The sequence below is a fragment of the Dama dama genome, chromosome 24 (assembly GCF_033118175.1).
Source record: "Dama dama isolate Ldn47 chromosome 24, ASM3311817v1, whole genome shotgun sequence".
NCBI classification, from domain to species: domain Eukaryota; kingdom Metazoa; phylum Chordata; class Mammalia; order Artiodactyla; family Cervidae; genus Dama; species Dama dama.
This window is the reverse complement of record NC_083704.1, coordinates 57,166,835-57,311,013: the sequence shown is the minus strand read 5'-3', so window position 1 is coordinate 57,311,013 and position 144,179 is coordinate 57,166,835. Positions and strand designations below refer to the sequence as shown.

The 144,179-nt window shown below is 41.4% G+C and overlaps 2 protein-coding genes across 9 annotated transcripts; both read left to right on the top strand.

Annotated features, from left to right (window-relative positions):
• Window positions 1–24,340: 24,340 nt before the first annotated feature.
• On the top strand, window positions 24,341–82,603 carry CCR3 (C-C motif chemokine receptor 3). Of its 7 annotated transcripts, XM_061128802.1 has the most exons (5): window positions 24,377–24,450; window positions 34,027–34,082; window positions 45,801–45,879; window positions 55,591–55,779; window positions 55,863–57,333. In XM_061128802.1, exons 4-5 carry the CDS (start codon window positions 55,767–55,769, stop codon window positions 56,948–56,950), a joined length of 1,101 nt encoding a protein of 366 aa, XP_060984785.1. In that variant the 5' UTR covers window positions 24,377–24,450; window positions 34,027–34,082; window positions 45,801–45,879; window positions 55,591–55,766; the 3' UTR covers window positions 56,951–57,333. The 7 variants fall into 7 exon arrangements, 5 of the variants coding, with proteins under 5 accessions (XP_060984788.1, XP_060984785.1, XP_060984784.1 ...); XR_009690392.1 differs by lacking the exons at window positions 45,801–45,879; window positions 55,591–55,779; window positions 55,863–57,333 and adding exons at window positions 80,262–80,407; window positions 82,376–82,603 and having other exon boundaries at window positions 24,341–24,450; XM_061128805.1 differs by lacking the exons at window positions 34,027–34,082; window positions 45,801–45,879; window positions 55,591–55,779 and adding exons at window positions 37,907–38,101; window positions 39,363–39,429 and having other exon boundaries at window positions 24,349–24,450.
• Window positions 82,604–131,216: 48,613 nt separating this feature from the next.
• Window positions 131,217–143,828, top strand: LOC133046018 (C-C chemokine receptor type 2-like). 2 transcript variants are annotated; one of them, XM_061128797.1, is made up of 3 exons: window positions 131,217–131,304; window positions 135,929–136,037; window positions 140,034–143,828. In XM_061128797.1, exon 3 carries the CDS (start codon window positions 140,045–140,047, stop codon window positions 141,155–141,157), a length of 1,113 nt encoding a protein of 370 aa, XP_060984780.1. In that variant the 5' UTR covers window positions 131,217–131,304; window positions 135,929–136,037; window positions 140,034–140,044; the 3' UTR covers window positions 141,158–143,828. The 2 variants fall into 2 exon arrangements, with proteins under 2 accessions (XP_060984780.1, XP_060984781.1); XM_061128798.1 differs by lacking the exon at window positions 131,217–131,304 and having other exon boundaries at window positions 135,688–136,037; window positions 140,034–141,015; window positions 142,193–143,828.
• Window positions 143,829–144,179: the final 351 nt, after the last annotated feature.

Sequence of the window (144,179 nt, the reverse complement as noted above, 5' to 3'; positions counted from 1 at the left end):
ATTACAGCATACTAACACATATATATGGAAATTAGAAAGATGGTAATGATAACCCTATATGCAAAACAGAAAAAGAGACACAGAAATACAGAACAGACTTTTGAACTCTGTGGGAGAAGGTGAGGGTGGGATATTTCAAAAGAACAGTATGTATACTATCTATGGTGAAACAGATCACCAGCCCAGGTGGGATGCATGAGACAAGTGCTCGGGCCTGGTGCACTGGGAAGACCCAGAGGAATCGGGTGGAGAGGGAGGTGGGAGGGGGGATCGGGATGGGGAATACGTGTAAATCTATGGCTGATTCATATCAATGTATGACAAAACCCACTGAAATGTCGTGAAGTAATTAGCCTCCAACTAATAAAAAAAAAAAAAATTTTCATTATCAAAAAAAAAAAAAAAGAAATGTGTACTTAAGAATTATCCCCCGGGTATTTGGTAGCTTAGAAATTTTGAGTTAAGTTTAATGACAAGTTTATTGAATATCTAGGTTATTTCTAAACAAAATAAGATACTGAAACATTACTGAATACTGCATTCCTTTGGCAGAGAGAGACTCATAGGTATTTAGGAAACTAAAGATACTGGTGGCAGCCTGAGATATAATAAAGTACATATTTTTAGAGTTTTGCATGATCAAGATTTTCTCAAATAGGATTAAATGTAGCTGGGTAAACGGATTTAAGTATTGTCTGGCAGTTTCCAAAAGTTCTTTTGGGTTTCCCAGGTGACTCAGTGGTAAAGAATCCACCTATAAAGACTGAGATGTGTAAGGAGTCATGGGTTTGATTCCTGGGTGGGGAAGATCACCTGGAAGAGGAAAGAGCAACCAACTCCAGCATTGCTGCTTGAGAAATCCCATGGACAGAGGAGCCTTGAGGATTACAGTTCACAGATAGAAACGAGCTGGACACAACTTATCCTTCAGCACTGAGCACAAGTGAAAACTTTTGACTTCCAGGTAACTTCAAGATATTTCAGAGGACCCCTGATTCATCTCAGAGAGAAATATTTAACTAGGATTACTTGTTATATTAATTACACTTAAATTTAATCCCAATATTTTAACCAAGTTTCTTCACCAGATTGCAATGCAATCAGATGTATACCTATGCATCCTCCTCTTTTTTAAACTCTTTCTGTCATTTATAAACAGTTATTGCATTCATCTTCAAGAAGCTTTATGAGAAGGACCACCTTTGACAAATAACAGGCTTCTGATAATCTTCATGTCACACTGTAACAGGAGGGAAAGGGGCAGGGCACAACTTTTGAAAGAATGACATAGCCAAGGACACAACATAAGCCAATTAGAATCAAATGGGACCAAGATGGCAGGCAAGACTAGAACTTGATCCTCAATCAGTAAGGGAAAGGACACACCCAGAGGTGTCATGACAGTTCCAAGGCACTTTTAAAAGACCAGGAAGTGGGCCAGATCCTGGAAATCTCCACCCCTTCCCAAAAGTAGTTGGAATAATCCTGCCACTCATTAGCATATGAAATTACCCAGCCTATAAAAACTAACCCTGCCATATTTCGGGGCTGCACTTGCCCTCTGTGATGGCCCACACTCTGTCTGTGGCATGTGCATCTCTCTGAATCTGAATAAATCTACTTCTTAGCTATAACTTTGTCTCTCACTGAATTCTTTCTGTGATGAGACATCAAGAATGTGAACTTTACTAGGTCCTGAAACCAGGTACCATGGGTTTTGGCTGAGTTTGAGTCCCAGCCAGGTGGGTTCAAGTCCCAAGCAGGAAGCCTTCCAGACCAGAAGTTCTCAAAGTGAGGACCCTAGACCAAAAGCGTCAGCACCTTGGGAACTTACTAGTGGTGCAAGGTTTGGGCTCCCCCCTAGACTTACTGAATCCGAAATTCTGTGTTTTAGTATGCCCTCGACTGAATGTTTAAGAACCACAGATCTGGTTTTCCACCAGGCATTTGGCCCAACGTTTTATATGATCTCTCTCTAGGAGACCTGGGCTGGCCCTGATGTGAGTTGAGAAGACTTCTTTTGCTTTCAACTTGAGGCTGAAACAAGAAGCTGCTCAGCGGCCCATTCTGTTTCCTCTTCCTGTCACCTACACCCAGGGCCCCACGGCCTTTCAAAGTTGAAAGGCAAACTTCTTAGTGCAAGCACACATACATACCTGCACACACATACACTCGGTCTTTTTGTTTTTAAAACACAGGTGAGCATATGATACACATTTTTGTCCATCTTGCTTTTGTCACTGAACATCATACCCAAGAGATTCTTCCCGACCAGCACACAGGACCGTGCACTTAGGCAAAGGTCCTGTTGTAGTGGAAACGGAGAGAGTAGCGGTGAGGCACACACCACATGATTCTGACTCTGACTTTGTCTAGGACTCTGATTCCATGATTCAGCACCTCGTCCAGTGTCAACCCCATCCTGGTCCACTGGCCTCTCCAGTTTGATCACACAGACTTCCTTTTTACATCTCACCACGACACCTAGTCCTGCCCCAGTCCTGTTTCTGCTTCTCCTTTCCTGTCACAACAACAACATCCCAGAAAGCTTATGCTTTGTGTACCCAACACAGGGTGAGGCCAGGCTCCTTGGCTCCAGGGAGCCTACTTGTCAATGAGGCACACCTTTCAGATTCAAATGCCGCACCAGCAGATTAAATTCCAAGACCGGGGATGCAATGTCATGACCTTGGAGAGCTCTCTGTTGTCTAATCCTGGGATGTACTCTCTGTCTCCATGGGGAAAGGAGGTGGCTTCTGGTCCCAGGTGGCATTCAGACTCCAAAGGCCGACTGGTGAGTGTCCCACAGATGAAAAGGAGGGCCTGTGGGGCACAAGAGTGGATCTTTAGACTTAACCCACCCCTGTCCCCTCCACATCACCTCATTTCATCCCATGCCCTCCTACCCTGTTTTTCTTTGGCTAATTTCCTTCCCCGGTCTTCATTTTCACCACCCTTCCTCACTCCATATTTCTCCTCTCTCCTTAATCTCTGCCTCTCCCTGCCGACTTGGCCTCTCCCAGGCTCTCTCGCGGGCCCCCAGAATTCTAAAACCCCCAACCTGACAAACCACAGGGAAAGGTCTAATCGTCTCTCTGCTCTGTTCAGTTGCCCCTGTGTGCTGGGTCAGGTCCCAAAGCAAAAGAGGGTGTTGGGCACTTCCCTGCTGATGCCTCTCATCTTGCCTGGATTACCCAAGAGGACACCTCCTCCATGAAACCTTCTGACTCTCTATAGCAGGAAGTCATTAATGACAGGTAGATGCTGGAGCTCGGAGAGTTTTAAGTTTTTTGGGGTGGTGGTAGATTTTCTCTTATTCACACCTAGTTGTATATAGGTTGGACATTTGGACAATAAACAACAAGGCATCACTCAAAATAACTCAAAAATTAGAACAACTACAACCTATACTTCTCTGGGCTTCTCTGGTTGTTCAGCAGGAAAGAGGGTTGATTCCTGATCCAGGAGGATCCCACATGCTACAGAGCAACTGAGCCCGTGCTCCACAACTATTGACCCGACTCCAACTACTGAAGCCCACATCCCAGAGCCAGTGCTCCATAACAAGCAAAGCCCTCAAATGAGAAATCTGCACACTGCAACTAGAGAGTAGCCCCTGCTAGAGAAAGACCAATCGGCGATGAAGACCCAGCAAGGCCAATGAATACATAAATAAAAAGAACCTATAATTTTCTAAAAACCTTGAATGGAAGCTCTTGTTTGGTACCATTCTATAAAGTTGCATAAAGTTATACAATTGCTCATTCACTATGTATATACCTCTCTGTCTTTGCAGCCTAATAAACAACCTCAAAACTTTGGGGCTTAAACTCACAAGGAGATTGTTCTGTGATTCTGTGAGTTAGGCGGGTGTTCCCACATAGCCTCACTCCCACGACTGATGGTGGGTGCTGCTTGCTGACTGGACCGCCTCAGTTTTCCATGTGGCTCTCGTCTTCCAGTCTGCCAGGCTGGCTTTATGTACAATAGCCTCAGGCAAGAGAAGAACCTGTAAAGCATCTTAAGGAAACGTCTCTGAGGTCACAGAGGATCACCTGTGCTGCATTCTATCACTCACAGCAAGTCACAGAGCCAAGCCACAGACAAGGCAGTCAGGAAACAGAATCTGCCTTTTCAGGGGAAGAAATAAAGTCACAGTGTAAAAGCCAGTGAGTACCAAGATGGAAGGGCTCTGAAGCCATATTTATCTTCTACCAAAAGCACAGGCTTCCTCTAGCTCCCTCACCCGGGGGTTCCTTGAATTCCTCTCCTCTGATGGTCCTGTCTTCCCCCATCCTTAGCCACTCATTCCTGTGACCCTCCCTAATCCTGGGATTTTACCATCAACAACATCTGTGTCCTTTTCATCTCAGGTCCCAGCATCCCAGCCCCTCACCTCCTGTCTACCTTTCCTTCTCACTACCTCTAGCATCTCAGCTCCAGTGGTTCTTTGACCCCAGTGCAACCAGTGACATTTCAATTTCTTCTGACCCTCAGCCTCCTCATGCCCTTACTTCCATCACCTTACAGTCCAGGGGCCATCATTACAGTCCCGCCTGTACACACATCCTCAACGCCGTCACTCTTTTCTGATCTGGTTGTGTCCACCTGGCACAAACCCGGTCCTGATTAGATCCGAATCCACACCGCCACCATGAAGTTGAACACGGCTGGAGGGAACCACACAGCAGTACTGACTAGGACCCCCTAAATTACTGACAGCCACGTGCCAAGGGTCCCTCATGCCCACCAACGGCATTCCCCCCTTAGACATTATCTCACACTTTCTGCCTTTTCCTTGAACCTCCAGCACCACCTCCATCATCCTCAGTCTTAGCTGATGACCTTGTTCCCCATGTCAGCGAGAGAACAGAAGGCTCAGAAGAGACTGTTTACACATCCCACCTCCCTTCTTCCCATCCACCCTTCCCTGACCCTTCTACCTGCTTCCCTCCTGCCATGAGGATGGATTCTCCATGCTCCAAGTTCATCTCGTCCACGTTGCCTGGGATCCTCTCTCATCAGCACGAGGACATTATTCTAGTCATCTTCTCCTGTATCACCAGTTTTTTTCTGTCTGCCAGATTATTCCCATTAGTATACACACATGCTCTTATTTAATCTGAAACAAATAAGTAAAGAAACAAACAAACAAGTAAGCAAACAAAGTCTCCCTTGATTCCATTTTCGTGTTCAACTACTGAGTCATTTCTTTCTTTCTTTTGTTTTTTTTTTATTCCACTGTGCTGAATCACAGTTGTGGAACATGGGATCTTCACTGTGAGATTTGTAAGTTTCAGCATGTGGGATCTAGTTCACTGACCGGGGATCGAACCTGGGCCCCCTGCATTGGGATTGAAGAGTCTCAGCCACTGGACCAACAGGGAAGTCTCATATAACTACTGCCTCATTTCTGCACAGCTCTTTACAATACTCAAAAGAGTTGTCTTTATGTGTATCCAGCTCCACTCCACCCAACGTTTCTGGAACCTGCCCTTCCCCTAGCCACCACTGATTTTGGGAGGTTCTCCAGTGACCTCCAGGTGGCCAAATGCAGTGGTCAGTTCTCAAGCCTCGTTGGACCTGACTGATCAGCACATTTGACACCACGGTTGTTCCCTCTTCTTGATACTCTTCCTCTGTGGATGCAGGACACAGTTTTTCCCAGGTTTTTTCATGATTCACAGGCAGCTCCTTCTCCATACCCACTGCTTTCTGCTCAATGTTCCAACTTCCTAACCTTGGCATGCCCCAGGCATGGTCCTTGAATCCTTCCCTCTTTCCGATCTACACTCACACCTTTGGTGGCACCATTCTCTCTCATGGGTCCAAACATCATGTTCACACTGAGGACGCCCTAATGTACATCTCCAGACCACCCCACCCCCTCAAATCCAGGCTCATACCCAACACTCTGCTCAGTGCCTCCACTTGGGTTTCTCAAAAGCATTTCAAATCAAACTCCTGACCTTTTCCCCAAATTTTGTCACTGTCATCCATATCTAGAGGTAAATGGCAGCTCCATTCTTTCCATGGAAACTACCAAAACCTTGGAGTAACACTTGAGTCTACTTTTTTGAACCTGACCTGTGATCTTTATGCAGAAGTTGTTGACTCCATCTTCAAATATATAAAGACTCTAATACCTTCTTACTTCATCCACTGGCCCCACTTTGATCCAAACCAACCAAGACCACTGTCTCTTTCCAATACAGCAGCTGGAATGATTCCTCAAGGGTTACTTCAGGTAAGGCACACCTCTTCCAAGTCCTTACATTGGCCTGGAAGGTGGTTCACCATCTGCCCTCCTCCCCTCTCTGAATTCATTTCCTATTAGTCTCTCCTTCACTCACTCTGTTCCAGCCAAACTAGCTCCCAGGATGCCCCTGAACACACCAGGTACCTTCCCATCTCAGGGCCTTTACACGTGCTGTTTCTGCTGCCAAGATGCCCCTCCCCGACATGCCTGGAAGGCCTGCTCCCTCACCTCCATTTCTACACGCGTGCATTACTTTCTCAGGAGGTGTTCTCTAACCATTTTATTAACATTGATTCTCCTCTTCCCCCACCTCAGAAATCAATGATCCCCTTCTCAGATTTACTTATTACTACCTGGGTTACATCAAGGCTGTATATTGTCACCCTGCTTATTAAACTTATATGCAGAGTACATCATGTGAAACGCTGGGCTGGAAGAAGCACAAGCTGGAATCAAGATTGCCGGGAGAAATATCAATAACCTCAGATATGCAGATGACACCACCCTTATGGCAGAAAGTGAAGAGGAACTAAAAAGCCTCTTGATGAAAGTGAAAGAGGAGAGTGAAAAAGTTGGCTTAAAGCTTAACATTCAGAAAACTAAGATCATGGCATCTGCTCCCATCACTTCATGGGGAAACAGTGGAAGCAGTGTCAGACTTCATTTTTTTGGACTCCAAATCACTGCAGATGGTGACTGCAGCCATGAAATTAAAAGATGCTTACTCCTTCGAAGGAAAGTTATGCCCAACCTAGATAGCATATTAAAAAGCAAAGACATTACTTTGCCAACAAAGGTCCGTCTAGTCAAAGCTATGGTTTTTCCAGTGGTCATGTTTGGATGTGAGAGTTGGACTGTGAAGAAAGCTGAGCATCGAAAAATTGATGCTTTTGAACTGTGGTGTTGGAGAAGACTCTTGAGAGTCCTTTGGCCTGCAAGGAGATCCAACCAGTCCATCCTAAAGGAGATCAGTCCTGGGTGTTCATTGGAAGGACTGATGCTTAAGCTGAAACTCCAATACCTTGGCCACCTGATGCGAAGAGTTGACTCATTGGAAAAGGCCCTGATGCTGGGAGGGACTGGGGGCAGGAGGAGAAGGGGATGACAGAGGATGAGATGGCTGGATGGCATTACCGACTCGACGGGCATGAGTTTGAATAAACTCCAGGCGTTTGTGATGGACAGGGAGACCTGGCATGCTGTGATTCATGGGGTCGCAAAGAGTTGGACACGACCGAGCGACTGAACTGAACTAACCTGGGTTACATATATTTAATACGTAGTTATTATCCACTGTTTCTCTCAATGTAATGCCAGCTTCCTGAGGAATGTCCCCTGTTTTGTTCACTGCTGTAGCCCCACACAGCAGGTGCTCAGTAAGCATTGTTTTGGCCATGGTGTGCAGCATGTGGGATCTTAGTTCCCTCACCAGGGATGGAACCTGTGCTCCCTGCTTGGGGAGGGTGGTCTTTACCACTGGGCCACCAGGGAAGTCCCCCAGTAAACATTTTTGAATGAATAAATCATAAGAAACACAGAGTCAGGATGGCCACAGAGCTGGTTAATAACAGCTCTGTGGCTTATCCAAGACCCAGGGCACTTCTATCTAGCACACACAGACCAGCTCTGCTCATGACCACAAGATGGTGGAGCTCATCCAGGCATGATGACAACTAACAGAAAAAAGTGCTGTCTCTTCCGGTCGTCGGTCCTTAGAAATAAGGAAGCTCAGAGCAGTTTTGAGAGAAAATAGCAACTTGAAAGATGGTTTCTCTGCAGTGAAACCAGGAGACAGTCCCACCCCCTGGCATCCTGGGGCAAGACTGGGCTATGATGACAAGGAGAGGGGGTACTCCTTTCTGAAATTTTGCCTCAAGGAGCTGCTCAGCAGGAAGCAGACACTGTGGGCAGGTTTTGAGTGGTTGTGAACAAAGGAGGAGCACTGTATCTCCTCATGGCCTCTTTCCTCCCCTCCACAACCTGCTCATAACCACAAGGATCTCTGGGGGTGGTTCCTGCTGGTATAGAGCCCAGGGTGTGGCCGCTGAGCCCAGGAAAGCTGGGGCCAAGGGCTGCTAACCAGACCATGACAGCTCCCTGAACCAAGTACCTGCAAGCACTGGGTACTGGCTCATTGTGGGCTGAGCCTGGTGGGAAGGCAGGGAGGAAAGAAGAGGCTGACTATGACCCTCTGTACCTCAGTTCTAAGCTGCAGACTGTCACATGTGCATGTATGCACCCACTGACTCATCTACCTGCTCTGAAAGCTCTAATTACATGGTTGATGCATGCTGGTACTGATTCCCATCCAGCTCATTTCTCACATGCCTATCAAATGCCCTCTTTCTCTGCCAGTGAAAGGGTCTCAAAGTAGAATTAGTCAAGGCTTGGAACTCGTGTTAACTCAAGGTCAGGTCTGTGGGCCAGCAGCAGCAGCAGCATCACCTTGGGAGCTTGGTGGAAATGAAGATATTCAGGCGCCATCCTGTGACCTGCAGAATCTCAGCATGTGGGGGTGTTCGATTGGGAAACTATGGTTGAACAAACCTTCCACATGCTTCTTATTGGTGCTGTAGTCTGAGATTCAGTGCTGGATCCTTGCTCTTAAAGTGTGATGGTAAGACCTGGGTGCTTATCAGAAATGCAGACTTTCACCCCACTGCAAACCTACAGAATCTGCATTTTTTTTTTTTTACCAGTCTCCCCAGGGATTTCTTTGCACATTACAGTGTGAGACACCCTTGTCTACAAAGTCACAGTCTGGTTAGGATAGAAATCTGGTTGGGTTCAAGAGATGCACAGAAGAAGGTAGGCGAGGTTCAAAGTGTTTTGCCGAGACATCGCATTTGCAGAGACTTAATCCCAAAGAATGCTCAAACTACCGCGCAATTCCACTCATCTCACACGCTAGTAAATTAATGCTCAAAATTCTCCAAGCCAGGCTTCAGCAATACGTGAACCATGAACTTCCAGATGTTCAAGCTGGTTTTAGAAAAGGCAGAGGAACAACAGATCAAATTGCCAATATCTGCTGGATCATCGAAAAAGCAAGAGAGTTCCAGAAAAACATCTATTTCTGCTTTATTGACTATGCCAAAGCCTTCGACTGTGTGGATCACAATAAACTGCGGAAAATTCTGAAAGAGACGGGAATACCAGACCACCTGACCTGCCTCTTGAGAAACCTGTATGCAGATTAGGAAGCAACAGTAGAACAGGACATGGAACAACAGACTGGTTCCAAATAGTGAAAGGAGTACGTCAAGGCTGTATATTGTCACCCTGCTTATTTAACTTATATGCAGAGTACATCATGAGAAACGCTGGTCTGGAAGAAGCACAAGCTGGAATCAAGATTGCCGGGAGAAATATCAATAACCTCAGATATGCAGATGACACCACCCTTATGGCAGAAAGTGAAGAGGAATTAAAAAGCCTCTTGATGAAAGTGAAAGAGGAGACTGAAAAAGTTGGCTTAAAGCTTAACATTCAGAAAACTAAGATCATGGCATCTAGTCCCATCACCTCATGGGAAATAGATAGGGAGACAGTGGAAACAGTGTCAGACTTTATTTTTTTGGGCTCCAAAATCACTGCAGATAGTGATTGCAGCCATGAAATTAAAAGACGCTTACTCCTTGGAAGGAAAGTTATGACCAACCTAGATAGCATATTAAAAAGCAGAGACCTTACTTTGCCAACAAAGGTCCGTCTAGTCAAGGCTATGTTTTTTCCAGTGGTCGGATATGAATGTGAGAGTTGGACTGTGAAGAAAGCTGAGCATCAAAAAATTGATGCTTTTGAACTGTGGTGTTGGAGAAGACTCTTGAGAGTCCCTTGGACTGCAAGGAGATCCAACCAGTCCATCCTAAAGGAGATCAGTCCTGGGTGTTCATTGGAAGGACTGATGCTGAAGCTGAAACTCCAGTACTTTGGCCACCTCATGTGAAGAGCTGACTCATTGGAAAAGGCCCTGATGCTGGGAGGGATTGGGGGCAGGAGGAGAAGGGGACCACAGAGGATGAGATGGCTGGATGGCATCACTGACTGGATGGGCATGAGTTTGAGTAAACTCCGGGAGTTTGTGATGGACAGGGAGGCCTGGCGTGCTGCAATTCATGGGGTCGCAAAGAGTCAGACACGACTGAGCGACTGAACTGACTGAATCTGAAACTACAGACCATGAGCAAGATTCTGTCAGAGAAATAGGTAGAGGACTGGGGTGGTGACTCCAAAACTCATCTTCTCTTCACCAGTGCTGAATGGGAATACAGAGACAGAGTTTTGGGAGAAGTAGAAAAGAGTAGCTTTTATTGCTTTACCAGGCAAAGCAGGCCACATTGGACTAATTAATGCCCAACCAAACTGACTACACTGAAACTTTTTACTAGGACTCTCACAATGAACTTTTTAAAGGTCTCTCAAGGCCAGGAAAGCCATGTCAATGGCTTTCCTTGCCTTCAGATTCTGCCTGGGATATCTATAGATTGGGTAAATTTATCTCTTTTTCAGGTTCCCCCCCCCGCCCAAAATCTAGACAATTTCATTCCAGAAAAACATCCACTTCTGCTTCATTGAATACCCTAAAGCCTTTGACTGTGTAGATCAAAATAAATTGTGGAAAATTCTTACTAGAGATGGGAAAACCACACCACCTTACCTGCCTCCTGAGAAATCTGTATGAGGGTCAAGAAGCAACAGTTAGAACTGGACATGGAACAACAGACTGGTTCAAAATAGGGAAAGGAGTACACCAAGGCTTTATATTGTCATCCTGCTTATTTAACCTCTATGCAGAGTACATCATGTGAAATGCTGGGCTAGATGAATCACAAGCTGGAATCATGACTGCTGGGAGAAATGTCAACAACCTCAGATACGCAGATGACACCACCCTTATGGCAGAAAGTGAACAGGAACTAAAGAGCTTCTTGATGAGGGTGAAAGAAGAGAGTGAAAAAGCTGGCTTGAAACTCAACATTCAAAAAACGAAGATTCATGGCATCCAGTCCCATCACTTCATGGCAAAGAGAAAGCGAAAAAGTAGAAGCAGTGACAGATTTTCTTTTCTTGGCCTCTAAAATCACTGTGGATGGTGACTACAGCCATGAAAATGAAAGATGCCTGCTCCTGGTAACAAAAGTTGTGACAAATCTAGACAGCCTACTCAAAAGCAGAGACATCACTTTGTTGACAAAAGTCCACATAGTCAAAGCTATAGTTTTTCCAGGAGTCATGTATGGATGTGAGAGACTATAAAGAAGATTGAGCACTGAAGAATTGATGCTTTTGAACTGTGGTGTTGGAGAAGACTCTTGAGAGACGCTTGGACTACAAGGAGATCAAACCAGTGAATCCTACAGGAAATCCTAAATGAATATTCATTGGAAGGACTGATGCTGAAGCTCCAATCCTTTGGCCACCTGATGTAAAGAGCTGACTCACTGGGAAAAGACCTTAGTGCTGGGAAAGACTGAAGGGAAAAAGAGAAGGGTGTGCCAGAGGATGAGGGTTAGACAGCGTCTAACTCCAGGAGATAGTGAAGGACAGAAGAGCCTGGCATGCTGTAGTCCATGGGGTCTCAAAGAGTTGGACATGACTTAGTGACTGAATGATAACAAGATATCTATTAATAATTAATAATAATTATTATAATTATAACAATCTATTAATAATATAATATATATAATATTAAATTTATATATTCTATAAATTAAATATATATTAAACATATATATAATATATAATATATGTACATATAATATATAATAATATATATTTATATTATATATTTATATTTATATGTATTATATTAATATTATTTTATATTATATATAAAATTTATATATAATATAAAAATTAATATATTAATATATTATATTATACTAAATATTAAATATATTAATATTAAATATTAACTATATTAAATATTATATGTTGTATAAAATTAAATATATTATTATATTTTATAATAATATATATTAATATCAAACTATTAATTTAATAATAATTATTATTATAAATCAATATATTAATATCAATAATATAAGGATTATATTAAATATTTAATATATCAATATTAATGATATAATTATATTTAATATTAAATATATTATATATTTATATATCATATATAATATAAAATTAAATATATTAAATATTATATATTTATATATCATATATAATATAAAATTAAATATATATTAAATATATAAAATATATAAATATATTTACATATAATGTATAGAATAATATAATATATATAATATATAATACATATAATATATAATAATAATTAATAATTAATTAAAGGCCAACCTGATAAGGTTGTTTAGAACTCAAGGGTCTCCAATTTCTGGAGGAACCAGACAGAAAGAATAGAAAAATATTGTAATTTAACCCACAGATGTAAATTACCAAATTCTAAATCATGAGTAGCGTGAGGAAGAGGGCTTTTCTATATCTTAAAAACAAAGATCAGAAGCCAGCAATGGATTTCTCTGGTGGTAAAGCAGTTAAGAAACAGCCTGCGAATGCAGGAGACAAGAGTTCGATCCCTGGTCCAGGAGGATTCCACATGTTGCAGAGCAAGTGAGCCCACGCATCAGAACTACTGAGCCAGTGTGCTGCAACAACTGAAGCCCATGTGCCCCAGAGCCGGTGCTCTGCAACAAGAGATGCAAACTGCACTGAAAAGGCCATGCACTGCAACTAGAGAGTAGCCCCCACACCCCACAACTAGATAAAGTCCAGAGGCAGCAACCAAGACCTAGTGCATTGAAAAACAAATAAAGAAGCCAGTAATCTGTGAGACAAGTCACAAGATTATAACCACATTTAGCAGATCATTTAATTCCATATAATTATCTTTGATCTGCCTGAGTCCAGATTACCACTAGTTTTGATGAATGGATAAAGAAGATGTCTTACACATATTCAATGGAATATTACTGAGCCATAAAAAGAACAAAATGATGCCATTTGTGGCAACATGGACAGACCTAGGAATTATCACACTAAGTGAAGTTAAGTCAGAAAGAGAAAGACAAATATTATAGGATAACATTTATATGTGGAATCTAAAATACAACACAAATGAACCTATCTATGAAACAGAAGGGGCTTCCCTGGTGGCTAAGATGGTAAAGCGTCTGCCTGCAACACGGGAGACCTGGGTTTGATCCCTGGGTCGGGAAGATCCCCTGGAGAAGGAAATGGCAATCCACTCCAGCACTCTTGCCTGGAAAATCCCATGGATAGAGGAGCCTGACAGACCACAGTCCATGGGGTCGCAAAGAGTCGGACACGACTGAGCGACTTCACTCACTCAATGAAACAGAAACAGAATTATGGATAGAAAATAGACTGGCAGTTGTCAAGGGGTAGGGGTTTGGAGGAGTGACGGAGTAGAAGGCTGGAGTTAGTATATATAAACTTTTATATACAGAGTGGATAAACAAGGTCCTCCTTTATAGCATAGAGGACTCTACTCAATGTTCCATGATAAACCATATTGAATATTTGGAAAAGAATATTTTTTAAAAAAGAATATATAGAACTGAATCACTTTACTGTGTAGCAGAAATTAATACAGCATTGTAAATCAACTATACTTCAAGAAAAAAATATTAAAACTAAATAGAACATATTAAGGAAAAACTTGCACCTGGATATTTGGAGCAGTTTTATTCACAATTACCAAACTTGGAAGTAACCAAGATACCCTCCAGGGTGTGAATGGATAAACAGACTGTGACACGTCTAGACAATGGAATATTGCTGTTGTTGTTCAGTCACTAAGTTGTGTCCGACTCTTTGTGACCCCATGGACTGCATGCAGCACGCCAGGCTCCTCTGCACTTCGCTATCTCCTGGAGTTCGCTCAAATTCATGTCCGTTGAGTCAGTGATGCTATCCAACCATCTCATCCTCTACCGCCCCCTTCTCTTTTTGCTTCAATCTTTCCCAGCATTAGGGTGTTTTCCAATGAGGCAGCTCTTCACATCAGGTGGCCAAAGTTTGGAGCTTCAGACTCAGCATCAGTCCTTTCAGTGAATATTCAGGGTGGATTTCCTTTAGGAGTCACTGGTTTGATCTCCTTGCTGTCCAAGGGACTCTCAAGAGTTTTCTCCAGAATTACAATTTAAAAGCGTATTATTCAGCATTAAAAAGAAATGAGCTATCAAGCCATGCAAAGAAGCTTTAAAAAATACATATTACTAAGTGAAAGAAACCAATCTGACAAGGGTATATACTGTATGATTCCAACTATAATACTTTCTGTAAAAAGGCGAATTCTAGAGACAGTAAAAGATCAGCAGTTTCCAGGGATTTGAGAGAAGAGATGAAAAGGCACAGCACATTTTTAGGGTTGTGAAGGTGATACCATAGTGGTGGATACCTATTATTACACATTTATCTAAACGCATTAGACTGGACTACACCAAGAGCGAACCCTACTGCAAACTATGGACTTTGGGTGATGATGAGTCAATGTAGGTTCATCAGCTATAACAGAGCCCCATCTGGCTGGGGATGTCAATAACAGAGGATGCTGAAGGTGTGTGGGGGCAGCAGGTGAACGGGAACTCTCTGTCCTTTCACCCGGGTTTTGCTGTGAACCGGAAACAGCTCTAAAAAAATTAAGTACATAAAAAAAAAAAATCTTATGAGGCCACAAGTAACTTAGATATAGTTGAAGTAACTTTTCCAGAGGTCCCACAGCTGGAAAGTGATGGAGCTGAAGGCAGAGCAGGCATGGACATCCTGTCTCGCTCCAAGACCGAATCTTTTTTTTTTTAAAATCAATTTATTCATTTTAATTGGAGGTGACTTACTTTACAATATTGTGGTGGTTTTTGCCATACACTGACATGAACCAGCCATGGGTGTACATGTGTCCCCCATCCGAACCCCCCTTCCACCTCCCTCCCCACCCCACCCCTCTGGGTTGTCTCAGTGTACCAGCTTTGAGTGCCCTGTTTCATGCATCAAACTTGAACTGGTGATCTATTTCACATATGGTAATATACATGTTTCAATGCTGTTCTCTCAAATCATCCCACCCTCACCTTCTCCCACAGAGTCCAAAAGTCTGTTTTTTATATCTGTGTCTCTTTTGCTGTCTCACATATAGGGTCATCGTTACCATCTTTTAAAATTCCATATATATTCATTAATATGCTATATTGGTGTTTTTCTTTCTAAATTACTTCACTCTGTAAAATGGGCTCCAGTTTCATCCACCTCATTAGAAGTGATTCAAATGTGTTCTTTTTAATGGCTGAGTAATATTCCATGGTGTATATGTACCACAGCTTTCTCATCCATTCGTCTGCTGATGGGCATCTAGGTTGCTTCCATGTCCTGACTATTGTAAAAAGTGCTGCAATGAACCGGAGAAGGCAATAGCAACCCACTCCAGTACTCTTGCCTGGAAAATCCCATGGATGGAAGAGCCCGGTAGGCTGCAGTCCACGGGGTCACTAGGAGTTGGACACGACTGAGCGACTTCACTTTCCCTTTTCATTTTCATGCATTGGAGAAGGAAATGGCAACCCACTCCAGTGTTCTTGCCTGGAGAATCCCAGGGATGGGGGAGCCTGGCGGGCTGCCGTCTATGGGGTCGCACAGAGTCGGACATGACTGAAGCGACTTAGCAGCAGCAGCAGCTGCTGCAATGAACATGGCGGTACACGTATCTCTTTCAATTCTGGTTTCCTCAGTGTGTATGCCCAGCAGTGGATTGCTGGGTCATATGCCAAGGCCTCATCTAATCAATACATCCTGCAGTTTCTATGAATCTGATCAGAAGCTACCTTTCCGTGTTACTTGTCCCTTTATTCCTTCTGCACATGAGTCACCTGTGTAGACGGCAATCCATCTGGAGTAGGACCTGACAGCCTGCATTTCTAGGGAGCTCCCTGCTAACAGCGATGGAGCAGGTCCGGAGGGGACACTCTGAATCACCAGGGCTTGTGTTCCACCCACACCAACCTGCTAGTTGAGTCCTGCACACACCCTGAGTTTTATCATCACTGTGTCTGACTGATGCTACCTGCTCCCAGAATTCATATCTCTGCTTATCAAAAATCATAATCTCCCTTAGATATATAAATTAAAGTCTACTATCAAGATAAATCAGCACCTGACCCTCACCCACTCATGAGAGGCAGAAGTGATTTCTCACTCTGATGTGCTTCCCTTGACTTCAGCACCATTTCTCCCAGCGCTTGCTTCTCCTTATTAACTGGCGCCTCCCTGCTCACTGACTGTGTATCTGTTCACTTCTGCTATTTTGAAAACACCCTGAGGAGAGGAACTCTCTTTCATCTTTACCAGTTCCTTAATAGCAAGCAGGGCTTTGTACACAGAAAGGAACATGACCCTGCCTTGCCCTTTCTTCAGTTCAGTTCAGTTCAGCTGCTCAGTCATGTCTGACTCTTTGCGATCCCAAGGACTGCAGCATGCCAGGCCTCACTGTCCATCACCAACTCCTGGAGTTTACTCAAACTCATGTCCATTGAGTCGGTGATGCCATCCAACCATCTCATCCTCTGTCATCCTCTTCTCCTCCCGCCTTCAATCTTTCCCATCATCAGAGTCTTTTTCCAGTGAGTCAGTTCTTCTCATCAGGTGGTCAAAGTATTGGAGTTTCAGCTTCAACATCAGTCCTTCCAATGAATATTCAGGACTGATTTCCTTTAGGATGGACTGGTTGGATTTCCTTGCAGTCCAAGAGATTCTCGAGTCTTCTCCAACACCACAGTTCAAAAGCATCAACTCTTCAGCGCACAGCTCTCTTTATAGTCCAACTCTCACATCCATACATGACTCATGGAAAACCATAGCTTTGACTAGACAGACCTTTGTTGGCAAAGTAATGTGTCTGCTTTTTAGTATGCTGTCTAGGTTGGCCATAGTTTTTCTTCCAAGAAGCAAACAACACTTAATTTCATGGCTGCAGTCACCATCTACAGTGATTTTGGAGCCCCACAAAATAAAGTCTTTCACTGTTTACCGATCTATTTGCCATGAAGTAATGGGACCAGATGCCATGATCTTAGTTTTCTGAATGTTGAGCTTTAAGCCAGCTTTTTCAGTCTCCTCTTTCACTTTCATCAAGAGGCTCTTTAGTTCCTCTTTGCTTTCTGCCATAAGGGTGGTGTCATCTGCATATCTGAGGTTATTAATATTTCTCCTGGCAATCTTGATTCCAGCTTGTGCTTCATCCAGCCCAGCGTTTCTCATGATGTACTCTGCATATAAGTTAAATAAGCAGGTGACAATATACAGCCTTGACGTACTCCTTTCCCTATTTGGAACCAGTCTGTTGCTCCATGTCCAGTTCGAACTGTTGCTTCCTGACCTGCATACAGATTTCTCAGGAGGCAGGTCATCTGGTCTAGTATTCTCATCTCTTTCAGAATTTTCCACAGTTTGTTGTGATCCGCACAGTCAAAGGCTTTGGCATAGTCAATAAAGTAGAAACAGATGCTTTCCTGGAACTCTCTTGTTTTTCCAGGGATCTGCGGATGTTGGCAATTTGATTTCTGGTTACTCTGCTTTTTCTAAAACCAGCTTGAACATCTGGAAGTTCACGGTTCACATACTGTTGAAGCCTGACTTGGAGAATTTTGAGGATTATGTTACTAGCGTGTGAGATGAGTGTAATTGTGCAGTAGTTTGAACATTCTTTGGCATTCCCTTTCTTTGGGATTGGAATGAAAACTGACCTTTTCCAGTCCCGTGGCCACTGCTGAGTTTTCCAAATTTGCTGGCATATTGAGTGTGGCACTTTCACAGCATCATCTTTTAGGATTTGAAATAGCTCAACTGGAATTTCATCACATCCACTAGCTTTGTTCGTAGTGATGCTTCCTAAGGCCCACTTGATTTCACATTCCAGGATGTCTAGCTCTAGGTGAATGATCACAGCATTGTGGTTATCTGACTCATGAAGATCTTTTTGTATAGTTCTGTGTATTCTTGCCACCTATTCTTAATATCTTCTGCTTCTGTTAGGTCCATTCCATTTCTGTCCTTTATTGAGCCCATATTTGCATGAAATGCTCCATTGGTATCTCTAATTTTCTTGAAGATATTGCTAGTCCTTTCCATTCTATTGTTTTCCTCTATTTCTTTGCACTGATCACCTAGGAAGGCTTTCTTATCTCTCCTTGCTATTCTTTGGAACTCTGCATTCAAATGGGTAAATCTTTCCTTTTCTCCTTTGCCCCTTCTTATCTCTTTGATATTGGTTCTCTCTCCTATATAATGGGACGTCTGGACTGTGGTGAGGTATAAATCAAATGTCCTGTGTCAATGTCTCGCCCATAGTAAGCCCCTGATAAATATTTATTGAACTGGATTTTCCTCTTTTATTATCTGCATAAGGAAAGGAGGTGGCCATGAAAGTGAGTTAATGACAGAGCTGGGCCTAGTACCAGGTAATTTCCCCACTCAATCAAGCTCTACTGTACCTCATTTTGGTTATGTGAATACCTCTCAGTCATTTACGTGACTAGTATTCATCAGTATTTACAGAAGAAACCTAGAACATTGTTTCCTGGTTGCACACTTCCTGAACAAATCACTGGCTAGAATTCAGATTGGTGTTGTTCAGTCACTCAGTCGTGTCCGACTCTTTGCGACCCCATGGACTGCAGCATGCCAGGATTCCCCGTCCTTCACCATCTCTTGGAGCTGCTCAAACTCATGCCCACTGAGTTGGTGATGCCATCCAACCATCTCATCCTCTGTCGCCCCCTTCTCCTCCTGCCTTCAATCTTTCCCAGCATCAGGGTCTTTTCTAATGAGTTGGCTCTTCGAATCAGATGGCCAAAGTGTTGGAGCTTCAGCTTCAGCATCAGTCCTTCCAATGAATATTCAGGGTTGATTTCCTTTACGACTGACTGGTTTGATCTAAGTGCAGTCCAAGGGACTCTCAAGAGTCTTCTCCAACACTATAGTTCAAAACATCACTTCTTTGGCATTCAGCCTTCTTTATGGTCCAACTCTCACATCCACACACGACCACTGGAAAACCATAGTTTAGACTAGACAGACCTTTGTCAGCAAAGTAATCAGATAGGGTTAAAAATAAAGGAATTGATGTATCCTTACAACTTGGTAAATAGTAACATAATATATTTAATATCCATCTATAATGTTATATATCTCTATGTAACTCAAAACAACCAAATTCAAAAATAGGAAATGGCTCCAGATTAAACATGATCATATAAGAAAAGATAAATGATTATGATCAACCACAATGATTTCTACTCACTGGACACCTTGGCACTCTCACTTGATTTCTCATTTACTTTACCTGTAAAATGCAGATACTATTAATATCACCTCCTTACTTGCTTCTCAGAATCCATGAAATGTGGAAAAAACTGCCAATTTAGGGAACTGCTATAAAAATATAGGAAACATTTTCTGTACAGAAAATCATTAGCAATATCATTGGGTATAATCCAGAGGTGGAGGGAAAGGCAATTTATGTAAAACATATAAAAAAGTGGAATAGGATTAATGGTAGATGGGACATTGCAGAAGAAATGATTAGTGAACTTGATGACATCAATAGAGAGTATTCAAAATGAAATTGAGAAAAGAATTTTAAAAAAATTAAAAAATCATCAATGAGATAATTTTAAGACACGGCCTAATGGACACATAATTAGAGTCCCTAAAAATAAGCAGTGGTGAAAAAACAATCAGAAGTAGTGGCTCAAAACTCATGTTTAATTCAAACTATAAATCCACAGATCTGAGAAGCTTAATGATATCCAAGTACAAGTAACCTGAAGAAAACTACACCACAGCATAACATAATGATGGTATTTCTGATTAGAAACAACTCAAATGAGAAAATACTAGAACAACACATTTAGAGTAATGAAAAAAAGACTCAGCTGAGAATCTATACCCTGAAGAATTATCCAAAAAATTGAGGGCGAAATACAGACGATTTCAAACAAAAGTTGAATTAATTCATCACCAACAGAACTGTACTACAAAAAAGTTAAAGGAAGAACTTCAGACAAGAGGAAAATTATATGAGAAGTGAATGTAGATCTGCACAAAGAAATGAACAGCACTGGAAATGAGTAAATATAAAATATTTTTCTCTTAGTATTTAAGTCTTTTTTAAAACATAAACTTCTAATTTTGGAATAATTTCAAACTTACAGAAAAGTTGCAAAGTTTTTATGAAGATATTAGATAAATGCTGCCTTTAGATACCAACTTCACATATTAATAAAAAGATTGGTTAAAAGTCAAAGAAAAGAGAAACATATAACATCAGTATTCATTAAAAATACAAATTAAAATATAATGAGATACCTTTATTCCTTTTTATTTTCATTTATTTTTATTAGTTGGAGGCTAATTACTTTACAATATTGTAGTGGTTTTTGCCATACATTGACATGGATCAGCCATGGATTTACATGTGTTCCCCATCCCGATCCCCCCTCCCGCCTCCCTCCCCATCCCATCTCTCTGGGTCTTCCCAGTGCACCAGCCCTGATCACTTGTCTCATGCATCCAACCTGGGCTGGTGATCTGTTTCACCCTTGATAGTATACTTGTTTCAATGCTATTCTCTCAGAATATCCCACCCTCGCCTTTTCCCACGGAGTCCAAAAGTCTGTTTTGTACATGTGTGTCTCTTTTTCTGTTTTTCATATAGGGTTATAGTTACCATCTTTTTAAATTCCATACATATGCGTTAGTATACTGTATTGGTCTTTATCTTTCCGGCTTACTTCACTCTGTATAATGGGCTCCAGTGACCCAGCAATCCCACTCCTGGGCATACACACCGAGGAAATCAGATCTGAAAGAGACACGTGCACCTCTATTCCTTTGAATGACTAAAATTGAAAACCATACCACAAAAGAGACAAAACATATAGGAGAAAATAACAAAATACCTGGAGGGAAAAAAAGATGAGATCTGAAATGTGATTAATAGGAATCAATTAATCAGAGTGGAAGGAATTATACAAAATTGAGATTGAGGACTTTCCAGATTAAAGGAACAAAAATGTTCAGATTGAAACAGTCTATTGAGTTCTTAGTATCATGAACAACACCCAAGCTCAGACACATTCTTGGGGACATTTCAGAAAACCAAGGATGCAGAAAGGTTCTTTCTGAAAATAAGAATGGATTTGAAACAATATAATGAAATGTCATTAGCTACAGATGCTAAAAGATGATAGATGGTCTTCTGCGTTCTTAAGGAAAATGACTTTAAGCCAAGATTTCTCTGCTCAATCAAACCATCAAAGTACTTTATATAAGGTATGAAGGCAGGACGAAAACATTTCAGATGTGTGAGGATTCAGAAATTCTATCTACCAGTGTTCTCGCATTGAAAATTACTTAGGTCTGTACTCAGGCAAAGCAAGAAAGGAAGATGGAGGGCCCCGGAGCCAGTGAGCCCCACTCAGTAGGAGAGAAGTTTCCAGAGGACAGTGGTGTGTCCACAAGCCAGACAGAGAAGTGGATCCATGTCAGGACAGTTAGGATGGGGAGCTCTTAGAGGTCATTTCCAGCAGAAGGAGGACTTGACTGAACAGAAACTAGACTGCAGAGGTTGGGGGAAGGTGAAGATGTGAAGAAGGCAAATTCTTAAAAGGCATGAGAATCACCAGGGGGAAAAAAAAAAAAAAAAAAAAAAAACAGGATAATAAAAGAAAAATAAATAAATAACAAACATACTAAATGTTGGTGAGGATGTAGAGCAACTGGAACTCCCACACTACTGATGAGGATATAAAATGGTACAGTCACTTTGGGAAACAGTTGAGCAGTTTTTAAGAAAGTTCAATATGCATCTACTATAAAAGTCCAGGCATATATCACCCCTAGGTATTTACTCAAGAGAGAAGAAAGCTTATGTTCATACAAAGATCTGTTACAGATGTTCATAGCAGCTGTATTTGTAGCAGCCCCAAATTGAAAACTGCCTCCGTGTTCCTCAGCAGGTCCCAAGTAGGTGAGCTCAGAGAAGGGTGTTCTGCATTAGGAAAGAGAAACGTCTTATGCAGCAAGTGGGAGACTGGATGTGCGTACAGGACCCTGCACCAAGTATGCTGTGCCCACATGTACCTGTAACGATGCTGGTTTCAAAGAAGATTTCACGTGTGGTTGAAGTGTTTGAAACTGTGAAAAAGAAAAACGTCCAAAATGAAAAACAGCTTAAATAAAACCAATAAATGAATTTGATTGTTACATAATTTATACTCTACTGTGGCCAAAAGTTCTAGGAACTTGCTCCAAGTGCTCTCACTCCATTACCACCATAGAGGCCAACAAGGTAAACTTCTTTTGGACATGCTTTTAAATCCCATTCAAGTCGCCAGGGTTCTGATTAGGTTACAATTCTTATGGAAAGCTTCTGGCCTCCTTCTCCTTACACACCACCATCAGTTTCTTCTGCACGTTCATTCCTAACCCTCGTCTGCTCAGATTGGTTATGCACTATGATTTTTACCCCTGCAGTCAAGGTAAATTCTCTTCTCCCATTTATCTGATGATAAGTGCTGCTGGGGCCAACCAGGTAGTGTAGCTGTGGTTCTGTGCTCACAAGTCCTTCAAGCACACCTAACTCAACAGTTGAAATTTAAAAACAAATTGTGGGTACTATAAATACACTGGTCCACAGTGGACTGAGGTAGTTCAGAAGGCAAGAGATAATGAAAGCAATATTCTTCACTAGGACACTGACATGTCAGATTCTATTAAAGCATGAGTTATTTCTGGAGCATTCTTAAAGAGACGGGAATACCAGACCACCTGACCTGCCTCTTGAGAAATCTGTATGCAGGTCAGGAAGCAACAGTTAGAACTGGACATGGAACAACAGACTGGTTCCAAATAGGGAAAGGAGTACGTCAAGGCTGTATATTGTCACCCTGCTTATTTAACTTATATGCAGAGTACATCATGAGAAACGCTGGGCTGGATGAAGCACAAGCTGGAATCAAGATTGCCAGGAGAAATATCAATAACCTCAGATATGCAGATGACACCACCCTTATGGCAGAAAGCAAAGAGGAACTAAAGAGCCTCTTGATGAAAGTGAAAGAGGAGAGTGAAAAAGCTGGCTTAAAACTCAGTGTTCAGAAAACTAAGATCATGGCATCTGGTCCCATCACTTCATGGCGAATAAATGGGTAAACAGTGAAAGACTTTATTTTGTGGGGCTCCAAAATCACTGTAGATGGTGACTGCAGCCATGAAATTAAGTGTCGTTTGCTTCTTGGAAGAAAAACTATGGCCAACCTAGACAGCATACTAAAAAGCAGAGATATTACTTTGCCAACAAAGGTCTGTCTAGTCAAAGCTATGGTTTTTCCATGAGTCATGTATGGATGTGAGAGTTGGACCATAAAGAAAGCTGAATGCTAAAGAATTGATGCTTTTGAACTGTTGTGTTGGAGAAGACTCTTGAGAGTCCCTTGGACTGCAAGGGGATCCAACCAGTCCATCCTAAAGGAAATCAGTCCTGAATATTCATTGGAAGGACTGATGTTGAAGCTGAAACTCCAATACTTTGACCACCTGATGCGAAGAACTGACTCACTGAAAAGGACCCTGATGCTGGGAAAGATGGAAGATGAGAGGAGAAGGGCAAGACAGGATGAGACGGTTGGATGGCATCACTGACTCAACGGCCATGAGTTTGAGCAAACTCCAGGAGATGGCGAAGGACAGGGAAGCCTGGTGTGCTCCAGTCCATGGGGCCGCAAACAGTCGGACACAACTGAGCAACTGAACTGAACTGAACTGAAAGATCTAAAAGCAGATTTTGGTATGACTGGCAGACATGGCTAGATATGAAGGATGCATTAATGATTCCCAAACCGGCCACATAGGGTGTTCAATTTTTATTCAGTATAACTCTGGTTTTTACTGGGCAGAGAAGAACGGGGGAAATGAGTTTCCAAATCCCTTATCACGTCCATTGTCAAGGCAGAGAAAATGCAGACACTTGCTTGTCTCTTGATAACCCTTCTGCAGCCCTGCGGAAGTATTAAAATAGGGCAGCTCTATTGGCCCTTTTTTGACATTGCTACTTAAGCTGTGACTCACAGTCTTGGGCCTCTGCTGTTGTGGACCCTGACTTCTTGGTCTTCACCCAGAGACTCTGGAGAGGCGGCAAGGTAGGTTCTGCTCCATCAAGGTCAGTGTAGTCATAGGAATGTAGTGGTTTCCTCTCCTACTCCCTGCAGCTCAGTGTTCTGTGAAAGCACCACGGGGCCAACCCAGGCTTGTAAATGAGGCCAAGCAAATGAGACCTGGGTTCCTTCTTACTCAGGGCACCCCTAGTTTTGCAATTTTATGGAAGATACCAGTTTAAAAGTTTCAGTGCTGAAAAAAATGTTTGAGAACCACCGGGCTGCTTTGGGACAGCACAGTTCAGTGGTTGAGATTATAGTTCTGGAGCTTGAAAACATGGGTTTAATGTCAAGTTCAACCACTCCTGGATTATGTGTGCCTCACGGAGCAGGTAAATCCACCCTCTGAACCTTATACCTATTCCAGGTCCAGAATAGGAATCAGTGGTGGTTGTTAACCCTGCTGTCTGGTTCTGTTAGTAGGTAGAGAGCTAGAGGGGAATCGAGCTAAGATTCGGGAGGAGAAGGGGAAACAGCTCATGGTTTGTGAAAGACTTGGGGCCTGACTCCCCTGACAGGTCTGAAATAGAGAAGGGTTTACTCGTGTTCTCTCTTCTAATGACAAACTATCCTTTCATAGTGTAAAAACAGGTCTAGAGAAGTTGTGACTTATACCAAGGTTAAATTAGAAATGTATATTCTATATTCTGTTTCTGTATGTATGTAGCTTTTTAAGGTTCTTCTGGAAGTCTCAAACTTTTTCTTATTCAAAGAAACAAAGCAGTTTTCTATATAGAAGGACCTGATATGAGCTTAGGGAAAAGCTGCTGCAGTCTGGAATAAAGTACAAGAAAGCATTAAAACTAGGAGGGGGTAGAGTTGAGGCTGACCAAATATAAAACTATTATTTAATATATATTATATGTGTGTGTTGTGCTCAGTCGTGTCCAACTCTATTCGATCCCCTGGACTGTAGCCCACTAGGCTCCTCTGTCCATGGAATTTTTCAGGCAAGAATACTAGAATAGGTTGCCATTTCCTACTCCAGGAGATCTTCCTGACCTAGGAATCAAACCCGCATCTCTTGTGTCTCCCTGCACTGGCAGGCAGATTCTTTACCACTGTGCCATCTGGGAAGTCCATATTATATATAATAAACTGATTAAAAATGAAAATCAATATGAAATTTTTAACCCATTACATCAATAATAATGATATAATAGTATAGACTTTATAAAAATTTTTTTTTTCATAGTAATTCTCAGAGCAATGGAAGCTAGGTCAATACAAAGTTAACCTAAAAATAAAATGAAAACAATGTCGTCCCCCTTCTTTGCTATTCTGCGCTGTCACAATGAAAAATCTCAAGCATCAGCTCTGTTTGGCCACATCACACTTACACTACAATACACAGAGAAGAGACTCTGGCTGGACAACAGGGTACAAAAGCCAATGGCATGTGCTCTAAAGGATGCTTCCAGAAGCCTTTAATTACAAGACCTGGCATTTCTCCACTCGAGCCTCTTCATGAGAATCACAGAGTTCACTAAGTTCAACATATGCTAAGAACATAATATTAGATTCAGTCTGTTCCTAACGGAAGGGGAGAAAAAAGATGAGAGCAAACGTACCCTATTCAGAACCTCAATCAGAGGAGTGACAGAAGGTGAATTGTTCAGTCTACAAGGAGGGTACCATGCCTCTGTGAAGTCCAAGGTCATTTCAACTCCATACCAGAAGGAGAAACTGCTGTGAGTGCACTAAAAAATTGAGAGTGATCTGCGTCAAAAGAAAGTCTCCTTATGGTCAGATTCCCTGCCTGTTAAGGGGCTCTCCTATCTGCCCTTTAGTCTGAACCTAACAATCCAGACAAACGAAAGCAGAAATGCTTCTGCCAGCTGCTGCCCTCTCTTAGGATGTTTACTTGATGCTTTCTCTTCCCCTCCTCTCAGAACAAAGGTTGTTGGTATTTAGGGTCAAAATTAAGCCACGTAATGTTCTGACAGAACCCTCCGATGGCAGGAAACTCTGTTAGCATTTTGACAGGGTGAGTCACTTGTCCACGGAGGCCCAATGCAGTGACCGTGGTGCCACCAACATTACGCTCGAAAACGGGAGGGGAATCCAGGGCTTTTTTAAAAAGGACTTTTAAAAAATCCTGTTTTTCCCAAGAGGTACAAACTGAAAAAAAACCAGGTTGGAACTTTTTTGCCTATAAACTTGAGAATCATTAAAAAACTTAAAGAAACAGAATGGCAATATTTTGAAGTGCTGACAGTGTGAAAAAAACAGACACTTTGGTGAACTCCTGTTGGGAATAAAGTTACACATTAAATGCAACTGTTTGGCAGAGAAATCTGGCAATAATGTATCAAAAGCTTTCAGAGGGCTCAAAGTTTTAGTAGCAAGTCTAGTGAAACAATGAGAGAGATATGCACAGTGCTTTGTTAATAAGGACGTGTATCACAGCCTTATTAATGATGCAGGAATATTTTACATGATCTACGTGTCTAATAATAATGGATCACCTGAAAAATCAGTAAATATATGCACATGATACAATGCTTACCAGCCATTAAAAGTGGTATTGTAAGTCATTCTTCTAAAAATAGTTTATTATTTTTTTCTTCCAGTTTTATCAAGACATAATTGACATTCAGCACTGTATAAGCTTAGGGTGTACCACAGAATGACTTGACTTACATACATCATGAAGTAAGTTTAGTGAATACTCATCATTTGAAATAGATATAAGATTAAAGAAATAGAAAAAAAAATTTTTTTTCTTGTGATAAGAACTCAGGATTTACTCTCTTAATACCTCTCATATATAACAGCAGTGTCAATTATATTCAAAATGTTTTACATGGTTAGTATTTTATTATTTTGTAACTGGAAGTCTGTACCTTTTCACCACCTTCATCCAGTTCCATTTTCCCTTTCTCCCCACCTCCCAACTCCCACCTCTGGTAACCACAAAACTGACCTCTTTTTCAATGAGTTTGAAATTATTCTTTTTGGTATGTGTGCAACTTGGGGTTTTCTGAGGCAGGAAGTCTTAAACTTTAGGAAATAGTGGCATTTTCCCAGTAACTGTCCCAGAGGGAACTTCTGGGGATATCCATTTGTTTGAATTTTATGTTGATAAATTAAAATGACCACAAACTGTAATACAGAAACAAAATCCAAAACCAACCTGCCCTGTGAACCTCTGGGCTCACATGTTTCAATGCCATAAAGTTTCAGAGTCAAGTCAGTTAAAAAAGTCACAGAGCCAGGACTCAAAATCACATATTTAAATAAGAAAATGAGTCCCCTGGTGGCTCAGTAGCAAACCTGCAACACAGGAGACATGAGTTTGATCCCTGAGTTGGGAAGATCCCTGGAGAAGGAAATAGCAACCCACTCTAGTATTATTACCTGGGAAATCCCATGGACAGAGGAGGCTGGCAGGCCGCCAGGTCCCAAAGAGTTGGACATGACTTAGTGACTAAACAACAACAGTAGTTACAAGTAAACATTGTTTTAGGACACAGAGCCCATTTGCTAAATCTGTAAGTATTTTATTCAAGGGTGAGGCATGTAACACTTTCTACTATAAAGATTCTAGTTTGGTCTGAGTTATTGTGAAAATAGAGTCATAATGTACTTTCACAAAATTATTTGTTAGGCACTTGCTGCTGTTGTTCAACCACTAAAACGTATCCAACACTGTGACCTCATAGACTGCAGTATACCAGGCTCCCCTGTCCTTCACTATTTCCCAGAGTTTGCTCAAATTCACATCCACCGAGTCAGTGATGCTATCCAACCATTTAATCCTCTGTCACTTCCTTCTCTTGCCCTCAGTCTTTCCCAGCATCGGGGTCTTTTCCAATGAGTTGGCTCTTCACAATAGGTGGCCAAAGTATTGGAGCTTCAGCTTTAGCATCAGTCCTTCTAATGAATATTCAGGGTTGATTTTCTTTAGGTTTGACAGGTTGCATCTTCTTGCAGTCCAAGGGAGTCTCAAGAGTCTTCTCCAACACCACAATTCAATAGGTGTTTATTATCTGTTTTCTATTTTGGGAACCACTGAGAATAAAACCAACACCCATGTGTACACAGTGTTCTGAAGTCAAAATACATAAGGGTGAGAGGAAAACATGGAATGAAGCTGAGTTTATGGCCACTGAGTACCTCATGAAGATGTACTTCTTGGCTTGGCAATATCCTTTGGCAGCAAGGTATTCTCTCCTGCTCAAGGTTTCTGCCCTCAGCATCCCATGGGTGTGGTATTATCTTCACCTCAACACATGCTATGATCTGGCTTAAACAGCAGAGTTTAAGCGAAGCCAGTGAAATCTGTTTTGGGATATGTGGAGAAATTATGGCCTTGAGCCCTGCTCTGCTTCTGACAAGGTCTGTGCCATAAGAAATGCCTTTCAAAGAATTTTATTGAAACTGCGGGCACAGCCAACTTCTTCTCTAACTAGGTTCATGTCAACAAATGCTTCACTTTTTCCACATCAAAGCAAGGAGCCTCTACCTCATACATAACAAGGATATGATAATAATAATAATAATAATGATAGTAATAAATAAGTTATTATTGATCATCAATTGCATAAATATGTTCTAGGGGTCTTATACAGGCTATCCAATTTATTGCTCATAAAATCCTCTCATAAGATTAAGAAAAAAAAGGCTGTTCATGCCAATATCAAAAAAGCTTCAGAACTACTGATCTAGAGCAGACTAATTTTAACTTATTTGAAACTCCTCTTTCCACCAGTAAGTAGCTAATGACACAGGGTAAATCATCTATTTTTCTGAGCCTCACTTTTCTCATGAATGAACACTAATCCAGCAATACACATAAAGCATTGAGCACATAAGGTAAACGCAACACTATGGCTGTTTAACCCTGTGGAAGGCTCAGGTTACCCAACTCCACCTCAGTGACCTTAAGTCAGCAGTTTAAACTTGGCCACAAGGAGAGTCTTTACACCAGGGAAACTGGAAACCAGCAAACATGTCAATGCCTTTTTTGTTTCTTTCTTCCTAGTGGGTTGTGAGAACACTTACCAGCACATTACTCCTACCTACACACCATGAATGTACAGGAAAGATATTTGCATCTCTTTCATCTTAAATCTGCAAGGGCAAAGGGATGTGATAACAGATTTTGCATCTGAGTCCACAAATCTTTGGTTTGGGCAGAAACCAAACGCCTGCCCTTTGTACAGCTAGCTGGTGCTCAATTTCCTATTTGCAGGGGAATTCCCTTACACTTGGGATGCACCAGCTCATGAGGCCACTGCTAGATCAGTCCTCTTTCTGGAGGGAGGCAGGGGTCTTGCCCCACTGCCATCTTTGGGTGGGCTCTGCTTCATGCCACACAAACAGAAGTTCAAACCACGGGTTTGTGCCTATGGGGTGAGGCATCGTGTACTCAGTTCATACTTCCCTTTTCTGAACTTTCTAGTCTCGTTACTATCTTCCTTTTCCCTCTGTGGGTTTTCTTGAGGGGAGTAAGCTGTGGTTGGCGGTATTTTGTTCTGTTTTCTGGCTTTCATTTTTTTTTTTTAATTGAAGCATAGTTGATTTATAGTGTTGTTAGTTTCTGCTGTACAGAAAAGTGATTCAGTTTTTCTGTTTTTAATTTTTAAAAAAGATTCACTTCTTTTTTGGCTGTGGTGGGTCTTTGTTGCTGCAGACTTGCTTTCTCAAGATGCAGCGAGCGGGGGCTACTCTTCATTGCAGCGTGTGGGCTTCTCACTGCGGTGGCTTCTCTCGCTGTGGAGCACGGGCTCTAAGCACACAGGCTTCAGTAAGTTGCAGCTCGCAGGCCCTAGAACCAGCAGCTGTGGTGCACGGGCTCAGCTGCTCCGAGGCATGTGGAATCTTCCCGGAGTAGGGATCAAACTGGTGTCCCTTGCATCGCAAGGTGGCTTCTAAACCACTGGGCCGCCATGGAAGGAAACACTGGCAGATTTAAGCACCAATGTCTGAATTGGTCCAATGTCTGAATTCCTGTTTCAGAACGATGAGATGAGAGGAAGGACGAATGCATGCCACTACCAGTCCACGGCAGCCCAGCAGCCATGGTATGGCATGGCTAGGGCACTCCTGGATGGCAAGGTGGAAGTGGGGTTTCACAGGACAGATGGACATCCAGCCAAATTGGGCACATGAGGGATCGAGCATTATATTTGGGGAAGTTACAGGAATGGGGGGAGGGGTGACAGACCACCGGGCTGTGTTACTTTCTCTTATCTAATCTGCTTCCCTCTCGCTTCTGCCTTGCTATCCAAAGTCACCAGTCAGGCCACCTTTGGCCTCCCTTGAAGGGACGGCCTCTTCTATTGGGCCCTGCTTCAGAGACCCAGTACCCTAGGACCTGGGCTTTAATCTCTGACATTGTGAGTGGCTAGGTCCACTGTCCCCTTCCCTTTGTTCAAGCAACAGGAAATGGCGGTGTCTCACAGCAAGCAACAAGGGCCCCAGTATGTCAACCTGCTTTGAATCATGGCTCTATCAGATGCTATGTCTTTTCTTTGCCTGAGCCTCCATTTTCCCACCTGTAAAACAGAAGCAATATGATTCCCTTCTCAGAATTGTGGCAAGAATTAAGTGTGATTTACTACATGCCTGGTACTTGGTAGGTATTTGGCTGATGGGCATTATATAGCTATTTATTTCTGCAACCTAAGCTTCACTCAAACCAGCAAACATATGCTGAGTATCTCCTACATGCAAAAAAGTTGTCCAAGAAACCCCTTCTCCCCACCCCCATGCTGAAAAGGGGAAGGAGAGACTATCTTAAGGAAGTCCTCTAAAAACTTCCCGTCTAGGGCCAGCTTGAATTAGCACTTATGGTCTTGCATGCCCAGTTCTAAAACTCTTTGATTCTGAAGAGTTATGTTATGTACTATCTAACATGCATTATTTCACTAAATCACATAACCTGTATTACGCCTTTTCTTCCCAACTCGATTGTAAGCTTCTCAACAGCTGGACCCGTGTCCAGTCCTCCTTTGTGGGTTTCCCACAGTGGCCAGCATTGAGCTGCATGCATTAGAGGCAGCTGATATGGAGACACGTTGATTAAGTTTGATGCCTTGATATGTGTGTGACCACAGGTGAGAGTATAGCTTGACATCTTTTATTCAGAGTATGATATTATCATGTACCTGCTTGAATAAACTTATTTCCTCACTTCATTCTACCCCAGGGAACAAGAAATCTTCCTGCTTCTGAGAAGTAAGTGAGAGATGAAGGGATCAAAGACAGAGAGATTTTGTTTATGGCTGGCCCAGAATCTGGGCAGGGGCAAGCAGTGTGCTGGTATGAATCTGAGACACTGACAGAAACACTGGAGAAGTGGCTGGTGACTGCAGCAGGGTTTGGAAACTTAAGCCTAGAGATGTTTGCAAACAGAATCACTATCAGGAGTGATCAGGGTGTACCAAAAGACTGGGAGAAAAAGGAACAAGTGCCTATAGCCAAAAACAGATCAGAGATACTTCTCTTAGATAAAGGGCTCATATACAGAACAGATTACAAACTCCTAAAAGTCAATATGAAAATGACAAACAACCTAATTATTTTTAGACCAGCAAAAGATTTGATCAGGCACTGCACAGACGATAACCAAATAACCAACATATATGTGAAAAGATAATCAATATCATTAATCATTTGAGAAATGCAAATTAAAACCATAATGATATAGCAGCTCATACCCATCAGAAGAGCTAAAATGAAAAAGAAAACAAGAAAAATCTCTAATAGACAATACCAACTATTGACGAGAATGGAAATGAACTTGAACTCTCACATACTGCTGGCAAAAGCATAATAAGTTGGTACAACCACTTAGAAAACCGTTTAGTAGCATGTAAAGCTAAACAATGCCTTCTCTATGACCCCAAAATTCTACCTCAAAGTATATACTGCAGAGAAAGAAATGTATATGAACTCTAAAGACATAGACAAGACTGTAGCTACTAATTTTATTCATAACCGTCTCAAACTGCAAACCCCCAATTTTTATCAACAATAAAACAGGTAAACTGGGGTGCTATGTGCTGTGTGCTCAGTCACTTCAGTCATATCCTGCTCTTTGTGACCCCAGGGACTGTAGCCGACCAGGCGCCTCTGCCCATGGGATTCTCCAGGCAAGAGTACTGCAGTGGGTTGCCGTGCCCTCCCCCCGGGGAACTTCCTGACCCAGGGATTGAACCTGAGTCACCAGGGAAGCCCCAAACTATGGTGTCTTCACACAATAAAATGCTATGCGACAATATAAAATAACAATCTACTGTGACTACATACGGTACAGCCAAAACTAAACTATAGTAATAGGAACAAAACAGCGGTTACCTCTGTGGATACAGACTGGGAAGAGACACCAAGGAATGGTCTGGGGCTCTGGCACTCTCCAGCCACGGCGGTCACACAGGTGTGGATACATGCAAAAACTTGGATTAGTATACTTTAGGCATTTTATTACATGCATGCCACATTTCAATTTTAAAATCTTCAAAAATGTTTATTTTAAGATATCTGCCCAGGAATGTGACGGCTAGATTGCAATGTAAGCATGTGTTTTGCTTGCGTGCTAAGTTGCTTCAGTCACTTCCGACTCTGTGTGACCCCATGGATGGTAGCCTGCCAGGCTCCTCTGTCCATGGGATTCTCTAGGCAAGAATACTGGAGTGGGTTGCCACTTCCTTCTCCAGAGGATCTCCCCAACCCAGGGATTAAATCCAAGTCTCTTAGGTTTTCTGCGTTGGCAGATGGGTTCTTTACCGCTAGCACCATTCGTTTTATAGGAAACAGCCATATTCTTTTTCAGAGTATCTGTATTATTTTATACGCCCAACATCAATGTAGGGGTGATCCAGTTTCCTCCTTATCGTCCCCAGCATTTGGTGTTGTCACTTTTTATTTGTCATTCTGATAAGTGTGATGGCAGTTTTAATCTGCATTTTCCTAATGGCTAATGATACGGAACATGTCTTCATGTGCTTAGCTGCCATATGTATGTCCTCTTCAGTGAGGTGTCTGTTCGTGCCTTGCCCATTTTTTTTTTTTTTTTCTTTCTAACCATCTGTAGATTTCTTTATTCGCTTGAGATAAGTCCTTTTAAAATTTCTACCTTGTTGGGGGAAAAAAAATCTTTATTTTCTAATCAGATTGGTTTTTTGCTTTTTAACTTTGAGAATGCTTTATATTTTAGATATGAATATTTTATTGGATATATTGTTTACAGATGTTTTTTTCTGAGGTTCTGGCTTGTGTTTTCATCTGCTTTTTAAAAGTCTTTCAGAGAGAGAAGCTTTTAATTTTATGAAGCCAAATTTATCAACTATTCTTTTTATGGATATGGCTTTTGGCATCAACTCTAACAACTTTTCACCAAATTCTAGATTACAAAGATTTATCCTTTGCTATCTTTCAAAGTTTCATAGTTTTACATTTTACAATGAAGTCTGTGATAAATTGAGTCAATTTTTGTATGTGTCTTCTCAAGTTTTTTATTGAAGTATAGTTGATATTTATTTTTTTGAAAATTTTATTGAAGTATAGATTATGTGAAGTTTGGGTTAAGGTTTATTTATTTTTTGTCTACAGATATCTAATTGCTCCAGCATTATTTATGAAAAAGGCTACTGTTCTTCTGTTGAAAGGTACTGTGCCTTTGTCAGAAAGAAGTTGGATATATTTGTGAGTTTGGTTCTATAATTTTCTATTTGGTTCCATTATTCTATGTGTATATCCCTCTGCCTAAACCATAAGTCTTTTTTTTTCTAATTTCATTTTGTAGTTTTCATTGCAAATCTTGTCTATGTTTTGTTAGATTTATACCTAGGTATAGTCTAAAAGATTTTGGAAGCAATTATAAATGGTATTTTAATCTTGGTTTCTAAGTATTCACTAATACATAAAAATGTGATTGATTTCTGTTTGTTGATTTTTTCCTGCAACTGAGCTGAACTTGTTAGTTTCAACAGTTCTGGGGAGAATCCCTTGGGATTTTCTATGTAGACAACAATGTCATCCTCAAATAAGGGCAGTTTATTTCCTCCTTTTCAATCTATATGCCTTATATTTTGTTTCTGGTCTCATTGCGCTAGCTAGGACTTATGGTTGGAGAGGAGTGACTGAACGAATGTTTTTGCTTTGTTCATGATCTTGGAGGAAAGCATTTATCTTTCATTATTAAGCATGATGCTATCTCTAGGCTCCTTGTAGATGCTGTTTATTAAGTTATCAGTTCACTGAGAGGTGCTTATCACCACCAGTGGTGAAATACTTTGTCAGATGTCTTGTCTCTGTTATTAACCAACAAATTGGTCTGTTTCTTTTAAATTGTTGCACGCATAAGCATAAAGTTGTTCATGTGCTGTGTGTGTGCTCAGTTGGTCTGTCATGTCCAATTCTGCGAGACCCCATGGACTGTAGCCCGCCTGGCTCCTCTGTCCCTGGGACTTCCCAGGCAAGAATACTGGAGTGAGTTGCCATTTCCTTCTCCCGGGGATCTTCCTGACCCAGGGAATGAATCCACGTCTCCTGCATTGCAGGCAAATTCTTTACCACTGAGCCAACTAGGAAGCCCCAAAGTTGTTCCCAGTATTCTCTTACTGTCCCTTTTAATGGCTGAAGAATCTGTATTCATTCTTGACATTTTTTCATTCGCGACATTGTTGATTTGTGTCATCTCTCTCTCTCTCTCAGGTCTTGCTAAAGGTTTATCACTCATTTTCAATGACTTTTTGAAGAATCAGCTTTTTGTTTCAGTGCTTTAATCTCTTTTCTGTTTTAAATTTTATTACTTTGTGCTCTTATCTTAGTTGTTCCTTCTTTCTGCTTAATTTGGGCTTATTTTGCCCTTTCTCTAGTTTCTAGAGGAAGAAACTTAGATTATTGACTTGATTCTGATCTTCTTTACTAACGTAAGCATTCAGTGTGGCAATATGCTCCTCAGAATGGCTTTAGCTACACCTCACATATCTTGATGTTGTATTTTTGTTTTCACTTAGTTCAAAGTCATTTTTATTTCCTTTGAGACTTCCTTTCTGATCTGTGGATTATATAGATGTGTGATTTAAATTTTTCACATGTTTAGAAATGTTTGTCATTTTTCTGTTTTTAATTTTTAATTGACTGCATTTTGATCTGAGAATATATTCTATATAATGCAAATTTTAAAAACTTTTTGAGGCTCTAGATATTGTCTATCTTGGTGAATGTTCCATAAGCACTTGAAAATATTTACTAGCTGTCAAGGCATTGTAACCTACATTAATTCCCTTCCTGGTTAAAATACCTAGAGAAGCCTTTTTCATGACCAAACCCTAACTGATATAGGAAGGTTACATCCCACACTACACAAAAACCCACCTTCAAATCCTGCTGAACTTTTTTTTTCCTAAATCCTTTCTCATCTACTGCCCCTTTGCTTGGCATCTATCTTTCTCCCTCCTGGCCCAACACAGCCCTTTCAGTTTCCCTGGTGCCAGCCTCATCTTTCTTCCTAGACCTCATGTAACACCCACTCTGCATTCCACCCTGTCTCTTCTTACCTAGAGAATTTTTTTTTCTCTCAAATTAAAAAAAAAAAAAAAAAGTCTCTCTTCCCTGAACCCCTGCCATCATCACATTAAGAATTTTCTTGATCCAGGCTTCTTAGAACACAGAGTGGGTGGTAAACAGCAAAGAGCTTTCTCAACTCTCCTAGGGCTGAATGTGACCCCACCCTTGTATCTGTGATGCAGGTGCCTGCTTGGCCATCTGCCCTGAGGTCTAAGTTGTGGGAAGTTTATTTACTGCTCCTTCTAGAATCTCTGAATAACTATAGATTCTTGATGCCCTGGATTATGTTAAAATCTGCTGCTGATAATTCATAGCTCTCACTGAAGTGGGAAAATGCTGTAACTGATTTGTTCTGCTTTATGCTAACTGCAGAAACTTAGGCATCAACAAAGACCTGGGCACAAATTTATCCTCTGCTATTTGGTAGCCATTTGGCAACCACAGTTTTATAATCTCCTACTGCTTTAATCTTCATAAGGAAATTGTATACCTGTAGAACTGTGAGGATAAATGTCATAAAGCACATGGCACCAAATTCCTCAAAAGATGATAGTCACTCTTAATGTCACTTCATAGTTATGTTGTTGCTGTTAATGATTAAAATGTCATTGTCAGTATGTCTTTTATCTTCCTCTTTTGAGCTTGTTCTTTTCTGTGTCAGACAGTTATTAATTAACACATGCATACACATAAGTATCATTAATTTCTGGACACACAGACAGACTACATTCTAGCTGCTGACACATTCATGGGTGGCCACATGACTGAGTCCTAGCTGATGGAATGTGGACAGAAATGATGTGAATGATTTCTTCACCAGCTCATAAAATCCTTCCATGAGCATTCCTTCATACTCTTCTCCTTCCTCTCGGGTGATGCAGCTGTATACATTTGGGTCTTGAATGCCAACTTCAGTGATAGTAGACACTGTATGTAGATGCCTAGGTGCCTGAACTAATGATTAAAGGCAGACTGCCACCAATAAATAATCCTGATTGCTGTACATGATCAAGAAATACACTTCTAGATGTTCAAGCTCATTGTACATTTTGGAGTTTTGTGTCAGCTAGTCAGCTAGCATTTTCTAAGCTAAAACTGAAATTGGTAACTTTAAGTAGTGCAATACAAAAGTCAAAAATATATAGCACTGGCTTAAAGTTTAGGCAGCAGGCTGCAAAGAAACTGATCTTAAGAAGTGGAAAGATGTGATTGCCTGGAGGGAGGGATGGATTTCAAAGGGGCATAAGGAATCTCTTGGAGGTGATGGAAACACTCATATCTTGACTATGGGTGTTGTAATCCAAATGTATACGACTGTCAAAATTTATCAAACTGTAGACATTAAATGGATACACTTTATTGTCCAAAAGTTACATCTTAATAAGCTGTTGAAAAATAAAGGAACTTCCTTCTATGTTAAATGCCCTATCTTACGAGGGCCCAGACCCTGAGGGGAGGATTCATGTGTGAGTGATTTATTCAGTGGGTGCTCTCAGAAGACACCAGCAAGAGAGTGAGGGAACTGGACAAGAAGGGAGGAAGCAAGCAGCAGGGTGTGGTCTCAGGCAAAGATCCCCCGGGGTCTCTGCCGGATCCTGAGCGGGCCCTGGGACAGGAACCTCACAGTGTGTCCTGCCTAGAACAAGGCAGTCAGAGGGGTTCCTCCTGGCTCCATGCAGGAGAGTGGGGCTGGGGGAGCCGGGGGCACCATGGCTCCTGAGCCTTAGGACAGCCCTCCACAGCCAATCACGGGTGCAGAGGCTGGAAGCAAAAGAGCACAGAGGCTGAGGGAGGACAGCCAGAAATGGGAAAGGGACTCAAGGGGACCCAGCAGAGCTCTGCCAACATATGTCACATTCTTCTAGAAGGAGAACTTGTTCCTTATTATAATGAAGTGTAATATGCCTGCTTTCTTCAGGTTTTTCTTAATGTTGAATTAAAGCAAAGATGTTCTGACATAAAAATCACCTGTTGAATCTTGGGCATGGACCATTGGAGGGCATTGAAGGGCCAGCACCAACCAACCCACTGCCCACCCCTTGGGCCTCATCCACAGACTCCTGGAGAAATAGCGGGCATGGTGGTCAGAGGAGAGGGAACGAAGCATACAGAGGTGGGTTCCAGAATAAGCCCCACCATTTTCTAGTTGTGTTATCCTGAGCTATTGCTTAACCCACTTGTCTCAGTTCCTCCTCTGAGAAATGGTAAAAAAAAAAAAAAAACACCTCATTTACCTTACAGGGTCACCGAGAGGCTTAAAAGAGACAAAGTACAGAAAGCCCTTAGCAGATCCCTGGTGTGACATGTGACACAAGTGTGCAGGAAGTGTTGTTTACATTACTGAATGGTTTCTCTCACATAACTTGCCCACTCCCAGCGCAGCCCCCACCCTGCCACTCCTGGTCACTGTCTGAGTTCACTGATGCTGCCTGGAGCTCAGGACTGATACGCCTTTCCTCCAACCCCCTCACTAGCTCTCTTATCTTTCCCAGAGTAGATGCTCTGGCACATCTGAAAATTTGTTGAGGATTTACACAGCTCAAAAACAGAGGCTTGACACGTTTAGAAAGTACCCAGATTAATCTTGGGGGTGAGAAACGGAATGTTTCCTGCCATATCAATAAACAAAGGATGTCACAGTCATCAGCAATTGCAGGCCTGCAACCCCTGAACGTGAGCCAGTGAGGCCTGAGGAAACTCAGGAAGAAAAGAACACCTGCCATCTAGCAGTCTTCAGGCTGCAGCCACTCCTGATGGTGAGCCCCAAGGGAACCAGGATGCGAGCCCAGACTCCTGCACTTGCCCAGACATAGAAGAGCACTAAAGTCCTTAACTTGGAGATATCTGGGTTTTTTTTTTTTTTTTTTTTTTATTAACAATCATCTTTTGATGTACCAACTATCTGCCCTTTGTTGCAAAACTTCTATATAACCTAGCTCCCCTCATCACCTCCTTAGAGCAGTTCTCTCGGGGTTACTTGAGATGCTGCTTCCTGGGCTTGAAGTCCTAAAAGTTCCCACAAAATAAAACATAACTCTCTTTTAGGTTGTGAACATTTTTTGTGTCTACAGAGATGAGATGCAAAACAACATCCCATAGGAAAACAAGTCATCTAGTCCTCTCCATCCCAAGTTATATTTCTAGGTGTCCTTCTAGCCACTGGGCTTTATAGAAGCCTCTATAACAATGTATTACATAATTGTGAACAAAGCAGAAATTAAATTGTCTCATCTGGTAGAAAATTTCTGGCTGCCATTTGGAAAAAGGGAAGAGACTAACTTAAATATCTATTATCTCTCCATCCCTCGTATCTTCTATTTCTCTTGTCTTTTTATCTGTGCTCTCGCTCTCTCTTCTCTTTTTACATTTCCAAGGGCCCATCTAATAGTTCAAGATATTGTGGAAGAAAAGATGTCATTTACTCCACTTGACAGACATCTGGTGAGTTTTCTGTTTATGCAGAGATGCATTGTATTTGTACCTCATTAAGAGGTACTTCCCATATCCTGGGGAGAAAACTGTATTTTTTGCATCATTTCTAAATCACTGTTCACTTTTTTCTTCATCATTATATTGATTTTCTAATTTTGATACTAGTTTTTTTCAGTGTTGACAAGAAAGAAAGAAAAAGTACAAAACGAAACATACAGAATAGTTAGATCAACAACCACCCAATTTTTCCTGGAAATGGACTAAAGGGACCTGGGCTCTATTCTGAAGCTAGTGTGAATATGCAGGGTGTGATAGTGAAAAGCAGACACCCAGCAGGTCTTACACCTTTATTAGAGGAGGTACCTATGAGGGGAAATGGGCGAGCACTGTCAGGCCTCAAGTGAAGCAGGGAGCAAGGGAAGGATGACAGATGATTCCCAGCCTGTTGTGTAGACTAAGAGGAGTTTGGTATGTCTACCTGGGAGCTCTCCAGCTAAAGGCAGCCATCAGTGGAAGCCCTGTCTCGCAGGAGTGGGCCTGCCTCAGTTTGCATGCTGGCTGGGTCAGGGGAGGGGCAAGCCACAGAAGTGCAGCTTTGGGGAAAGCAGAGCATTGGTTTCAGAGCCCAGCAGCAGGGCTTGGTCAACCACACACCCTGCACTTGGAAGTGTGCCAGGTGCTCACAGCTGTCCAGTGGGTGGCTCATTTTATCCTTGGTTTAATTCTAGATTTGAGTTGCAGGCCAATGCTAAGTGTAGACTCTGCTCTTCTGTTCAAATCTGGAGATGTCCACTACCTCCCCAAATAATACAGCTTCCACATGGTCACTCCAACTTGTCTTGTATTAAGAGTCTATGATGGGGGAAGAGCCCTTTTTGTAAGGCTTGCTTCTGTTGATTTGGGGGCTTTACAGAAGGGCAGGGTGCTGTCAATGGAGAGAACTCAGAAATACACTCGACCACCAAGTGCCAGAGGCAGGCACCACTGGCTGCATGAATCCTTCCATTACCTCCCCTAGGAGTTAATGTTCCCCTGGAAACATGTCAGTAAGAGGAGGAAAATGGCTGGAACCCACCTTCCTGCCCCAGGACCCTGCGGCCAGGAGCTGGTGTTGAAGACAGGATAAAGGAACCCAAGTACTTCTTCCTGCTGCTCAGCAACACTTCCTTTCACACGCTCAAGGCCACAGTTGACCTGAGCTTGCCTGCAAGAAATTTCTGACCCTTTCGTATAGCTTCTTAACATCTTTTGTTTGTTTGTTTCTCCCTCAGATGTTCCCATATTCCTAAGCTGTCTTCTGTTTGGTTTGTTGTTGATGTCATTATTTTGGTTGTTTTCTCAAAAATGCTTCTGCTTTAGTTTATGTACATTAAGAATCTGAAAAGATCAGAGGTATTAGAGTTTGGGGTCAGGTTTTCCTGTGTACCTTGGAAACTCATGAGCTGACTGCCTCAAGTAGCCTGAAAGAAGCACCAAAAATCTCCTGCCCGTCCTGGGAAAAGTCAGACAGAACAAGCCACTCTAGACCTCAGGGAAGTCACTCTGGTTCTACCTTTACAGTCTGCCATCCTTATCTTCAGCTGAAAGCACCAGTCCTTCAGATGGTGATGCAGGGCAGGAAAAATGAGCACCAGTGAACAGTCTAAACTCTTGAGGTAAGGGTCTTCCCTGGTGGTCCAGTGATTAAAACTTTGCCTTCCTGTGAAAAGGGTACAGGTTCAATCTCTGGTTGGGGGAGCTAAGATCTCACATGCTTCATGGCCAAAAACTCAAAACATGAAACAGAAATAAACAAAATCAGTAAACACTTTAAAAAAAGGTCCACATAAAAATATCTAAAAAAAAAAAAAAGAAGAAAACCCTAAGGTGGAATCTAGCTCTGTCCTTTAGTCTCTGGTGTTTGCCAAGCTCCTTGTTGAACCTCAGTTTCCTTGTCTACAACAGCGTCCCCACACAGCTCGAGGGGCTGCTCAGGGGACTCCTGTCAAAATGAGAAGATGGGCCAGAAGAGGGCTGGCCACTGCTCTGTGCTGTGCCCACACGCTGACCAGTCATCAGACAAGCACCCACGGCATTCTCCTACCCAGCCCCCGTCTTGGAGTATATTGACAGGTGCTATTTGAAGAAAAGAAAACAACAACAATGTTTTCTCTACCTTAACACAAGCTTGGAGGAATGCACGGTTAACCACATTTAAATCCGTTCCTCACTGAGGCTTTCTCAGACACTTTAACGTCCTGGGAATCTCCATCAGTGTTGTCCACACAAGTGTCCGAGGGGACCTGAGGGCTCCCACACCACACCCCCTGCTGGAATGCTGTGGTAGATAACACGATGATCCCTGAGAGGAGAATGAAGGTGTCAGACTCGGTGTCACCTCCGATGCTAATGCCTGGACCATAAGAGACTGGAAAGACAAATGAGGACATTTAACCAATGAAGGGTTAATGTGGAGCTACGACCTGGAAGAATGAACACTCTTGATACCAAAACAACAACAACAACAAAAAAAACACCACAGGAGAAATTTCCAACATACATGACAAATCTGACCAAGATCTTCCAGAGTCACCAGCGCCCTTCCAGAGTCTACACAGGCTCCCGAGTCACGTTTCTAACAAGAATCCTATGTGATCATGATTCTCAGAGAATAACTGGCCCATGGGAAAGGCCAATTCTATAACAGAAAGCAACGGTGCCTCCTTATTTTCTCATATTCAAAGGAGAGGCTTCCAGTTCTCCTAACTCTTCTCTGTCTCTGCTGACCACCTGAGCCGAGATGCTGACTGTCAAGCTCCCTCAAACTGGGCCCCAGGATGCCCATGAGCCCTCCCAGCCAAGTCACTGTCTTTCCTTCCTACCCTTTTCTTTATCATCTGAAGTATAAAGCACATTCCTGCATATACAGCAGATGTCTGATGAATGCTTGGTCAACTTCATTGTCTTGTCCACTTTAGCCAGTGTATCACAGATCACACCGTCCATGGTCAGACTTCTTCCCAAAACACTGGATGAGCACCCGCTCTGTGTCCAGGACTATCCTGGGTGCCATGGACACATGAGCACATGGAGCAGGCACATGACTCGTCCCTGTGAGGCTTAGGTCTCAGTGGTATTCTTCTCATCCCTTACTTCTGCTTAGCTTTGGACAGTCCTCAGAGACTTTTTGTATATTTATCTTAGCTAGTTCCATGGCAACCCAATGATGTAGTTATTATCATTCTCAGTTGACAGATGAGAAAGCTGAGGTCCAGCAAGATTAAACGATTAACTCAAGGTCATGCAGCTGTGGGTGCCCTAACTGAAATTCAAGTTCGAGTCGTCTTGGGTTGTTTAAACCCGTATTACAACTCACCTCATCAAAGTCTCCCATTGAGCTCTGCAGAGTAATTACAAGGAAATCCAGATTTCATTTTTTATCCTGTCTCCTGACAGGTCAATGCATGCTTATTCAAGAATTTACCCCTCTTCCAAAACAATGAGCAATTCCAAGGGAAGGCAGAACCCCCAAAACAGTTGGTGACATCAACAGCATTCTTCTCAAGGATTACTCAACTGAGTGCTTGTTTAGTGTGTGATCTCAATCATAGAAAAGAAGAACTGCTCCAGACTTGATTATCTTTTTAAAAACTTGCAAAACCTGAGAAGCTAAGACTCTTTGAAACAGGAAGCTGTGTTGTTTCCTACCTTACTAATGTCTCTGGTGGTATCAGATGGTATCTCCGTTTCATGAGTGGCAAGACCTAAGCTATCACTGGACGCATAAAGGACTTTGCTAAATTAGCAGGTACCATCATCTTCTTTTTGCTCTCATCTGGGCGAGAACTTATTGAATGCAACAGAAGTGGTTTATTCAGGAGGGGTTTCCAGGAAGACAGTCAGGTTTCTAGGAAAAAGGAGATGGAGCAAGGAGTCTTGGCAGGTGGAAGTTACACCTCCCAGGAGTGCTCTTGGATGGACGGGGCGTAGAGGGAGGCCGGCTGTGCTGCAGTAGGCAGTATGGAGCCAAAGTGGGAAGGCTGATTGTGAGATATGTCCGTTTTCTTCTCGCTTTTTCCCTCTTTGTCTTTCTCTCACCTGTATCATGATGTGTTTGCCTTTCCACTCATCCGAACTCAGCCTTTTACCCTCTTCAGTCAACATGTCCACAACTGTGCCCATGCTGCCTTCCCTGTGCTTTCATAAATTCTCAACTATTGAGAGGATGGCCACTCCAAAAGGGTCCTCTTGAGTAGTTTTGCGTTAGTAATATTGATTAGTAAGGAGCAGTGAAAGTATAACTGACATATGTGTGTACATGCACGTATGCTACATTTGTATATACATAAATTTTTATATTTCAATTTTTCACTGAAAATCCACTCTAAGTCAGGCTGTCAGATGAATCAGCTGATCAGTTGATTTGGTGTCTTTCTGTTTTGGATCTACAAAGTTGACTGCTTTTCTTGGATCTATATTAGAGGGTAGGGATAGAAAGTCTTTCTAATCTTCTGGGAAACCTTCAACCGGTTGGAGATGAAAGTTAACTGTGTTCGACAAGTGTTTTGAGGGGAGGGAGTGGGAATATGGGGTCATTGGTACATGGAAGCGATAGGAATTGGAGCATATCTTCAACTCATTTCAGAAAATGGTGATGATTACCATGAATTATGCAGGCTGAGTTATTTCTCTAGGGGAGGAACTGCATGACTCAATAAGAAAAAAGCAGATATATCCAGCACAATAAAAAGGGTAAAAGGCATAAATAGATATTCACAGAAAAGGAAATACTAATGACTAATAATTACAGCTTAAAAAAAAACCCCTCAGTAATTAAGTATTAGTTACATAAATAATGACACCCTTGTTGCCTGTAAAATTGGCCAAGTAATTTTTTTCTTTTAGATCTTGGTATTGATGGGTGCTTGCTGAGACTGGCACCAATATGAAATAGAATACAAATTGTTATACAACTTCTGGAAACAATTTGGCAAAATGCAGCAAGAGTCTTAGAAATAGGACTAGGGGTAGAAATTGTCCTTTGAGAAATCTACTTTAAGGAACTAAGAAAAACACAAAGATGTTTACTGCAGCATTATTTGTAAAGGTGCAAATTGGGAACAACTTAATCACATGACAGTAAGACAATGATTAAAAAAACATAAATATACAGTATGTTGAGTCATTCCAAATTATATTTTCATATAATTTTTAACCACATGGAACTAGATGCAGGCTGAGGCTTCCCTGGTGGCTCAGTGGTAAAGAATCCACCCGCCAATGCAGGGAGATGCAGGTTGGATCCCTGGGCTGGAAAGATTCCTTGGAGAAAAAAACGGCAACCCACTCCAGTATTCTTGCCAGGGAAATGCTATGAACAGAGGAGCCTCAAGGGCTACAGTCCATGGGGTCGCAAAGGAGTCAGACACAACTCAGTGACTGAACAACAACAATAAAATTTTACATACCAGAATACAAAAGGGTGTGCAAATGTGATATCAATTGTAACAAACATGCCTAGAAAAGAGGCAATGGTTCTCTCTCCAAGACACAGGTGGAGGTGGCAACACCAGGGGCCAGGAAACTGACCCTCAGTACACTGAACACTCCTGCCACGTGTGCTTTGACTGCACAGGCATAATTTCCCCATGAAACACTTTTCAGGATCATCTCTTTCAATTTAATCACATATCAGCCTGCATACAAACACTAAAAATCAGCCACACTGGAAACACCTGCTATTAGAACATAGTGAGTGAATCTACTCTTTGAACAAAGAAGTTGGTAAAACTATTCCAAGTTACTTTGCAGGTGGATGAAACCAAGTCACTTAACTGACTACATTCCAAGAATGGAATATAATCTTTGCTCTAATAATATTAATGACTGGAAGCGGAGGAAGTCCATGTGCTGCCCTAAAATATAAAGGCTGGGAGATGCCTGCAGCTGGGAAGAAGACTGCATTTATTCAAGATTTCAACCTTCAGAGGTTCTTTGTATTTCCAGGGAAGGAGCTCATTGGCTCACAAGGCAGCCCATTCCATTCCTGCACAACTTGGTTCTCACCAAGTTCTTTCCCATGTATGACTGAATTTAGTTTCCTCTACTACCATCAAATTTCTGCTCTCTGTAGAGTCTGCTTCCTTTTTCTACAGCAGAAGCTATCACATTATAGATTTTCCCATCTTGAAGGAACCCAGGACATTGCCTAATCCCATTCATTTTTTAAAAAAGCTTAGAAAACTTTGCTCCAGGTCAAAGATGTACAAATATTGGGATAAAAAGAAAACAAACTAAAATAAACCTGAAGACTTTTATTTTTCCCATAAAACATTCCAAGTTATGCCAAATACCGTTGTTGTTTCTAGACCTTTATCATCCTAGCCTGTTCTATGCTGCAGGTGGATACCAACGCTCATGACATGTGGTACCTGAAGAGAACCTAACATTTCAAACGCATAATCTGAAAAGTGAAAAAAGGTAAAATCATTCTGCTCCATCTTTCTATCCATTTAAGAAGCATTAGTAGGCAGCTGTTACTTGTCAGGCATTGTACTGGGCGATAGTCCTGCATTGTCCAAGATGGTGGCTACTTGCCACATGCGGCTATTCCAAGTTAACTTAATAAAATTTGGATAAAATGAAAATCTCAGTTCTTCAACAGCAGTAGCCACATTTCAAGTGCTCGATAGCCATGTGGCTAGTAGGTGTTTTATTGAACAGCACAAACACAGAACGTTCCATCACTGAAACAAAGGTCTACAGGATAGTGCTGTACCAAATAATTGTTTTTTCTGACTACCCAGGTTTTCTGTGGAAAGAAATGAAAGGGGAGGAGAACTGGCTTAAAACGGTGTAAGTGGGAAGCAATTCAAGGTGCTAGATGGACAGATAATTGGATGAATACATGAAGGGGTAGCTGAGAAGAGAGGTGGATGGAAAATCAGATGGGTAGATTTCCTTTGTTCTGGATGATCTATTAATATTGATGAAGACTGAACCAGCTCTTGGGATTGGCTTCTAAAGCGCTTGCAATTGAGGATACTCTTAGTTCAACCGTTAAACTTCCTCTTTTCTTCCAACTTAAAGAGGTGGGAGGGATGTAACTCAGAGATAGTAAAGAGATTCAAAAACTTTAGGAGGGAACAGCCTGTCATTTTTCTCTCTCTATTCCTGTCATATTTGTGAAAGATAATTATTTCTTTGTGAAAGAATTATCAATAGTTCTTCATTGGAATGTCAGTAAATAAATGGATTAATGTATTCTTGGGTTCCTATTAGGCTATTTAATTTGGTATAAATTAAATAGCCATTTGTATCCAAAACCATTTGTATAAATTCAAATTTATTTACTGTAACTACAGATTTTAATGAAAGCTGAAATATCTTTTTAAAACAATTTGGACACCAATCACTGTGTTTTCTGTAACTTTGAGTAATGGACTACAGACTGGTTATTTGCAGAAAGCCAAGAATTTCTCTTTAGATGGAGGAAATACTTCCTCCTCTAGAGTTCTACTATCCTGTTTTGGAAAAGATCTAAGAAGTTCTGGAAAGGGCTGAAAACTTGAGAAAATAGAGAATGTCAGTGAGTAGAGGGAGAGGGAGAAGAACCAACATGCATTTGCCTGGCACTGTGCCCTGATGTTCTCACGTGGGTTCATGTAATCCTCACATTACTCCCCCACTCCTTACAACACTTTCTTCACACAGCTTCAGGGACACCAGTTCTGCTTTTTTTCCAATCTCGCTGTCCACCCTTTCTCAGTCTCTCTTGCTGTATCCTCCTCATTTCTCTCACCTCCGACTTTCAGCATGCCTGGGGATGCAGTCCTTTACTGTCTACACCTATGTCTCTGGTGCGCTTTTCCAGAATCAATGCTTTACATCTATGTGATGACAACTGTCACTTTTGTATTTTCAGCCAACAGTTCTCCCCTGGAGCCGTATGTCCAACTGCCTGCTGCACATCTCCACTTGGATGGCATATAATCAATCTCAGACTTGCCTGCTCCAATTCAGGCTTATTTTTCCCCAGACTTTATCTCTGCTGGTGTCAACGCCATCCTTCCAGTTGCTCAGACAAAACTCTTGGAGTCGTCGACTATTTCTTACTTACTCGTACACTACATGTCAACAAATCCTGCAGCTAGCTTCCACATTTGTACAGAATCCATCTATTCTCACCCTTTCTACCTCTACCGCCATACCCTGCCCAGTGTAACATCTTCCCTGTATTATCATAAATGCCTCTTTGAGTTCAGTTCAGTCACTCAGTCGTGTACGACTCTTTGCAACCCCATGGACTGCAGCACACGAGGATTCCCTGTCCTTCACCAATTCCCAGAGCTTGCTCAAACTCGTGTCCATCGAGTCAGTGATGCCATCCAACCATCTCATCGTCTGTCATCCCCATCTCCTCCTGTCTTCAATCTTTCCCAGCATCAGAATCTTTTCTAAGGAGTCAGTTCTTTGCATCACATGGCCAAAGTATTGGAGCTTCAGCCTCTTTACTGGTTCCTTGTTTCTAATTGTGCGTCCATAGTCTATTCTCCACATGGCAGCCAGAACAATCCTTACAGAATATGAGGAGGATAACCTCAAGTTTAATGGAAACTTACCTACGGTCCCTACTCCATTCAGAAAAAAGCCGAAGTTCTTCCTGACTGCACGGCTCCACGGAACTCCTGCCCACAGCTTCTCATGTCTCTCTGACTCTCTCTCTTGATACCCACCCCTCACTCCTTTCGGCCACACTAAACCCTCCTGCTCCTCTAAGAACCTGTCCAGCCACTCTCTCACCTCAGGATATTTGTACTTGGTGTTCCTCTTATCCCCCAGAAACCTGTTCAACTCACTCTCTCACCTCCCTCCAGACTTTTCTCAAATGTCATCTCATGAGTTTCTTGTTGACCCTCTCCAGTTTAAACTTCACCTCTCCAATGCCACCCTACTGCTGGCTTCTCTTATCTCTTTACCTTTCTCTGTAGCACTCATGACCCTCTGAGACACTGTAGCTTCTGGCCATCTATTATTCCCTGACTGGAATATAAGCTTCATGAGGTCAAAGAGTTTTGTCTATTCCATTCATTGATGTGCCGTATCGCTGGAACAGTGGCTGGCATGTCACAGGTTGCCATTAACTATTTGCTGAATGAATAACTGGAGAACCCCATGAGGCAGTAACTCTTCTCATCACGAGGTTACACATAAAGATTCTGAGGCACAGGGAGGGTAACCTACTTGCTCTATGTCACACAGACATTTCTTCAAACTCAGGAACTGAATCATTATCCTATACTGAAGAGGACCAAGGATATATAAGCAAGAAAATCTTATGACTATGATTCCCTGGCACCAATACCCATGAAACCAAAAGGATCTAGGGCCTTAAGCATGGAATCTGATCTTAACAGCAGGGGGTCCTGCAGGAATGCTGACCACTTGGAGTCTGTGGGCAGAGCTCTTCTAGATGGACACGCAGATCCAGGATGGTAGGCAGTGACTTCACAACCTGCTCTCTTCTCTATATTCTTTGTTTTAAAATTTTTTAATTGGAGTACAACTGCTTTACAATGTTGTATTGGTTTGTGCTGTACAATGTGAGTCAGCTCTAAGTGTACATTTGTCTCCTGAGCCTCCCCCACCCCATCCCAGCCCTCCAGGTCATCACAGAGCACCAAGTTGAGTTCCCTGTGCTATACATATGCTTCCCACTAGCTTTCTGTTTCACACATCTAGTGTATATAAGTCAATGCTACCCTCTCAATTCGTCCCACCCTCTCCTTCCCCTTGATGAATATACTTTAGATGATTCATCAAGTTCACCTGAGAGGCTGATCCCCTCAAAGAGACTAAACACTTAAATACACACACACACACACACACACACACACACACACACACACACACACACACACACACACACACACACCAGATTAGTGATGTTACTAAGCTGGGATATCATTCAGCACGTGGCCCTCTTTCAGACATGACTGGTTTAACCAAACTCCCACTATTGTCAAGGATCAGCACTCTTCATCATAGGCATGGCAGTTTTCCGCTTTAGTAAAGTTTTAGAATAAAACAGATTTCAAATTAATAGTATCTTTTTTGTACTTTGGGGACTTTGAAAGGTTGGAGGGTGGATGTCTAATTACAGTCAGGAACCAGAAACACCACTATTATTTAACATCACTGTGGAAGTTCCCACCAAAGCAAGAAGGTGAGAGAAACAAATGAGAAATACCAGAAAGGAGGATATAATTCTGTCAGTGCTTCACAGGTAATATGACTATCTATCTAGTGAAAAGTGGAAGTGACGTCACTCAGTCGTTTCCGACTCTCTGCGACCCCATGGACTATATACAGCCCACCAGGCTCCTCCGTCCATGGGATTCTCCAGGCAGGAATACTGGAGTGGGGTTGCTATGTTCTTCTCCAGGGGATCTTCCCGACCCAGGGATCGAACCCAGGTCTCCCACATTGCATGCAGACGCTTTACCCTCTGAGTCACTAGGGAAGCCCAATCTATCCAGTAGTTCTAAAGGTATTTATTTTTAAAAGTCAGTAAGGTAATCAGCTTAAAACATGTGATTTTGTTTCATACTACCAACAATTGTTTAGAAAATTGGTTAGGGAAAGTATCTCATTCACAATAACCTGAGAAACATAAAGGCAGGCGATAAAAATGTAAAAAGAAACGTGCAACACCAATAACTTAAAGCCCTGTGGTAAGCAGAGTAAGGAGACATAGTGTGCTCCCAGGTATAAAGCTTGACATGGAACGTTATCAATTCTTTCTAAACTTATTTACAAATGTAAGAAAAGTTCACTCAAAATTATGTTTTTGTAAGTAACTGACCACGTGATCCAAAAGTTTATCTAATAGGACAAATGGTTCTAAAAGATGAGACATACTGGAAATGAATACTGAAAGGCTGTTGTTTAATTAGATAATATACATAAATAATCTAATAAATCTACAGTAATTAAAAGAGTGTTTCTAGCACAGAAATCAATGATTTCTATGTGCAAAGGACACATGCAGAATCAGGAACATGGAGGAATATATGGCAAAGGTGATGTTTCCAGCTCAAGGGGGAGAGGGTAATTATTAAACATATGGTATCTTCAAATTGGTCAACCATTTAGACAGAAATAAAATAGAAGTGCACTTTGCACCATATATCAAACCAAACTAAAATGTATTAGTGATCTGCGTGTACAAAAATGGAACCATGGAGATACAAAAATATATATAAACACTCATGTTATCTGGGGGTGTGGAGGCCCTTATAAATGGAACCCTAAGGAAATAACTGTGAGCTTTGGAGACAGAGAGCTGCAGCTCTGCTGTGTGCTAATGGAATAGTGACAGAGCCTTGCCAAGCCTCTATTTGCTCATCTATAAAATGGGGATATAGAAATCCACCTTGCAAAGCTGTGAGGACAAGCAAGGCTGTATAAACTGCTGGGCTAAGAAAGACACGGTTGTTATTGACTCTTATCTTACACTGGTTATATGTAAAGAATGTAAACTTTCTGAACTCACAGACCATTTTCTTCTCAGTATTTTTTCCTTCTCAGGTGGTTGTTGAAAATAAGCAGGAAAAACACTCACATCGTACAATCTGAGGATATCCTGCATTATTTGATCCATACTGAGAAATAAACATTTCTCCCATCCAGTGGCACTGCGCTGGCTGGGACTCAGGACTAAGGAGCTGGAGGTCCAGGGCACTGGTCTGATTCGGCGTGTCTTTAGAGTTTAATAAGACTCTTTGAGAGAGTTCTCAAAAGGAGGGGCTCTGGCTTGCGTTTGGGGAGGTGTTTGAGAGTCCAGGGAACTGGTTTTCATGTCTTCAAAGACAGGAAGGTCTGAATTACTGTAAATCCCAGGGGGTGGCCTTCTGATATTCACTCCGGATATTTAGGCACAGTACCCAGTACACAGGCTGAAAGACTGGCCCAGCAAGAAGAGAGCAGGGGCCCTGCGAATGTCATCCAGGTTCAGAATTTGCCAAAGGCACTAAGAATCATGAAGTAGGAAGAGAAAATGTGGGCGCAAATAACTTGGAGGCATCCAGGGAGCTGGTGTCCTGTGGCCCACCTGTCCTCAAGCAGGTGCCCACTGCGGTCATCTGAACGGCCTTCTCACTCTTCCCGTGGAGGCCGGCCGAGCCCCTGCCAACGCAGGTGTCAAGACCGGAAAAGACGCCTCCCCTCCCCAAGTCTGGGTGGTTGTATGCCAGCTCGACCCAAGATCAAAGGGGAGAACCTAGCCCCTAAGATCTCTTAATCTGAAAACAAAATGCAAATGCTTTGCCTAGTGTGCCCTCTTCTTCAAGTTCCTTAGATTTCAGTTTGTGGTTTCAAGTTCTGATGAGTAAACCCTTCATCTTGTAATTTGCCTAGGTTTCCACCCTAGAAAAGGTCTGCCAAATCTTCTAGCAGTGCCTGCCTAAAAACATTAGCTTTCAGTGACAGTTTAACTGATAAGGAAATACAGAAAAATTTAAAATTTTCAGTTTTAAAAATGATAATCCACCTATCTCTCACAACTATTTTGATTATTTGCCTGTTGCCTTTTATATGTACATATAATTTCACGCTGTTGCAATCTTTGTTTACACATTTTACACTCTCTTCATTCTTATAAACATCTGTCTGTGATTTTATCCGGTATCCAAAACTAGTTTTAATGACTACATAATAATCTATTCCTTAAATGGACTACAATTTATTCAAAACATCCTTCATGTGTCAAACATTTATATTGTTCCCATTTCTTGTTTTCTACTATGAGAACAATGCCACAATGAACATCTTTGCGCACATTATGTATTGGTAATACCTTTTCAACCTTTTCCCCTTAGGGTAAAATCATAGGACTAAAACTAATGGATTAAAGCCATGTGTATCTTGATGGCTCATGTTAGATACAAAATTTATTAAAACAAGTTACATAGCACCAGCAATGAGTAAGTGTTCCAGGGATGAATAAGGTTCACTGCAAACTCACCATCATTGAACATCACCATTAGATTTTTTTTATATATAATTGAAATGACATTTCAAACTTAAATGTATTTTCTAAAGAAGGATCTCCAATTCTAAATTTTTTTTTTCAATTCAACTTTGCAACACTCACTAAAATTTTACACTGGTGAATGTGAATTTATGAAGTTATGAGATATCCATCACCTCATCCCATTTATCATAGTATAGATGGAGGCTGCATATATATTTGTTGGAGTTGGCCAGACAAGAATGGCAGGGAAAGGGCAACCCTCCTTCTGACTTCAGAAATTACGAGAAAAGAGACCCTGGAAGGAAGCAGTCACAGCTGTGTGTCCCTATCTCTCCCATCCAGGCTTTGACCAGAGTTAGGGGGTTTGGACAGCTGTTTGATAAACTAGGGGGCTCTCAAGAGGATATCTCTCTGCAAAGCACCTCCTTACCCACATGGGGTGGCCAGAGCAGTGAGGTTGGTGGTCAGGCAGAAAAAACATCTGGTTTGCAGTCTTGCGTGTCCCTTGGTTTGTACAGGACATGCGCATGGAGTCAAGGAGGGGCATGTCTGCCGGGCGCCTGCCGGCTCAGAACAAAGAGTGGAGCTTGGGCCAGGAACTCGATGGCGGTGTGGTTCTCCATTCTACAGGGTTGAGTGAAGGCTCCATCACCTTGAAGAGGTCACTGTGCCTGGGGAGGGCTGAGAATGAATGGATCCTGAGGTCATTACTACAAACACTGCAGCAGATGCAAGCACAAAGACTCAGGGTTGGGACTGGGTCGACCCCCACCTTAGCAGACGCCAGTCACGTAAATCAAGAACCAACAGGAGATTAGAGTACCCTCTTCTCCCTCTGCCCACACATCGAGTCATGCTGGTCCTTCCCCCATATCTCTACTGCCATCCTAGAAAGGACCAATGAGAGGAGACAAGGAACCGAAATTATAAGCTGATTAACAGAGGATGAGTAAAACCTAAAGTTATCATTCAAATGAATGGAAGGATAAGACTAAATTTAAACCACTTAGGACTAAAATTTGTGAATACTTTTTTCTTCTACCCAGCAGGTGGGAAGCTGGTAACAAGAGATTCAAACAGTTTTGGAAACTAAAGAAACCTCATTTACACTGCACAACTGAATTGTACTATGGGCAATTTTAGTGAATCAGCTAAAGGAGTATGATCTCAAATTATGTAAAACTTTGTATCCATGTATGCATAAATAGAGAAATGTTAATGGTAGTAAACTCATCATGGTGAGATCTGGGGTGATTTTTACTATTTTTTCCTTTTCTTTATGACTGATATTGTTCGTTTACTATTACTATATCATTTTTCCAAACTGCAAGGACTGTGATTAGGAGTACAGACAGGTAAAAACTCTATTTCTGTGTCTCTGATCTCACGTAACTAGGGATCAAAAACTTGATTTCTAACTCTACTTGTTTTCCAGTGCTTTTCAGTCTAGGCCCCTTCCCCCTCCCAAGATTCTATAATCTTACACTCATCATGTTGGATTTATGGAAATAACACATGAATTAAAGACGATCTTCAAGTTGAACAACACTTCAGTGAAATTCTTTTTTAAAGTTTGACTTGTTTTCAGATCAGTCTGTGAGAAAAGGAAAGAAAATATAAATAATTAATGATGAGTAGAGGCTCTTTCCACTCTTGCCTTAAACATTAAGGTTTAGAGAGATACTCTCATGACTGAAAATGCCTAACAGACCAAATGATGGGTATTTTTTCTCAGCTGCTGTGTATTATGCCATTGGGAATAAAAAAAGCTGATAAGATTGTATAAGTCAGTTGCTACTCAATTCCATTTTTAACCTCGAAAGCCTGAATGTATCACTGATCAGTAGATGATGGACCAGGCCAGAGCTATGAAAATAGATCAAGTTCTATCCAAGAGCCTCTACTTTTTCCTGATTTCATGTGAAACCACTTCTCATTGCCTTTCTTTCACTTCTGCTTTCTACCAATTTACAGTTTTTTCTTTTTCTAGTTTAAAATATGATCTCATGTAGACTCTCTGATGGCAACCCACTCCAGTATTCTTGCCTGGAAAATCCCATGGATGGAGGAACCTGGTAGGCTACAGTCCATGGGGTCGCAAAGAGTCGGACACGACTGGGCGACTTTCTTTCTTTCTACAACCTTGCGTGGCTATCATGATCCTTATTTTGGAGATGAGTAAACAAGGCTCAGAGTTAAGGGCTTGTCTCAGTCTTCTCACTGGCAAGCAGAATGGCCAGGAACAGCTCCTATGTCTCCCCTCTCTACAGTCATTTGGACTACACAGAACCCTGACAGGTGCCGACTTTAGGGTCCCAGTATTTTCTTAGGAAAGCAAAGACAATCCTTGCTATTGGCTCCAATTACTGCATTTCTAAGGCCTGCCTTGAGAAATACCTGCTGGCATACGTTCATGACCTCACACTTGTGCTTTCACAGAAAAGAGAAGGTTAGCAGGACTCCTGAGGAAGCAGGGTAGGGATTAGCTGCCTTTCATGGACTACTCCCTTGTCTCTTTTTCCTTCTTCTCCAGCCAAGTCTGTAATTCTAAGAAAAGCAGGCAGTGACCCTAGGGATCCTGGTCTAAAAAATCCAAAATCTAAGAAGTAGTCCCATTGGTGCATGCTCAGCGCCTTTATGAGGGAGAAGCTCTAAGGGGTCTGTTGTAGGCACATGACTGGCTTATGTCAGCATCGTCAGGAACAGGAAAAGGGGACGCTGCTTATAATCGTTACAACAGTTCATAACTACTATAATAGCTAATTATAATAATTATTATAAGTTAAAAATCACTGTACTTGAATCCAATGATGAGATAATTAAGCATAGATACTAGAGATCTAACCTGAACTTTTGAAATTGCTTACTGAAGGATTTTAGACTCATTATTAAATTTCTTGAAGGTTCAATTTCCCCATTACTGTATTTTTAAATTTTGCATTTTATGTTATGGAGCCAAGGAGGTGGGTAGTTATTCCTAGAATGATAATCACTATTATTAGCATTTGGTTTTTAAATGGATGATTTTGAAGGTCATATATAAACCATAAAACATAAAATACAAAATTTTAAGATACAGTGATAATATAATAAGATTATTGTTATCATTACCCAACCTATCCCTTCCTGTTTTGTATTTCTTCCTCCAATGCTTTCAGGATCAACATCTCCGCTCTTCACTACCATCCACAATGTTTGTTCCTTTTCCCGTGGTGGGTCATGCTGACTCTCAAAACATTGCATCTTTCACTCCTAACATCTCCCCCCGCCCCATGGCATATCTGATACACCTTTGGAAATATATGCTGAAGAATGTACAGGCTATTCATTCCATATGGTTTTAGTGGGTAAGTGAATAAACTGACTGGTGTGGGTCACAAGGAGTGATCATAGTTAACTGTGGGGTTACTTCTGCCTTCTTCTATCACAGGGACAAGGAAAATGGTGACCTCAGTTGATGGGATTGAAACCGTGGGTGAAGTTGCTGGGACCACACCCTACGACTATGAGGGGGCACTGCCATGCGAGAAAAGCAATGTCAAGGAGCTGGGGGCCCAGTTCCTGCCCCCACTGTATTCCCTGGTGTTCATGATTGGTTTGCTGGGCAATGTAGTGGTGGTGGTGATCCTCACAAAATACAAGAGGCTCCGTATTATGACCAACATCTACCTGCTCAACTTGGCCATTTCTGATGTGCTCTTCCTATTCACGCTGCCATTCTGGATTCACTATGTTAGGTGGAACGAGTGGGTTTTTGGTCACGCCATGTGTAAGTTGCTCTCTGGGCTCTATTACATGGGACTGTACAGTGAGATCTTCTTCATCATCCTCTTGACCATAGACCGGTACCTGGCCATCGTCCACGCCGTGTTTGCCCTTCGAGCCCGTACAGTCACTTTTGGTATCGTCACTAGCATCTTCACCTGGGGCCTGGCAGTGCTAGCAGCCCTCCCTGAATTTTTCTTTCATGAGTCCCAAGAGGAGGCTGGACAGACTATCTGCAGTCCTCTTTACCCAGAGGATAATGAAAATGCCTGGAAGCGTTTCCATGCTCTGAGAATGAATATCCTGGGTCTCGCGCTGCCTCTGCTTGTTATGGCTATCTGCTATTCAGGAATCATTAAAACACTGCTGAGATGCCCCAGTAAAAAAAAATACAAAGCCATCCGGCTCATTTTTGTCATTATGGTGGTCTTCTTTATTTTCTGGACACCCTACAATCTGGTTGTCCTACTCTCCGCTTTTCAAATGCACTTGGAGGCCGACTGTGAACAGAGCAGACAGCTGGACCTGGCCATGCTGGTGACAGAGGTGATCGCCTACACGCACTGCTGTGTCAACCCCGTGATCTACGCCTTCGTTGGCGAGAGGTTCCGGAAGCACCTCCGTCACTTCTTCTACAGGCACGTGGCCACCTACCTGGGCAAATTCATGCCGTTTCTTCCCAGCGAGAACCTGGAAAGAGCCAGCTCTGTCTCCCCATCAACAGGGGAGCAGGAACTCTCTGCTGTATTCTAGGTCAGAGGCAGAACATTGCCTACAGAAGATGCACAGACCAGATGAAGCCAACATATTGACCTCTTCACCAGTCCTTTGAACTTCCAGCACAATGGCTGAACTCTTGAAGCCATTAAAATATATACACAATGGTGATGGTATATCTATGCACCCCAAAGTCATTACCAAAGGTCAACGCCTGAGCAATGACTTATTATGAACCCTGAAAAGCAGAGCTTTGCTTGATCCACTCAAGTCACGTAAATTTTAATGCACCTGAATGTTAGATGGTTACTATATGCAGCTACAAACTAGTCAAGCTTTTTATATCTTAAACCTTAACTTCAGCCAGTTATGGATATAAATGAAACATAATAAACATAAATGAAATATTAATAAATCAATTACATTTCTTCTTATTACAATGTAATAAATCAGTTTATTGCAAGAACTGATGCTCAAGCTGAAACACCAATACTTTGGCCACCTGATGCGAAGAGCCAACTCATTGGAAAAGGCTCTGACACTGGGAAAGATTGAAGGCAGGGGGGAGAATAGAAGAGCAATTTGGCATTTTCAGTACAGAGAATAACCCACTCCAGTCCTCTTGCCTGGAGAATCCCATGGACAGAGGAGCCTGGTGGGCTGCAGTCCACAGGGTCGCAAAGAGTCGGACACACTGAGTGACTTCACTTTCACTTTTCACTTTCATGCATTGGAGAAGGAAATGGCAACCCACTCCAGTGTTCTTGCCTGGAGAATCCCAGGGACGGGGGAGCCTGGTGGGCTGCCGTCTATGGGGTCACACAGAGTCAGACACAACTGAAGCGACTTAGCAGCAGCAGCAGTACAGAGAATAAAGGTCCTGCTCATAGAAACTTCTCAGAGCCCTGAGATGTGTGGACACTGTCTTATTTTACACCACTCTCACTGTTTATCCAGTAAGTGTGTGTTAGGTGATACAGGCAGGATGCACAAACATTGTCTTAGGTTAAGTGAAGGATGCCAAACTGTGTTAGACAAACACGATCCTTGCCCCAATGAAACTTTCCCTATAGTAGAGGATGTAAGACAGAAACAAATAACTCCAGTGCAAAGAGGGAACACACTCAATGCTACACCTGGGTCAGGAAGAAAGGCCATTTCCACTGGAATCTGAGGGAGGAAGACTTAATGGAGGAAGTGGCTTTTGAGCAGGTCTCTGAAGGAGCAGCAGGATGAAAGGGGAGGTTTGAGGGAAAGGCACTGTAAGCCAGTGAGGAGAGGGGAAGGCACGAATGTGGGTGGATGGCAGAGTGAGGTGGGAACGCTGGGATGGGGATGATTTTCAGGCAGAGCACCTTAGGCTTTATTGGGAAGGCATGGGAGCAAGGCAATTAAAATGGTGTCAGGAGGATAATTCTGGTATCACATGGAGGATGGAGCAGAGGCCCCAGAACTGTGCAGGGAGCTAAGTTAGGAGACAAGTGCAAGTGTGGAGGCAAGAAAAGATCAACGACCAATCAAGAGAGGTGCCAAGAGCACCCTGAGGAGAATCTGGCCAAGAGACAGTGTGAAGGAAGAGTTAAAACACTAGGAGCAGTATATGGTTGATGCGGAAAAAAAGGGGGGGTGCAAAACAGAATGTTAAAAAAAGAAAGAGAGACACACACATTTTTCATTGTGCTTAGATGCACTGACCATCCTCTTAAAAGGACATAAAAGAAAAGAGGAACAATGGTTGTCTTTAGGGAGAGGCATGTGTAGAGAAGAGAAGAAGGATATTTCTCTGAACACTCTTCTGCATCTTTTGGACTCTGAAACATGGGAACGTGTTTTTCAAAAAAAAAAAAATGAACATTTTAGAATTATATTTTAAAAATGAAAGACTAGGCTACTATTCACATGTGGTATCCATTCTACTAGCCATAAAGAGATTAGATGTCCTCTGCCATGAATGAACCTTGTGACCTGGTTAGATTATTCCTAAGATCCTTTATAGCCAAAGCAAACTGATCTTGATGAAGTCTTAGGAAGTAGATGCTCAAAGTCTACAAAATACATCGCTGTTGTTGTTGTTTTAAAAGCAGGTTGTGATGCAGTGAACAGTTCTACAGCATCACCTCCTACTGGCCATGACACCAAGTGCAGTCCCTGTGCTCACTAAGGTACACTCAGGTTTCACATGTACAGTCATTCATCTGGTCACTTATCCATTCATTCAATAAACATTTGCTGAGCACATGTCATGTTCTTAACTAAGCCCCTCAGGAAGCTACTGTCAGACTGAATTAGACACTGCTTTGCCCTACGCTGTCGACGTTCAAAATCATGTCTTAAAAACTGCCAATGCCTAAATTCAATCCAAATGACAGAGACTTCCACTGTAAGACCAGTTCAGTTCAGTTCAGTTGCTCAGTCATGTCCGACTTTTTGTGATCCCATGGACTGCAGCACACCAGGCTTCCCTGTCCATCACCAACTCCCGGAGCTAGCTCAAACTCATGTCCATCGAGTTGGTGATGCCACCCAACCATTTCATCCTCTGTCAGCCCTTTCTCCTGCCTTCAAGACCAGAAAACACTCCAACTCCAGAACATTTCACATTCTAGTCAAATGCTTGGAGAAATGATGTACGTGTTCTTATCCATCCATGCAATCCAGCCTCAACTGCTGGTGAGTGGCCTTGAGGTTTCTTACCCTCATGTGACCATGTCTAAAAGGTCTTACCTCAGTCCAACCCTAAATGGACAGCACAGGATGTGAACTTTGGAACACTAAACCGCACAACATGAATCTCAATTCGGCTAGGAAACTTTGAAGTTACTTTTTCTCTTTTTTGTGGTTCAGCCAAAATGTAAATGAAGCAATCATTTAAAAACTATACACCTCTGATTCTCTCTTGCACTGTGAAGTATCTGCCCTTAGATAACCGCAAGTGCAGGATCTATAGGTGTTGGTTCATACTCCCTTGATCCTGAAAGCTTTCAGTTCTGTGACCCACACAAAGCCGCACAAAACCAAATCACGGATTCAGTGTGCTCCACCCTGCTCCCCATCCCCATGCTGTCCAATGGAACCAACTACAACAATAGAAAAGTTCTACATCTGTGTTGTCCAATGTAATCACTACCGATCACATGCAGTTATTGAGCGCCTGAAATGTGGCTAGTGAGACTGAGGAAGTGAAGTTTTCATTTTCATTCCACTTTAATTGAAATAGCCAACATGCGGCTAGTGGCTACTTCATGTGGTTAGTGGTGCAGCACTAGCCCCTTCAAACTTGCCTCTTCATCTCTGCTCTGCCTCTACATCAAGCCTCCTGTAGTCAGCAATCACATCTTGAACACTGTGTGACAGGCTAGGGAAAATGCCAGTGATGCAAAGATGAGTAAGATTCATTTCTGGAAAACTCACCATTCCATGGAACAGACTCAAGTGACTATAATGAAATGTGACAGGTGCCCAAAAGCCCCTGCAGCAGAAACAGAATGAAATCATTGAAGAAAGGTACACAGAGAAAATGATATTCTGATTAGGCTGGGTTCCCCCCAAAGCAATTCCTGAGCAGGAAGTGGAGAACAAAGAGTTTATTTGAAAAGAAACTCCAGGAGTGGGTGGGGAAGTTCAACAGGAGAGGAAGATGCCAAAAAAGGGTACATTACAAAGTACCTTCCACTGAGGGGTAACTGGAGCTCAAAACTACTAGAAAACTGTTGAGAAACAGTGTAACTCACAGTCCTCTATTAGCCCATGTGAGGGGGAAGAAAGTTGGGGTATTAACATTCCACTCCCATTGGTCATTGGCTGATTGGCACTAATTTTCCAGGACTTCCAGCCTGCCTGGCTCTCAGAGCCCTTGCAGCTTTGGGAAAAGCTCCCCGGCAACAAGATGCAGATATGGATGCTGGAAGCCAGCTGGGCACACTCAAGATAAGGCTTGAGGGATAAAGTGTTTGTTACATATTTGAACGACTTTTCACAAACCAAAGGGGGGGGAAGCAAGAGCAATATCCAGGCAGGTAGGTCAATATGATGGCAGCCACAATGACATAAAAGTGCCCTAGAGAGAGTCTGCTGTGGTGAAGACTAGGGTGACCTTGACAATGGCAGGTGACCTTGAACACACCTCCGTGTTGACTTTCCTGACGCTCCTCTTTTTTTGCTGAGCATCATATCCTGCTGGTTTAAAAAATATGATCCTTTTCCAGCTTGAGTTTTTGAAGTTTTCTTCAAATTCCAGAGTCAAATTTCTAATCTTCACACCTTCTGAACAAAGCAGGTTTATGTCCTTGGTAGTCTGTGGGCTTTCAGTCACTGAGGTTTTCGCCCCTTTCTGCCCAGATAAACCCCCAGTTTAGTTAAGGTCGCCATCTCTCTTCTCAATTCACTGATCCAATCCAGGAGTCGGTGAACTGTGACCCAGGGGCCAAACCCAGCTCACTGCCTGCTCCGTGAGCAGAGCTGGAGCAGAGCCATGCTCGTTTGTTTATGAACGGTCTACGGCTGCTGCTGTGCTACCGTGAGAGAGCTGAGTGACCGTGACAGAGGCCACACAGTCCACAAAGCCTAAACCACTTACTTTCTTGTCTCTACAGAAGAAGTTTCCTGAACCTGGATAATTCACGTCCCACAGGATCTGGGCTCTGATATGCATAGCCAAGATAAGAGAGACTGGATTTGGGGCAGGGCAGGGGGGTTACTCAGCATGTGAGGTTTGTAGACAAGCTGCTGAGATCCCCAGGTTAGTTCCAGCTTGACCATGGATGCAGCTCTAAACAGTCAAAATAGGGTTAGATTGTATAGTAGTCAAATGCTGGTCACTAATGCAAAAATGCTAACAGTCTATACCAAGACAGCACACTGAAGGTTTCAACTGGGGCAGCCAGACCCCACAGATGCGGTACTCTAAAGCAGGCTATATGCAGAATTGACATAGGAACTGCTAAAACATATTTCACAACTCTTGAGACACCTCACCTCTACTGGGGACAAAGAAATTGAATTGATTAAAATTAGGGAGACACTTAAAAGGAAACTCTCTGTTGAGGTCTGCTGGTGCCCCCTCTCTATCAGGGATGCGGAGGAAGGACTGCATGGTGGGTGCTATCTCTCACCTCAAGCTTGTTAAGAGCTATGCCACTGGGGCCACACAAAGAGACTGAAACAAGTCACTCAGGTTAAAGAAGATCTGACTCTCATTCAGGAAATGGGGAGACCAGAGACAGGCCAGTCATCTGCCCTGGGGCTGGAGTAGAGAAAAACTGCCACTACTGTGGGACAGATCTGTGCTTTCAGAGTTGATCCTGGCAAAGAACGTGGGATTGTTTTCCACAGACCAAATGAGAAAGAGCTGACTGGGGGATTTCTAATCTTGCTCAAGAAGACTGCCTGCATGGAGTTTGTCTGGAGGATGAGAAAAATATGTGTATAGTGGACAGCCAAAACAACAGGATATTCCTGTTATGCTGAAGATGAATATTCCCAGGGATGTCTTTAATGACTCCACGAAAGCAGTCCGTGGGAGAAAGAATCAACCTTTACACCTGCCAGTCCCACGGGTGGAGCTGGGGGTGAAGTCATCACCTGATGATAGGGTCAGTCAAGCAAGAACTTTCCTTCCTCTCCCAGTGCCCACCAGTGGGAGGACTAGAAACCATGTTTAGAAAGCAGGTGAAGGAGGAGGAATGCCAAGGAAGGAGAGAGATAAGTAGGCTGGCAGCCCTTGTGCGTGGTTCATCCCTCACCAGCTGGGAGGTGGAGGAAGGTTTAAAAGTCAAATCAAATTGACCTTTGCTATTCATATGGGGATCAACCATTCAATTTCTGAATTGGAACCCTCTCCTTTTAGTGAGTTCAAACGATCATGGGATTTTTTTGTACCTAAACTTGATGACAGTAGTCATGAGAAGGCGCAACTTTTCACTGGGGCTGGAAGAACTTCAGCCTCTAATTCAGTTTAAAGGGATGTGAGACATGAAAGTAGATTCTATCTCATAAGCCCTGTTGGTTCAACATACTGGCGGTAAATTCAAGGACCCCAAATTTCAGCTCTTGAGGTCCACAGAGGGCTTACATGAATTTGCAGGACTGTTCTGCAGGACTTAAATGGATGTTAGAGCCCCCAGATCCTGGCTAAGAAATAAGGCAGAGAGAGGAAAAAAAGCAATGATACTTAATACATATAGACAGATATAAATACATGTTAATATAGGCTTAAGTAGAGGAATACTTAATAATGCCTTTACACTTCTATACACCTAGATTTTTGCCTTGTGGCTAAGCAGGAGCTAATCCCCTGGCCACTGCCCAGTGGAGCTCTGTGATGACCTAGAAGGGTGGGATGGCTGGGGGAGCCTCAAGAAGAAGGGAATGTGTATATATAGTTATGATTCACTCACATGGTTGTAGGGCAGAAATAACACAATGCTATAAAGCAATTATCTTCTAATTTAAAAATAAATTTAAAAAACAATAAAAAAAAAAGAAGAAGACTGGTTGCTTCTTGTAATCTAGACTTTCTGAATTGAGGAAAGCCTCTCAGTTTGCAAACAGGACAAGATTCTTCCTGGCTTAGTTTGGGTCCCGGGAAATTGACCCCTGGTCTCAGGTTGCCCCTCACTTGCTAACTCCCGCTTCACTTAGTCGCAGTGGGAAATGTGAGCACTAGGGGGCCTTCGTCCACGCCAGAGCTGCTGCTAGCCCCGTGCAGTCACTCAAGAAAACAGTGAAGCAGAAAAAAACGCCCATATGCTAGGTGGGAGGTGAGGTTTTGATGATGTCACAGCAAGAAAGTCAGGAATGCCTATATCTGATCCTGTTGGACTGAAGTTGCAAAACTCTAGGAGATATCATTTATATCCCTAGGAATTGTGCAATGCAGTGACCACAAGAGGGAGAAACAGAGGACAGATAGAAACACAGTTTCACTTTGTTATGACCAGGGCTAATTCCCAGTTCCCTGGTGTAGGGCTTTGATAAAGCTGGTTATCATTCAAGTTCTAAGAAATTACACTATCTCCTCTTAAAAATTCAGATCTAATTCCAGAGATCACATGCAAGCAATGGGTAGGCTGAAAACATGTGCGGCCAGAAGAGAGAAGCAGGATGGCAGAAATCTGCCTTCCTGGGGCCCATCCTGATTCCACATACAACCTCTTGGAAGATGGAAATAGACTAGACTTGCTAGGGCACGTATGGGACCTTTTAACACACAAAAGCCCCAGCTGCTAGTAAGTGTGGCCCAATCTATATTCTGAAATCTGTAAATCGAACAGCAACTCCTCTAACCCAAGGCACGTGAGAAGGGAGACATGGACAGATGTTCTGCTCATCCTACTGTTATTCAATCAAGATGCTGTTCATCAGTCAAACCTCAACTTGTCACTTCACTGAACATCTATAATCATCCTAGTCTTTATGCAACTCGGTAAAGGGGATGGTTAAAACAAAACAAAACAAAAACATGATAGCTTGTCTCAAAAAGATGAGAATTTATCAAATTAGGGAGTCCATGGATATTCTGTTGCCCCATCCAGATCCACTCTCCACCCTGCTCTGTGCCTGAAAAGCTGCCTTGAATGGACCACACCAGTTTTCTCCCTTGCTTTCTGGACTAGGTCTATGGGGAATACCTTCAGGAGGCTGGAAGATGGGAGAAGAGTGAGATCAGAGTATTTGTTCCCCCAACCCTCTTCCTGCAGCAGCACTGGAGGCTGGAGCCACAGCAGATCCATGTCTTAGTTCTGGACCTTGCCAGATCCTCCCACCCCTCGCCCCTTTTGACCTGTTGCTGCCATTCAGCAGCTCAGCTGTGCACGACTCTTTGCAACCCCATGGAGTGCAGCATGCCTGTCCACGCAGCATGCAGGCTTCCCTGTCCTTCACCATCCCCCAGAGCCTGCTCAAACTCATGTCCACTGAGTCAATGATACCACCCAACCATCTCACCCTCTGTTGTCCCCTTCTCCTCCTGCCTTCAATCTTTCCCAGCATCAGGGTCTTTTCTAATGAGTCGGCTCTTTGCATCAGGTGGCCAAAGTACTGGAGCTTCAGCCTCAGCATCAGTCCTTCCAATGAATATTCAGCATTTATTTCCTTTAGGATTGACTGGTTTGATCTCCTTGCAGTCCAAGGGACTCTCAAGAGTCTTCTCCAATACCACAGTTCAATTCAAAAGCATCAATTCTTCTGCGTTCAGCCTTCTTTATGGTCCAACTCTCACATCCATACATGACTACTGGAAAAATCATAGCTTTGACTAGATGGAATTTTGTCAGCAAAGTGATGTCTCTGGTTTTTAATACACTGTCTAGGTTTATCAAAACGTTTCTTCCAAGGAGAAAGCATCTTTTAATTTAATGGCTATAGTCACCATCTGAACTGATTTTGGAGCCCAAGAAAATAAAGTCTCTCACTGTTTCCATTGTTTCCCCATCTATTTGCCATGAAGTGATGGGACCAGATGCCATGATCTTAGTTTTTTTGAATGCTGAATTTTAAGCCAGCTTTTTCACTCTCCTCTTTCATCTTCATCAAGAGACTCTTAGTTCCTCTTCACTTTCTGCCATAAGGGTGGTGTCATCTGCATATCTGAGGTTATTGATATTTCTCTCAGTAATCTTGATTCCAGCTTGTGCTTCATCCAGCTCAGGATTTCTCATGATGTACTCTGCATATAAGTTAAATAAGCAGGGTGACAATATACAGCCTTGATATACTCCTTTCCCAATCTGGAACCAGTCCATGGTTCCATGTCCAGTTCTAACTGTTGCTTCCTGACCTGCATGCAGGCTTCGCAGGAGGCAGGTAGGCTTCCCATCTCTTTAAGAATTTTCTACCGTTTGTTGTGATCCACATAGTCAAAGGCTTTAGCGTAGTCACTGAAGCAGAAGTAGATGTTTTTCTGGAATTCTCTTGTTTTTTCTATGATTCAACAGATGTTGGCAATTTGACCTAGAGCTGGTAACAAATTTACCCATCTCAGGGGACTGCATTCTCCCTCCACCCTGCTGACCTTTGTAAATGATCCCTTGATTAAATTCCTCTCAAACTGCCCAATTTGAGTGTGTCATCTCGTGCTGGGACCCTGAGTGACATGAGAAGACAATATATGGTACATGAAAACAAGCTGGCAACAAAAGAAATGAAACTTAAAAGCTTTTGCACAACAAAGGAAACCATAAGCAAGGTGAAAAGACAGCCTTCAGAATGGGAGAAAATAATAACAAATGAAGCAACAGACAAAGAATTAATCTCAAAAATATATAAGCAACTCCTGCAGCTCAATTCCAGAAAATTAAACAACCCAATAAAAAAAAAAACGGGCCAAAGAGCTAAGCAGACATTTCTTCAAAGAAGACATACAGATGGCTAACAAACACATGAAAAGATGCTCAACATCACTCATTATCAGAGAAATGCAAATCAAAACCACAATGAGGTACCATTTCAAGCCAGTCAGAATGGCTGCTATCCAAAAGTCTACAAGCAATAAATGCTGGAGAGGGTGTGGAGAAAAGGGAATCCTCTTACACTGTTGGTGGGAATGCAAACTAGTACAGCCGCTATGAAGAACAGTGTGGAGATTGCTTAAAAAACTGGAAATAGAACTGCCATATGACCCAGCAATCCCACTTCTGGGCATACACACCGAGGAAACCAGAACTGAAAGAGACACATGTACCCCAATGTTCATTGCAGCACTGTTTATAATAGCCAGGACATGGAAGCAACCTAGATGCCCATCAGCAGACGAATGGATAAGAAAGCTGTGGTACATATACACCATGGAATATTACTCAGCCATTAAAAATAATTCATTTGAATCAGTTTTAATGAGGTGGATGAAACTGGAGCCCATTATACAGAGTGGAGTAAGCCAGAAAGAAAAACACCAATACAGTATACTAACGCATATATATGGAATTTAGAAAGATGGTAACGATAACCCTACATGCAAGACAGAAAAAGAGACACAGATGTACAGAACAGACTTTTGGACTTTGGGAGAAGGCGAGGGTGGGACGATCTGAGAGAATAGCATTGAAACATGTGTATTATCAATTATGAAACAGATCGCCAGTCCAGGTTGGATGCATGAGACTAGTGCTCAGGGCTGGTGCACTGGGATGACCCAGAGGGACGGGATGGGGAGGGAGGTGGGAGGGGGGTTCAGGATGGGGAACACACGTAAATGCACAGCTGATTCACATCAATGTGTGGCAAAAACCACCACAATATTGTAAAGTAATTAGCCTCCAACTAATATAAATAAAATGAAAAAAAAAAAAAAGGAAAATGCATGTTAAGTGTTCAGGGAAGACTTCCTGAAAGCGGAGGGGGTGAAGCTGGGCCCTAAGTACAGGAAACTACTCCTCTGAGGAGAGCTGTAGGAAGGGGTTAGCTTTGCAAAGGCAAAGTTGAGAATGAACAGCAGATGTTCAAGGAACAGAGACTAACTGTCAACGTGGATGGGAGTAATCAACAAGTGAGGAAGCAAGGACACGCTGACGCTAAGGGTCTGGATGTACCCTACTGCCAACGGGGAGTGACACTGCTACAGTTTCAAACTGGGCTGGGGGTGGCTTGGTCCTACAGTGACCATCACCACGCTCCTCCCAGGTTCTCCTTAATTTTTTTGATCCAAGAGTGATAGATCCTAGCCTGACTTAAGCCAGGCCAATCGGAATTGAGAAATCTAATGAAGACACGAAGAGAGGGGTGGCAGTGACTGCTCCTGCGGCTGTGGCCTAGAGTGGGGCTGCATGACCCTGAGGTCCTTCTCACCTTCCGCGAACTGTCCAAACCACAGGCATACAGTCATTCTTGACTCAAGTTGGGTCATTTATAAATCAAGACAAAGTGACTTAAAAATGAGTGCTAGAAAGCAGGCTGCAGGCGCATCAAAGACTTTCAGAGAGATGAGACTCACATCCATATCCCAGAAAGGGAAAATGGCAGCCCATGGGATAGAGCAGTGAACAGTGAGTCAGGCTATCACCTTGCACTGTGGGCCCACTGAAGACAGAGCTTGGCCAGGGATGGGGCAGGTGGCAGGAAGGTGATGCTATTCAGCAACCTCGAAGGATGAGGGATGCCAGAACCAGAGGGTGGCTGCTTCTGAAGGCACTGAGAAACTTAGAGCAATAAAAAAACACTCAAACACCAAAGTTTTCATCTTCAGATTAGAATGAAACAGCGTTTCTGTGACCATGTTGGAGAGGTGGGAATCTTGTTACTTGAAGTCGCCAGGTTACGACTGTTGGAAACCAACTCAGAGCTGGAATTGGCAGGTGTCTTAATGTAAATTGAATTCACACACTTACCAAAAAGCATGAATGAATGTCAAGGCAGTAAGTGAGACAGACCAAGAATCGGACTACCTGGACAGATGCAGAGGTCCTGGGAAGCCCCGACCCTCACTGCCCTCTGGCACACCCTCATCTACACCTTTCTTTCCGAAGAAAGCCACTTTTCCTTAGCATGACAAAGTTAACAGTTCACCCTATGTCCACGCTTTAAGGTTGCTTACCTAATAAATAGAGTTTGAATTCAACACAACCCAGAAGATAAAATGCAGAATCAGAGTAGGGAAGAAAATTCCATAAGGAATTACAGAAAATTTTCAATACATATTATCAAAACTCTGAGTTTGGATTTTGAGAGTACTTACAAAAGTGAGCAGAATAGAATTTTAATTGGGCTGAATTTACTTATATGTGCACTCATCAGAAATACTAAACTCAATGGCTGAGGTTCTGTGAGTTTGTTGACTGGGCAAATACAGACTTACACCAAACGCTCATCCATGCTAGGCGAGTGTTTTGTTAGGCCAGGGATCCCCTGGAAGAAGCCAGAGGAAGACTGTACATTATATCGCCTCTCACGTGCATTCTGACTTGTCTACCTCACTCCCTTTCTCTTTAGAGCAGGGAAGACAAGACTAGAGAGAGAAGGTCATCCGCACTGGTGGTAGGACGGGCTATAACTAAAATACAACACAATTCTTGATCTCAGTGAGGTAGGGAGTATTTAAGTGTGGGTGTTTTACCATCCAAAGAGACAATATAGGTGTGGCCATTATGAAAGTCAATAGGCAAAGGATAGCGATCTGGGCCCAAGGAGGGATCTGACACCCAGAAAACTCTTACTCAAGAAAATTTCAAGTCTGGCAAAAATCAGATCTTCAGCTGATTACTTTAGCTGAGATTGTATCCTCTGTCCAAATATTCAGAAGTGAGTAATTTTACAAAACCAGGGGTGCTTGAATGATAAGAAAACTACACTTCGTTGAGAAAAAGCTTTAAAAAATTGCCACTTGTGAAAACCTTAACCCTCACCTTTCTCAAATGCACCCTCAGCTAATTTTCTGGAATAACAGGCACTAGGAAAAGAAAAGAAACAGTCAAACAAGGTCTTCCCTGTAGCTCAAATGGTAAAGACTGCCTGCAATGCAGGAGACTTGGATTTGATGTCTAGGTCGAGAAGATCCTCTGGAGAAGGGAATGGCAATCCACTCCAGTATTCTTGCCTGAAGAATCCCATGGACAGAAGAGCCTGGTGGGCTACAGTCCATGGGGTCACAAACAGTCAGACACAACTGAGCGACTAACTCTACCACTACCAGGAAAAGAAATACGCTTTTTAGTAGATGCCAGTTGTAGAGTACAGTAATTCCAAAAGACCCAAGGAATCACTCGGAGAAGGCAATGGCACCCCACTCCAGTACTCTTGCCTGGAAAATCCCATGGATGGAGGAACCTGGCAGGATGCAGTTCATGGGGTCGCTAAGAGTCGGACACGACTGAGCGCCTTCACTTTCACTTTTCACTTTCATGCATTGGAGAAGGAAATGGCAACCCACTTGTGTTCTTGCCTCGGGAATCCCAGGGACGGGGGAGTCTGGTGGGCTGCCATCTATGGGGTCACACAGAGTCAGACATGACTGCAGCGACTTAGCAGCAGCAGCAGCAAGGAATCACTGAGGTCAGCCTCAGAGTAATGCTCATGAGAGTCAGGTGATAGAGTTTTGATGGATTTTGTATCACTGTGGACTGGATAGGGCCCTGAGCTTACCTTGTGATTTTTGTCCCCAGACCTCAAGTGCTGTGCAGGAAGAGATATACACAAAAGGCGGGATTCCCACGCTGACTTTCAGACAGTAGACAATGGTTACTATGAAAGGAAGGTCCAAGTGGAAGTAATCACAGGCTTCCTGTTCTCCCAATCAAGACCAGAACACTATCCTATAAAGAAAAGAGCAGAAATCAGTGTCCCATCACAGATAAGAAAGTTGCAGACACACTGATTCCTTTAATAGTACCTCCTTATAATTCTCCAGTTGGCCGACATAAAAAACTGATGGGTCTTAGAGAAGAACAGTAAAATATTACAACTAAATCAGATAGTGCCTTTAATTGTATATGTTCTTTTAAGTTTGGTTCCACTGCTGAAGCAAATCATTACAGTCCTGGTAATTGCCATGTAGATATTCATCTAGAATGGGGGTTGGCAAATATTTCTGAAGGACAAGTTGTTGCATTGTGTTGGTTATCTAGGGCTGTAAAATAAATTACCCCAAACACAAAGGCTTAGAACAACAGCACTCATTATTTCAGAGTCAGGAATTTGGATAATGGGAACACCTAAAAACATTCATATCTCACATAAATGCTCAACAAATGGAAAAGAGACTCTGATAATATGGTGTGCTGGTTGCCCTCTTGTAACATCCAGATAATTTATCATGGGGCTCATGAACAAAGTAAACAATGGTACTTAAAAACATGGACTTCTACTTGTTGAGGTTATCTTGGTTTCTATTATGACTGTGTGCCAATTTTCCTTCAGGAAAAAATCAACCTAAACTCCAATATGGCACCATGCTCAGAGCAAACCAGCCAGCTTCCAGATGCATCACGGAGGGGGACAGGATTGGTCTTCAGTGGGCTAAATATTCTGTAACTGGACTGTTTCCCTTACTCATGCCTCTGCTAACTCTGTCTATCCTTATACCTCCTGAAGGCCTTATACATCACCATAGTACCCTAACCAAAGGCAAAGAGTTTATTTCACAGCATAAAGTGGAGGGTTTAGGCTGATGCCCAATGTGGCCTCCTGGTCTTGGTTCTAGTTATAAACTCACATTTATTTAGAATCAATTGAACCTGCAGAATGGTGGGAAGGCCTATTGAAGAATTTACTAAGAACAATGAGAAGCAGCCACTTGAGCCCTTTAGAACTTCAGCCATTCTTGAGACTCAGGGGTATCAAGTACTGTGGAAGCTAGGACTGAATCTCAAGGCTGAAAACAGGGCAGTAAGTTAAAAATCTGCAAAAGGAGTCCCCACACCCTTCTTCACCCTGCACAGACCAGGTGATTATCCTATCCATCCCCACAGGAGACCCTCAAGTGTCTCCAGAGTAAATAAACTCAAGGTTCTCCACACTCAGAGGCACACAGTGGAGGGCAGGGGTGAGTGCTGGACTCAGACCAAAGAGATTAGAACACAGCGTCTCATGCCAAATATTGAGACTGCTAGCCCCACTTCAAAAACACCAACTTTTAAAAACTCTCTAGCCAGGAAGAGCAGGAGATGAGATTCTCCTCCGCAGAAACAAAAGATCCTAGAGAAAGATACCTACAGGTTGTGCTACAGTTCAGGGGTCCCTCAATAGAATGATGAGCTCACTATCTAAACATCTATGATAACACCACCAGTGGACAAGCTCTGCCCACTCAATGCTCCCCACCAGCTTTGGTGTCTCACTTTTAAGTATAAATGGAATCCAACGACTGCAAGACATTGAGGACAATAGCCTACATGGAAGACAGCATCTGGAATGAAAATCTAGGAGAAAAGGAACTTAGAGGCAAGGGAAACATGAGGACATGGGAAAAAAATGAAAAAAAAAAAAAAAAAAAAAAAAAAACGAAAACAAAAGAAAAAAAAAACCCGCCAAACATGTAATATACATTCTGAATTCTCAGAGAGATTAAAAAGTATGGCTTCTGGAAGCAAGGAGAAAAGGAAAAGAGAGCAAGAACATTCAGAGAAGAGGAAATTAAAAATATAAATTTTAAAGAAAAGTTAATGGAAGGTTTGAAAGATAAACTGTAGAAAGTGAAGTCACTCAGTCGTGTCCGACTCTTTGTGACCCCATGGACTGTAGCCTACCAGGCTCCTCTGTCCATGGAATTCTCCAGGCAAGAATACTAGAGTGGGTTGCCATTTCCTTCTCCAGGAGATCTTCCCGGCCCAGGGATTGAACCCGGGTCTCCGGCATTGTAGGCAGATGCTTTACCATCTGAGCCACCAGGGAAGTCAAAGTTGAAAGATAAAGTAGAATAGAAAAACTAATAGGAAATAGACCATAGTAACAATTTTTACTATTTTCCCAGAACCTGGTCGAAGGGTTTTATAAATTAACTCATTTAATTCTCATAACAGTCCTCTCATGTAGAGATACTCTCCACAGCACATCCTTATAAACTATAAGAAGAAATAAATAAGTATATTGGGAGTTATAAGGAAGAAAAATGGGTAGCAGGAAAGAACAGAAATGGCCCGAGCAAGGACACAACACTGGTAAACGACAGTGGGGCAGCGGGTGCGCCGTTCTGAGAAACCACCACATTCAACCTGAAGATCTGTACAGAGGCGGAGTTTCGGTCAAGTATGAAGGTAGTGTATGGGTACTGTGTTAGGCATGTAAGGACTTTGAAATTTACCTCCAATTTACCTGTTCTCAAGAAGAGACCAGAGAAGGCAATGGCACCCCACTCCAGGACTCTTGCCTGGAAAATCTCATGGACGGAGGAGCCTGGTGGGCTGAAGTCCATGGGGTCGCACAGAGTCGGACACGACTGAGCGACTTCACTTTCACTTTTCACTTTCACGCATTGGAGAAGGAAATGACAACCCACTCCAGTGTTCCTGCCTGGGGAATCCCAGGGACGGGGGAACCTGGTGGGCTGCCGTCTATGGGGTTGCACAGAGTCAGACATGACTGCAGTGACTTAGCAGCAGCAGCAGCAGGAAGAGACAAAAGATATGCTTCAGCAAAATGAGGACTAAGCAAGAAAGAGGGGGGTCTCAGGAGCCTAAAAACACAGTTTAACATAGGAGAGCAACAAAGGGGACTCAAGGGCCCTCAGACACAGTCCAGACTGGTCCTGAAGACAAAACATAGAAGATGTGGGGTCTGGACATTCTGAAAAATTACTGTTGGGCAATAACTGACAGATCAAACTGAAGCATTTGGGAAAACCGGTGATGCGGATATAAAACAAAGTAGATGGGAGGAAGCCAATCAACTGCAGGAACACAACACATTGGCTCCACAGTGAATACTATTGATGCAGTTATCATGGCATGAACACTAACTCGTGGATTTAACCAGAAACCAGACAGTAACCATATTGAGAAGATGTAGAGATGGGAAGGAAGTGTGAGTGAGCTAGTCCTCCCCTACAAGAACAGGAAATCAGTAAGTAATGCCTAAAGGTGTTAGACTGTGAGGCAGCAACTGAAGCATATTACTTAACCACATGTAAGTAAGCAGCAGGAGGACTGACCAGCAGAGATGAAAATGGCTGCCTGGGAGGAGTGGGGCAAAGGTGGGGAGAAGTGGAGCCAAAGATGCTATTTGTAATTGCTTTTTTTTCTGTCCTCTGTGGCCAGCATCTAATTTTATTAACTATGCACTATTACAACTTTCACAAAAATAAATTTTAAAATTTTGATGTCATTATATGCGAAAATAAGTGCAAAAGGAAAATAAGAATAGGATACGCTCTAAGGCTCTGACAACTGGAAAACCTAAGCTCAAACCTGACTGTGTGCTGGCTTCTTATTAATAGTAACCCGATCAACTAACAAAACACTGTCCAAAACAGTAACTAAAATATGTTTAGAGTATCAGAACTATATTAAATTAGAGGCTAATCAATTACACATTTTGGGTAAACGCTGAATGGCCCAATGTTACTTAAAATAACTGGCCATAGCTAAGGCCAAAATGGATGGTCACTATCAGAGAAAAAAATTGGTGGGATTTACATACAATCTGAAACCTTATTTTAAAATATAATTTCAACTGTATCATTAAAGGTGAGTGTTCTCATCTTTAAAGTCTGACATCGTGGTGCAGAGATAATCACTTCTCTGCACTGTCAACATTCAGCAGCTCCTGTGGTCACCACGTGCCACATGTAAAGTCTTACATAGATGGCTTCCTGCTGAGGGTGGCTGAGGAGCAAGGGCTTGGGCTTATCATGCCAGTGTGGGAAAGTGCTCACAGTGATGTTGTCGTGGGCTTACTAAGCTTTCCTTTCCTTATCTCTAATGGTAATCAACTAAAGTAACAGTTTGTCTCCTCTTTAACTCCTGGAATTAAAGATACCATCACTGGTTGCTAATGCAATCTCACTATTAGTGCACAGCTTCAAGAGGATGCCTTCTGAAGAGGGTTCTTAAAAGCTGACTATTTGGACGCCTCTTAGGAGTCACTTTCATTCCTCTCAGCCTTTTCTTCTGGGGCTCCAGTCAGCTTCTCATAGGTGTAGCCTGACGGCGCCTGGTCTGGGCTGGTACAATGCTTCTCATCACCTACCCCAGGACTCCTCCACTGACACTCAGCACCATGTTCATGAAGGCTGGAAGTGCAGGCAACTTGATGTCCAATGGAAAACAAAAGCTGACAGGGAAATGTGTCTGCCTCCTCCCCTCGAGATGGACAATCTTGAGAAGCATCTCATAGCATCCAGCATGTGGCAGTGGCCACAGCGCACTTACTCTTTGCCTGCCTACTACCCCAACCCTCACTTCCACTGCCTGATGAAGCTCTGGCACATAAATCTTGATCTTAGGCTCTGCCTTCTGGGAAACCCAAGTGAAGACAAGAGATGATGATTATTTTCTTCACTTTCATTTTAAATATGTAGTATTTTCCCATGCTTGTTTCATACAATCACTTGAAAAAGGGTTGTTCTTAAGTCTTGAATCTAATAATGTGCCATAAGTAATCCAAATGGCACCAAACATTTTAAAAAACTCTCTCAGATTCCACCTGCATCTCAGCTGTCATCACAGGCACACCTATGGAGAGGAAGGACAGCAGGATCTTCACAGCCGTACCTGGTCAGAAATACTTGTGCTTTCAAGATGGCTTCTTCAATAGGTGCCAGTATATCAGTTATTTTTCCACAAGCAACTATTGATTGTTACCAAGTCTTCCTGTGATAGCACTGTTAACTGTAAGGTGTATTAGTTCACTTTCTTTGGTCAAGCAGCCTTTCTAACACATCAAGGATGCTATTTCATTTGTCTAAGCATTTTGGAGAACTGTGTACCAAAGCAGTTTCACTATCTCGTATATGTCACACATTTTATCTTTGGCTAAACACTGAATAATACAAGTGGCCGTCTACCTTTTTGCTTATGACCAGCAATCTGCTACATTATGCAGTGTCATAGGTACTTTCTGAAAACACAGCTGAAAGGTGTGAACAAAACACTGCATGCTTGTGATCCCTAAATCACTCACAGGCTCACCTTGTGTTTTCCATTATCAGTGACAATTACAGAACATTCTGTTGATTTTCCATTCCATACATGTTTTTTCTTTCCCTCAGATTCACTAAGTTGTTATCTGCATGAGACCCAGAAATCTCTTGACAAACAAAATAAGAGGCATACTAGAACTGTGTGATTCCAAAATGTTTTTAAAAAAAGATACCTGGTTGTCTCTGCATGTCCAAATAGCAGGTGCATTGTACACAAAACCAGCACATTTAGGACTGTACGTAATCCATGTTTTCTAGAAGAATCTTTGCATCTAGAATTCATAGCCTGGACAAATTTCAAAACTCTTCAACTTCTGAAAATGTTTGGGAACCTCTAGAAATATTTTTAACAAGCTTTTTGTTTCAATTTTAGCCTCTGTTTTCAACTGTCTTTTGAAAACAAAGATTCTGCCTTTGCAAAACATTCCTTTTTAAACTTCTTTATTTTTCAGTTGGAGGATAATTGCTTTACAATGTTGTGCTGGTTTCTGCCATATATCAACATGAATCAGTCATCGGGATACATCTGTCCCCTCCCTCTTGAATCTCCCTCCCAGTAAAACATTCTCGTGAAGTAGATTATTTCAAAGTTTGGTTAATGAAGCAAAATGTTTCCCTTCTCTCCCCAACATTTTGTTTTTTAAAAAATACCTCATATTCTTTTTTATGTCAGGATCAAAGAAAATTTATCATGAAAATTTTCATATAGTCTTCTGACATCCTTTTGGAAAATTTTAAGGTGAAAATCTTCACATTTTGCTTTTAATTCATCTTCATAGGATGAGAAGAAATCTCAAAGAGAAAACTTTATCCAAAGATTTCTGGCTAAAATTGAATTAATTAGACTAAGACTCAATTACAGTTCTTAAAGGTCATTTTGTTTAATTTTACAAATAATTCTAGCAGGTCAAGCAACTATAAATATCAAAATTATAACTGACTCTCCAAAATCTTTATTCTTTTTTCTATTCTATCTTTTAATGCTATTCATATGCTTATAAATATTTTTCAGGCTAAAATTGACACAATACACTTGCTATAGCACACAAATAAAACAAATCCTTATTTCCTGCTTTTAAGGCCAGTCTGTTTGTCCACTTCCCCGTAATGAATCACAGCCCTGTCACGGCAAAGGGACCCGCGTGACTCAGTGAGGCTGTAAGCCCTGCTGTGCGGCGCCATCCAAGACACACGGGTTATTGTGAAGAGCTCTGAGGAGACGCGATCCCCCGGAGGAGAAAATGGCAACCCATTCCATATTCTTGCCTCAAGACCCTCATGAAATGTATGAGAAGGCAAAAACATGGGACAGGAAGATGAGTTCCCCAGGTTGCAAGGTGTCCAATATGCTACTGAGGAAGAGTGGAGGGCAATTACGAATGGCTCCAGAAAGAATGAAGCAGCTGGGCCAAGGCAGAAATGACACTCAGTTGTGGAAGTGTCTGGGGGTGAAAGTAAAGTCTGATGCTGTAGAGAACAATGTTGCATAGGAACCTGGAACATTAGGTCCATGAATCAAGGTAAACTGGACACGGTCAAGCAGGAGATGGCAAGAATGAACATCAACATCTTAGGAATCAGTGAACCAAAATGGATGGGAATGAGTGCTGCACTCAACTGCTTCAGAAATGTCTGCCTCCTGTGACCCCATGGACTCAAGCCCTCCAGGCTCCTCTGTCCATGGGACTCTCCAGGCAAGACTGCTGGAGTGGGTTGCCATGCCTTCCTCCAGGTGATCTTCCCGACCCAGGGATCGAACCCATGTCTCCTGCTCTCCTGCATTGCAGGTGGATCCTTTACCCACCAAGCCACCTGGGAAACCCAAAATGGATGGGAATGGGTGAATTTAATTCAGGTGACAATATTATATCCACTACTATGGGAAGAATCCCTTAAAAGAAACGGAGTAGCCCTCATAGTCAACACAACTGACTATGCCGCACAACTGCACTCATTTCACATGATAGCAAAGTAATGCTCAAAATTCTCCAACTCACGCTTCAATAGTATGTGAACCAAGAAGTTCCAGATGTTCAAGCTGGATTTAGAAAAGGCAGAGGAACCAGAGATCAAATTGCCAACATCTGTTGGATTACAGAAAAAGCAAGAGAATTCCAGAAAAACATCTATTTCTGCTTCATTGGCTACACTAAAGCCTTTGACTGTAAGGATCACAACAAACTGTGGAAAATTCTTAAAGACATGGGAATACCAGACCATCTTACCTGCCTCCTGAGAAACCTATATATAGATCAAGAAGCAACAGTTAGAACCAACATGGAACAACAGACTGGTTCCAAATTGGGAAAAGAATACACCAAGGCTGTATATTGTCACCCTGCTTGTTTAAGTTATATGCAGAGTACATCATGCAAAATGCTGAGCTGGATGAAGCACAAGCTGGAATCAAGATTTCCAGGAGAAATATCAATAACCTCAGATATGCAGATGACACCACCCTTACGGCAGAAATCGAAGAGGAACTAAAAAGCCTCTTGATGAAGATGAAAGAGAGGGGTGAAAAAGCTAGCTTAAAACTCAACATTCAAAAAACAAAATCATGCACCCTGTCCCATCACTTCATGGCAAATAGATGGAGAAACAATGGAAACAGTGAGAGACTTTATTTTCTTGCACTCCAAAATCACTGCAGATGGTGACTGCAGCCACAAAATTAAAAGACACTTGCTCCTTGGAAGAAAAGTTATGATAAACCTAGACAGTGTATTAAAAGCAAAGACATCATTTTGCCAACAAAGGTCTGTCTAGTCAAAGCTATAGTTTTTCCAGCAGTCATATACAGATGTGAGAGTTGGACCATAAAGAAGGCTGAATGCTGAAGAATTGATGCTTTTGAATTGTGGTGCTAGAGAAGACTCTTGAGAGTCCCTTGGACTGCAGGGAGATCAAACCAGTCAATCTTAAAGGAAATCAGTCCTGAATATTCATTAGAAGGACTGATGCTGAAACTGAAGCTCCAATGCTTTTGGCCACCTGATGTGAAGAGCTGACTCACTGGAAAAGATCCTGATGCTGTAAAGACTGAAAGAAAAAGAGAAGAGAATGGTAGAGGATGAGATGGTTAGATAGTGTCACTAACTCAATGGACATGAATTTGAGCAAACCCCAGGAGACAGTGGAGGACAGAGGAGCCTTGTGTGCTACAGTCCATGGGGTCACAAAGAATCGGACATGACTTAGTGACTGAACAAGTTTGCCTATTTATTTAACCAATAGAAATATGTTACTTTTGTACATAAAATTGACAGCTTATTACCATCAGTTTTTGCAGCCATCTTACCCTTGGAATATTCAATGTTTACATTTTAATTGGTTGACTGAATTTCAACATATAAAAGCAAATAAGGTCACTTTTGAGTCTTAAGTTACTTCTAAATGCTTATGTATCTTTGGAACTGAATTCAGTTATTTATAATAAACTTATGCTTGTGTTTCATATATTCATATGATGTGGATCTGCATAATCACATGACCATTGATCACGCAAAAGTTCCAAAATCCCAAAAATAACACTGATGCAGCAACTAGCTTTTTGCCCTACCAAACTAAGGTCAAAGCTGAAGCCCAAATTAGATTCTTTCAAGCCATATTTTTTTTACCTGCCTCATATTACCTCAACCATATTTTTGGATGGCATTTAATTCTTACATCAATTATATCCATACTGAAAAGAAAGAAAGAAAGTGAAGTCGCTCAGTCATGTCTGACTCTTTGCACCCCCATGAACTGTAACCTACCAGGTTCCTTCGAGTACTGGAGTGGGTTGCCATTTCCTTCTCCAGAGGATCTTCTGGACCCAGTGATAGAACCCAGGTCTCCCGCATTGCAGGCAGACACTTTACCATCTCAACCACTGGGGAAGCCCAAACCCAAACTGGGTACTGGTCAAAATCTATGTTTTGTCTCTTGTGATTCATGAGAAGTTAAAAGAGAAAAAAGACAGAACATCTGTGTAGTTATTTCCAGAATCATAGCTATTTCAGGAAGTCTTATAAGAATCCTAAAGATATATTGGTGTAATGCTTTTTTCTTACTGTGCCTGAAAGTCAATAAATTATTTTTAAATTATGTAAACATTTAACTCATTTACCAGCTGAGACAGCATCTTGAAGCTTGAGATGATCTAACCTCTGAAGCAGAGCCACGAACCACAAGGTGAAGATGGGTGGAGAGACAGGAGGCTGTGACACATCTCATGTTTTTACCTCATGATCCACTCATAAATACTGTTTCCGGTTTTCACACCTCTAAGCTCCAATAGTTTCAAGGTTTTAGAACCCAAGTGACCCAAAAAAGTTCTTAATTGGAAACTGAGAATGCCACCTGACTCCACTATCATTTCCTTACACAATCAGAGAAATGGTGAACAACAGAAAAAAAGAAAAACATATAGATGCATATACATGTGTATATATATATTCTGGAAGGGTACGTATAATATATGAAACATAGGGGAATGTTTTGTGCATTGCCTTATACCCCAAAGTAGGAACTAACAGAAACAACCCCAGTCCTATACAGACATTTCTATGAATGTCTCAGGTGACTGAGGAATGATAGACTGGGCCACCTCAAAGGACTCCATCCATGGAGGTGGTGGCCACAGAAAAGGGGAACCTGAAATAGTAGTGGAGGATGGAGGTCTTAAAATCCAGGTGCAAAAATAAGTATTGTTTCTGCCTGTAGTTCTCATCCCTCTTTACTTCTCCCATTATTGTGTTTGAGTTATGCTGGTTCTGGTTAAATTTAACATTTGGTTCACAGGTTACAGATGATCAGCTGGGCTGAAGTGAAAGTCCAAAAGAAACTAACGTCACTGGGAGAGCATGGGCTTGGATAACTGAACTCAGGAACTCATTTCTAGATGCAGCACTTGATGACTTTGGGCTACCCTCCAAAACACACATTAGGTATATAATTTTACTTTTATAGAATGATATTATACATGCATGTCTGAGGGTATCTATTTAGTACAGTTTTTTTTGTTTCTCTCCTTTTTTTCTACCAGTCCTTTCATCTCCTCTCTGCTCTATCCTATCTGATATCCCCAAGTCTCACAAATGGCCCATGTTCTCTGTCCTAATGCACCATATCCATACACAGTTGTCTGGGGTTTTGTTTTTCTTTTTTGCCATTGTTTTTCTTGTTTACAATACACAAGACACTGTTCTTTGCATCTTACTTTCGAACACAACAATACTTTGTGGAAGTTCTTCCTCATCAGCTGGTTTGGCTCTAATTCTTTCTGTTTAATGGCATAATAATATTCTAGAGTGTGGCTGGGCCATAATTTATTGAACTTTTCTGTGCTGTGTGTATGCTTAGTCGCTCAGTCGTGTCTGACTCTTTGCGACAACATGGACTATAGCCTGCCAGGCTCCTCTGTCCATGGGGATTCTCCAGGCAAGAATACTGGAGTGGGTTGCCATGCCCTCCTCCAGGGGATCTTTCCAACCCAGGGATTGAACCCAGGTCTCCCACATTGCAGGTGGATTCTTTACCGTCTGAGCCATCAGGGAAGCCCGAACCTTTCTAGTATTTAGCATTAATCACTTTTCAAGATTCTTCTTTTTTACTTACATATCCTTACATGCCAGTCACTGGTACTTTCAACTCTATGGCACTGGTTCCCAGGTATGGGGTTGGTGGGGCACAGGATATATGTTTTAAATTTTAAAGAATCTGGAAAATTATATTATAAAACAATAATAATAATTTACTTTTCCACAGACAGCATATGAAGAAACCCCTCACTTTTTCCTATCTTTCACCAACTCTTCCTAATGTGGTCAGTATGATGGACATAGAGTGATTTTTCACTTTGAATGTAATTTGCTTGTTTGAACATATTTTATATTTTTTAGCCACTTGGATTTGGTGTTCCATGAGCTGTCCACTCATTAGATTAAAAAAAACAGACACACAAAAATGGGAAGGATAAACAATTATAGGTGAAGTCTACATACATGCAACACTATGGCAACTCATTGGAAAACTGTGAAGAAAGGAGAGGATGACTAGAAATTTTTTAATTATCAAAATTCACCCAAGAAGAAGTGGAAAATACAAATGGGCTGATTAACATAGAAAATTAGAAAGGTAAATTAATATCTCCTTTTAAAAATATCAGAACCAGATAAACTCATAGCTAAGTACTATCTAACTTTTTTAAAGAAGAGACAATTTCTGTGATATTTAAATTGTTGTAGTTCATAGAAAACTATGGAAAAATTCCCATTTAATTTTGTGAGGTCAGTCTATTTTTAAAGAGAGAAAGTGCAACTATATGTCAATCTCACTTATAAATTTATTAAGTAAAAGTCAAAACATTGGGGAATAAAATCTAGCAGTACATCAAAATAATAATATACTGTGGGAAAAAAAATAATATACTGTGGTCAAGTGATGATAGCTAAACATGAAAAGGTATCCAGATTAGGAGTTCTTTTCTCTTAATGCATTAGATTAACAAACTAAAGAACAAAAACCACATAACTACATTAATAGATACTAAAAAATTATTTGATAAAAGCTCAGCAATTATCTCCAAAATAGGGGAAATTATGAAACTATCTGTGCTGAAATCTGTTACCAAAAGTTCTCAAAATGTATCACCCCAAACTAGCCAAATAAGTCAGGCACCATCTATCAATGTTTGCTACCCTCATTATAATTCAATATTACCTTAGAGGGTCTAACAAACACCAGATAAATGTCCAGATAAAACTCTGGACATTCATACACCTAGAAAATTCAAGAGAAAGAAACTTCTGGAACACATACTAATCAACGGTGTTTCCTTATATTAATGATACGGCATAAGAATTTAGAAGCTATAAAAGAAAAGGTAAACATATACACTTTTCCACTTTTTGTAGGACAGAAGAGACCAAGCGTCCCTAACCTCGCGGTCAACACCCTGCTGGGAACTGGGCTGCACAGAACAAGGTAAACAGCTGGCGAAACAGAAACCATCCGCCACCCTGGTCTGTGGGAAAACCGTTTTCCACGAAACCGATTCCTGGTGCCAAAAAGGTTGGGGACCACTGGAATAGACCACAGCAAACCCAATATAAAAGTAACTGGAAGACCAATAAAGTATTGATATCTACAATATATAGAGTTCTTACACATTTGCAAGAAAAAGACAAACAACCCCACTATAAACAAGTGTTGAAAGTCACACCTTGATGAGATAAGGAACTAAACTTTATACCGCAGAAAGCAAGTTTCCCCTCAAAATGGTTGCTTCTAGCAAAGGAAACTGTGTCAGATGAACAATCAGATTACAGCCTCCCTTAAAACCCCCTTGCACCATCACCACCTAAAATCGTATGCCCTCAAATGCTACTCTTATATCTCATATCAGGCTGCCTTGGTTGTAGATGAAAGAGAAACACCATTTAAATCTCTGGAGCACTGATTCCTGACTCTAGCTTGACAGTACCCCTGTGAATTCTAGTTCACATATGTTGGCCCTGAAATCCTGCCGAGCTGCAGAGAAGTTCTGCTGGCCCTGGATGGCCGCAGCCTTCTTTATACTCCTGATCTGTAGTGTGGCTCTGAGAGACACATCACCTGGCTTTTGGAAGCAGATTTAGGTGCTGTCTGCAGCTTCACCACCAAGCCCCACCCACCAACTGAGCTGTTTGGATGCAATCAGAACCTGGGTCAAGATACTCCATTAGAGCCTTGTAGGATGCACCATGGGACACTTCTTCTGGTGCAAAATAGCAGTCCAGCCACCCCCCTGCCCCTGTTCTAGGTGAGTCCCCACTCATCCACATTGTTGGTTATGACACAGCGACCTAGGCAGAGGTGAAGAGAAACGAGGTGACCACAACCCACCAGTTTCTGAACTGCCTCTGGGTCCCAGCCCAGGGGTACAGCCTCCATGACCTATGAATCACACTCTTTACTCTGGAGGTTGTGTGGATCCTCTGCAGAAAGCACAGTCATCTGAGAGTAACAGCAGAGGGAGTGTGTGGGGACAACCAAGAAGGGGTAAACAAGGTGTGGATGGGGGAGGCATCGGCATCTCTCTACCCCGGAGAGAAGGGGGATACGACAAAAGCAAGGTGGGGAGTCTCTCAGGGAAACTGACACCGAACTGTGACACATCCCAGGAGTGAGTGGGCTTAGAGGTTAGCAGGGGACAGGGAGATGCAGACTTTCAAAAAGTAGGGGGAGAGATGAGTCATGCAGATAACTCAAAACCTGCAAGGAGGAAATTAAGCACTTAAAATCAAAGGTTGTTAGTTTCCATCCTTCTAAAGAAGTTAAGACAAAAGGGCAAAAAGACCAGGTAAGAAGAGGGGATTTCAACACAGGGATCAAAACTGAGGCAGCCTGGGCTGATAGAGGGGCAAAGATGTTTTCTGTTAATGGCCCATGATCCTAGCTCAAGTCCATGAAGAATCAGGTAGATTTTTGCGATTCTTCTGAGAGCTCCCATGGTGCCTACCAAACATGTAGGAAGCAGTGTTCATGGATGCAGTCCTAAGCTCAGATTCACAACAGATAGAGGGGAAATGTAAGACCTACTCTCAGTGTTAACTATTAGAAGGCACTCAACAGCCTTGATGTAGGTAGGGCCTTTTTCTCTGACATGAGGTGGGTGGACCAGCAACTTCCACATCACCTGGGAGCTTATCGGAATGGCCCAATATCAAGTCCTACCCCATACCTACTGAATGAGAATTTGCACTTTAGCAAGATTCATTCCCCAGAGGTCATGTTTGAGAAACACTGATACAGGCAATGAGGCAGAATGAAGAGACTACCTGGAGGTGGGACTGCTGCCCAAAGCTTCACGGAGAAGTTGGGTCTTGGACAATCTATTGTGTATGGATCCTGAGTGCTGGGAGGGAAAAACTGGAGGTATCCTCAAGGCCCATGTCAAATGCTTCACACATGTGAACTCAGTATGACACAACCATCCTGTCTATCCTCTTCTCAGTAGACTTCCCAAGGATGTTTCAAGCCAGGAAATGGCTCCGGTTATCAGGTGTGAACTGACCCACTCAAAGAAACTGGCCTGGGCTACCAAGACCCTTCTGCCGTTGCTTTCTGACTGCACTCGAGAAGAGGGTTGGGGTTTCTGCAAGGGGTCTCAGAATGACCTCGCTATACCAGGCCTTTCTCTCCCTTACTCGTGTGACCTTTCTGTTGGGGAAATATGTATTTAGGTACAAGTAATATACTTCCTTCCTATTAAGGTGCCTGGGACTGTACTTTTGCTTTTAGGAAACCCATAAAAAGGAAAATTTCAACTCAATCCAAAGAAAGGAATAACTCATATGTTAAGAATGGCCCTAATCCCTTAGCAAGGGACTATCTTCTAGGTCCAGAAAGGGGAGATTAATCTTAATGGATGCTTTATGTGAGGCAGATGCAGCCTCCACACCACATTTCCCCAAACCCAGAACACCTTTTTCTGAACTGTGTTTCAGCACCTGACCTACACTGAGGAGTATTCCACTTTAAAGTGACTCTTTGCAGTGCTCCGCTGTATCTGTTCCATGGGTCTTGTTAAGGATATTGATTACATTGCCCTAGTAGCTGCCATCATGTGCTCCGTGATACACCAGTGACCAGCTGCGATAGAAAATTAGAAGCAAAAGGAAAAAGAAGTCAAAGATACTCTTCTGTGCTCCAGAAGCTCTGGAAGCTAGTCTGTTTTCTGTGAAATTCACAGGGTCTTTAATACATTAATGTGGGACACTCCAAGAAGGAGATCTGATAGATATGGGCTTTCCAAACTTATTTAACCACCTTTTTCAAGACAATCTTGTCTGTACAGACTTCACCATGTTCATTTCGTCTCAAAGAAGACCCACGAGAGACACTTTTCTCAAATTCAGTACCAAGAACGGCATTTCCTGGGGAACTACTCTGCTGATTTTGTGAGTCCTGAGAATTCAAAGCTAGCTGTGTTTTACTCTTTTCATTTGCTGCTGAGCTGAGGGCAAGACGGTGGAAGGTCTCCAGAAAGTATACCAAAATTTGGAGCACACCCTCTGTGGCCTGACTCACTGCTGTCCACTTGTTTTCCTCCATTTCCTAAATGATTTATCTGAAATGTTTCTCTTGACCTAGCTCTATGTAAGTCACATTAAATCTTTTTCCAAACAAAAATTCAGAGAGGCTAAGCAACTCACCCAAGGTCACACAGCTTACCAGAGAGGAATTCAAGATTCAGCCTCAGCTCTGCCCCTTTTTGAGGCCTAGGTTCTCCTAGGCCACCCTCCTAGTCCTGTAGGGCCCATGAAAGACCTGGATGTGTTGGCGACAATGCTGGCAGGAAATGACCATTATTAAACAATAATGCTTTGGCTTAACCTTCCCTCTGCCTTTGCTTGTTTCTTACTGCCTAACCTCCTCTACACCCACAGTTTAGGATCCTTTCCCTATTTTCCAAGACTTTTCATCAGCTCCCCAAGTCCAAGACCCATAATCTGTGTCTCACCGCTCCAGCACATGTACTTCTAGGTAACCGGATACATGAGAACAATGTACTGAGTGGTCAGCAGAGACCCTAGCAATAATAACAGGGGTGATCAATTCCAGCTGAGTCTCTCCACCTGCACACAACAGAAACCCAGCCACAGGGGTGGCTTGACTAATTATGGACTTGTCTGACTTGCACAAATACCCCAGCTTCTGCGTCCAGCTCTCTACTCTACATCCCTAGAGTAATATTTTTGTTCCCCTGCTGCCACACGGGCTCCAGATGGCTGGCCCACTGCCAGCCTCATATTTGCATTCTAAGCAGGAAGGAAAAAGAAGAGATAAATTAAGAGGAGGAGGAGGGGGCAGTAAGAATATGAGAGAAGAACAATTTCCTAGGAATTCCTAGTAGATTCCCCTCTCAGTCTCATTGGCCGAGATGGTGCCACACAGCCATCCCTAGCTAGAAGGAGACTGTCCTGAATGTAATCACAGTTAGAAAGGAAGGGAGAGACACAGAGGTGGGCGGTCAGCTGGTATGATCTGCCATGCCAGAGGCCACCCCAAATGCCTGAGTTGGGTACAAGATACAGAAAGCAGGCAGCAGGAACTAGAGGGGGAGCACCAGGGCTGAAAGGTGGGCAGAGTCAAATAGGGGGTGCACCCAGGGTCACTGTGCTGCATCCCAGGCTCCCCTTCAGATCAGAAGGATTCATTCCCCTTGTGCTGGGAGGGCTGCCAACCCAGCCACAGCTGTCAGCCTCCTCTGGGCATCACTTTGGCTGAAAAGAGTCACAGACCCTTAACAGCCTTCATCCACTGCCTCTCCTCTTCGTAACTCTACAGGGTCCTCCCAGCTCCAGAGCTCCCCATGGAGTCAGCTGAGGCCTTTGTTGAGACTGCATGCAGCCCAGTTTCTCCCTCTTCTCAATCTACCTCTTGTCTTTCCCTCCCACCTGAGGTATCCCTAAGCATTCCTGATAAACACCCTGCAGGATGATTTCCCAGAGGTACAGTCTGCACCAAGGAATTTCAAGTTCAACCCAACATGTGTGTCTGGTGAATGTGAGTACATCTGAAGCCCTGCGCTGGGTGCTGGGAATGGAGGGGGCAGCGAATACAAACATGAACAAGCATTACTCCCCACCTTGAAGGAGCTCACAGGCTTGTGCAATGAAGCCGGGACAACAAGGAGCTAAGACACAAGACCAACCAGAGCACAGCAAGGATAAAGTACAACGGATGTTCACAGGAGGAAGGTGTCATCAGTAGCCTGGACTGGCGCAGTAACAGACTAGGAAATCTGGAGGAGCTTCAAGGAGAGGGAGCCTTTGAAATGGCCTCTGAGGATGATACGGCAGAGCCCACGGCAAAGCAGCACTCCAGGCAGGGCCAGTGTAAGCAGAGGCACAGAGGACTGGGCGTGGGCCATGTCCACAGGGTGGTTACACAAAATGGGAAGTGAAATTGAGCACTAGCTCCAAGTCAGACAGCCAGGGTTTGACTTCCATCTCTGCCTTCTCTGAAAGAGGGGGATCAGGCATATTCCTTAACCTGTCACAACCAGGACTTTCTCCTCTGCACAACAGTGATTTTACATTCCCTTTCCCCCAAGAGCTGTTGTGGAGACCAAGAAGCTAAGACATGTAGACCACTACACAGACACCTGGAGACTCCTGAGGCTCAGCTGACAATCTAGTTGTTATCACACAAGTAGAGATGTTGAGGAGGCTTTGGTGCTCAAAGTGAGGTCCCCAACCAGCAGTGTCAGCAACACGTTGTTAGAATAGCAATCTTGGGCCCCACTCACCCCAGACCTACCGAGCCAGCAACACTCTGGGTGGGCCTATCAATCTGTACTTCAGCAAGGACAAGTAGGAGAAGCACTGTGAGGGAGGGCTTGGAAACAGTGCAAAAAAGCCCATTTGGGGAGAAAGCCGAATCATTTCCGTAACCTTGTCTTTCACCCCACTTCCTTAGACTCATAATGAAATAGCAAAAGAGACATCAGAAGAAGAAACACCCAGGGAAGAGGCTCTTCTTTACTCTTCTCCCTTTAAGGTGCCGTTAAACAGAACAAGAGACAACTTCCCAAATTCCACAGACTGTTAGACCTGTGATAGAGTCTGATATTCCTTCCTTTACTTTTGGAGAAATTGAGGTGCTGAGGGGTAACGAGCCATGATCAGTGTCTCAGATTCAATGGCAGAGTCAGGACTGAAGATCAGGCCTCCCAGCTTCAAACTATGATGATTAAAAAATGAAATTGTTTTGGTCAAAGAGGAAAGTAACTGAGAAAGTAAATCAAAATGAAGCTATGGGGGGGGAAAATGAAGCTATAGGAGATCTGTGTGAATAATTAAGAGCCAGTGGAGTTAGTGAGCAGAAGGGCTGCATCTACAGTACCATTTTTGCAGAATCCTCAACCAAAATTATCAACAAACATCTGTTAAGCCTCAAATTCCACCATTGTAAGTAAGAGGTTTTCACACACGACAAACCAGGTAAACCTAAACCCACTGCTACCTCAAAATTAGAATTTCCAGAAGGCTTTAATTACATAAGGGATGAGGAGGAGAAGAGAAGCAAGACACATTTTACAGAGCCATACAAAAGAAAACTACAGCTCCTAAATTCTTAGATTTAAATGGATCTGTAAAGGGGAAAATAGCTAAAATGTTACACAGAGAAAGGGCTGTAAAAAGTATCTACATTAAAGTCCAAATTTTGTGAAACTACAAAAAGAAAGAGACTCTTGAAAGTTAATACCTCAGTCTTAATTAAAAGAAGTGGTGAGCCCAGCTGGAGTTAGGTGGATCAATGTGGCCTCTGTGTAGGAGCCCTCCCTCACAGTGCTTCTCCTACTTGTCCTTGCTGAAGTACAGACTGACAGGCCCACCCAGGGAGCTGCTGGCTCAGTAGGTCTGGGGTGAGTGCGGCCCAAGTGAGCAGACGACAACAAAAAATGAACAAGGATTTTTAAAAAGGAGCCTGACTGAAGTAAGGAGATCTTTGGCTGCTCTTAGCTCTGGGTTTTACCAATATGTGGCTGGAGGAGCGATAGGCAAGGACAATTTTGTAGGTTGTTCCCTGAACAAGCCTGCTGCTCCTGCTATAGGGGCAGGTGACAACTAAAATCCATGAGGCACTCTGCTCACCCAGCCACATGCTCAGACCAGTGCGGGGTGACACGTGTTCCTAAGCTCTTAAAACCAAAGGACAGAATCATGCTTCTGGGTTGCCTTGTAACACCTGTCATTTAAGTCTGTTCAAAGTAACTGCTTGGCAACCCATTCAGTATTCAGTATTCAGTTCAGTCGCTCAGTCGTGTCTGACTCTTTGCGACCCCATGAACCACAGCATGCCAGGCCTCCCTGTCCATCACCAACTCCCAGAGTTCACCCAAACCCATGTCTACTGAGTCGGTGATGCCATCCAACCATCTCATCCTCTGTGGTCACCTTCTTTCTCCTACCCTCAATCTTTCCCAGCATCCCATACCTTTAAACAAATGATGTGTTCTTTTCAAATAATACCCTCATTTTCTTCATAAAATCCCAAACTCAGAAGACCCAGTGAATCATTCAGAATCAGTATCCTGGTTGTTTAGACAAAGCAAGAATCTTCCCTCAGAGAAGAATGTGAGCAGATTTACTTTTAGGAAGGGGCACCAAATACAGTGCAGTCGTTCCTGCTTCTGGAGGCAGAGTCATAACTCCCCTTATTATTAATATTTTTTATCTTGTTTGTTTCTGCAATGTCTTTTCTCGAGATCTTAGTGATTTTGACGACATATCTAGGGATCTGCTTTCTTGCTTTATTCCATGACACCGCCACACTCTATGTGACTAAAAATGGTCTTATTGACTCACTTGTAGAAATCTTTCCCAACACCAACTCTTTAAAAGGTCAAAATTCAACAAGCGGTAATAGTGGTGGCCTCCTCACTTTCACAAGGAACAGGAAAGAAGTATTGCTCTCCTGGGAAGAAACTGGATTCCAACAAGTACAAATGAAAGGGACCTGACTTGTTTGCTGTTGGAAGATTTCTAACTCACTGTGTGGGGTGAGGATGGTGCTACACATATGCTCAGCATCAGTCACGTGACCCCGGCATATTCAGGATCTGACCACTCATTTCCATCTCCTGCTCCTATCCTTAAAAAGCCTCTGTCATGGGAACTTTGCCTTTCTTGTTTCCCTGCTGGTGTCTGCTTCAACAGGCTGTGCTCAATGCAGCCACCAGAGTGATGTGATCCTGTTACTACATCAGTCCCTCTGCTACCCAGGGCCCTCCGATAGTTCCCCAGCTCATGCCCAGTAAAAGGCAAAGTCCTGCCAAAAGCCTACCTGCCCCACACAACACGGGGCTCCCAAGTACCTCTCCGCCCTGGGTCTCCATACACTCCCTCTCACTTCCTCTGCTCCAGCTACTCTGGCCCCCTTGCTGTTTCTCTGCGTGCAAGGATTGAAATTTCTTCAGCCCAGACACGTATCTAAAAATGGAACTGCTGAATCAGAGCATCTCTACATTTTCTAGATATTGCCAAACTGCTTGTCAAAAGGGTTTGCCAACTTACATCCCTACCCACATTATGGGAGAGGGCTGGTTTTTCCAAATCCTCAATGAAAACTGACTTTTTCATCTTTACTAAGCGGATGGATGGAAACGGTTAACCCGATACTGTTTCACCGTGCACTTTCTTGATTACGATGGAAATTTAGCATATTTTCCTGTCTACTGGCTGTTTTTTTTTCTCATTCTGAAAAGTTGCCAAGGGATAAAGGAGATTTTAGTAACTCAATTTCTTAGAAAAGTTTATTCAGTTTTTCTATTTTTCATGAGTCAATTTCACGAACATATAATTTTCTAAGAAATTATCCATTTTGTCCAAACTTCCAAATGTACTGTCATAAAATTGCTGCAGGCATTCTATCGTCTCTGTTCTAGTTTAGTCTTTCATGGCTGTTGTTGATAATATTGCTTATCTGTGCCTTTTCTCGTTCTTTCTTCCTTCATCCATCTTGCTTAGAGGTGGGATAACAGAGACTGTGAATGATCTCAGGTCAGGTGAATAAAGTTACGAACCAAAGTTTCAGTTTTCAGATTCTTTTGGATTTCAGACTTGTGGACTTACAGGTTGCGGACTGATGCTTTCATTTTCATTCAGCTCCAATTTACTTTGTCACCTCTGTTCTGCTTTCATTATTAACTCATAAGGCATTTAGAAATTTATTTTTTCAGTTTTCAGAAACATGTTTTTTTGGTTTTTACAATTTATACAAAGACAATTGTTAATTTAATAAACTGTGGTCAGAGAATGTGGTGTGTGTCATAACATTTCCTTCTTATTTGCTAATAACTCTATTATGAACTCGGATCTGGTCAGTGTTTATCAAGGTCTCTACATAGTCTTGGTTCCAGAGCTGCTCCACTGGTGCACCATGAATGGACTGTAGGTATTGTAACATGTCGATTTCTTCAGTCCTCAGGACAGTTGGGCAGGGCCTTCTCATAGGTAACCCCATGGGTTTTCTGGAAGGCAGCCCCTTGCCCGGGGAAGCGCACAATGTAGCCCCCATGAACAGTAAACTCATGACGTCCACCCTGCCCGTGTGTTCTATGGCAGTGTGCTAAGAGCCCAGACAAGAGGACATCTACATCACCAGCCAGCTGCAGAGCTCACGGCTGCCCAGCAGGACAAGGGGTCTGCGGAATTGAGGTTCACAGTCCAGGTGCCTGGGAGATGGAGCACAGGCTTCTGGTAAACACTGGGGCTGGGGAAGCTCAGTGGGGCTCCCAGCTGACGGAGCTTTAAGCAGCTGTGTGCGCTCTCTGTTTTACATATTTCGGTCACTTGTGTCCGTTTGTGCCCGATGTACCCTTCTAGTGGCATCCAAACCAACTGCAGGGTCACTGTTCTAACAATATTTGTGAGCTTTGTAGAGCTGCATCATTTTTTAAACTCTTAACACATTTCATTGCCTTTGATATTAGTTTGTACTTCAACATTATAAGACATTTTAACATTATATTTGTAAATGAAAGAGAAAAAACAGATTCTTCAAATATAATTCCAACTTGTAAAATTTTGTATAGTTGTAAATATTTTGCTTTGATTTTTATTTAAAAATTATTACTTGTGTAAATAAATAAAGCTTCCCATTTATTGTGATTAGCAAGAATTTGAAATTACTGTTATCAAAAATCTTGATCTAGAATGTGTCCAGCAGTTTCAAGCATAAACATGGTAAGGATTTATGTTTATAGGGGAAACTTTGTTTCTCATTTAAAATTGGGAAAATATTTTATTTGCAAAATTTATTTAAAACCAACATTAATATTTTATTATACTATGAATTTTACATCTTCTAATACTAACAAAATGAAAATTACTTTCTTAATAGACTATTCCTTTAATATTATATAGTCTTCTTCTTTTCCAAATTAAGGATTTTGCATAAATTCTGTTTTGATCTTAGTAATCTTTTCACTAACTTTTTAATAGAATAACCCTTTCCAACCCCTTTATTTCCAATCTATATGGTGATCTTAAAGGAGTTCCTGTATAAGCAATGGGTAATAATTTGCTTTTAATGAATAATGTTAATCCATTTACTTTTTACTTTTTTTGTGGTATTTTATATAATCTGACTTTAGCCATCTTGCTTTATTTTCTCTTCTCTAACCTAATATTTAAGAATATTAGAAAAGAAAACCTATGACCAACCTAGACAGCACATTAAAAAGCAGAGACATTACTTTGCCAAGAAAGGTCCGAACAGTCAAAGCTATGGTTTTTCCAGTAATCATGTATGGATGTGAGAGTTGGACTATAAAGAAGGCTGAGAGCCGAAGAATTGATGCTTTTGAACTGTGGTGGTGGAGAAGACTCTTGATTTAGAGTCCCTTGGACTGCAAGGAGATCCAACTAGTCAATCCTAAAGAAATCACTCCTGAATATTCACTGGAGGGACTGATGCTGAAGCTGAAGCTCCAATACTTTGGCCACCTCATGCAAAGAACTGACTCATTGGAAAAGACCCTGATGCTGGGTAAGATTGAAGGCGGGAGGAGAAGGGGACAACAGAGGATGAGATGGTTGGATGGCATCACTGACTCAATGGACATGGGTTTGGGTGAATTCCGGGAGTTGGTGATGGACAGGGAAGCCTGGCATGCTGCAGCCCATGGGGTCACAAAAAGTCAGACATAACTGAGTGATTGAACTGAACTGAATCTAATATTTATTTCTCAAAAATTTTAAGTTCAATTATGTAAAATTGAATCATACAGTATGTAACCTTGTGAAATGGCTTCTTTCTCTCAATATAATTTCCGTGAGATTCGTCTATGTTGTGGTATCAATAGTTTGTTCCTATTTATTGCTGAGTAGTATTCTGTGGTGTGGATATGCCTCAGCTTGTTTAACCAGTCAACCACTGACAGTCATCTGAGTGGTTTCCAGTTTTTGACTACTATGGATAAAGCCACTATAAACATATTGAAAAGCAGAGACATTTTGACAACAAAGGTCCATCTAGTCAAGGCTATGGTTTTTCCAGTGGACATGTATGAATGTGAGAGTTGGACTATAAAGAAAGCTGAGTGCCAAAGAATTGATGCTTTTGAACTGTGGTGTTGGAGAAGACTCTTGAGAGTCCCTTGGACTGCAAGCAGATCAAACCAGTCCATCCTAAAGGAAATCAGTCCTGAATATGCATTGGAAGGACAGATGCTGAAGCTGAAACTCCAATACTTTGGCCATCTGATGCGAAGAGCTGACTCATTTGAAAAGACCATGATGCTGGGAAAGATTGAGGGCAGGAGGAGAAGGGGACAACAGAGATGAGATAGTTGGATGGCATCACTGACTCAATGGACATGGGTTTGGGTGAACTCCGGGAGTTGGTGATGGACAGGGAGGCCTGGCATGCTGCAGTTTATGGGGTCGCAAAGAGTTGGACATGACTGAGTGACTGAACTAAACTGAAACATTTATCTACAAGTTTTTGCTATGAACATAAATTTTCATTTCTCTGGAAATAAATGCTTAGAAATTCAGTAGCTGTGTCATATCATATTTGCAGGTTTAATTTTAAGAGACTGCCAACTTATTTTCTGCAATGACTGTCAAGTTTTATTTACATTCTGACCAGCAATGTGAGCATTTTTTTTTTGCACTGTCACCAGCATTTGACTTTAGCCAATCTGATAGGTGTTTAATGATAGTTCATCCTGACTTAATTTGCATTTCCCTAAAGGACAGTGATGCTGAACATTTTTTCATGTGTTTTTTTGGCTATTTCCTCTTTAGTAAAATGTCTGTTCATGTTTTATGTCCTTCTTTTTAGTTGAATTGTTTATTATTTTTTACTGTTGAGTTTTGAGAGTTCTTCATACCATACATTCTAGATGCTAGCCCTTTGCTGGATATGTGTGTTGAAAATAATTTCTCCACTTTGAACTTTGCCTTTTTACCTTCTTAAGAGAATACTTTACAAGCCAAAAGCTTTTAAAGTTTAATTTTATCAATTTTTTCTTTTATGGATCATGTTTTTGGTGTCAAGTCTAAGATCTCTGTCTAATACTACATCCCCAATTTTTCTTTAACAAAAGCTGTAAGAAAACCTTTAATATTTAAGTCCATGATCCATTCTGAGCTGTTTTTTGTATTTTTTTTTTCTTTCCTAGGTCAACTATTTGCTTAAGCACCATTTGTGGAAAAGTTTATTCTTCCTCCCAGGAATTACCTTTGTGCCTTTGTCAACAATCAATTGCCCACATTTATGTGGGTCTATTACTGGATTATCTATTCTGTTTCACTTACCTATGTGACTACATCTCCACAAACAATGCAAAGAAATAGAGGAAAACAACAGAATGGGAAAGACTAGAGATCTCTTCAAGAAAATTAGATATCATGGGAACATTTCATGCAAAGATGGGCACCATAAAGGACAGAAATGGTAAGGACCTAACACAAGCAGAAGATATTAAGAAGAGGTGTTAAGAATACACAGAAAAACTATACAAAAAAGATCTTAATGACTTGGATAATCACAATGGTGTGATCACTCACCTAGAGCCAGGCATCATGGAGTGCGAAGTCAAGGGGGCCTTAGGAAGCATCACTAGGAACAAAGCTCGTCGAGATGATGGAATTCCAGCTGAGCTATTTCAAATCCTAAAAGATGATGCTGTTAAAGTGCTGCACTCGATATGCCAGCAAATTTGGAAAACTCAGCAATGGACACAGGACTGGAAAAGGTCAGTTTTTATTCCAATCCCAAAAAAGGGAAATGCCAAAGAATAAAATTCAAACTACCGTACTACTGCACTCATTTCACATGCTAGCAAAGTAATGCTCAAAATCCTTCAAGCTAGGCTTCAACAATATGTGAACCAAGAACTTCTAGATGTTCAAGCTGGATTTAGAAAAGGCAGAGGAACCAGAGATCAAATTTCCAATATCCACTGGATCACAGAAAAAGCAAGGGAATTTCAGAAAAACATCTACTTCTGCTTCATTGACTAGGCTAAAGCCTTTGACAGTGTGGATCACAACAAACTGTGGAAAATTCTTAACAGACATGGGACTACCAGACCATCTGAACTGCCTCCTGAGAAACCTGTATGCAGGTCAAGAAGCAACAATTAGAACTGGACATGGAACAACAGACTGGTTCCAAATTGGGAAAGGAGTACATCAAGGCTGTATATTGTCACCCTGCTTATTTAACTTACATGCAGAGTACACCATGTGAAATGCCAGGCTGGATTAATTACAAGCTGGAATCAAGATTGCTGGGAAACATATCAACAACCTCAGATAGGCAGATGATACCACTCTTATGGCAGAAAGTAAAGCAAAACTAGAGAGCCTCTTGATTATGGTGAAAGAGAGGGGTGAAAAAGCTGACTAAAACTCAACATTCAAAACACGAAGATCATGATATCTGGTCCCATTACTTCACAGCAAATAGATGGGGAATAAATGGAAACAGCAGCAGATTTTATTTTGGGGGCTTCAAAGTCACTGTGGATGGTGAATGTAGCCTGGAAATTAAAAAGATGCTTAATCCTTGGAAGAAAAGCTATGACAAACCTAGACAGCATATTAAAAAGCAGAGACATCACTTTTCTAACAAAGGAGTGTATAGTCAAAACTATGGTTTTTCCAGTCCTGTGTCCATTGCTGAGTTTTCCAGTATGGATGTGAGAGTTGGACCATAAAGAAGGCTGAGCACTGAAGAACTGATGCTTTGAAACTGTGGTGCTGGAAAAGACTCTCAAGAGTCCTTTGGACAGCAAAGAGATCAAACCAGTCAATCCTAAAGGAAACAACCTTCAATAGTCATTGGAAGGACTGATGCTGAAGCTGAAGCAGTAATACTTTGGCCACCTAATGGGAAGAGATGACTCATTAGATAAGACCCTGATGCTGGGAAAGATTGAGGGCAGAAGGAGAAGAGGGTGACAGAGGATGAAATGGTTGGATATAGCATCACTGACTCAATGGACCTGAGTTTGAACAAACTCCAAGACGTAATGAAGGACAGGGAAGCCTGGTGTGCTACAGTCTATGGGGTTGCAAAGAGTCAGACACAACTTAGTGACTGAACAAAATCAAAATCTTCACTAATTTCACATACTGATTACTCTAGCTATATAGTAAGTCTTGAAATCTAGCAGACTAACCACTCTCATTTTGTTCTTCATTTCCAAGATTGCTACAGCATATAAATTACAGAATAATCTTGCTTATAATAATCTTATGAGATTTTGAAATAAATTGCATTAAACATATATTAGTGTGGGCTTCCTTCGTGGCTCAGCTGGTAAAGAATCTGCCTGCAATGCGGGAGACCTGAGTTTGATCTCTGGGTTTGGAAGATTCCCTGGAGAAGGGAAAGGCTACCCATTCCAGTATTCTGGGCTGGAGGTTTCCATGGGGTTGAAAAGAGTTGGACACGACTGAGCAACTTTCACTTCACTATATATTAGTTTGGAGATAACTGGCATCATTACTATGTTGAGACTTCTAAAGAGCTTTAATTTCTTTCATCAGTTTTGTAGTTTTCAGCATAATCATCCTGTACAAGTTTTGTTAGAGCTATACCTAAATATTTTACTTTTTGAGCAACTGTAAATTGTATTACACTTTTACCTTTTGTATCCATGTTCATAGCTAGTATACAGAAACACAATTGACTTTCATTTGCTTACCTTGCATCCAGCAGCTTTATCAAATTCATTATTTCTAGGAGGTTTCCTTGTAGATTTCTTGAAACTTCCTATGTAGTCAATTATGTTATCTGCAGATAGGGATAATTTATTTCTTACTTTTGGATCTGTACATTTTTATTTCTTTTCTTCCCAATGGCACTAGGCAAAAAAACTCAGCATGATGTTGAATAGGGTGGTAAAAGTGGACATTCTTGGCTTGTTCCTAACTTTATAAAGAAAGCATTAAATTACTCACCATTAACCATAACTCTAACTAGGTTTTTTGTGGTAGAAAGTTTTGCTTTATTCCTGCTTTTCTGAGATTTTTTTCATGAGTGCCTCTTGAATTTTGTCCAGTGCTTTTCTGCGTCAACTGATATGATCCTCTGATTTTCTTCATTAGCCTTTTAATGTAGTGAATTACATTACATGATTTTCAAATACGCCAGCCTTGCATCCCTGTAACAAACCCCCTGTGCTGTGCTTAGTCGCTCAGTTGTGTCCGACTCTTTGCAATCCCACGGACTGCAGCCCACCAGGCTCCTCTGTCCATGGGGATTCTCCAGGCAAGAATACTGGAGTTGGTGGCCATGCCCTCCTCCAGAACAAACCCCCTAGGTCATTGTATATAACGGTTTTTAAATACTGATGAATTCTATTTGTTAATATTTTCTTAAGGATTTTTATGTCTGTAATCATGAGGGATATTGGTCTGCATTTCTCTTTTATTGTATTAACTTTTCCTAGCTTTTGTAAAAAGATACTTCTAGCTATATTAAATTGTATTGTTCCCTCCACTTCTACCTTCTGGGAGATGCTGCACAGAAATGGTTTTAATTCTCCAGTGAAAACATATGGACCTGGAATTTTCTTTTTAGGGAATGTCTTACATTATTAATTTAACATCGTTACTACTTTGCTGACAAGGGTCCGTCTAGTCAAAGCTATGGTTTTTCCAGTAGTCATGTATGGATCTAAGAGTTGGACCATTAAGAAAGTGAAAGTGAAAGTTAAGTCGCTCAGTCATGTCAGACTCTTTGCGACCCCGTGGACTGTAGCCCACCAGGCTCCTCCATCCATGGGATTCTCCAGGAATACTGGAGTGGGTTGCCATTTCAAGCTGAGCGCCAAAGAACTGGTGGTTTTGAACTGTGCTGTTGGAGAAGACTCTTGAGAGTCCCTTGGACTGCAAGGAGATCCAACTAGTCAATCGTAAAGGAAATCAGTCCTGAATATTCACTGGATGGACTGAAGCTGAAGCTCCAATACTTTGGCCACCTGATGTGAAGAACTGACTCAGTGGAAAAGACCCTGATGCTGGGAAGGACTGAAGGCAGGAGGAGAAGGGGATGACAGAGGATGAGATGGTTGGATAGCATCACCGACTTGAAGGACAGAAGTTTGAGCAAGCTCCGGGAGTTGGCCATGGACAGGGAAGCTTGGCGTGCTGCAGTCCATGGGGTCACAAGGAGTCGGACACCACTGAGTGAATGAACTGAACTGAATAGTTATAGAAATAGTCAAATTATCTATTTCATACTGGGTGAGTTGTAGTAGTACATGCTTTTGAAGAAATTGATGAATTTTATCTAAGTTATAAAATTCTGATTTGTAGAATTATCTGTATTAGATTTCCTCCTTGTGTCAATGTTACTGATGTTTTAGAAGTATCTTTTTTTGCAATGATTTCCTTTATAGTTTTTCTCTTTTCAACTTCTTTGATTTCTGCCCTTATTTTCAGTTATTTGCTTATTTCTTCCAGCTTTGGGTTGGAAAGAAACCCAAAAGTTTAGCTCTCCTTTTCTAGCTTTTGGAAGTGGAGGCTAACTGATATGAAATTTCTTTTCTTTTGCTTTTTAAAAAATTATTTTCTAATGTAAGTTAGTGTTATAAATTTCCCTTTTGGCAGTGTCCCATAGATTTTGATAGACTGTATTTTCTTTTTAATTTAGTTGAATGTATTTTTTGTTTTCTTTGAGACTTCCTTTTTGATGCATGGATTATTTAGATGTATGTTGCTTAATTTCCAAATGTTTGATTTTCCTGTTATCTATTATAATTACTATTTTGATTCCACTGTGGTCTGAGACCACATTGCATTAGCTCAACTTGTAAATTTTTTGAGGTTTGTTTTATAACCTAGCGCATGGTCTACCTTCATATATGCCCTGTGAATGCTTTAAAAGAATGTATGTTCTATCGTTGTTCAGTGGAGTGTTCTTTAAATGTAAGATTCTGTTGATGAGTTGTGTTAGTAAGTTCTTCTATAATCTTGATGATTTTCTGTCTGGTTGTTCTATCAGTTGACAGAACAATGAGGTCTCCAACTATAGTTGCGACATATGTCTCCTCTCAATTCTTTCAGTCTTTGCTCCATGCACTTTGCGGCTCTAACATTAGGGGCATACATGCTCAGGATCCCCATGCCTTCTTGGCAGTGCCCCTTTTATCATATGTCCTCTCTGTCCCTCTCTACCCTGGTGAATGTCCCTCTCTGTCCCAGTTAATCTTCTTTGCTCTCAATTCTGATATTAAGAGTCACTATTGCTTCTTTGGATTGCTCCTGGCATGATACATATTAAATCCATTTTTAACTTTCAATCTACATGTATTATTATATTTGAAGTGAGATTCTTATAGACAGCATATGGTTGGGTAATTTTTTAAAAAATCTGTTCTGTCTATATTTGTCTTTTAAAGGTATATTTAGACCATTTATATTCAATGTCACTATTGACCATGTCAGGGCTTAAGTCTGCCATTTACTTTTTTAATCTCTATTTGTTCTGCTTTTCATTTCTCTATTTTCTTTTCTTGCCTTTCTGTGGGGTACTTGAACATTTTTTTTATTTTTTAGAAATCATCAATTTTGACTTAGCCATAGTGTTTTTCAGTGTATCTCTTTGCATAGTTTTTTTGCAGGGGGCGGTGATGGTCATCCTAGATATTACTTGATATATATGTGTGTGTATTTATAACATCACAATTTACTGGTATTAACATTTCACCAGTTCAAATGATGTACAGAAACCTTACCTCCTCTACTTCCCTTTAATCTTCCTCATTTATATTTTAATTGTCTTAAAATATTTCCTCTACATGTTTCAAACCACATCAAACAGTGTTACAATTTCTGCTTCAATCATCAAAAGTCAGTTATGAAACAGTATCAGGAGGAAGATGTGTTGTTCTTACCCATATTTTTACTTTTTTGATTGTCCTTGCCCTCTTACTGATGTTCTAAGATTTCGTAATTTTATTTTCTGTTTTGGGAACTTCCTTTAGCCATTCCCTAAAAGAGAGGTAACCACATGCTCCTTCTTTTCTCTCATCTTATGTCTTGATTTTCTCTTCATTCTTCCAGGGTATTTTCACTGGGTATAGGGTTCTGGATCAAATAGTCCTTTTTTCCAGCATTTAAAAGACTGTGCCACTAACTACGACTTCTGATGAGAAATTCATTGTCGTAATTGTTTGCCCCCTGTAGGTAATGTGTTTCAAACTACTTTCAAGATTTTTCATTTATCTTTAGTTTTCAGTTTGACAATGATGTGTTTTGGTGTGGATTATATCTTTTGCTAAGTTCATGAAGTTTTCATCCATTATTTCTTTGAGTACCTTTTCAGACTCATTTTCTTTCTCCTCTCCTTCTAGAAGTATGATGAATGAATGTTGGATTCTTTAGTTATGATCCCTCAGTCATTTTTTCTCTCTGTTGCTCAGTATAGAACATTTCTACTGTTCACTTTTCAAGTTCACTGATTATTTTACTCTGTCACTTCCACTTCTGCTGTTGAGCCCATGAAGCAATTTTTTGTTGTTCTTATTGCAGCCATATTTTTCAGTTCTATAATCTCCATGTGGTTCTTCTTAATATTTTCTGTTTTTTTTTTTTTTCTGAGACTTTCTATTTCTTTGCTGAGATCTTCAACTTATTCATGTTTCAAGTGTGTTTACAATTGCTCACTGAAGTCTTTATATGATGGCAGTTGTTAATTATTTGTATTTCTAACATCTCTATCATCTCAGTATTGGGAGCTATTCATTGTCTCTATTCATTCAAGTTGAGATTTTATTGCTTCTTGATATGACAAAGTGACTTTCTATTGAAACCTGGACATTCTGAGTAGAATACAGGACTGTGGATCTTACTTAAACCCTCTGTTTTAGTTGGCTTCCTTGGACACTGCTCTGGTAGGGGAAAGGGTGTTGATGCCTTCTTAGTGCCACGTAAAGGCAGGTGTCCAGATTTTCCCATTTGGTCTTCATGGACACTCAACGAGGAGGGCTCTTGTTATGGCGAGGTGGAAGTGAGAGTACTCACTAGGTTTCTGCTAATACCATTCTGGATGGGAGGGGTGGGAATGCCTCATTCTTGTTCCTCCATGTGGCCTCCACTGACACCACATTACCACTGGGCCTTGTTAACGAGTGGTTGTAAAAGTCCTGGCCTTCCCACTAGTTAACCTCTGGCAATAACCCACTGGATAGTGGGAGGGACCCTTTTTTTACTGCTGGGGGGGAAGTTGAAATACAGGTTCCTCACATAGTCTCCACTGGTACTGAAGGGAGGAGGGGGTAAGTCTCATTACCTGGTGGGGATGAAAGTCCTTGCTCCCTATATAGCTTTCTTGACACCATTCTGCCACAGGTGGAAGGGAGAAGTCTGGGCAATCTCATTAAAGCCTTGACACTGGTCTTTGCCAGCCTGGGTGAGGCTTGGGCCACAGTTCTCTGAGGCATTTGGCTGGAGTAGAGAATTTGACATCTGAAAGCTTTCTGTCTTTCTAGTCCTTGGCTAGAGAGAGTAGTATTTCATTGGAGCTAGTTTTTGTCTATACTTGTTGTCAGTTCCAGGTTCCTAGTTTTTCCAGCACTCAGCCCAGGATATATGAGATGCAAAGAAAACCCAATGAACTCACCACCATGTTGTACTTGGTTTAACTTCTAGCTGGTTTAGCTTCTTCTCTTCACCTTTCAGAGTTTTCTTGTTTGTTTTATATACAATGATCAGGGGTTTTAGTTGTACTCAGTGGGAAGAAGAGGGGAAAGTACTTTTACTCCATTTTCCAGGAAGTTCCTGTTTGTTTAATTTTATGTCGATGTCACACAGTTAGACTGTATGAGATATGTCTATTTTGCTTATCATAGCAATTCCAGGAACTGGCACAATGTCCAGGTGATTATGGGTGCTTGATAATAAACGCATGAAGAGAAAAGTGCTAAAAGGAAGTAGAATTAAATCTTTAAAATGTAGACTTTTAATGGTAGGACTATAGTGATTTTTCCCTTCTCTCTATACATTGTTCAGTTGCTAAGTCAAGTACGATTCTTTGCAACCTCATGGACTGCAGCACGCCAGGTTTTTCTGCCCTTCACTATCCTAGAGTTTGCTCAAACTCACGTCCATTGAGTCGGTGATGCCCATCCAACCATCTTATCCTCTGTTACCTTTTTGTCCTCCTGCCCTCAATCTTACCCAGCAGAAGTGTCTTTTCTAATGATTCATCTCTTCACATCAGGTGGCCAAAGTATTGCTGCTTCAGCTTCAGCATCAGTCCTTCCAATGACTATTCAGGGTTGATTTCCTTTTGGATTGACTGGTTTGATCTCCATGCAGTTCAAGGGACTCTCAAGAGTCTTCTCCAGGACCACAATTTGAAAGCATCAATTCTTTGGCTCTCAGACTTCTTTACAGTCCAATTCTCACATTCGTACATGACTAATGGAAAAAGCTTAACTTTGACTATATGCACCTTTGTTGGCAAAGTGATGTCTCTGCTTTTTAATATGCTGTCTAGGTTTGTCACAGCGTTGATAAATTTTTCAAAAATTAGTATCTATCACCTTTATAAGGGGAGAAATGAGCTTTTTAAAAGAAGAAATCGAAGCCCAAGTTTGGTGAATATATATCGAGAGCATCCTTTTTTTTTGAAAGAGATTTATTCTCCAGATTCAGATAAGTCATATTAGAGGCCTGGGAAGAATTTGCAGATATAAATGGAAAATTGTTGTCAATGATATTCAGAGTAAAAAAAGAGGCCAAAGACTGGAGTTGGTAAGATATCCTTGCTTCACTTCATTATATTTATCAATAAAAGAAGAGATTCTGGAGTATTTACTTGAATGAGATTGGTACCAAACCTTCACAAATGCTGAGTAGAATAATTAGAAGCTAATTCACAGATATTAAAAGACACTAATTATGAGGAGCCTTTCAAGGGACACATTAAGCCCCCAGGTATGACGGAAATGAGATGAAGGGGTGGAGAAGTGGAGAGGAATTTAAAAACAAATACTTACTCATTTGCCCTGGTAAACTCAGTGTCCAAAGTTCATAAACATCTTGAATAACACTCTTTCATTTCCACTTCCAACTTCTGACCTAAATTTCCTTGCAATTAGTCCACCATGCTTATGAACTTGTTTAGCCCCTCTTGTGCATGCTTAAGCAACAACTTCTCAGTTCCACCCTACTTGCCCATCCCTATTTTTTTTGTTGCTTAAACCTTTTGCGGAGTGCCACCATAGTCCCCTGACAGAGCAACCAACTCTTCCATTGTTAAGACAGCATACGTCCACTAATAACAATTCATGCCGTACCAAATGCATTTCCCTTTCTAGTGAAGTTACTTAACTGGTAAATCCAAGAATGCCAATGAGCCTTACTGACAAGATATTTGGCAGTCTCTACTGCCTCGTACATATCTTGGCATTTGGAGTTCAAATAATGAGAAATAGAGTTAATTAACATAGACCTAAGGCAGAGCTCAGTCATAGGCGAAATGAAGACTGGCTCAATAGTATCTGGCATTGGCTGATTAATGGCTTACTATTACCTCAAAGAAGGTCTTTAGGGGTAAACTAAATGTCTGACAGTGAACTGTTTCCTAATCAATGATTTGGCAGTTACTGGAACGACAGCACTAAGGCTGTGCCTTATTGGAATAATAACTGGCACAAAGTTGGGAATGACAGCTAATGACAAATAACAGAATAAGATTTCAAAAACATCTTGACATCTTGAAATAACCAGTTAAAACTAAGAGGATAAAATTTAATAGGAATATATATAAAGCCTCATTTTTTGATGCATTAAAAACTAACATCTCAAAAATGTCAAATATGATCACAGCTAAAGTATTAATATTGTAAGTTAATAGTGAACATGATCCATTTATATTTTATCAATTGGCATAATACTATTGGAAGATAATTGGGTAAATGCTTCAACAGTCAAAAACTACTTTTTTCTCTTTGACACAGTAACTCCATTCCTAGAGATTTACACTGAAAAAAATTATCTAAAAATAAGAAAATGCCAAATGCTGAAAGAAACTCATTAAAGCACTATTTATAATAGCAAAACTCTAGAGACAAATGTACTATAATAATGATAATGCTTAATAATTTGATATATATCAACCACATTGTGTGTGTGGTAGTCACTCAGTCATGGCCAACTCTCTGAGACCCCAGAGACTGAAGCCCACCAGGGTCTTCTGTCCACAGAGTTCTCCAGGCAAGAATACTAGAGTGGGTTGCCATTTCCTTCTCCAAGGAATCTTCCTGACCCAGGGATGGAACCTGGGTCTCCTGTATTGCATGCAGATTCTTTACCATCTGAGCCACCAGGGAATTTGATGTATATCAACCACATTATATACCTTCAAAAAGGAGATTTTAATCTACAAACAATAAATACTGGAGAGAGTGTGGAGAAAAGGGAACCCTCTTGCTCTGTTGGTGAGAATGTAAACTGATACAACTACAAAGGAGAACAGAATGGAGATTTCTTTAAAAACTGGAAATAAAAGTACCATATGACACAGCAATCCTACTACTGGGCATATAATCAATACCACTACTGGGAAAAAAAATTTTTTTTAATTAAAAAAAATTTAAAGGATATTTTAAAAGGAAAAAGTGTTATTCTAAAAACAATATAGCATCAGAAATAAAGCTTACAGTATGTGATAAAAGTAAAATTATTTCCCATTCTGTGAATTGCAAAATTATATGTGCTTATGCATATTCTGAACTAAAATTATGAACAAGAATTGCATAAAAACAAAATAAAAGCAATCTCTATTAGAATATTGTGTGATTTTTTCCTCCTCTAATACTTATTATTTTAATAGCATATAAAGTAATGAATTTTTAGCTGTATAAGGATGAGAGAGATCTAAATTTATATCAGCTTATGGTCATAAAATACCCAATAGTTTTCATTAGGGTCAAAGCACATATTAAATGGAAGAAGAGTTATGTCCCCAAAGAAAGAGTTAACCAGAAATCTACACAAACAGAAATCAGAACACTGAGCAAATAAGGTAAAAAAAAGATCTCCTTCTACTTTGCCTGGGTCACATCTAGAATATTTTATCAAAGTCTAAGTGCCATAATGAGATGGAGCACATCTCTACAGAACTAATCCTTGATGACATTCCCCAGAAGCTGTGGTTTCTATTTTCTGCAACTCTGGAACTAGAATTTGACTGGCAGGACCAGTTCAGTCCACCCCGAATTAAAACAGCACAAGAGTATTTTTCTACTATAATATCAAAACACCACAATTATTTTTTTTTTAACTGTGATGCTGGTATAAAAGTGGACAAATATAACAATAGAACTGAATATAGTTTAACAGGCTTATAAATATAAGAAAATTAAATATATAATAAACATGTCATTGCAAATCAGTGAAGGAAAGATGGATACTTTTTTGGAATGAGGCTCTTAACTGAAGTCTTCTAAAGTTAACTAACTACAAGAGGATGTATTCTGTTTCTTTTTATTAATTTATTTTTTATTGAAGGATAATTGCTTTACATAATTTTTCTGTTTTCTGTCAAACCTCAACATGAACCAGCCAGAGGTATACATACATCCCCTCCCTTTTGAACCTCCCTCCCATCTCCCTCCCCACCCCACCCCTCTAGGTTGATACAGAGCCCTGTTTGAGTTTCCTGAGCCAGACAGCAGATTCCCGTTGGCTATCTGTTTTACGTATGGTAATGTATGTTTCCATGTTACTCTTTCTATACATCTCACCCTCTCCTCCCCTCTCCCCATGTCCATAAATCTATTCTCTATGTCTGCTTCTCCACTGTTGCCCTGTAAATAAATTCTCCAGTACTGTTTTTCTAGATTCTGTATATATGTGTTAGACTACATATTTTTATATTTTTATCTTTCTCTTTCTGACTCACTTCACTCTGTATAATAGGTTCTAGGTTCATCCTCCTCATTAGAACTGATCAAATGTGTTCCTTTTTATGGCTGAGTAATATTCCACTGTGTATATATACCACAACTTCTTTATCCATTCATCTGTCAATCGACATCTAGGTTGCTTCCATGTTCTAGCTATTGCAAATAGTGTTGCAATGAACAGTGGGATACATGTGTCTCTTTCAATTTTGGCTTCCTCGGGGTATATGTCTAGGAGTGGGATTGCTGGGTCATATGGTGGTTTTATTCCTAGTTTTTTAAGGAATCTCCATATGGTCTTCCATAGTGGCTGTATCAATTTACATTCTCACCAACAGTGCAAGAGTGTTACCTTTTCTCTGCACCCTTTCCAGCATTTATTGTTTGTTGACTTTTTGATGAGGGCCATTCTGACCAGTGTGAGGTGGTATCTCACTGTAGTTTTGATTTGCATTTCTCTAATAATGAGTGATGTTGAACATCTTTTCATGTGTTTGTTAGCCATTTGTATGTCTTCTTCGGAGAAATGTCTGTTTAGCTCTTTTTCCCACTTTTTGATTGGGTTGTTTCTTTTTCTGGTATTGAGTTGTATGAGCTGCTTGTATGCTTTGGAAATTAATCCTTTGTCAGTTGTTTCATTTGCTATCATTTTCTCCCATTCTAAGGGTTGTCTTTTCACCTTGCTTATAGTTTCCCTTGCTGTGCAAAAGCTTTTAAGTTTAATCAGGTCCCACTTGTTTACTTTTGTTTTTATTTCCAGTACTCCAGGAGGTGGGTCACAGAGGATCTTGCTTTGATTTATGTCATCAAGTGTTCTGCCTACATTTTCCTCTAAAAATTTATAGTTTCTGGTCTTACATTTAGGTCTTTAATCCATTTTGAGTTTATCTTTGTGTTGTTAGGAAGTGTTCAAATTTCACTCTTTTACATGTAGCTGTCCAGTTTTCCCAGCACCATTTATTGAAGAGGCTGACTTTGCCCCATTGTATATGCTTGCCTCCCTTGTCAAAAATAAGGTACCCATAGGTGCATGGGTTTATTTCTGGGCTTTCTATCTTGTTCTGTTGGTCTATATTTCTGTTTTTGTGCCAGTACCATACTGTCTTGATGACTGTAGCTTTGTAGTATAATCTGAAGTCAGGAAGGTTGATTCCTCCAGCTCCATTCTTCTTTCTCAGACTGCTTTGGCTACTCAGGCAGGGTCTTTTGTGTTTCCATATGAATTGTGAAATTTTTTGTTCTAGTTCTGTGAAAAATGCCATTGGTAATTTGATAGAGATTGCATTAAATCTGTAGATTGCATTTGGTAGTCTAGTCATTTTTACCATATTGTTTCTTCCTACCTGGGAACATGGAATATTTCTCCATCTGTTTATGTCATCTTTGATTTCTTTCATTAGTGTCTTACAATTTTCTGTGTACCATTCTTCTGTCTCCTTAGGTAAGTTTATACCTAGATATTTAATTCTTTTTGTTGCAATGGTGAATAGGATTGAGGATGTATTCTTAATTGAGGCATTTCAAATGTTAAGGAGTGCCCCTAAGAAATGGATCAAAGCTAAATAACACCTCTATATAACATGTTTAAAACTGAAGTGTTTTACATTCCAGACAATAAATAACATTCTATTAAAGGGGACCACAAATTATACTTTAATTAGCTGTTTCAGAAGCCCATATCTTAATACCAGCTAAATTTTCCCCAGCTTTAGCCCCAAACAGGTTAGAGAATCAACTCCAGTCTCCTCATTTCCCTGAGGGTCTGTGGTTTGTGCCCCTATAAGTGCTAATTTCCATTTGGTCAAGGTTCTTAATGTGAGCAACAGAAACAATTCCAAGTGATACATAAGCAAATAATTTTATTGATATCAGTATTTGCCATAATTGATGAGGAGACTAAGAATCTAGGTTTGGGCATAAACTAAGGCACATCCATTATCCTGATGACATGAATGTTCTACTTCTGCTGTTGCTGAAGACCCGGTCACCCAACACTGGTTAGTCAGTGACAACACAGCCACTGTGAATGAGCTCTACCTGAACACGACTTCCTCCAGATGAAAATTTCCAGATGGCAGCAAATGGTCAGGCCTAGATCACATGCTCATCTACAAGGTGTCACAGAGTGAGAAGGGGGCATTTCTCCCCTGACTTGTCTTCCCAAGGGAAAGCAGAGCTGCCCCTTCCTTTTCTGAGTTACTTTAGAAAATACGAAGAGTGTTTTCATACCAGGGAGTCAAAATAATACATGCTTGTTTTATGCCACCAATGACATATCCACCTTTCTCCTAAAGGCTCAAGTGAGGTCATATTCTCTTCTTTCTCTCCTGATCAAAACATACATTCTGGAAAGTATCTGATTAATATTTTCACATGAAGAAATGACAGATAATGGAAAGTGCACTGGTTCCTTGCTTCTGACAGTATCTGGCCTCAGACCAATTACATAAACTATATTTGAGCCTAGAGTTCCTCATCTTTAAAATGGGAATCCCATCACATAACTTCACAGGGTAGTGGCAAAAATTCAAAATGTCACAGTATATCTGAAATGTTTCCTATAAGATCAAAAAACAGGGCATGAGTAAGTGTACAGTCCTAATATCTTAGATAGAGAGACTACTGTAAAGATGCCTATTTTCCTCAAATTAAACTAGAAATTCAATATAATTTAATATTTTTTAAACTTTGACAAATGATTCCAAGTTTACAAAGAAAATAAAATGTAAGACCCCAAACAATATTTGAAACAGAAGAATAAACTCTCATCCTTTCAGAGGTCAAAATATTTTATGAAGCAATTATAATTAAAAAGGGGGATTCTGGTGCAGAAGTAGGGAAATGAATGAAATGAAATAGTCAACTCATGTGTGTATAGGGATTTAGTATAGAATAAAGGTGGCACTTCAGATCATGTGAGAAAAGATGGGTTATTCAATTAATGGTGTTAGAAAGATTGATTCTACATTGGAAAAAATTAACTCTTCATACTATAGCTAAAAAAGAAAGTCCACGTGGATTAATATATAAATGTAAAAAAACAAACCCTTTATAAAAGAAAAATACAGAAGAATACTTTTATTCCTTTATGATAGGGAAACCCTTTCTGATAAGTAAAACACAAAATCACAGCAATAAAGAAAAACAGTTGGACACAATGAACCAAGTTAAAAGATACAGGCAATAAAACATAAGTAAATATTTACCACATTTTACAGACCAAAGATTATTATTTAGCTTTAAATCATAAGGGTAACTCCACATAAAGATATCTATTTCGTCCAACATGGCTCCTCAAAGCAAGCCAACTATTTCATCTTAAACCAAACTTTGGGCTTCCTGGGTGGCTCAGATGGTAAAGAATCTGCCTACAATGCAGGAGACCTGGGTTTGATCCCTGGGTCAGGAAGATCCCCTGCAGAAGGGCACAGCAACCCACTCCAGTATTCTTGCCTGGAGAATCCCACAGACAGAGGAACCTGGCAGGCTACAATCCATGGGGTCACAAAGAGTTGGACATGACTGACTGACTAACACACAGACAAAACAAACCACTGATCTGTTTCAACACTGAAGGGAAACATTGACAGAGCAGCTAAAGTGCACCTTCAGAAAAATCAGAAAAACATATTCCTTATAAGACGCTATTGTTGGCATATCCACTTAGAACAGCGAATGAACTGCATCTTAGTCCCCAGTAGCACACCCACCACAAAACCATTCTCACAGGTCCTGAATGACTCTGCCGTATTTACCAACAAATTGTCTCCTACATCTGTCTTCCACAATATTGTGATGTAATAAGAATATACACACACACACATAATGATGATTGGTTGATGTGGGAAAAACTCCCACATGATATGGGATCAGAGTGTTCTGTAGGAAGAGCAAACAGGGTTTTCCTTTAGGTGAACTGCTGTGAACAGAGGACAGGAGAAATAGGAGGTTTTCCTTTTTGGTCTTTTAATAATAATATATTGTTGTTTTTATTTAGATTTTGCTTTGCCCTACATTGAAATCAATTTGTGGGATGCAACTAACATAATGCTTAGAGGGAAAGTAATAGCACTAAACTTCTGTATTAAAAAAGAAAAAATGTCATAAATTAATGATCTCAGCCTACACTTTAAAAAACTAGAAAAAGTAGGACAAATTAAACCAAAGTAAACAGAGGGAAAAATAATAATAAAAGAGCATAAATCAATGCAATAGAAAACAACTAAAAAAAAGAGAACAATCAATGAAAAGCTAGTTCTTAGAGATCAATAAAATTAATAAAACTCTAGCCAGATTGTCAAAAAGTCATAAAAAAAGAAAGAAGATACAAATTACCTGTATCAAAAGTGAGGAAGATAACATCATGACAGATCCTAAAGATACTAAGGGAATATTATGGAGAATTCTATACAAATAAACTAGGCAGTTAAAATAAAACAAATTACTTGAAAGACAAAACCAAATATCACCCCCACAAGAAACAGATAAACAGAATAGACCAAAAACTATTAAAGGAGATTGTAGGTTAAGGAAAAAACCCACAAAGAAAACTCCAGATGGCTTCAGTTCTATTAGACATTCAAAGAAGAAGCAATACCAGTTCTAACAAACTCTTCTATAAAACTGAAAAAAAAAAAGTTGAAAAAAAAAAAAAAAAAACTGAAATACTTCCCAACTCATTCTATGAGATTAGCATTACCCTGACATCAAAATCATACAAAGACAGTATAAGAAAGCAACAGGTCCATATGCTCCATGAACACAAATGAAATATAAGATGTTCTATGCATAAACTGAGACTTCACACTGCCCTACAAATACAAGCAATTCAGCATTGTTGGCTGCCCTTCTGGGTCTGTTAAGTCCTACCTCTTTTATTAGAAGGCATCCTTCTTGAGGACAGAAGTCTCAACATTTCTTTCCTCACAGCACCTCCCGTGGTCCTCAACATTTGCTGACCCATCACATTAAGACCCATAAGACATTAAGTGTGTCTACAAATTACTTTAGAGAAAAAGCAAGAGAAGAAAGGGATTTTTGTATGAGAGAAGAGAGAGGAAATTCTTGTGGGTTTTGTACAGATGGGGCCAAGGGAAAATTGCACATGTGAAAATAAAGAGTGTGAAACAGTGTCCTTGGTACTCAACAAATGCAATAATTTCATTTTTTAAAAAAAAAATAAGAACTGTTTCAATGTTTGAATACAAAGCTTTATTGAAAGCAAACTATACAGTGGTTCCTCATTCCTGAGGTTGCTGATGATGATTTCCTCTTCTCATCTGATTACATTTGGTGAAACAATTCAAAGGCTGAGATGTAAACACATTCTGTTTCAGGTGCATGACCTTTTTCCTGGGCTCATCACAGGAGCGATTATAGCTGAAGACACAAGGTCCTACCAGCAGAACTTTCCTCACAGTCTCAACTTTGGCCATGTAGTTCTGGACCTTCTAAACACCAAAGCAGAGGCAAGGCCAGAGGAAGTGACTCATGTCTGCCTGATGCAAAGTGCAGGCTTCGAATGAGGAAAAGCAGTATGTACGTCTCTAGTGTGTAAAGTCTATATGATTTAAGACTTATGGAGCTGAACGGTTGAGGACGACACTGGAGGTGTGGTAGGCCATGGAATGTCAAATGGTGAAATCCTGGTAAGATTAAACATTAAAACCCTCCTCTTTTTCCCTGTAGGATGTGAATTACAAATCATTGATGGAGGCAAAACTGGGACGAAGCTGGAGAACATATTACCAATTAGGCACTTTAAAATGTTTGTGAGATCTAGCTTCTCTGGATGAGAACTCAACCTACTTCCATGGTGACCCAATAGGTATCAATTCTAAAAATCCCAAATCAGAAGAAACCATCTCTTCTCTGAGTTATTGCCCAGGACTCCAAGGAACTCCAACACATTAACCTTTCTGGATTCCTTTATTTGCTACTAGCCTAGGAATTTCTGGAAGGGGGTGGTGGTGGCAGGAGGCAGGACTCTGTCCTATTCACTTTGTAACCTTAGCAACTGACCCAGAAGAGCTGTTCCCTGAAGGTTTACTGAACTATAAGCATGCATGTCTTTTCCTATTTCTTCCAGACTATTCCAATGATGTGTTGGGCACCTGTCTCCCTCACTAAACCATGAATTTCTTCAGGGTGAAATTCATGTTTGATTTATCTTAGTACACTCATGCTCCCTGTATTCAAAACCATGCCTAAGACAGAATAAGCACTCAGTTTGAGTCTGCTGAATAACTTAAATGTGTATGTGAATGAAAGAACAAAAAGAGCCTCCCTAAACTTTGTCAATATACCTCAATAAAGCTGGAGGATAAAAATGAGCCTCCTTGCTTCTGACCGTCGATTAGTTGCTTTACGTCTTCCTTGCAGCCTAGAGCTTCTAAAGCTGGGGCATCTAAAGTTATCTATTAGTGCAGTGGTTCTCAAACTGATGTGGATTCGAATTATCTAGAGGTCCAGGTTCTTTGATATACAAAAGGGCCTGGGCCTTTGTAGTTTTACTAATTTTCCCAGATGATTCTAACAGCAACCCAAACTGGAGAACTAAGGCTTTTGAGCAGTGCTTATCAACCTTTTTCATGTTGTACCATCATAGAGCATGATACTTATTCAGCATATTGGAATAAACAAGATGAAGCTACTTGCAGCCAGGGGACTCAAACTCTTACCCACTGAGGACACTTTTATTCACTGGGAACACCAGCTGGAATGCTCTGCAGAACCCTAATACTCAAACAGTGATCTGGGGATGAACAGCTTCAGGATCAACCAAGACCTTGTTAAAAATGCCAATCTGAGGCCTCCCCAGGCTCCTGAAAGAGCATTTTAACAAGATCTCCAGAAGATTCGCAAGATCATGAAAGACTGAAAAGCACTGATTTTAACACCCCTAACCTTGAGACTTGACTTCTTGACTTCACACTCGAAGATGTCTGGCTCTAGGTGAGTCAAGTGTGCCTAGGAAGCATCACTAGAAACAAAGCTAGTGAAGGTGATGGAATTTCAGCTGAGCTATTTCAAATCCAAAAGATGATGCTGTTAAACTGCTGCATTCAATATGCCAGCAAATTTGGAAAATTCAGCAGTGGCCACAAGACTGGAAAAGTTCAGTTTTCATTCCAATCTCAAAGAAAGGCAATGCCAAAGAATGCTCAAACAACTGCACAATTGCACTCATTTCACATACTAGCAAAGTAATGCTCAATATTCTCCAAGCCAGGCTTCAACAGTATGTGCACCGAGAACTTCCAGATGTTCAAGCTGGATTTAGAAAAGGCAGAGGAACCAGAGATCAGCTTGCCAACACCTGTTGGATCACTGAAAAAGAAAGAGAGTTCCAGAAAAACTTCTACTTCTGATTTATTGATTATGCCAAACCTTTGACTGTGTGGATCACAACAAACTGTGGAAAATTCTTAAAGTGATGGGAATACCAGACCACCTGACCTGCCTCCTGAGAAATCTCTATGCAGGTCAAGAAGCAACAGTTAGAACTGGACATGGAACAACAAACTGGCTCCAAATCGGGAAAGGAGTACATCAAGGCAGTATATTGTCACCCTGCTTATTTAACTTATATACAGAGTACATCATGAGAAATGCTGGGCTAGATGAAGCACAAGCTGGAATCAAGACTGCTGGAAGAAATATCAATAATCTCAGATATGCAAATGACACCATCCTTATGGCAGAAAGTTAAGAAAAACTAAAGAGCCTCTTGATGAAAGTGAAAGAGAAGAGTGAAAAAGTTGACTTAAAACTCAACATTCAGAAAACTAAGATCATGGCATCTGGTCCCATCACTTCATGGCAAATAGATGGGGAAACAATGGTAACAGTGAGAGACTTTATTTTGGGGGGCTCCAAATCACTGTAGATGGTGACTGCAGCCATGAAATTAAAAGACGCTTACTCCTTGGAAGAAAAGTTATGACCAACCTAGACATAGCAGAGACATTACTTTGCCAACAAAGGTCCATCTAGTCAAAGCTATGGTTTTTCCAGTGGTCATGTATGGATGTGAGAGGTGGACTATAAAGTGGGCTAAGTGCCGAAGAATTGATGCCTTTGAACTGTGGTGTTAGAGAAGACTCTTGAGAGTCCCTTGGACTGCAAGGAGATCCAACCAGTCCATCTTAAAGGAAATCAGTCCTGAATATTCATTGGAAGGACTGATGCTGAAGATGAAGTTCCAATACTTTGGCCACATGATGTGAAGAGCTGACTTATTAGAAAAGACCCTGATGCTGGGAAAGATTGAAGGCAGGAGGAGAAGGGGATGATAGAGGATGAGAAGGTTGCATGGCATCACCAACTCAGTAGACATGAATCTGAGCAAGCTCCAGAAGATGGTGAAGGACAGGGAAGTCTGGTGTGCAACAGTCCATGGGGTTGCAAAGGGTTGGACAAGACTGAGCGACTCACCAATAAACCTTGAAACTCTTAACTCCTCTCTGACCCAAACAAAATCTATGTGTGTCCAGGAAAAGACATGACTCTTCCTTCCCTGTAGTTGACTCAGAGAAGCAGGGGAAGTGGGGCAGCAATCTGCTGAGCTCAGCTACAACCACTCTTACACTTGAGGTCACTGGAGGAGACTGGGAGTGGGGGTTGTGGTATACGTGGTATTTCATTCCTGGCAGAGCACCACTGAGCCAGAGTTTAATGAACATAATCTTAGATGTTTAAAAAAAAAAGTCAGAATTCTAAAAGATGGTGAAGAAAAGTTTGTACTCTCTCTCTACACCTGAGATATATCCAGGACAGTTTTCTGTTCCATTCCTGCTACCATAACTCTAGTTCATCCACTCACTCATTCATTCCTTGAGCATCGATTCTATGGCCAGTATCACATTAAGTACCAGAAATAAAAATCTGAAACGACACTTAGATTGCCGCTCAAGCCTCTGCCCACAGCCTCTTATCCTCCCAGTTCACACTGCCTACTACACCAGACTACCCTTCATAGAATGTGTGTTTCAGTGTCACTCCTGTGGACCAGGTGCTCTCAAGGGTGCCAACCTTCTTTATTTGCTGGCCTATCTCCTGGCATTTTCCTATATACACCTACCAATCCCTGAAGCTGGACTGCCCTTTAAATGTGGCAAGCACTTTGCTGCTGGAATGTGATTCAGCAGGTCTGGAAAGCAGCCCAAGCCTCTGTATTTTTGTGAAGTTCCTTGATTGGGGCTGATGTACAGCCATGACTGAGAAACACTTGTTAAGAAGATCAGAGACATGACCCCTGTCCTCCGGACACTCACAGCCCAGCCATGCAGCGTGTGAAAGCAATGATAATGGAAAGTGGGAGCTGTGGTACTCAGCACAGTGATGACACCTACACAGGGGCCCCAATCCTGGTCAGGACTTCCAGGAGGCTGGCTGGAGGAGAGGACATCTGAAATGCTGTTTTGTAGGATAATGAGAGGAAGTAAGATACTTAGGCAGGAGACTGTGTGTGAAGCTTTGTAACACCTCAGGGAACTAGAGTGAATATAGCATGCAGGGTGGCATCAGGAGGAGAGGACGGTGAGGCGGATGGTCAGACTTCAGAAAGTCTGCTTTGCCACACTAGAGAATCTCATCTTAATCACACAATGGTGTAGGATGGCAGCACGGGAGATTTTAATCAGGAATACAGACCTAAACTTGAGTCTCAAATAAGTAGCCTGAAGGTTTTGCAGAGGATGTGTGAGAAGATAGGGGTGGGGCTGAGGGCATGGAAGTCCAGCACAAGAAGGCTAGTTGGGAAAGCCACATGGGGTTAGGCATGTCAGAAAGACAATTGTCACGACTTGGTTCTGCTTCTCGCGGCTATGCAGCCTCCATCAAGTCGTGTCATTTCTCAGGGCCTCAGTCTCTTCATCTGTAACATCGGTGGGTTGTAACACATAACCGGAAAGATCATCCTCAGTGCTACAAGCCCATGATGTGGTGAAATTCAGTCTGGGAGACAGTTTGTGTTTTGTTTTTTTAATTGTGGTAAAACACACATAACGTAAAATGTACCCTTTTAGCCACTTTTAAGAGTACAGTTCAGTGTTATGAAGTACATCCACACTGTTGTGCAACCGTCACCACCACCACCCACCTCCATAACTTTTTTTGCCTTCCTCAGCTGAACCTGTCCCCACTCAACACTAACTCCCCATTTTCTCCTCCTCCCAGCCCCTGGCAATCACTTTCTGTTCTACTTTCTGGCTCCATGAACTGAACTACTCTAGAAATCTCATACAAGTGGAATCATAGAGTATTTATCCACTTGTGACTGGCTTATTTCACTTAAAACAACGTTTTCAAGGTTCATCCTAATTGAAGCTTGTGTCAGAATTTCCTTCCACTGTAGGCATATACCATATTTTGTCCACCTATTCATCTCTTGATGAACACTTGGACTGCATCTACCTTTGACTTTTGTGAATAATGCTACTACAGAGATGAGTGTACAAACATCTGTTTAGGGCAAGTCCTGCTTTCAATTCTTTTGAGAATATACTTAGATGTGGGACCACTGGATCACATGGTAACTCTATATTTAATTTTTTGAGGCACTGACAAAACTGCTTTCCACAGTGGCTACTCAGCATTTTACATTTCTAGCAGTAAAGTACAAAAGTTCTAATTTTTCCAAACCTCATAACACCTGTTATTTTCTGTGTTTTTTTTTTTTTTTTTTTTTACAGTACCATCCTAATGGGTGTGGAGTGGTATTTCATTGTGATTTTGATTTGTATTTCTCTAATGATTAGCAATGTAGAACAACTCTTCATGGGTTTGCTGGCCATTTTCTTTTTTGGACTTATAAGCTGTTCAAGCCCTTTACCCAATTTTTAATTCGGTCTTTGCTTTTTTGTTGTTCAGCTATAGGAGCTCTTTATATATTTTAGATATTAATCTCTCATCAGATATATGATTTACAAATTTTTCCCATTCAATGGATTGCTCTTTCATTCTGTTGAGTGTGTCCAATTTGTCTATTGTTACTTTTGTTGACTGTTCCTTTGGTATCAGATCCAAGAAGCTATTGCCAAATCCAATGTCATGAGGCTTTCCTCTATGTTTCTTCTAAGGTTTTTATAGGTTTAGTTTTTACATTTGGGTCTTTGATCTATTTTGAGTTAATCTTTGTACATGGTATATAGTAAGGGTTCACTTAATTCTTGTGCATTTGGGTATCCAGTTTTCCCAACACCATGTTGAAAATACTGTATTTTCCCTATTGAATTAGCTTGATGCCCCTGTCAAAATTCATTCGACCATATATGTGAGGGTTTATTTTTGAGCTCTCTATTTTGTCAATCAGTATATCTGTCTTTAGGCCAGGACAACTGTTTTGACTATTGTAGCTTTATATAAGCTTGAAATAAGGAAATGTGAGACCTTTAATTTTGTTCTCTTTTAACATTATTTGGCTATTTAGGGTCCTCTGAGAGTCCATATGAATTTTAGGATGGATTTTTGTTTTTCTGTGAAAAAAAAAGTGCTTGAATTTTTATGAGGGTTGCACAGACTTTAATCTGCAGATCACTTCAGTTAATACTGACATCTTAACACATTAAGTCTTCTAATCCATGAATATAGACCATCTTTCATTTAGTTCTAACTTCTTTAATCTCCTTCAGAAATGTTTTGCACCTTCAGTGTGCAAGTTTTTCACCTCCTTGCTTAAGTTTACTCGTATTTTATTCTTTTTGATGTTACTGTAAATAGAATTTTTTTCTTAATTTCCTTTCTGTTTTTCAGAAATGCAACTGATTTTCATGTATCGATTTTATATCCTGCAACACTGCTGAATTCATTAGTTCCAACAGATTTTATGTAGAATCTTCGGGGTTTTGCACATATAAGATCATGTCATCTGCAAAGACAATTTTACTTCTTTATTTCCAGTTTTGATGCTTTTCCTTGTCTATTTTTTTCCCTTGTCTAATTTCTTTTCCTTGTCTTGTCTAGTTTCCCTAGCTAATACTCCCACTACTTATTAAACAGAAGTGGTGAAAATGGGTATCTTAATCTCATCACTGATCCCGGAGGGAAAGATTTCAGTCTTTCATGGTTTAAAGGCTTTTTATCTATTCATGGGGTTAAAGAATTTCAGAAGTTTGCTAAGTAAGAGATCGCTTTATTAACGTAACTGGCAACAATGCTGAGGGATCAGAAAGGAAAGAGAAGGGGTAAGAAGTATCTGGTGAGTATACAGATTTGAGTGGGCTGCATATACTTCTAATTTTCCATAGGTATTAAACAGAGTGGAAAAGAATGAAAAATAAAGCAAGGTAGTAGGAGAGGCAAAAAGTCTTAATCAAAGCTGATTGAGCATCACTGAATGAAATGGCTTTGCGTTTATTTCCATGAATGACTTCCCAAGAAGCCCCCAGCCTTGACTGTAAGCTAAACAAACAGACAGCAACAACAAACCCAACACCTAAAACCAGGAACCTTGGAAGAATGAAAAAGGAATTGGGGGACTCACTCCATGTCCATTCCAGAAGCAGTCTCCTCTGGGGTTCTGACCCTCAACAAGCTATGTAAAAAGAACCCCAGCCACATTTACTGAAAGATGGAAAGTTTGTCTAAAAATACAAGAGAGGGAACTGAAACATTTCAGAGAAGGCAGGGCTCAGGAGCAAGAAACAAAAAGAGGAAGGCAAAATTCTACTTACAAAAAAAAGAGGAATGGAAATTGAATTCTCTTACAAAGAAAGTCCAGAAGCTTCCCCCTCTTCCCTGACTACTCCAACAAAAAAGGGGAAAAAATAGTCAATGGGAAACAGTTCTGAGAAAAATAAGTCTCTGCACCATTACAGTTGAGAATTCAAGCAACCTGCAAAGTTGGACAAATTCTTGACTAAAAGTGTGTTTGAAATGAAAAGGCTCTTCTTAAAATCACCCATCCCTCCCATCTCAGAGAGGAAACTGAGGCAGAGAAGACTGAAGCTCTACTAGAGTTACAGGGCTAACGAAGGTCAGAGACAGGTTGGAAAGGCATTTTCGGAAGTTGCCCTGTGCTCTTTTCTCTGACTCCCGTAGTGATCTGATGTACTCACTGCATCGAACTGGAACCTCTCCCTTGACATTTCCTCAGGACCAAATTTACATTGAAGTCTGTGGTTCTCAGAGTAGGGCCCCATATCAGCAGCACTAGCATTGTCTGGGAACTTGTTAGAAATGCACGTTCTCTGCCCTCCAGTCCTACAGAATCAGAAACTCTCGGAGTAAGGACCAGGTTTAACAAGCTCAATGGGAAATTCTGATGCATTAAGGTTTGAGAATTGCTGGTCCAAGAAATACATCCCTTTTACTCATTATAACATGAATAATGACAAACATGTACTTTACCATTTAAAGAGCTTTTAACCTTCATTTTTCTTTATTTTAGTTGTCCAGCAGGGGTGGGGGGGTCCCCTCTTAAAATCTCTGTGAAAGTAGAAAGTCAGGTAATGATATACCTATTTTATGGCCTCAGAGCTGAAGTTAAAGAAGGGTAAGTGGTTCTGAGATGGCAAGTCTAGAGAGGGCAGAGCGAAAACTGCAAGGGAGTCTTCTGCCTTGAAAATCAGCATAGTTGTCCCAAGGTGCTCCTCCATAAAACTTACCACTTATCACTTCTAAATAAAATGGTATCGACTAGGGCCAACTTTCAGACCATTCTTAGAAGCATACAATGCCAAGGCCAATGTGTCATGGGTACAGATGAGGAAATAACAATACTAAGAGCTCCCATTTTTTGAGGACTTAGACCGGATCTTGTTGGGGAGGAAGCAGTCTCAGAGAGACAACGCTGCCCACTCTAATCACCAGGTGAGCCTAGAAGAGCTGAGATCAGGATGCAGGTGTTTGGCTCCAGAGCCTGCCCGCCCATAGAGGTTACATGAATTGTACTTGGTCATCCAGAGCATGAGGGGGCAGTACTGACCTCACACTAAATTCTCTGAACTGTAAATGCAGTACCCTATCAACCTACAGAAAATCACTTCTCTCTAGACCAACGGCTTTCAAACATAAAATCCATCAGAATCACTTGTAAGGTTTATTTAAACACAGATTACCCCACCCCAAGAGCTTCCGATTCCACAGACTGGAGTGGGGCCGATGGATCTGCGTTTCTAACAAGCTCCCAGGCAATGCTGATACTGTGGACCACACTCTGAGTAGTGAGGCTCTAGACTCCCTAACCTGAAGAGTGACCAGGCTGAAGCAGCAAAGGAGTAAGAAGCAAAGTTCTCAGTCTAATATCTTCACTATCAGTCCTAATCAGTAATGTACACACAGTCCCATGCCTTTTGCCTTCAGCTTCTCATCTGTATCCACCCCTCCTTTCCCTTCCAGTGCCTCTCTCCAGTTACCTCACACCGGGTAACATCAGGCCTCCTGGCACTAGCCTCAATCCATTCTGCTCACCTCCATCAGATTTATTTTCCTTGTCAGAGCACCAAGTCATATAAGGCCTGAACTTATCATTTAAGGTTTTCCATGACTTCTGTGAGTCAACCTAACATTTTGGCCTTATCTCCAGTAACACGTCTTCACCACAGCTTTATCCCTCTTTCTCTCTCATTACTTTTGTTTATGCCATCTCTTCTAAGTGAAATCTCCCTCACCATCTCCCCAGATTTAAATTCTTCAGAGCTCATCTCAAATGCCCTTCCTCCCACGAATCCTTTTTTCTCGGAAACCCCCAGTGGGAGGTCCTTCCTCCTCTGAGCTCTCCATAGCACAGAGATCTACACTGGTGGCCATTATCTTATGCTGCCCTGCATTAAAATTTCTCCATTCTGTTACACTGCCATTCCTTTGAAGGCAGACACCTTCTTGTGTCTTATGCATCTATTTCTATTTCAGCACAGTACCCAAAACACTTCAGGCCTTCAATCAGCATTGGGTGAATGAATGTATGTGTTCTGTTTCCAGTCATATTGCACATGAACCATTAGTCTTCCTTGATAGGGATCTAAAGAATAAATAATAAAGGTCAGTGCAAAGTCATTAACAAACACTGAGGACAATTTATGGAGACATTCTAAGGGCTAATCATTACACATTGCGATGCTCATCTACCTGAAGCCAGCTAAATATTGGCCAAGTTAATGAGCTTACAGAAAAAAATAATAAAATATCATGAAAAGCCCCAGCTAGTCCCCATTTCAAGTAATAAAATGAGGCCCTATGATACTATTTCATAAATAGTATAATTGCTGGTTCTATTTATAGTAAAGCAAGATATGAGAGAAGTCTGAAAAATCCTGCCACAAACTTCTGATAATAATGGCCTTTTCACCCTTCTGCCTTCTAAGCATAGGCACGTTCTCCTCTTTGGAGACCTCTAACCACACAGAGAAGGGAAGCCATGTGAAATCCATACAAATGAGGGATTCTGGAAAATGCAGTTTCTCACTTCCCTTCTATATGCTCCTGATCCAAAGCCTTTACTACTTTATATTATACTTAAACTTCTTAATATAGCATTGTACAGTCTGGATATAGTCAAGGTTATAGTCTTCCCAGTGGTCACTTACAGTTGTGAGAGCTGGACTGTAAAGAAGGCAGAGTGCTGAAGACTTTATGCCTTCAAACTGTGGTGCTGGAGAAGACTCCTCAAAGTCCCTTGGACAGCAAAGAGATCAAACCAGTCAATCTTAAGGGAAATCAACCCTGAATACACACTGGAAGGACTGATGCTGAAGTTGAAGCTCCAGTATTTTGGTCACCTGATGTGAACAGCTGATTCACTAGAAAAGTCCCTGGTGCTGGGCAAGATTTAGGGAAGAAGGAGAAGAGGGCATCAGAGGATGAGGTGGCTGAATGGCATCACTGATGCAATGGACTTGGGCAAACTTCAGAAGATGGTGAGGGACAGGGAGGCCTGGCATGCTGCAGTCCATGGGGTCACAGAGTCGGACACGACTGGGCGACTGAACAACAACAGTCTGGTTACTTCTAACCCCCAAAACACTCACATACACTCTATCAGACTGATTGTGCTCTGGCCATACTGGTCTTCTTTCAGTTCCTTGAAAATACTGATTTCTCATCCATGGGTTAGTAACTTCTTTGGTTGTATTCTTTCTGTTATGAAGATATGCAGTGGTTAAAAAAAAAAAAGGAAAAGAAATATACATATATATATGACAAATCCTAGCTCTAAAACAAGTATCTTGGAACCAGAAGTGAAGCAAAAAACCAAATGTGGTGAGTAGAACTAAACCATGAGCCCAGGAACAAAGTGGGTGACTGCAGCCAGGAGTGTGGCATCTAATGGGTTCAGTTCAGCTCAGTTCAGTTGCTCAGTCATGTCCGACTCTTTGCAACCCCATGGACTGCAGCACGCCAGGCTTCCCTGTCTATCACCAACTCCCGGAACTTGCTCAAACTTGTGTCCATCAAGTCAGTGACGCCATCCAAACATCTCATCCTCTGTCATCCCCTTCTCTTCCTGCCTTCAATCTTTCCCAGCATCAGGGTCTTTCCTAATGAGTCTGTTCTTCCCATCAAGTGGCCAAAGTATTGGAGTTTCAGCATCAACATCAGTCCTTCCAATGAATATTCAGGACTGATTTCCTTTAAGATGGACTGGTTGGATCTCCTTGCAGTCCAAGGGACTCTCAAGAGTCTTCTCCAACACCACAGTTCAAAAGCTTCAATTCTTCAGTGCCCAGCCTTCTTTACAGTCCAACTCTCACATCTATACATGGCTACTGGAAAAACCATAGCCTCGACTAGACAGAACTTTGTTGGCAAAATAATGTCTCTGCTTTTTAACATGCTGTCTAGGTTGGTCATAACTTTTCTTCCAAGGAGTAAGTGTCTTTTAATTTCATGGCTGCAGTCACCATCTGCAGTGATTTTGGAGCCCAGGAAAATAAAGTCTGTCACTGTTTCCCCATCTATTTCCCATGAAGTGATGGGACCAGATGCCATGATCTTTGTTTTCTGAATGTTGAGCTTTAAGCCAACTTTTTCACTCTCTTATTTCACTTTCATCAAGAGGCTCTTTAGTTCTTCTTCGTTTTCTGCCATAAGGGTGGTGTCATCTGCCTATCTGAGGTTATTGATATTTCTCCCGGGGTAACAGGTACTAAAAAGGTATGCATGAGATGGAGATGGGAGCCAGGCTGAGTCTTAAAATCAAAGGTAGGATGAGTTTCCACAACTCTTGAACAAAGGCTGGCTGCTGTAGCCCACTCTTTCCCAGGTGCACAGTTTATACAGGGCAGCAGGCCTGTGGAGGCAAGAGGACTCAGCACTCACTCGGAAACAGAGCATGAATCACATCACCTGTTGTTACAGCTCCCACGTCCTCACAGGGCAAGCAGTTCGGGCCAACACGCAAAGTCTGGTTCTGGCGTAGGGAACTAGACAAACACAAAATAGCTGGATAGGGAAAGACAAGCATAAAAGGATAAGGAAGACCAAATGTTCTTTTATTCAAAATGTGATTAGAAGTAAAAATTCCACAATTTGTAAAGAAACAAAATGGTAATAAAGACATTCAATACCTATAGCTTAAAGTCAGAGGACTGTCTGTCTTAAGAGGCTCTTAAGTCAGATGATAAGGTTCTACCATGGCTGATAGAAGGATGGGGGAGGAGGTAGAAATACATCCAAATGTCTAACTCTGACAGAGACTATTGGTTGCCTTCTAATAGCTCTTTCTTACTAACTCTATCTTACTTAGTAACAAAATCCTAGACAAGGCAACTATAGCCAGTCAAAAGATTACTTTTCTCAGCTTCCCTTGCTACTAAGAATCATGGAATTTTGGCCAATGAGAAGTGAACAGAAGTGCTGTGTACAGCTTCTGCAAACCTTAACCTTAGAAGCAAAGAGATGAGTTCCTATTTTTTTTTCTTCCTCTCTTGCTCTTTTCTGCTGTTTGAATATGGGCAAGATGGCTGGGTCATTTTAGACCACCAGGTGACCTAGAGGATAGCAGTTTTGTACTAGAGACAGTGGGGTGGCAAAAACAGAGGTAATAATAAACCTCAGTATGTTAAGATGGCTGTATTCCCCAAATGGATCTACAGATTCAACTCAATCCTTATGTAATTTCAGCTGGTTTTTGCAGAACCTGATACATTGAACATAAAATTGATATGGAAATGCAAGGGACCCAGAATAGTCAAAACAATCTTTAAAAGAAGAGTAACCATGGATGGAAGATTCATACTTGCTGATTTCAAAACTTACTACAAAGCTTCAGTAATCAAGACAATAGGTAAATGGTACAGTAAAGTGTTAAGTCACTCAGTCATATCCTACTGTTTGCAACCCCATGAACTGTAGTCCACCAGACTCCCCTGTCCATGGGATTCTCCAGGCAAGAATACTGGCGTGGGTTACCACATCCTTCTCCAGGGGACCTTCCTGACCCAGGGATTGAACCTGGGTCTCCTGCATTGCAGACAGATTCTTCACTGTCTGAGCCACCAGGGAAGCCCCCATGGAATGGAACTGAAGGTCCAAAAGTAAAACTTTATATTTATAGTCAATTGATTTTCAACAAGGGTGCCAAGATCATTCAGTAGGGGAAAGAATAGTCTTTCCAACAAATGCTGCTGGGATAACTGAAAAGCCACATGCAAAAGAATGAACCTGAGTCCCAACCTGAAGCCAATCGGGCTGTGGGGGTCCAGTGAGACTACTGATGCTTCGCTACCCAGGGCTGTGCCAGCAATGGGACAATCTACAAATCTCATCCCCTCAAAAAACAAACAAATTTGAATGATTATCTCATACCATATGCAAAAATTAATTCAAGATGAATCATAGAACTAAATGTAACACCTAAAATGATTAAACTCCTAGGAGAAAACATAGGAGTAAATCTTTATGACACTAGGTTAGACAATGGTTTCTTTGATATGTCACCAAAAGCACCAAGAACATAAGAAAGAATAGATAAACTGAACTTCATCAAAATTAAAAGAACATTTGTGCTGCAAATGATACCATCAAGAAAGTAAAAAGACAACTAACAAAATGGGAGAATATATTTACACACAGCATATCTAATAAGAGACATATCCAGAATATACAAATAATGACTACAACTCAAAAACTGAAAAGATAAATAACCCAGACAAAAAGTGGGCCAAGGACATGAACAGATATTCCTCCAAAGAATATGCAAAAAAGGACAATAAGCACATGAAAAGATGCTCAATATCATTATCTATTGGGGAAATGCAAATCAGAACCACAATGTGATACCAATTCACACCAAGGTGGTTACAATAAAAAGCACAGATAACAACTATCGCCAGCAAGATGTGGAGAAATTGAAACTCTAACACATAGCCAGCAGGAATGTAAAATGTACAGCAGCAGCTTTGAAACCAACCTGGCAGTTTCTCAAAAACTTAAACATGCACTTACTATACGAGCCAGCAACCCAACTCCTAGGTATACATCCAAGAGAAATGAAAACATATGTCCACACAAAAACTTGTAAACAAATGTTCAAATCAGCTTTATTCATAATAGCCAAAAAGTAGAAGCAACTCAAATATGTCAACTAATGAGTGGATAAGTAAAATGTGGCTTACCTATACAATACTATTCAGCCACAAAAGGAAAGACGTACGGATACATGCTATGACATGAATAAAGCTTGCAAACAGTATGCAATGCGAAAGAAATTAGTCACGAAAAACCACATACTATCTGATTCCATTCACATGAAATGTCCAGAAGAGACACTTCCATAGAAACAGAAGTAGAACGGTGTTTGCCTAGATCTGGCATGGCAGGGGGACAGAGACTGGGAGAGGTAATGCAGAGTTACTGATAATGGTACAGGGTTTCTTTTGGGGTGATGAAAATATTTTAAAATTAGCTTATGGTGATGTCTGCACAACTGTGAATAAGCTAAAACAAAACATTAAATTTATACATTAAATGGGTAGGTTTTATGGTTTGTGAGTTACATCTCAATAAAACTCCTTTTAAAAAATCAGTATGGACCTACTGTCTAGCTCAGGGAACCCTATTCAGTACTCTGTGGTGACCTAAATGGAAAGGAAATCCAAAAAAGTGAGAATATATGTATATGTATAGCTGATTCACCTTCCTGTACAGCAGAAATAATACAACACTGTAAAGCAATAATACTCCAATAATTTTTTTTTAATCAGGGAAAATGGACTATTCATGATATAGTTAATTAGCATACAGGACAAAAATTAGATCCTTATTGCACTTTGTATTAGTCGATCAAGACTCTTGAGAGTCCCTTGGACTGAAAGGAGATCCAACCAGTCCATCCTAAAGGAAACCAACCCTGAACATTCATTGGAAGGACTGATGCTGAAGCTGAAGCTCCAATACTTTGGTCACCTGATGTGAAGAGCTGACTCGTTGGAAAAGACCCTGATGCTGGGAAAGCCTGAAGGCATGAAGAGAAGAGGGTGAAATTTATTTCTAGACTCTCTTAATTACAGTCTGTTGATCTACGTGTTTATCCTTACGCCAGGACGAACTGACACTAATTACTACAGCATTGCAGTAAGTTATGAAATTGGAAAGCTGAAATTCTCCAAAGTTGCTTTGCTGGTGCTATCATCATTTCAGTTGTTCTGACTATTTGGTATCCCTTGAAATTTCTATGTATTTGAGGATCAGTTTTTCCATTTCTACAAAAGGCCACTGGAATTTTGATAGGGATTGCATTAAATCTTTAGATAGCTTTGGACTATATTGCGGTCTCAACAATTTAAGTCTTCTAATCCATTGACATGTGCTGTCCTTCCATTTATTCAAGTCTTTTTTAATTTCTTTCAGTGTTTTATAGTTAGGGTATACACGTCTTTAACCTCTTTAGTTATATTTATTCCTAGGTATTTTATTCTTTTTCATGCTATTATAGGTCGAATAGTTATCTTAATTTCCTTTTCAGATTGTTCATTACTGTCATATAAAAACATAACTGATTTTTGTGCCCTGATTTTGTTTCCTGCAACTTTGCTAAATGTGTTTATTAGCTCTAGCAGAGCTTTTTTGTGAATTCTTTGGGGGTTTCTATATGTAGGATCATGTCATCTGTGAAAAGAGATAGTTTTACTTCTTTCTTCCCAACTTCGATGACTTTTATTTCCTTTTCGTGCTAGATTGCTCTGCTAGAACTTCCAGTATAGTGCTCAACAGTAGTGGTGAAAGTGAGTGTTCTTGTCTTGATCTTAAGAGAAAGATTTTGGTCTTTGAGTATGATACTAACTATGAGGTTTCACATGTGACCTTTATCACATTGAGGAAGTTTCCTCGTATTTCTAATATTTTGAGTGTTTTTATTATGAACAGGCATTTAATTTTGCCAAATGCTTTTTCTGTGTTAATTGATTATATTTTTTTCTCTCATTCTGTTAATGTTATGTATTACAACGGTTGATTTTCCTTTACTGAACCATGCCTACATTCTTCAGATAAATTCCAGCTGGCCATAGAGTATGATCTTTTCAATGTGTTGTTGAATTTAGTTTGCTAGTATTTTGCTGTTAGTTTTGCATTTGTATTCATAAGGGATACTGGCCTCTGGCTTTGATCTCAGGGTAACACTGGTTACAAAGAATAAATTAGGAAATGTTCCCTCCTCTTTTATTTTTAGGAAGAGTTTGAAAAGGATGGATGTTAATTTTTCTTCAAATGTTTGGTAGAAATCACCAGTGAAGCCACCCAGTCCTGAATGCTTTCAGTTGATTTCTGGTTCAATCTCTTTATTTTTTAACAGATCTTTTCAGATTTTCTATTTCTTCTTGAGTCAGTCTTGGATAATTTATGTGTTTCTAGGAATTCTTCCACTTTAGGTTATTTAGTTTATTGGTGGACATTGCTCATAGTGTTCTCTTATAATCCTTTTTTATCTCTGTAAATTTGGTAGGATAAGCACTGTCATCTGATATTATTTATATCTTTTCTTTCTTAATCAGTGTAGCTAGAGGTCTGTCAACTTTGTTGATCTTTTCAAAGAACAAACTTGTTTTCAACATTATATATATATATATATATATATAGAGAGAGAGAGAGAGAGAGAGCCCGCGCGAGAGAGATATGTATATGTATACGGGGCTTCCCAGGTGGCACTAGTGGTAAAGAACCTGCCTGACAATGCAGGAGACATAAGAGATGTGGATTTGATCCCTGGGTCAGGAAGATCCCCTGGAGGAGGACATAGCAACCCACTCCAGTTATTCTTGCCTGGAGAATGCCATGGACAGAGGAGTCTCTGGCAGGCTACAGTCCAAAGGGTCGCAAAGAGTCGGACATGACTGAAACAACGTGGCATGCATGCACACACACATATATATATGTCTGGGGCTTATCAGATGGCGCTAGTGGTAATGAACCCAACTGCCAAGGCAGGAGACATAAAAGAGATGTGGGTTCGACCCCTGAGTCAGGAAGTCCACTGGAGGAGTGCATGGCAACCAACGTCAGTAATACTGCCTGAAGAATCCCATGGTGGGCTACAGTCCACAAGGTTGTAAGGAGTCGGACACAACTGAAGTGACTTAGCACATACATGTGTATGTCTACATATAACAGGTTGAAAGCATTGATAGGTATATATTTCCAACTAGTCACAATGATAGGTATATATTTCCACTGGACCCTTGATCAGGGTCTCTCTCACTATCTTCCATCAGCCACTGCCCACTCAGCAGGCCAGGATGAGTCCTCATTCATGTCCTCCAATCAGAATCTGCTATAACCAGCTTTGTGGGTTTCTTCTCATGCCACCTGTGCCTGCAAAGAACATTATCTGGGTTTCCTGAAGTTGGGTATAACATCGTGTTCTACCCTGGGACACCTCAGAAGCCACACTCAAATAGTAGATGATGTAAGAGGTGGAGAGGAGTACCTATGGTCCCTAATGCTATGTATGAAACCTCATCCTGTAGATACCTCATCCCATCCTCCTCCTACTCATCATGCCTTGGGGTGGGGGGCAGGTAATGGCAGTGAGAGTGACTTCTAGATTCTCATCCCCCAGAACCAGCCCCCAACCCACTGCTGCTGTGTCCTGGGAGGTAGCTGAAAATGTCTTCTAGGTACCCTGTTCTAACCAGTTCTCAGCCAAGATTTCCTCCCCAGAGCAGGCCACCTCTGAGGCATCTAGACTGAGATCTGATTCTAGTCACAGGGTAGTCTGAAGCATCTGAGCTATAGAAAAATACCTCATTATCTCCCTACTATATGGTTCAACTGATATCAACTTAAGTCACTTGAGGTGACTTGACAGCAAGTGAATGTATTAAAGATCCTGACTTCACACTATTTCCCCAAGGTTTATTTGGCCTAAAGGTATGGAAACATCAATCTGCTACCTTTATACTCTAAGTTAATACAGACTCAAATTACCATTTTGATGGTATTTTTTTGTTTGTTTTGTTTTTGTTTTCATTTATTTTTATTAGTTGGAGGCTAATTACAATATTGTAGTGGGTTTTGTCATACATTGACATGAATCAGCCATGGATTTACATGTATTCCCCATCCCGATCCCCCCTCCCACCTCCCTTTCTACCCAATTCCTCTGGGTCTTCCCAGTGCACCAGGCCCGAGCACCTGTCTCATGCATCCCACCTGGGCTGGTGATCTGTTTCACGATAGATAATATACATGCTGTTCTCTCGAAACATCCCACCCTTGCCTTCTCCCACAGAGTCCAAAAGTCAGTTCTGTACATCTGCGTCTCTTTTTCTGTTTTGCATATAGGGTTATCATTACCATCTTCCTAAATTCCATATATATGTGTTAGTATGCTGTAATGTTCTTTATCTTTCTGGCTTACTTCACTCTGTATAATAGGCTCCAGTTTCATCCATCTCATTAGAACTGATTCAAATGAATTCTTTGTAATGGCTGGGTAATATTCCATGGTGTATATGTATTTTCCATTCTTCATCACACATTCTAGTCTGTTCTTGATTCACTTGGAGATGCTATTGAACTTGGAGGGTTAAAAAAGAAGGAGAAATTCAAGTCTCACCTCTGAATGTTACTTGACACTTTTCCTTTCCAAAAATCATGTGTTGCTTCTGGGTTTTCCTGCTTAGACTATATGCCCTGTTGTATTACTTTGTCACTTGGAACAAAAACAGTGGAAACAGTTCGGACAATTTTTATCATAAAGACATGACCAGAACATGAAGGAACATAACTGTGCTTCTTTGATGGGTATTAGTCTAGATCATTGTTTTTAACCAAAACTGAACTGAAGATGTAAAATCCTAGAGCTCACTAACCTATTTTAGTAGGTCACAGGAAGCAGGCAAACCATAGAAACCACAATCAACCAAAAGCATCTCTGTTGAAAAAAAAAATGGCAAGAGTTTAATCTTCTAAAGGCGTTAACTGAACAAATCCAACTGACAATGTCAAAGGGACAGCCTCAAAGCACCCTCAGGGTGTTGAAAAACCTCTCCTATCTCCTTGCCCCAGCAGCCATTCTCTCTAGCCATGCTTTTCCCCATGTTTTAATTTAGTTGAGTACTGCCACCCAAGGAGGAGCAGAGAGGTTCTTGGAACAAATCTAACTTTCAGCTTCAATGGTCTAACCCCCAACTCAGCTGTTGATCTTCAGAGTATGAATAATCAAGAATCTTAAAACTTTCCATGGCCAGTGTTGTTGGTCTGGTTCTTCCCTCTTCATTCAGGGAGCATGAACTCTATTTCATTGGTTTACAGAAGAATTGATCATCTCCTCAACCCTGGCCCAGGTCACCTTGAGATGACCACAGTCACGTCTTCTATGTGACCCTGCTTGGGCCCCAGTCACACCAGAGTCTGGTGACGTGTTTTCCTCTAAGTCTGGTCATACACCAGACTTACTCCTCTGCTAGAGGAGTAAGGTCATACTCCTTTTGCCAGACTTGAGAATTTCAGAAACCATGAACCCAGTGCCAACAGGTAGATGGCGGGGGTGGGGAGGGGGTTGGTTCTCAAACTCAAGGAGAAGTATCTTTTGTAACTCTTTCTATGTGCATAAAGAATTCTAAGGTGTACTAACTTTGGTTCCCAACTTTCTGACTATCTACATGGACCCTGTGAAAAGAAAAAAAAAAAAGTTTAACTTGATAGCAGTGTGGATATTTGCTATTCTTCCCCAGATCTACTCTGAGCCCCGGAAAGCTGATGTCTATGTGTTACATCACCTAGACTCCCTGCTGCTCCCTCTTCTCATTGGGTTTAACCCAAAATTACTGGGATGCACTGCAGGAGATCAGAGTGGGAACAGAAGGTTTCCTGCTTGGCCGCAGTTCTAGTAGTGCCTGTATCCTTCAACTTTCAGCTCTCAGTAGGACTTAGGTAATACTGTTTATTCTTTTGACTCTTCAAGCACAGGGGTAACAGTCCCCATTTTTGCTAGCATCTCTGGGCACCTCAACACCCTTGCTGGTTCTTTTAATCCTGTCAATGCCTATGTACATATCCTTATAAAGTCTTCAAAATGTCAGCCAACTGTGTCCTATGTCCTCTGTGCTAGAGATAAGCCAAATATTTGAATTCAGGCTCTACCACTACTTACCTCTGCGCATGTCTCTGTTTATAAAATGACAGACCTGGAGTCAATGATACTTGTGTGAAGACAGAAATGTAGAGTGATCCTAATCAGCAATAGCCAAATTTCTGGGTCTTGACCTTCCCCATTCCAGACTGACTCAAAGGAACTAGTTGCAAGATTTCATAAGTGGAAGTGGATGCAGTATCAGTGGGATGAATATGACCTGTTTTGTTATCGATATCTCAGAAAAAACACATTAGGTGATTTGGGGGAACTTTCCCTATTCCTGTTAAAGCAAAGAATCATTTCTTAGAGGAACAACCTGAGGCCCCTTTGCTTAGTACGAAAAACAGGTCTTATGCAGGATACATGGTCACAACTTATTGAAATCTAGAAAGGACACCTGAACTTCCCTGAGTGTTTTACTGTTATTGTTATTCACTACTATTTATCGAGAGCCTACTACACAGCAGGCACTGTATTAGCTGCTTTACATTTATTTACACCTCAGAGACCCCAGACACCTCATTATTCCTAATTCATAGCTGGGGAAAATAAAGCTTAGAAATTTGGAAGGCTATCTGAGATCCTTGTTTCTATATGGCCTATCCTGGAAAATTTCCCATGTGCATTTAGGAAGTACACAGTATGCTGCTGTTGTTTGGTAGAGTTGTACATATACATCTGTTAAAATCTCACTGGTTTATTGTGTTGTTCAAGTTTTCTATTTCCTTACTTCTATGACTTTTTTCTCCCATTACTAAAAGTGGGTTATTAAAGTCCCCCAGTAATTATTACTTCTTCAGTTCTGTCAGTTTTTGCTTCATATGTTTTGATGATCTGTTATTAGGTGTAACTGTTTATAATTATCATACCTTCTTGCTGTACTGAGCCTTTTATTACTATGTAGGGTTCTTCTTCATTATCCCTTGTAAACTTTTTTAAACTTCGTGTCTATTTTGTCTGATATTAGCATAAACACCTCTGCTCTCTTGGTTAATATTTCCATGGAACATATTTCTCTGTCCTTCACTGTCAATCTCTTTGTGTCTTTTAAAGTGAGTCTCTTATTGATGATATTTAATTAGGTCATATTTTTGTTTTGCTTTGTTAATTCATTCTATCATTCTTTATCTTTTGGTTGGAGGATTTAACCCACTTACATTTCAAGTAATTGCAAGGACTGACATTCTGTCATTCTGCCATTTGTTTTCAATGTACCTTAGAACTTTTTTGTCTTTCATTTCCTCCATTACTGTCTTTTGTGCTTAGTTGATTTTTTTTGTAATGGGATGTTTATTGCTTTTTATTTTCTTTTGTATATATTCTATAGCTATTTTCTTTGTGGTTCCCATGAGGGTCACATTTAACATCCCAAAGTTATAACATTCTAATTTAAATTTGTACCAGCTTAACTTCAATAACATACAAAAACTCTTTTATCTGTGAATGTACTAATTTCTCCCTCACTCTTGAAGTATAGTTTTGCTGGTTTTAAGAAAAACAATTTACTGCTTTTTTTCTTTTAGCAATTTGAATATATGGGTCCACTGCTTTCTGGCCATTTAAGTTTCTGATGAGAAAACGGCTTATTATCTTATTGAGAATCCCCTGTTTGTGATCATTTGTTTTTCTTCTACTGCTTTCCCTCTGTGCCTTTGTCTTTTGAAAGTTTGATAATATGTCCTAGAGTGGGTCTCTTTGAACTTAATCTTACTTGGAGTTCACTGAGTTTCTTGCATGCTTATATTCATGTCTTCCTTTAAATTTGGAAAGTTTTTGCACATTATTTCTTCAAATATTTTCTTTGCCCCTTTCTCTCTTTTATCCTGGGACACCCACAAGTCCCTTAAGCTCTGCTCATTTGTCTTCAATCTTTTCTTCTGTTCTGCAGACTCAATAACTTCCATTTGTTCTATTTTCAAGTTTGTTGATTCTTTCTCCTGCCTGCTTGAATCTACCTCTGAATCCCTTTAGGGAATTTTTCATATCAGTTATTGTATTTTTCAGCTCCAGAATTTCTTTTTGCCTTCTTTTTAGATTTTCCATCTTAACTGATATTTGCATTTTGATCATACATGGTTTTCTTGATTCTCTCCATGTCTCCCTTTAAGTCTTTGAGACTCTTTAAGTCTTTATCTAATAGATCTGCCATCACATCTTTTTCAGGAACAGTTTCTCTTTCTTTATTATTTCCCTTTGAATGGACAATGCTTTTCTGTTTCTTTATATATTTTGTGATTTTGGGGGGGGGGGGGCTGAAATTGGACATTTGAACCTAATAACATGGTAATTCTGGAAATCAGATTCTCCCCTTCTCAGGACTTTTCTTTCTTTTTTTTTTAAAGGATAATTGCTTTACAGAATTTTGTTGTTTTCTGCCAAACCTCAACCTGAATCAGCCATAGGTATACATAAATCCCCTCCCTTTTGAACTTCCCTAGGTTAATACAGAGCCCCTGCATGAGTTTCTTAGCCATACAGCAAATTCCCTGTTGGCTATTTATTTTACACATGGTAATGTAAGTTTTTTGCTTTCTTATTTTTCAAATGTTCTTGGTTTGTTTTTGTTTTGATTGCTGTGTTCTTGTTTTGATTGCTGTAACGTCTCTCTGTGCCGAGGATCAGCCTGAACTGTGAACTTCTGGTCTTCTCAGGTCTTTTCAGAGCCTGTGCTCTTCCCTGAATACGTGGTGGTGGTTTAGGCACTGAGTCATGTACGACTCTTGCGACCCCAAGGACTGTAGCCCACCAGGCTCCTCCGTCCATGGAATTCTCCAGGCAAGAATACTGGAGTGGGTTGCCATTTCCTTCTCCAGGGGATCTTCCCAACCCAGCAATCGAACCTGGGTCTCCTGCCTTTCAGGCAGATTCTTTCCGACTAAGCTACGAGTGCGGTCCCTTTTTAATTTTCCCTGGAAATGCAGCTGTTTTTGAAGGTCCCAGTTTTTAATGTGTGACTCCCAAAAAAAGGGAAAAAGAGAAAAATGAAATGGAGAAAAATAAAGGGCTCTGACTCCTTAAATACCCAGAAAGTCACTTCAGCCTGAGGGGGAGGGGCTTACAGCAATGGGGGGAATACAACAACAATGGCTGCCTTTCTCTTTGTCTGCATTTCTAAGATCAGAAGCAGTCATCAGTGATCAGAGCACAGGGCCCTGATATTTGGAGGTCAGGGTCCAATTTGTGCCCACCTTCGCTTCTGCAAGCTACGTGCAAGCTGTCCCAGGAACACATGCAGAACTGCCTGTCAAAGTGCCTGGGGTAGGGGAGTAGGTGGGGGTTACTGTGCCAAGAGCTGAAATTGGCCATAGTTAACTGCAATTGGTCATCCAAACCTTCCCCTGAAAGTTGAAGACCCTCAACAGACTCCAGAGTTCCAAATCAGTTAGATCAGACAGCTTCTGCCGGTGGAACTGTTGTCTAGGTGAGGAGAGAGACTCATGGTACTTCCTAACCTACCATCTTCCCAAAATCTCAATGGTGTTTTCTTTTAGCAAAACTTTTTTCTCAAGAGTGGAACCTATAATAGCTGAGGATCTTCTTACTAAGGACATCTCTGACACAAGAGACCATTTAACATTCCCTTTTCATTAAAAAGCTCTGTCTAAATAAGTTTTCTAACCAAGTCCCAAATCCTTGATGCCACTGAAATCAGAGCATATGGTCAACAAAACCTAATTTCCTTCACCATCACCAACAGCCCCCATTAGCATTTATCCTCTAGGAAATGAAATTCTAGTGTGCTTGTTTCATGCAAATCACTACTGGGCAGAAGAGAGTGAAAGATTTCCAGATATAGAGAACCACAAGATAAAGAAGCCCACAGTCGTTAGACCCAGAAGCAAACATGGAGTGTGCCTGATTTAAACCCTCAAGGTTGCATAACCAAGATTTCAAAATTAATTCTACTCTGGGGACTTCAACCTAGTGTACAACGTTCCTGGCTGGAAAAGAAGAACTATATCATTCTTTTTTTCAAATCTTTACCATTACTTGCCCTTGTATCTCCGCCTTCTCTTTCTGCAGGAAACTTTATTTCCTACTTCTGCATGCCAAGTTTCTACCTCCAGATCTGTTTGGTTCAGTTGCTGAGAAGCCTGACACACCAGTGCCACTTAAAAGAAGCCATCTACCGGTGAGTCGGGGGTGCTTTTTCCATCACTTTATGAATCAAAAGCATCTCGATGCTAGATGCAGGGACTGGGAGTCTGTATTGCCCAGGAACCTGGGGGATGATCAAGACAGGAGAAAGGGGTGGAGAGTGGCATCTGTCCCAGGAATGAGAGAGAGATCCCGATGGCAGGAAGGAAGCACAAAGCAGAGTGAGAACTCCATCAGAGCTCAGCTGGTAGGAGAGAGCTGGGCTAAAACAAGACAAGAAAGTAGGACAATCAGACTTCTCAAATACTGCTCCTCTCTGCCCCTCCCAGCCCCCAAGGACTGTGAAGAGCTGGAACTTTCTACCCTGAATTTCTCCTCCTCTAGTCCATATATGTGATAGTACAAGCCTTGCACCAAAATACATTTCTTACTTCAATTCAGAGGCTGAAGTGAGAGGTTCATTTTTCTGAGAGGCAGCTTTTCATCAATTCCGATTGATGTGTCTTGACACTTGAAAGTAACACCTAAACCAGTGCTCTTCAGCCTCCTTGCTAGCTACGTGTCTGCTGTGGTAGGAGCTAGGTGACACGGGAGTAGATGATAAAAAGGAGGTTTCTGGCACTTGAGACACAGGTGAACAACAAAGCAGAGGAAACTCACGGTGGAAGTGGCTAGGGCAGTTCATCCCCCATCTGAATCACCAGAACAAGGGTCTGGGCTGTGTATTTCTGACTGACAGACTTCCTATGTTATCTGAAAGCCAGCATTTCAGAACCACTGATCCAGTCTACACTTTTCCATACAGATGAGGAGACTAACTACAGAACAGCCCAGAGGGCCTGTTACAGCTAAGACGCTATGTGCAAGGAACCCCAATATTTTAGTTTTTATAACATCTCCCACTGGATTATCTGGGCGTCTAGCCCACAGGGGAGCCCTTTGTCTCTCAGAGGCTTGTAGCCTACTACTTCTCCATTATTCACTTCTTAATTGATATTTATATGTACTAGGCTGGATTCTAGGGCACTAAGATAGCTCATTGCAAAAACAAATCTCTCTGCCCTCTTGGAGCTTATTTTCTGGCAGAAATATGCATGCATGTGTGTGTGTGTGCTTGTGCATTTATACATACAGCACATTTGTATGGGCAAGTGTGTGGATTTTATGGCTAAATGCCAGACATTCTGTTCAAGGCATGAAGAAAAACCAAAAAAGTGGTTACTTCTACATTCTTCTACATTCATCTCTGTTCCCAAAGTCTGAAGATGAAAACCCTTGAGGGCCTTTGAAATGGAATAGCCCAATAGTTCAAATTCCAACTCAGCCATTAGTTGTGTTGTGAGTCTGGGGAAAAAAAATACTTAATTCATCCATGCTTCTATTTCTTCACTTTTAAAATGTATATTTATCTCACAAAACTATTGTAAGGATTACATTAATTAACGTATGCAGAGTATTTAGCATAGCACATGGAGCCTAACAAACATTTAATTAATCACTATAGTTTTAATTCTTTAGGTGGAGACATTTTTTCCTCAAGTTTGATCAGAAGTATTATTTAGTTTCTGCTCACTTAAAGAATCTGGTTCAGTGCTGTGAAATTCAAAATCACAAGAGAAAGTGAAAAATAAGGTGTGTACACAGATAAAAACAAATCCACAGTCACTGCCAGGAAAAAAATAAACATTCTTGAGAACAGTTCTAATATTGTTAGTTGTCAAACTTACTATGAGTTTTATGTATTTTTCCAATGAACATATTACTGGTACCTCCTTTAGCCAGGTGCTATCATAAGTGCTGAAGACAGAAACATAACCTAGTCCTCTCTCTCAAGGAGCACACAATGGGTAGAAGATAATGTGTTTATTATAAAGGCATGCACAATGTTTTGAGATGGTAAGAATGATATGACAGAGGAGGATAGCTGGACTTCACAGAGAAGGGGAGAGGGCTTCCCAGGTGGCACAGTGGTAAAGAATTTGCCTGTTAATGCAGGAGATGCAAGAGATCCAAGTTCAATTCCTGGGTTGGGAAGATTCCCTGGAGTAGAAAATGGCAACTCACTGCAGTATTCTTGCTTGGAAAATTCCGTGGACAAAGAAGCCTGGTGGGCTACAGTCCCTGGGGTCACAAAAGAGTCAGACACAACTGAGTGTGCGCGCGTGCATGCGCACGCGCACACACACACACACATCTCAGGATGAACAGGAACTCACCAGACATTTTAGGCAAGGGGCAAACATGTGCAAACCCACTGAAGCCTGAAGGAAATGATGAGTCTTGGAAAAGTGGGAAAAAGATAGATATGGCTGGACCACAGGATCTGGGATTTGAGCTAAGAAGGAGCTTAGAAAAGCCATGATGAGTAGTCTGGGCATTGCTTTGAGGCCCCATCATATACAAATTGTGGGGCTACTTGAGTTTTAAACTGAGAAAAGCATGATCCAATTTCAGTTTCAGAGAAGACAGATTGAAACAGAACATGGTGAGGAAAAAGAAAAGAACAAATGAAAGAGCTCAGCAAAGCCAGAAGTGAGATGCATAGGAGGCAAGACAGTGGCAGTTGAAAGAGGTGCAGAGGGGATGACTCTGAGAGGTGATTATGAGGTAGAATCCATATAACACAATAATAATAACAACCATACAGAGCATTTCTCTGTACTAGATACTGCACTGTCTTTGTTTCCACAGCAACTCAGCATGGTTATTATTTTAAACAAAAAGAAACTGACAGTTGAACAAGTAATTAACCTCAAATTACACAACTTGGACGTTGGAGGCAGGATTCAAGTCTAGGTCTGTTTAACTCTAAAGGCCTGGCTCCTAATCTGAAAAAGAGGGGACTCAAGACAATGTCAAATCTTACTTCTTAAATAATGGAGTACATGACATTGGTCAAGATAAAGAATCCACAAGCTGAAGCAACTTTCCAGGGGTATTCAGTTTGGGGAGGGTTGAACTCGAGGTACCTATCTGATACCCACTTTGCACTCTGTCTAAAATAGAGTATGGCTCCTAGTAAGTGCTCAATACATATTGGTTAAATAAATAAGTCCATGGGGAGATATGCAATAGGCAATGGAAAATTCCACTCTGAGGTGGGGCTGGAAGGCAGAGCTTTGGGAAGCATTAGCCTACAGGAAACTTAGAACCTGAAAACAACTCAGGAAGGACTTTGGAACAAGGGTAAAGAGGTAAATGGTAAAGAAGTGGGAGCCAAGGATGGTGCCTAGGGACCCTTACAGCGTAGGCAGGGGGAGGAAACACCAACGAAGAATATGAAACAGAAGTGGTAGGCCAGGAGCTAGCCTACTGGAAGACCAATGGGTTTTTTTTGTTGATTTTTTAACTTAGAAACTTTTTTTTTTCTTTTTGGCTGTGCTATGCACCTTGTGGGATCTTAGTTCCCAAACCAGAGATTTAACTCAGCCCTCAGCAGTGAAAGCATGAAGTCCTAAGCACTGGACCACCAGGGAATTTCCAAACCAAAACTTTTAAAAGAAAGCGGTCATCAGAAGGGTTAAACGTTTGATGAAGATGAAACTAAAAGCCAGGGTGTTTAAAACTGGGTTGTCATCGCAATCCTGGCAAGAGAAGTTTTGGCAAAATGATGGAGGCAGAAAGCTGAGAGAGTGTTCAGAACACTTTGGGTGGCAGGTAACAGAAAATGCAACTCATGATGGCTCATTATGAGCATCCCCAGAAGCCCCTAGTGGAGTCCCCTTATATACTATCATCCAGTAATGAGTCATAGGCCTAGTAGAGAAAGCAAGTGTCCAGCACGGTCAGCCTTATAATGAGAGCCAGGCTCTGCAGGAAGGCCAAGATGTTGGGAAATGGCTGTGGGAAGATGACTGGTGTCTGTGATCAGGAATAAACGGAAGTGGTGAACTAGCACACATGCTTTCAAGGAGATGGCTGCCAAGTAAAGACAAAGTCTGGGATGTTGCTTAAGTGGAACAGGGACCTTGGTAAGACTGGGGATTGTAGCCATTGTGCTGTATGTCATCATCTTGTCCTCTGTTTACAGGACCAAGGAAGATGGACGGCAATGATACGTTCAGCCACAATGTGCTTCCCACATCTCATTCTCTGTTTACAACAAATGTCAAGGGGAGTGATGAAGAACCCACCACCAGTTATGACTATGATTACAGTGAGCCCTGCCGAAAGACCAGCGTGGGACAAATCGAAGCACAGCTCCTGCCCCCACTCTACTCTCTGGTGTTCATCTTTGGTTTTGTGGGCAACTTGCTGGTTGTCCTCATCCTAATCAACTGCAAAAAGCTGAAGAGCATGACTGACATCTACCTGCTTAACTTGGCCATCTCTGACCTACTGTTCCTCCTCACCATCCCGTTCTGGGCTCACTATGCTGCAGACCAGTGGGTCTTTGGGGATGTGATGTGCAAATTTTTCACAGGGCTGTATCACATTGGTTATTTTGGTGGAATCTTCTTCATCATCCTCTTGACAATCGATAGGTACCTGGCTATCGTCCATGCTGTGTTTGCTTTAAAAGCCAGAACAGTCACCTTTGGGGTGGTGACAAGTGGGGTCACCTGGGTGGTGGCTGTGTTTGCCTCTCTCCCAGGAATCATCTTTATCAAATCCCTCGAAGAACATTCAGGTTACGCCTGTGCCCCTTATTTTCCACTAGGATGGAAGAATTTCCATACAGTTATGAGGAGCATCTTGGGGCTGGTGCTGCCACTGCTTGTCATGATCGTCTGCTACTCGGGAATCCTGAAAACCCTGCTCCGGTGTCGCAACGAGAAGAAGAAGCACAAGGCTGTGCGGCTCATCTTCGTGATCATGATTGTCTACTTTCTCTTCTGGGCTCCCTACAACATTGTCCTTCTCCTGAGCACCTTCCAGGAATTCTTTGGCCTGAGTAACTGTAAGAGCAGCAGTCAGCTGGACCAAGCCATGCAGGTGACAGAGACCCTGGGGCTGACCCACTGCTGCATCAACCCCATCATCTACGCCTTTGTTGGGGAGAAGTTCAGGAGGTATCTCTACACGTTCTTCCGAAAGCATATTGCCAAACACCTATGCAAACAATGCCCAGTTTTCTATGGGGAGACAGGAGATCGAGTGAGTTCAACATACACCCATTCCACTGGGGAACAGGAAGTCTCAGCCGCTTTGTAGAAGAGGAGAAGCTCACCTGTTATTTTCAAAAGGTGATAGCAATCTATATATGATAATAAGCCGCCAGGGTTTGCTAAAGAACAGAGGAGTCTAAAGTTTCTAGAGTAAGTGCCCAGTAACTTGAGGCTTATGTGAATCAATGAAGACTTATGTTACTCTTGTAGAGTCACTATGCTCAGAGAATATTCCAAAACAACTGTGGGCAGAGACTTGGAATCTCCAATGAGCTCATCGCAGTTCCTAGAAAATGCCATATTGCCTTGTGTTTGTGCTCTTCCCTCCACGTCCCCCCATCCACCACTTCGCTTACTCTCTGATTCTATCAACCTCTTTAATCAATCAATCTCTTTAATCCTCTGGAGATTGGGAAGAGGAGTCAGGCGAGGGTGAACGGAAAGAGGGGGAGTAGAGTCCGGACCAAGGGGAAGGAGGTCAAAGTGTAAACATGGTGAAGCCTTTACAAGGATGCAGGTAAGCGGTTCGCTTGCCCAGCCAGGCAGCAGCACTGGTCCTTAGCTTTGGAGGCTCTCCTAGGTCTTGGCGAGTGTGGGAACTGTAAGAACTCTCTGGGAGCTCTGGCTAGGCCCATGATCCTCTTCTGCTAAGTGCATGACACATTTCTGCTTTATTACAGTTTAACTATGACAACCACACAACCTACATTTGAAATCTATTCAATACCTTGTCCCATTGTACATATGCTTCTTAGGCCTCATCCCTCTATACAAAAATTTATTAAAATGTTTGTTTATAAAATACAGATAATCTTTAACAAGATGAAAAAATAAAAACCTTGTTTAAAAAGGGAAAGGGGGGCTGCAGGTGGTGATCATGAGAAAGGAGTGGGCTCCAGTGAGCCCTTCCAGGAGGAGGGGAGGGGCACGCTCGCACCAGATGCGCAGGAATATTTCCAGAACTGGCCAAGAGCAAACGTCAGGAAGGAGGCGCTAGACCGCTAAAGAGATCTGATGGTATTTTGCTTCTCTGTGGCTTTTCCTGCTTTCTTGCTGCCCTTGCCCACCTGTCTCCCCACAGCCTTTATCACAGTTCTGCCTGTGGGATTGCCCCACCCCAAAAGCCGGTTTGTAGAGGTCCAGGAGAGTAGCTATGGGGAGAATGTGAAGGAAACTGTGCAACAAGAACCCCTATTGGGTCTGGGAGAGGGAAGACAATCAGTGGGGATACTGGGGTGAGTGCTCAAAGCAGAGAAGGGGCCTGTTCTGGAAAACAAACATCAGCCTGTGACCTCAGGGTCTATTACCAGGCAGGGCAGGCCTAGATGAGGAAGACTCTAGACAGATTGGAAAAAAATGTTTTCCAAATTACCTTCTGGCACCTCATTTTTGCACACAGGCAGAGGGTTCAGATACACAAACACACACACCACACACACACACACACACTCATATAAATGTATTTCAATGTAAAGTAAAAATTAAATGAAAGCTGGAGACTGCAATCTAAAATTGTGGTAAAGTATCATTTTTAAGATACTATTATGCCAAGCCTAAAAATACTGTATTAGTCATAGAGACAATTCTGGTATTGGTGGAGCACGTGGTGTGTTTAGGAGGGCGCTGGTTCAACATAAATAAATACTGTCAGGGAGCTGGAGTCTGTGAGCTCTCGGTTTACTAGCTTATGGTGATATAGCATCTAAATAATCTCAGACAGATTACAGCACGCACGTCACAACTGTCATCTCAACTATGTGTCTTTATTCTGACTTTCTACCAAAAATCTTTTTTGCCTCATTATGACATCTCGAAAGTTGTGGATTTAATCCTATTTGAATGCTTCATGCTTTGCCACATCTTTACTGATGCTCAGATGGGTCCTCTCTTTGGCCAGTGGGAACTCCTAATAGGGAGTTGGAGAAGTTCACCTAAGCAAGCAAAGAATATACCTATGTGTTAGTGCATCTCCAATCTGATGCAGGCAAGAAACACAGGGATCCTGGAACTTGGCAACTGGGGAACTGGAAGTTACTAAGGTTTTACTTTCTTGCCTCATGTCTAGAGGCTTCAGAAAGAGGTGTATGTTGTGGGTGGGGGAGCAGCCTTCACCTTCAGATATCTGTATTATCCTAATGAATGCATTAAATTTTGTTTTGATGATGAAATGTAAATATTGTTTTAAAAAGCTATGACTTGAAAACTATCACAATATTATAAAGCAACCATCCTCCAATTAAAACAAATTAATTTTAAAAAAACTATGACTTGGAAAATGAATCAACACTCTTAACTATACTGTTTTTTTTAATCTTTCTGATTACCAACTCCTCTGTCCTTCTCCCAGACTCTGATACACACCATTCTATTCTTTTCATCTATGAGTCTGACGATTTTAGATTCCTCATGTGAGTGAAATTATGCAGTTCCTGTCTTCCTGTGTCTGACTTATTAGCATCATGCCCTCCAAGTACATCCATGTTGTTGAATACTGCAGAATTTCCCACTTTTTTAAGGCTAAATTATATTCATTGTATGTGTAGACCACGTTTTCTTTATCCATTTTGATAAATGGATAGAACATGCATAGAATTGTTATACAGGATGAGTAAGTACTAAATAGTGTGTTTATAAATAATAATACCCTATTGGATACTTAAAAACTGTTAGAAGTGTAAATCTCATAATCTATTTCTACCACAATAAAAAAATTTTAAACTGCCAGTTTTGTTATGCGGTGGTGTGACAGTCTGTCTCACTGTCCACAACTTCTCACTCTGCCCTGTGTGATTACACGTGCCTGTCCTCGATGTGTGACCTGCAGCGTGCCCTACAGGAGGGCCACCCCTCCGCCCATCCCCAGGCGGCTCGGCCAGGAGGAAGTGAGCACAGCTGACGCCTGCTTCATCCGAGCAGGGTGCTGAAGTGCCGGGTGGGCTCTCTGGCTCTCCCTGCTCAGCCGCAGGAAGGTCCATCCCAGACCACAACCCCTTCAGCCCAGGTGCCTGGTGAGTGAGTGGGAAATCGCAGAGAGCAGAATTGGGCCCCAGCTACCCAGCAGCCACATG

Coding starts and splice junctions, on each gene's coding strand:
- LOC133046018 (XM_061128797.1), top strand. CDS start 140,045: ATGGACGGCAATGATACGTTCAGCCACAATGTGCTTCCCACATCTCAT.